General features: G+C 43.1%; 1 protein-coding gene across 1 annotated transcript; it reads left to right on the top strand.

The window, feature by feature from the left end:
- Nucleotides 79,413–140,900, top strand: ADRA1B (adrenoceptor alpha 1B). Its single transcript, XM_013965499.2, has 2 exons — nt 79,413–80,918; nt 139,790–140,900. The coding sequence occupies exons 1-2, from the start codon at nt 79,970–79,972 to the stop codon at nt 140,386–140,388; spliced, it is 1,548 nt and encodes a 515-aa protein (XP_013820953.2). The 5' UTR covers nt 79,413–79,969; the 3' UTR covers nt 140,389–140,900.

The raw sequence follows: 144,179 nt of genomic DNA, 5'->3' as shown, positions 1-144,179 counted from the left end.
AGACTGAAGCTTATGAAGTCAGAGATCAAACTAGGGAAGGAAAAAGAGAAAGACTTTTAAATTCCATAGACTACATCAAAGTGAGGACATATCATTTGGAGACCAAAAGCCTGGATTTGAGTCAGTGTTCTGCAAATTATCAGCCACATGATTTGGGTTGATTCATGGAACCCCACTGCATCTTGGTTTCTTCATCTGGAAACTGGGGCCAGAATTATCTAGCTCCTAGTGGTAACTTGGGAATCAAATGAGATAATGGAATTTACAATGCTTTGAAAACTGAAAAACACCCCAGAAGTGGGTGAGGGGAACAGGAGAGTCAAGTCATACAGAGGATGATGAGTCAGAAGGACAGTGCAGAGCCAACATGTTTCTTGGGCTGTCTGCATCATTTAATGTATAAAGATGGCTGTTGGCTTAGCTCTTGGCTTAAGTCATCCTGATTAACAGGTGCTTGGCCAGCCGGGAGTTGGACTCCAAGCTGATTGGATGAGTAAATGAGGAGGAGCTCCTGAACTTGGACAATGACAGGAGACAGCTAAGGTGGCAGCCAAGAGAAAAAGAAGCCTTTCCTGTGCAGTTCAAGGACAACTGGGTTGTCTATGAAACATCCTACAGTCTGTCTGCAAGAGTACATGAATCACAGTTCTTCTGGAGGTCTCACTGTTGATGAAGAGGGTGCACCAATGAACAACCTCATTCAAGGTGTGAATTATTAATGTTCATAACACGCAAGTTTATACAGATCCATTAACAAAAATTACATCTGGCAACTACTTCTAAGCAATTACAATTACTGGTTTTAAGCAGTGAGCAAGATAATAAAATAGAGCAGCCATCCTCAAGCCTGTAGCATATCCCCTTGACCTCAGCAGCTGGAAGCTGGATAAATGGTTAAGAACATGAGCTCTGGAGACAGACAGACCAGTTCAAATCCTAACTCTGTAACCTGAGGCCACTTAGTCAACCTCTCTAAGTCTCAGTTTCCTCAAATGTAAAATGGGAATAATAATAGTAGCTACTTTTGAGTGAAACTGTTAGGATTAAATGAGCTGGCCTTTGCAAGATGCTAAGCGCAGTGTTTCCTTCAGAGAAAGCAGTCCAAAAATGATAAATAAGATGTTTTCTTCAACAACCCCTTTGGAATTCCATCTTAGATCTATTCCCTTTCTCACTGGGATCCAGAAGATTTCTAAACTGTTAAGGGCATATGTATCATTTAATTCAGACTAGCGAGGGCTTCCCTGGTGGCTCAGATGGTAAAGAATCTGCATGCAATGCAGAAGAGCTGGGTTTGATCCCTGAGTCAGGAATATCCCCTGGAGAAGGGCATGGCAACCCATCTCCAGTATTCTTGCTTGGAGAATCCCATGGACAGAGGAGTCTGGTGGGCTACAGTCTGTGGATTCACAAAGAGTGGGACACAACTGAAGTGAATAACACTTTCACTCATTGAGGACAGAGGGCTTTTTTCCTTGGTGCCAGAGAGTATCTTAAAAGTCCGTAAAAAGTTTTTTAAGGAGACAAAGAGTATCCCAAGTTAGAAAAACTCTAGACAAGATATGGGCTCTTCACCCAGAAGGGTTCCACTTCAACCTGCTTTGTTTTTTTATTGGAGTTCAGTGGAGGAATTTTGCTTGATGAAAATTGTTCAGTAGGAAAAGATTTAACCTCTTTGTTGTACAAAGAGAACATCTGAGACCCAGGGTGAAGAGACTTGTCCAAGGATACCTTATGAATATAAAATAGACACAGGACTGGCCTCTAGGTCTCCAAACCTCCAAACTTTTGTTAAATATAAATAACAATTAGTCAAAGTGATTAGTTATTGGATAATTACTATCCCCAGTGCAACTATTCTGTCTTTAATCAGATCAAAGTTACATCAGTCCAATATGCTTCTTCTACTTTGAGACATGGGCTAAGAAAATATTATCTCACATCCAGGGATATAGGGAATCTCACTTAAATATTAATATGCATTATGTACCTTGTGCCTGGGATCTACACCTTATATTCCTATACTTTGGCTTCTATTTTCAAGATAATGGAAGAGAAAACCAAGCCAAATTAGAGGAGATAAGGAGGAAGTGAGGAGGAAAGAAAAAAAAGAAGACATGAAATCCCAAATTAGAAGGATTCTGGGCGTGTACAGTGTCTAACCCCCTGAAGCACCATTAAAGTATCACTAGCTTATCATCATGTGCATTCTCAAACCTGCAGTTATTGAGTGTTTTGGGGGGGGTTTGTTTTGTTTGAGCCAGCCACATTCTAAGCACTCTATACACATTTTCTCATTTGAATCTCTCAAGGACCCTACAAGGTAAGTATTTATTATTCCCATTTTACATACAAGGAAAGAAATAGAGAGAGAATTAGGTACACAGCACAAAATGACAAGACAGAGGTATACAGTGGACTCACTCTACTCCCACATGAAAATTACACAAGTTCAGCTAATGTCCAAACAATCAAAACAAATAGCTAATACAATAGTATAGGTGGTCCCACCTGTCCTTCCCACTGACTTTGGACCCCAGGGAGAGCATCAAATAAACTATGTTGTTGTAGCCACATGCCCTTTGTAGCATCATTACTATAGCATATAGAGAGCAATTATAGACATGATTTTTCATTTAACCTGACAATAAGCCAGGTATATCATTTGAGAAGCAGCAGCAGTCAGGTCCAATATTGGGAGAAAAGTGACTGTGTTTTGACTTCATCAGTCCCCAACTAAGGCAAGTCCTTCAAAGAGATGGTCAAGAAAAATTTTGACCACACACAATTTTTCTCCTCACTTGCTCACTTTAGACCCTAGTTTCCTTAGACGTTATGCCTCCTTTTCTGGACCAGCGGAGAGCCTGATGGGAAGGCAGGAGAGCCAGCTTTTGGTCCTGACCACGCCGCCAGTCTGGAGAGCCAGTGCCTCGTCACTGTCTACCAAATGAGGGACTGGACTAAGCTGGTCACTGAGGAGCCAAATGATGAAGAAGCATGGACCTGGTATTTGGGCCTAGTCTCTGAAGGCTGAGGGAACTGTTAAGCCAAGCGGAGCTCTACAAGGGGTTTGTCCAGATCCTCAGGAGATTCTGGGCCTCACACAGCAGGCACCTACCAGCACCCCTGCCTCCTTGGCGGGAGCTCTGAGTTGTTTAGCAACTGGGCCAGCCTCTTCCTGGATCTACTGGGAAATAAAGAGAACAGCTTCCTGGCCTGGAGGCATAGCCACAGCTGGGCTGGGACTTGGACTTTGAGCTGAGGAAACAGGCTTCGAAGCCTCTCTCCATCCAAACCAGCCCCCGCTCTTCTGCCCCAGCCACCAGCCACATGATAATTCATAATCTTGATGACAGGAGAGAGGTGGAGGAGCCAAGAAAAGAAAAGAGAGCCTTCCCAGCCAACTGGGATCTGAGCTGTTGAATCCAGAAGTTTGTTTTATTCAAAATAAAAAGGGGAAAAAAATTGACCAAGTGTAATTATAGAGTGTCTGAGATTGCACGTGGCTGGGCCGCCTGTGAAGGATGAGGACTTCTCCATCAGCCAGTGGTTTTGTCTACATCATGCCACACAACCTGCCACATTCTTTGTTTTCTTTAAATGAATTGACCCGTTTTATTTGCACCAACAAACAGACCGATTGTTTGAATGCCAGGCGACAAAACCTTCATACTCTCCTGCAGCTTAGCAAAGTTTCTCACAAAACAGCTTGCCTGCCTTTCTGAGCTGTTGAAACATACAACTTAATCACCTAAGGCCATGAGCCAAGGTGACTGTGGAGAAGACAGTCAAATACAGCAGCCTGTGTGTAATGAAGGTCCAAGGCTCTTTGGAACTCAGTGGAAAACAATGCTCTTTGGAGCCTCACCCTATTAAGTCAATAGGTCTTCTCCCAGTGGAATTTAACTTGTAAATACTGAAAGAACCAAGAAGCAAACAGTTCTACAGTGAACCATTCTGCTGCTGACTGAACTTTGTAATGCAATACCCTGACTTCTCAGTTCAGTTCAGTTCAGTTCAGTTCAGTTCAGTCACTCAGTCATGTCTGACTCTGCGACCACATGATTCGCAGCAGCAGGCCTCCCTGTCCATCACCAACTCCCGGAGTTCACTCAAACTCATGTCCATCGAGTTGGTGATGCCATCCAGCCATGTAATCCTCTGTCATCCCCTTCTCCTCCTGTCCTCAATCCCTCCCAGCATCAGGGTCTTTTCCAATGAGTCAACTCTTCACATAAGGTGGCAAAGTACTGGAGTTTCAGCTTTAGCATCAGTCCTTCCAATGAACACCCAGGAATGATCGCCTTTAGGATGGACTGGTTGGATCTCCTTGCAGTCCAAGGGACTCTCAAGAGTCTTCTCCAACACCGCAGTTCAAAAGCATCAATTCTTCGGCACTCAGCTTTCTTCACAGTCCAACTCTCACATCCATACATGACTACTGGAAAAACCATAGCCTTGACTAGATGGACCTTTGGTGACAAAGTAATGTCTCTGCTTTCGAATATGCTATCTAGGTTGCTCATAACTTTCCTTCCAAGGAGTAAGCGTCTTTTAATTTCATGGCTGCAGTCGCCATCAGCAGTGATTTTGGAGCCCAAAAAAGTAAAGTCTGACACTGTTTCCACTGTTTCCCCATCTATTTCCTATGAAGTGACGGGACCAGCTGCAATAATCTTTGTTTCCTAATGTTGAGCTTTAAGCCAACTTTTTCACTCTCCTCTTTCACTTTCATCAAGAGGCTTTTTAGTTCCTCTTCACTTTCTGCCATAAGGGTGGTGTCATCTGCATATCTGAGGTTAGTGATATTTCTCCCAGCAATCTTGATTCCAGGTTGTGCTTCTTCCAGTCCAGCATTTCTCATAATGTACTCTGCATAGAAGTTAAATAAGCAGGGTGACAATATACAGCCTTGACCTACTCCTTTTCCTATTTGGAACCAGTCTGTTGTTCAATGTCCAGTTCTAACTGTTACTTCCTGACCTGCATATAGGTTTCTCAAGAGGCAGGTCAGGTGGTCTGGTATTCCCATCTCTTTCAGAATTTTACACAGTTTCTTGTGATCCACACAGTCAAAGGCTTTGGCATAGTCAATAAAGCAGAAATAGATGTTTTTCTGGAACTCTCTTGCTTTTCCGATGATCCAGCGAATGTTGGCAATTTGATCTCTGGTTCCTCTGCCTTTACTAAAACCAGCTTGAACACCAGGAATTTCACAGTTCATGTACTGTTGAAGCCTCCTGGCTTGGAGAATTTTGAGCATTACTTTACCAGCGTGTGAGATGAGTGCAATTGTGCCATAGGTTGAGCATTCTTTGGTATTGCCTTTCTTTGTGATTGGAATGAAAACTGACCTTTTCCAGTCCTGTGGCCATTGCTGAGTTTTCCAAATTTGCTGGCGTATTGAGTGCAGCACTTTCACATCATCATCTTTCAGGATTTGAAATAGCTCCACTGGAATTCCATCACCTCCACTAGCTTTGTTCGTCGTGAGGCTTTCTAAGGCCCACTTGACTTCACATTCCAGGATGTCTGGCTCTAGCTGAGTGATTACACCATCGTGATTATCTTTGTCTTGAAGATCTTTTTTGTACAGTTCTTCTGTGTATTCTTGCCACCTCTTCTTAATATCTTCTGCTTTTGTTAGGGCCATTCCATTTCTGTCCTTTATCGAGCCCATCTTTGCATGAAATGTTCCTTTGGTATCTCTAATTTTCTTGAAGAGATCTCTAGTCTTTCCCATTCTATTGTTTTCCTCTATTTCTTTGCATTGATCATTGAGGAAGGCTTTCTTAGCTCTTCTTGCTATTCTTTGGAAGTCTGCATTCAGATGCTTATATCTTTCCTTTCCTCCTTTGCTTTTTGCTTCTCTTCTTTTCACAGCTATTTGTAAGTCTTCCTCAAACAGCCATTTTGCCTTTTTGCATTTCCTTTTCATAGGAATGGTCTTGCTCCCTGTCTCCTGTACAATGTCATGAATCTCCATCCATAGTTCGTCAGGCACTCTATCTATCGGATCTAGTCCCTTAAATCTATTTCTCACTTCCACTGTACAATCATAAGGGATTTGGTTTAGGTCATACCTGAATGGTCTACTGGTTTTCCCTACTTTCTTCAATTTAAGTCTGAATTTGGCAATAAAGAGTTCACGATCTGAGCCACAGTCAGCTCCTGGTCTTGTTTTTGATGACTGTATAGAGCCTCTCCATCTTTGGCTGCAAAGTCTTCTAGGTCTGCCCTTTAGAGAGGGTCACTCTGCCCCTAATCAGACGTGCTCTTTAGACCAGGCTGCTTAAGGAACCAAGCCTCTCTCTGTCTCCAAAGTCTAAGACAGGTGCTCATTTGCTACCAGTGCACTTATTCTCCAGTTTTAGGAGGTAGTGTGTGTGTATATACACATATGTGCGTGTAATTAATGTTGATTAATATGTTATATCTGTCTTGTACCTGTGAACTGTAATACAACCCAAAAAACTTTATCTCTTGTTGCCACGCTTTTATTCTCAAACTTGGCCATGAGTAAGTCTTTCCTTTCCTTACTGGACTATGAATATCTCTCACTTTTCGAAATCAAGAGAATTATAGTGGATCTTAAAGGGAAGATATTAAAGGTGCATTTCCACATCCAGCACTTGGCTCCCTGTCTCCCTGTCCCAGAGCCTAGTGCAAAACCATCTTATACCTGACACTCAGTCAATAGTTAGCAATTCAATTAGAAGTGAAAGTATTAGTCACTCTGTCATGTTCAATTTTATGCAACCTCAGGGACTGTAGCCCACCAGACTCCTCTGTCCGTGGGATTCTCCAGCAAGAATACTGGAGTGGATAGCCATTCCCTTCTCCAGGGAATCTTCCTGACCCAGAAATTGAACTCAGATTTCCTGCATTACAGGCAAACTCTTTTACCATCTGAGCCTCCAGTGAAGCCCGCAATCAGAAGGTTGGTTAAAAGGCTGACTGGGGCTTACCCAAATCAAAGGCAGCTTCAGGTCTTGGCTCTGCATCCTTGGCTAGACTCGAACTACAGGGTCCTCTGCCACCGTCTAATAAACATGAGGCACACATACAGTTGTAAGCTTCACGGGGACAGGTTGGGATCCCCTTTTCCCAAGGCAGCCTCTGGGTCAAGGACACAAGGACAAGTGCTTCATCTGGGAGGTGATTCAAAGCAGCACCCATAGGGTGCTTACTTCCCTAATCAAGGAAGTAAGATGGAAAGGAAGGCAGCCAAGGCGAGGTGTGTAAGTGAGCAACTGAGTCATGTTCCCCATGGAGACCTCTGGGAGAACATGGAGAGCATGCCTCAGTTTGCTCCCCACCAAAGGGTATCTTCTACCAACTCCCATCTGTGAATTAAAGTCTACTCCTGCAGATACCAGAACCCAGACTACCTTGCTTATAGACTGAGCGTGCAGCCCGAGAAAGCATCCAGGCAGAATCACAGGTGCAAGCAGTAAGAAGCTGGTGAGCAAGAGGAATCCAAGGGTAGGAGCAGGGCACTCACTGATACTGATAGTGGCCGATTAGCTGGACTCCCCAGTGCCTACAGCAGTGCCTGGCATATAGCTGGTGCTCAAAACAAAGTTGCACAAATGTATTTATGCTGGCGGTTTTATGAAGAAAATTTTAAGGAGGACACTTTCTTCAAAGGAAATTTTATAAACAAAGTTCAGAGTGTAAATGAGATTAAAAAGGAGTTGCCTGATCTAAGGACTGAAGCTCCATCACCTCCTCTCACAACACACAGACAGCTGTGAGGAACATCCAGTGTGCCTCAGAGTCCACGGTAAGAAGCCCTAATTTAATTCCTTCCGTTTCACTCATGAGACAGTTGAGGTGCCATGTCTCTGCTGACCTTAGTGCTAGGAGCCAAAGACAGTCCCAGAGAGTTGGTCGATACAGGTGGGCACAACCCTGAGCGTTGGCTCAGTGTCAGCGGGACCCTCCCTGGAAGCACCTGGGAAGCCCTTGCTGAGAGCTGGGATGCTCTTCCCCCAAGACTGGCAGAGGAAGAGAAAACCTTCTGTCTCCAAGTCATGACACCTCATCAGTCTCCAATAACACAAGTGATTAAATCTGTTGTCATTCACGTTCCTTCACTTCAGAACCAAATGTTAGCAGCCAAGGGGGATGTTAGCAGCCAAGGGGGATGTCAGCACCTTCGGTAGTTGCCATCACCCGAATCTGCTTTCCACATCTGCCAGAAAGACTGTCATCTTGGACGTCCAGACTCTAAACCCCCATGCAGAACTGGATCTTCTCATTCCTAGGAAGGTGTATTGAGCAAAAAATCCTGAAGAACTTTCAAACACAAGTTCCTGCTAGAAGGCCAAGTCTGAGGCCACTAAACTGGAATGAACTCACAATTTGGACAGAAAGAAAGAGATTGAGATGTGGAAGGGAAGATTTCAGCATTGACTTCCAGGAGCTCTTGGATTTCCTGTGTTAGCATTTGGATCTGTGCGTGGCGCCCACTCCTCTGGCACCCACTCAGCTAGGTCTCTAGCTGCCAGCCCTGAAAACTCCCAGCTCAACTGCTTTCCTTCCAGTCTTGCCGTTAGTCTGAAAACCAAGTGAGGCAGCCAAGGCTACCTACTAGTTTTATCAGTGCAAGAGGGAAATCCCTCCACCTTAGTCTCACTGGAGTACCCTAACTGGAACTTCCCTCTGCTGACAAGAAAGAGAAAAGAAATAATAAGGAGTTGTTTAGTGTGAACCCCAGCGGAAATTAGCTCTTCATCTCTGTCTATTCTCCTAAGAGGAGAGCTCAATGGATCATTCCAACTGGGGCAACTTGCCAAACTCCTCATTTTCACTGATGAAAATTTGAGTCCCAAAGAAGGAGAAGCGACTTGCCTAAAATCTCACAGTTATTTATAGAATATCTGTGACCAAAATAGCAGTATTTCCTAATTCGTTGTCTAGTGCCTTTTTTCTATACTAATTTTAGATAAAATCTATCTTTTTTTCCTTTAGCTGTGCTTTTTCTTTTCATTCTTTCTTTATGTCTGTTTGTTTGTTTAGTTCTGTCTCTGGCAAATAAACTCTCATCAGATATTTGTTGAATGAAAGATTATATGAATATATGAATGAATCTCCCCTCTAAGGGAAAAACTGAAACTTTTTTTAAAAGATTTTTTGACTTTCAGAGATCTTCCAAATGGTACAAACGTAAGCATGCTGGGCAAACTACATTCTTTTTTTTAATTGAAATATTGTTGACATACAATTTTGTTAGTTTCAAGTATATGACATGTTAATTTGACACTTGCATACATTATGAAATGATCACAAGTCTAACTATCTGTCCCCATTCAAATTTATTACCATATTTTTGACCACATGCTTTATTCCTTATGCATATTACATCCCTGTGGCTTTTTTATTTTAAAACTAGAGGTTTGTACCTCTTAGTCCCCTTCACCTATTTCTCCCCTCCCACGTCCCTCTCCTCTGCCACAGCACCCATTTTTTTCTCTGTATCTGAGTCTGTTTTCATTTTGTAGAATTTCCCTGATGATTAGTGATGCTAAGCGTCTTTTCACGAATCTGTTGGCCATCAGTATCTCTTCTTTGAAATAATGTATGTTCTGTTCCTCTGCCTGTTTTTAAATCAGGTTGTTTGTTTTGGTACTGAGTTGCATGCTGCTGCTGCTGCTGCTAAATTGCTTCAGTAGTGTCCGACTCTGTGCGACCCCATAGACGGCAGCCCACCAGGCTCCCTCGTCCCTGGGATTCTCCAGGCAAGAACACTGGAGTGGTGTACCATTTCCTTCTCCAGTGCATGACAGTGAAAAGTGAAAGTGAAGTCGCTGTTATGTGCTTGTGTGTCCGACTCCTAGCGACCGCATGGACTGTAGCCTACCAGGCTCCTCCATCCATGGGATTTTCCAGGCAAGACTACTGGAATGGGGTGCCATTGCCTTCTCCGATTCAGTTGCATAAGCTGTTTATATATTTTGGATATTAACCCCTTATCAGAGATATCTTTTGCAAATATCTTTTCCCATTCAGTAAGCTGCCTTTTTATTTCGTTGACCATTTCCTTCACTGTGCAAAAACTTTTTAGTTTGATGAGGTCCCATTTGCTTATTTTTGTTTTCATTTCCCTTGCCTGAGGAGACAGATCCAAAACAATATTGCTATGACTGATTTCAAAGAACAGCCTGCTTATGTTTTCTTTCAGAAATTTTATGGTTTGGGGTCTTACGTTTAAGTCTTTAATTCATTTTGAGGTTATTTTTGTTTGTGGTGTGAGAAAGTAGCTCTGTTTGCTTCTTTTGCATGTAGCAGTCCAGTTTTCTCCGCACCACTTATTAAAGAGGTTGTATTTTCCCTGTTGTTTATTTTTATCACCTTTGTTGTGAATTAACTGCCCATATAAGCATGGGTTTATTTCTGGGCTCTCTATTCTGTTCCATTGATCACTGCGTCTGTTTTTGTGCCAGTACCATTATATTTTGATTATTGTAGCTTTGTTGCATAGTTTGAAATCAGGGAGCATGATACCTCTAGCTATGTTCTTTCTCAAGATTGCTTTGGCATGCAGGGTCTTTTGTGTTTCTATACAGATTTTTTAATTACTTGGCATGGTTCTGTGCAAAATATTTTTGGTATTTTGATAAGGATTGCATTGAATTTGTCAATTTCCCTGGATGATATGGCCACTGTAACAATATTAATTCCTCCAATCCATGAGCATGATGTGTCTTTCCGTTCATTTGTATAATCTTCAGTTTCTTTCATCAATGTCTTACAGTTTTTAGAATATGTCTTTTACCTTTCTGGTTAGGTTTATTCCTAGGTGCTTTGTTCTTTTTGGTGCAATTGTAAATGGGATTTTAAAAAATTTCTCTTCCAGATAATTCATGATTAGTGTATAGAAATGCAATACACTATTCTCTAATAATTTCTCTACAATATTTTTCCACCCTGCAAAATTGAATTCATTTATTTGTTCTAAACAAACTGCATCTTTGAGAGAAGGTGATGTTACTGGAATGAGGGTGATGCAGTTCAGAGTTCAAAATTAAAAGGATGATGGAGAATAAGCATCATTTGGCAGCAATACCACTGCAGCAGCCTCCTCAGAGGGTTCTTAGACCCCTCTTCAAGGCCTAAGTCAGGGAGAAAGTCATCAAAAACTTGCCTCTTGGCAAGGTTGAAATTATTTCCAGTTCTAAAATTCTGCATTCAGTACACAAATTGACTAAAAGTCAGGATCTCTCTGCTACTGTCTATGATCTTGTCTAAAACCTATAAATACTTAACTTGATAAGGTGATTTGGGAAGAAAAGAGGTTATTTTGATCCAAAACAGCTACAGTGGTTTCCACCTAAGAGAGGAATCTCTAGACATAAGCCTATATCTGTTGAAGCCTAAATTTGTCTTTCGTTGGCTTTATCTACTTAATAATAGCACTCAGTTCAGTTCAGTTCATTTCAGTCACTCCATCGTGTCTGACTCCTTGCAACCCTACGAATCGCAGCATGCCAGGCCTCCCTGTCCATCACCAACTCCCGGAGCTCGCTCAGACTTACATCCATACAGTCAGTCATGCCATCCAGCCATCTCATCCTCGGTCGTCACCTTCTCCTCCTGCCCCCAATCTCTCCCAGCATCAGAGTCTTTTCCAATGAGTCAACTCTTCGCATGAGGTGGCCAAAATACTGGAGCTTCAGCTTTAGCATCATTCCTTCCAAAGAAATCCCAGGGTTGATCTCCTTCAGAATGGACTGGTTGGATCTCCTTGCAGTCCAAGGGACTCTCAAGAGTCTTCTCCAACACCAAAGTTCAAATGCATCAATTCTTTGGCACTCAGCCTTCTTCACAGTCCAACTCTCACATCCATACATGACTACTGGAAAAACCATAGCCTTGACTAGACAGACCTTAGTTGGCAAAGTAACGTCTCTGCTTTTGAATATGCTATCTAGGTTGGTCATAACTTTTCTTCCAAGGAGTAAGCATCTTTTAATTTCATGGCTGCAGTCACCATCTGCAGTGATTTTGGAGCCCAAAAAAATAAAGTCTGACACTGTTTCCACTGTTTCCCCATCTATTTCCCATGAAGTGATGGGACCAGATGCCATGATCTTCGTTTTCTGAATGTTGAGCTTTAAGCCAACTTTTTCACTCTCCTCTTTCACTTTCATCAAGAGGCTTTTTAGCTCCTCTTCACTTTCTGCCATAAGGGTGGTATCATCTGCATATCTGAGGTGATTGATATTTCTCCCAGCAATCTTGATTCCAGCTTGTGTTTCTTTCAGTCCAGCGTTTCTCATGATGTACTCTGCATAGAAGTTAAATAAGCAGAGTGACTATATACAGCCTTGACGTACTCCTTTTCCTATTTGGAACCAGTCTGTTGTTCCATGTCCAGTTCTAACTGTTACTTCCTGACCTGCATACAGATTTCTCAAGAGGCACGTCAGGTGGTCTGGTATTCCCATCTCTTTCAGAATTTTCCACAGTTTATTGTGATCCACACAGTCAAAGGCTTTGGCATAGTCAATAAAGCAGAAATAGATGTTTTCTGGAACTCTCTTCCTTTTTCCATGATCCAGTGGATGTTGGCAATTTGAACCCTGGTTCCTCTGCCTTTTCTAAAACCAGCTTAAACAATAGGAAGTTCATCATTCATGTATTGCTGAAGCCTGGCTTGGAGAATTTTGAGCATTACTTTACTAGCGTGTGAGATGAGTGCAATTGTGTGGTAGTTTGAGCATTCTTCGGCATTGCCTTTCTTTGGGATTGGAATGAAAACTGACCTTTTCCAGTCCTGTGGCCACTGCTGAGTTTTCCAAATTTGCTGGCATATTGAGTGCAGCACTTTCACAGCATCATCTTTCAGGATTTGAAAGAGCTCCACTGGAATTCTATCACCTCCACTAGCTTTGTTCGTCGTGATGCATTCTAAGGCCCACTTGACTTCACATTCCAGGATGTCTGGCTCTAGCTGGGTGATAACATCATCGTGATTATCCAGGTCATGAAGATCGTTTTTGTACAGTTCTTCTGTGTATTCTTGCCACCTCTTCTTAATATCTTCTGCTTCTGTTAGGTCCAGACCATTTCTGTCCTTTATCGAGCCCATCTTTGCATGAAATGTTCCTTTGGTATCTCTAATTTTCTTGAAGAGATCTCTAGTCTTTCCCATTCTATTGTTTTCTTCTATTTCTTTGCATTGATCACTGAGGAAGGCTTTCTTATCTCTTCTTGCTATTCTTTGGAAGTCTGCATTCAGATGCTTATATCTTTCCTTTTCTCCTCTGCTTTTTGCTTCTTTTCTTTTCACAGCTATTTGTAAGGCCTCCCCAGACAGCCATTTTGCTTTTTTGCATTTCTTTTCCATGGGGATGGTCTTGATCCCTGTCTCCTGTACAATGTCACGAACCTCATTTCATAGTTTATAGTTCATCAGGCACTCTATCTATCAGATCTAGACCCTTAAATCTATTTCTCACTTCCACTGTATAATCACAAGGGATTTGATTTAGGTCATACCTGAATGGTCTACTGGTTTTCCCTACTTTCTTCAATTTAAGTCTGAATTTGGTAATAAGGAGCTCATGATCTGAGCCACAGTCAGCTCCTGGTCTTGTTTTTGTTGACTGTATAGAGCTTCTCCATCTTTGGCTGCAAAGAATATAATCAATCTGATTTCGGTGTTGACCATCTGGTGATGTCCATGTGTAGAGTCTTCTCTTGTGTTGTTGGAAGAGGGTGTTTTCTATGACCAGTGCATTTTCTTGGAAAAACTCTATTAGTCTTTGCCCTGCTTCATTCCGCATTCCAAGGCCAAATTTGCCTGTTACTCCAGGTGTTTCTTGACTTCCTACTTTTGCATTCCAGTCCCCTGTAATGAAAAGGACATCTTTTTGGGGTGTTAGTTCTAAAAGGTCTTGTAGGTCTTCATAGAACCATTCAACTTCAGCTTCTTCAGCATTACTGGTTGGGGCATAGACTTGGATTACTGTGATATTGAATGGTTTACCTTGGAAACGAACAGAGATCATTCTGTCGTTTTTGAGATTGCATCCAAGTACTGCGTTTCGGACTCTTTTGTTGACCATGATGGCTACTCCATTTCTTCTGAGGGATTCCTGCCCACAGTAGTAGATATAATGGTCTTAAATGGTCTTTAACTCTATAATGAATTAAATTCACCCATTCCAGTCCATTTTAGTTTGCTGATTCCTAGAATGTTGACATTCACTCTTGCCATCTCTTGTTTGACCACTTCCAATTTGCTTTGATTCATGGACCTGACATTCCAAGTTCGTATGCAATATTGCTGTTTACAGCATCGGACCTTGCTTCTATCACCAGACACATCCACAGCTGGGTATTGTTTTTGCTTTGGCTCCATCCCTTCATTCTTTCTGGAGTTATTTCTCCACTGATCTCCAGTAGCATATTGGGCTCCTACTGACCTGGGGAGTTCCTCTTTCAGTATCCTATCATTTTGCCTTTTCATACTGTTCATGGGGTTCTCAAGACAAGAATATTGAAGTGGTTTGCCATTCCCTTCTCCAGTGGACCACATTCTGTCAGACCTCTCCACCATGACTTGCCCATCTTGTGTTGCCCGGTGGGCATGGCTTAGTTTCATTGTGGTCCTAGTGTGATTAGATTGACTAGTTTTCTGTGATTATGGTTTCAGTGTGTTTGCCCTCTGATGCCCTCTTGCAACACCTACCATCTTACTTGGGTTTCTCTTACCTTGGGTGTGTGATATCTCTTCACAGCTGCTCCAGCAAAGTGCAGCTGCTCCTTACCTTGAATGGGGGGTATCTCCTCACCGCCACCCTTCCTGACCTTCAACATGGGATAGCTCCTCTAGGCTCTCCTGTGCCCACGCAGCCACTGCTCCTTGGATGTGGTGTGGCTCCTCCCAGCCACCGCCCCTGGCCTCGGGTGCAAGGTGGCTCCTCCCAGCCGCTGCCCCTGGCCTCAGGCATGGGGTGGCTCCTCCTGGCCGCTGCCCCAGGCCTCAGAAGCGGGATGGCTCCTCCCGGCTGCCACTCCTGGTCTCGGACACGGGGTGGCTCCTCTCGGCCGTCCCCCCAGACCTCAGACGCGGGGTAGGTCCTCCTGGCCGCTGCCCTTGACCTCGGATGCAGGGTAGCTCCTCTCGGCCATTCTTGCGCCGTCGCAGCCTGGCACTCTCGGCTGCTGCCCCTGACCTCGGACGTGGGGTAACTCCTCTTGCCCGCCACCCTTCGGGCATTGGGTCCTCCCGGCTTCTGCCCCTGACCTCAAACATGGGGTAGCTCCTCTTGGCTGTGCTTACTGCACTGGTCGCAGCCGCCTGCACCGGTCGCACATTGTAAAGCACGCAGTAGCTTTTATTTTTGTTGATTTAAAGTTTTCTATTTACTAGCTATTTTTTTCTTTTCAATAAAACAGGCTAACTGTAAACACAATTTTTTCAAGTAGCACAGATGCTAACCAAGAAGAAAATAAAAGTCACTGTCAACATGTTTATGAGCATGCTTCCTTTCACTTCTCTCCCCTGTCACCTGACATTTTAACTTCATCCTGCTGCTTCCACTTCCCTAGAACTACCTTTCTTTGAATCCACCAGGCTGAGCCACTTATCTTACCTCACCTGATTTTTACAACATCCCCACAATGTGGCAAATTATTATCCCCATTTTATAGATTGGAAACTGAGGCTCAGAGAAATTGTGCCTTGCACAAGAGCACAGAGTTAACAAGTGACAGAGCTAAGTTTCAACTCCAGGTTTACCTTATTTCAAAGAACAAGTCTAAAAAATACATAGCAACCATTTTTTATACTTTTACTATGTGCCAGACACTGTGCTGTGTCTTATATACATTATCTTAGAACAGCAAATTGATAAAGTAGGTTTTATTCTATTGTTGGGAAAACTAAGGCATAGAGGGGCTAAGTGACTTGCCCAGAACCATACAGCTGATAATAGGCAGAGTTAAAAAGCAGATTCAGGATTTTTGACTCGTAAATCCATGCTCTTAACCAGGAAAATATAGGTATGGTACCCTCCATTCCACTGGTCTAGACAGATTAATGTATATGTGGAGTCATAGTCCACATAGTGTTCTGTCCTTGCCTTTAAACTTGTTATGATTCAGTCCTACTCCCGTAAGTCAGTGGTTGGCCTTTGTCCCACCTGGTGGCCCCAATACTCCATCATAGCCCACACCCTGACCACTCATTTCAACTGTCTTGCCCTGTCTCATACCTTAGCTCCTCACATTGGTCTCAAATGCAGGTGATCGTCTACCCCTCAAATTGGATACTGTATAGAGACCCACTGACCAGACCTCAGGTTTCAAACAAGCTCTCATCCCCATAATCTGGCCACTTCTTTCCACTCTGGTGAGCCATCCCACACCACCCAGCATGCTACCCAACCCTCAACACAAGCCTTTTCACCTTCCCTAGTCTGACTCTGGCTTCATAAGCTAGTCAGCAACAGGGATTCCTAATTCCCTGTAGTTTAAAAGTAATATCCAATGTTACAACTTGAATAAGGAGATGAGAGTTTTTGGTCAATATGCACAGACCACACTACCCTGAGGTTGAACTGCACCATCGCTCTGCTTGAGCTCCTCTCACTGTGTGGCCTCAGGTAAGTCACTTCATCTCTCTTGTCATCAGTTTCTTTATCTGTCACATAACAGGTAGAAATAGATGATCCCAGTCCTCTGCAAACTCTGAAATTCTATTAGCTCAAAATTAAGAAACTGACAAGCTGGGTAGATATTATTCCCATCAGTGTTTTTGTCGAATCATCTACCAACCTAATGAGGCTTTTTACACAGTCCAACTTCCAAGTTCACTTTGGGGAAGAAAGGGAGGAATGGGGGCAAATGGACATTACAGGACAGTGCTGGGAACCAAACATAAAGTTGATGGCAGTGTGCTGGTCACAGTGAGAGGAAATTGGTGGGGCGATCCTTGCATAAATAGGGTGCACTTTGGAATGAGCAAGCACTTTCAGTGAGTAAAAAATGTTATCTGACTGAAGCCAAGATGAAATCTACTTTTAAAAAATATTCTTTTTTTAAAGTTTGGCTCAATCTCTTGTTTTTCACTCTTCTTTATGTAATGTTGTGGGATGTGGCGTCAGAACGTCATAAATCATTCATGGTGCACCAGGAAAAAAAAAAATCACTGGTGCAAAACAGTCACAATTTGAAATGTGAGAAGTTTTTTTTGCATGAAACCCAAAGAAAAAACGTAATTTGTATGGTTCACAGCCCATGATGATCGCTAATTCCCACAGTCACTATGTGGCTTGGTCATTTGTTTGGGGCTTCTTTTGCTTAATTTTAAGTGGAGAGTGAGTTAAAGACATAGCCTATCACAACTGTACTGCATTTTTCCAGAAGTCTTAGAAAAGATGCTATAGTAATGGCATTTGTGGAGACAATTGAAGCTGTCAGATTTTATTTCCTGTTTGAAAAAACCAAGAAAGCCCGCTCCTTGTCCAAAAATCTCTTTTTCCACATGCCCATCACTGCTGTCCCTAATTACTGATTTAATTAAATTCCTTTCCTAAAATATACTTTTCTCCTAAATCGTGCATAGACATGGATAGACACAAGTAGCCCCCCAGCAGAGGTAACCCATAAAGCTAACTCTCAAATATTATTGCCTTAAATAAATTGGTTTAGCTTTATAATTTCAAATGTGGCAGCTATCTGTTATGAGATTTCTAATAAACAAGCAAATAATGGAGTTCTTTAAAACTTCTTTCATATTCATTAGCTCACTCAAGCTTCACAGAAGTAGCAAGGACTTATTGCTCATTCATTAATTCATTTCTACAACAAACATTACTGACCATCAAGCGCTATATATAAGGGTGGCTAAAGATACAGACAAGATAATGCTGCTTGCATACGCTCACAGTGTATGGGGTGACAGATAGGCAAAAATCATTCTAGAGAGACAAGTTAAAGTGCATACAAATCCCCAGAGTGAAATGCTTTGTCCTGAGTCAAACAGCTAGAAAGTTCTGGAGCAGATTTTGTCATAGGCCCCCCACGTCTAAGCTCAGAACACTCTCAAACAAATCCTTTAGCTTCTTGCCAATTGACACATTTTGATGGGAAAAAGTGAGGGACAGAAAGCTCCCAGACTGAGGTCCTTTCTCTTAGAAGAATAATCTGGGTTAATTATCTTAGGAACCAATGAGTGACCAGCAGAACTGAGAGAATTCTCAGCAGAACAACTGAGGGAAGCACTCCCGGAGGTCAATTTTACAATTTCTTCCTGTTAGTCCACAGAAGATGTCCAGGCTGGCACAGTGCCTGGCGTTGGGTTAGTCCTTAGAAACTGTCTGTTTACTCTTTGTCCAATTGAATTCAAATTAGTCATGTGACCACTTGTGGCTACATTACCAAATGACAGACGCTTGACCCAAAAACTTTTGAGATCTCAGTGACATTGCCTTGAACTCCCAGTTCCTCAGCCTTAAACCATCCTCAAGATCTTGGCTGTTTCCTGGTGCTGAGAATCTTATTGTTTGATTCACTGCTACTATTCTACTCCCATGTCCCAAGGCACAGTCTTTCCCCCATTTTCCAAGAGAAAACTGTACAAATCATTTGCTAGCTTCCAAGAATTGACTAGACGTCACACAGTTATGGAGGGTAGTTATATCATGCACAACCCAGCACAGCTGATTCACTATCTTGCTGGTTCTACCACCCCTTCTCTGTCTCTGTCTCCCTTCCCAGAGCAACGAATATGCCCTTCCTCTTTGTTCAGGCACAGTTATACTATATATCCAGTTCCTATTGTAAGAGGACTTGTCAAAGTTATTTTTCTTCTTACCAAGGTGAATCTCTTCTTAGAAAGGATTCTCAGACTAAGATACTAAGAATTTTCTGCCTTTTATTCCACCCAAGACTGAAATCAAAACTGTAGACCACTGCCCTTTATTTTCAGTGTCTCCAGTGGTCACATGTTGAAAAGTAGCAGAGAGTTCCTATCATAATATCTCAGTGTAAATGTAAGGATTGATTTCACCTCATCCAATGCCTTACATATCCACCTGGCTTTGATTCTCTGGTACCACATGGTGTGATGGTACCACATGCTGTGATGGTTTCTGGGTCTGTGCAATAAGCAACAGAAAGAAAAATCATTAAACACCTACTATATACAAAACACTATGCTGGGGACTGGGAGGAATAAAGAATCATAACTCTTTTCCTGTCCATTAGGAACTCAAAAGCTAATCTCTGTGAAATCTTAGGAAAACGACAGTGTCCAAACTTCAGTTTCCTCATCTATAATATCATGGTGTCCTAAACATTTATCTCATAGGGTCACTGCAAGGAGTAAATGAAATAAAGGGAAAAAAGGCAGGACAAGTAATGTTCTTGACTTGGCACGTGGCTAACAATAATAATAAATGGAAGGCTAAAATAAAACTCAATACGGATTGCTGAATGAAACAGGAAAACATACACAATATAAGGCAAACTTGGATACCTTTTATTGGAGTGATACAAAGTACTAGGGTGGTACATGGGAAAGAACGTTTCACTCTAGTTCAGAGGATTGAGAAAGACTAGTCAGAGCAGATAGAAGTTGAGGAAGGCATGAAAAATGAGTAGGATTTGGACAAATGGTCTTGGGAGGTTCCCACAAGGAGTTGGTAATCAGTGTTAAAAGTTGTATATTTCTGGCAGTGGTTTAGTCTTGAAAGTAATGATCTTGGATCCTACTGAAGCAGTATTGCTATATTCAGAAATGATTTGGTTGGTAGAACTCTTCAAAGTTTTATGGCTGAAATTCTACCTGATGCCTATGCAGTCTGTGGGTGACAGAGAAGTATAAGCCTAGACATTACATTGCCTGAGGAAACATTTAGACTAATATTCAGTAGATGTCGCAACTGTGTGGGCACAACATTCCTGTGCCAGATACCTCTAATTATCAGTTCCCACAGCTCCAGTTAAAGGAGGTTCATCACCAATACAATTTTGACCACAATTAACATGTTGAAAAGAACCAAAAGAGGGGAAATACACCAGGTTTATGAAAGATCATGGTAAGAAGGACAAAGCTTCCAAAAAGTATAATTTTTAAAGGAATCTTAATTTTATTACTAGCTTGACACTAGGTAAGCCACTCATTCTCTTTCGACCTCAGAATAACTCTCACACTCTTTGTAGCACTAATATCCTTAAACCTTTGATTCAAAATATAACAGAAATCAAGTATCACATTGCAGAGAAAATCAACTGAAATTGAACATGTAAAACTGTTTGGTAATTTTTCAACTATAAAATAAAGAGATTTTTATTACTGCTATGAAATCACCCAATTTCAGTTCAACAAGCAGCACACCAATCCCTAGGAATACAAAAGATGAATAATCCCACCCTGCACTTGACATGCATTGGAAGCCTTGTATCCAGACATGGACACCACAGTTTAATAGAGATACCAGTACTGAATACCTATGGTTTGGGGAGAAGCTGGAGCTATTGCTGGGTCAGAAGCTGTCATCTAATTCAAAATTCCTATCAGAGTTATGTGGGAGGGACTAAAATTCTTTTAAATTACTTAGGGCAGAACAAATATCCACAAGTAGAAGTTCCACAGAAGTGAATTTCAGCTTTGTGTAAGGAAGAACATCCCAATAGTTAAAAGTTGCCCCACTGGAAAAGTTAGTGAGTCCCCAGTACCAGAAGCATTTCAGAAGGATCTGGAGAACTAATTCTCAGAGCTGCTGTAGGAGACATTTCCACAGTGTCAGCCCAGAAAATGTATAAATGTTCTCCCAGTTCTGAATCCCAAAGTCCCACCAAATATAGGAATATTTATCATGGTTCATTCATTTACCCAATAAATACTTAGTGACTGGTTCTGACTTTGGGACCAGCATGGCTGGGTTTAAATCTCAACTCTGCCACTTCCTAGCTATAAGACTTTGGGGAGGTTAGCTTTGCTGTATCTTAGTTTCTTCATCTATAAGATGGGAATAGTAATAGTTTCTGATCATAGAGTTGCTGTGAAGATGAAAGGAGATGATTTGTGTAAAGCACTTTTGAACAATGTCTGACATATTATACACAGTCAATAAATAGCAAACATTGTTAACCATACTAGTATATGTTAGGCATTGAGCTAGACACTAAATCACCAAGATTAGGAAAACAGACATGAATCCTATCTTTCTTGAGTGTAATGTCATCCAGTAGGGTATAAAAGATATTAGACAAAAAGTCAAAAAATACAAATACAGTTTCAAACTATGACAATTGCTATGAAGGAAAAAAAGAAGAGGATGCTATGATAGCATACAAGAGAGAGATGAGGACTCATTTAGACTGGGAGGTACAGGGAAAAGTTCTTTGAGAACCTGTTATAATAGAGACATATCCAAGCACCAGTAATTTAAAGGGGTGCCAAATGCCTGGCCTTATTTTAAGTCAGCTAAGAGAGAAAACCAGCTATATGCTAGGGTATGAAGCCACTTGTCCATCTGAGTCCCAATTTGTGTATCAAGATTCACCTTAGTGTAAACAGGTTCTCTTTGCTTTGGCTATTAGCTCCCATTTGATTTTTCTCTGGATCTATAAATTCATCAGTCTATATATCTATCATACATACATCTATTCATCCATCTCTATCAAAGGATTCAAAGATATGTAGACTCCAATCCTAAGGAGCTCCTGTAAGGGAGCCTGAAAAGTGAAAGTGAAACTCACACAGTTGTGTCTGAATCTTTGCTACCCCATGGACTATACAGTCCATGGAGTTCTCCAGGCCAGAATACTGGAGTGGGTAGCCTTTCCCTTCCCCAGGGAATCTTCCCAACTGAAGAATCAAACCCAGGTCTCCTGCATTGCAGGCAGATTCTTTACCAGCTGAGCCATAAGGGAGCATGATATGAGCACAAATTCCTATAAGTGAAGATACATCACGGAGATGGAGGGAAATGTTATGGAAATTTTAAGAAACTAGAAATTTGGCACAAATGAGGGAATAAAGGGAGAATTGTTTGGAAAAAGTGGTATGTTGAAAGCAAAAGTGAGTCATTCAGTTGTGTCCAACTCTTTGCAACCCCATGAACTATACAGTCCATTGAATTCTCTAGACCAGAATACTGGGGTGGGTAGCCTTTTCCTTCTCCAGGGGATCTTCTCAACCCAGGAATCGAACCCAAGTCTCCCAAATTGCAGGCGGATTCTTTACCAGCTGAGCCACTGTTGAAGCATGCCAGAAAATTCTAAGCAAAGTGAATTTAAAGGAATCAAGTCTTATTCAGCATTTGGGTTCTAAAATCAGTGCATAAAGCATGATTTGATGCAAAAAATCATAACTAGATGATAGTCAACATTCCTTGAAAATCCCTTGAGCAGGAACCCTTCTGGAGAATGACTAGATTTCTCAAGAAATCTAGTAGAGCCAGTGTTTCCTCTAATCTTGAAGTCATTTACTGTTGGCTTCAGTTGAACATTCGATGAATCTGTGAGCTTCCTTTAAAGTACTATGTTGGAAAGTTAGCAAGGAAACACAAACTTTAAATGATACAATGGGCCAGTTAGACTTAATTAATATCTATAGGACATTTCACCCCAAAACAATGAATTTCACCTTTCTCTCAAGTGCTCATGGAACCTTCTCCGGGATAGATCACATCCTGGGCCATAAATCTAGCCTTGGTAAATTCAAAAAATTGAAATCATTTCAAGTCTCTTTTCTGATCACAATGCAGTAAAATTAGATGTCAACTGAGGGGAAAAAACTATTAAAAATACAAACATATGGAGGCTAAACAACACACTTCTGAACAACCACCAAATCACAGAATAAACCAAAATAGAAATCAAAATATGCATAGAAATGAATGAAAATGAAAACAAAGCAACCCAAAACCTATGAGATTCAGTAAAAGCAGTGCTAAGGGGAAGGTTCATAGCAATACAAGCTTACCTCAAGAAACAAGAGAAAAATCAAACAAATAACCTAACTCTACACCTAAAGCAACTAGAAAAAGAAGAAATGAAGAACACTAGGGTTAGTAGAAGGAAATAAACCATAAAAATTAGGGCAGAAATAAATGAAAAAGAAACAAAGGAGACCATAGCAAAAATCAACAAGGTTAAAAGCTAGCACTTTGAGAAGATAAATAAAATAGACAAACCATTAGCCAGAACTACATGCAAATAAAATGGACAACCTGGAAGAAATGGACAAATTCTTAGAAAAGTATAACTTTCCAAAACTGAACCAGGAAGAAATAGAAAATCTTAACAGACCCATCACAAGCATGGAAATCGAAACTGTAATCAGAAGTCTTCCAGCAAACAAAAGCCCAGGACCAGTCAGCTTCACAGCTGAATTCTACCAAAAATTTAGAGAAGAGCTAACGCCTATCCTACTCAAACTCTTCCAGAAAATTGCAGCGGAAGGTAAACTTCCAAACTCATTCCATGAGGCCACCATCACCCTAATACCAAAACCTGACAAAGATGCCACAAAAAAAAGAAAACTATAGGACAATATCACTGATGAACATAGTTGCAAAAATCCTTAACAAAATTCTGGCAAACAGAATCCAACAACATATTAAAAAGATCATACATCATGACCAAGTGGGCTTTATCCCAGGGATGCAAGGATTCTTCAGTATTTACAAATCAATCAATGTGACACAGGACATTAACAAATTAAATATAAAAACCATATGATTATCTCAATAGATGCAGAGAAAGCCTTTGACCAAACTCAACGTCCATTTATGATAAAAACTCTCCAGAAAGCAGGAATAGAAGGAACATACCTCAACATCAAAAAAGCCATATATGATAAACCCACAGCAAACATTATCCTCAATGGTGAAAAGTTGAAAGCATTCCCCCTAAAGTCAGGAACAAGACAAGGGTGCCCACTCTCACCGCTACTATTCAACATAGTTTTGGAAGTTTTAGCCACAGCAATCAGAGAAGAAAAAGAAATAAAAGGAATCTAGATTAGAAAAGAAGAAGTAAAACTCTTACTGTTTGCCGATGACATGATCCTCTACAAAGAAAACCCTAAAGACTCCACCAGAAAATTACTAGAGCTAATCAATGAATATAGTAAAGTTGCAGGATATAAAATTAACACACTGAAACCCCTTGCATTACTATACACTAACAATGAAAAAACAGAAAGAGAAATTAAGGAAACAATTCCATTCACCATTGCCATGAAAAGAATAAAATACTTAGGAATAAATCTACCTAAGGAAACAAAAGACCTATATATAGAAAACTATAAAACACTGATGAAAGAAATCAAAGATGACACAAATAGATGGAGAAATATACCATGTTCATGGATCAGAAGAATCAATATAGTGAAAATGAGTGTACTATCTGAAGCAATCTGTAGATTCAATGCAATCCCTATCAAGCTACCAATGGTATTTTTCAGAGAACTAGAACAAATAATTTCACAATTTATATGGAAATACAAAAAACTTTGAATAGCCAAAGCAATCTTGAGAAAGAAAAATGGAACTGGAGGAATCAACCTGCCTGACTTCCGGCTCTACTCCAAAGCTACAGTCAAGACAGTATGGTACTGGCACAAAGACAGAAATATAGATCAATGGAACAAAATAGAAAGCCCAGATAAATCCACTCACCTATGGACACCTTATCTTTGACAAAGGAGACAAGAATATACAATGGAGAAAAGACAATTTCTTTAACAAGTGGTGCTGGGAAAACTGGTCAACCACTTGTAAAAGAATGAAACTAGAATACTTTCTAACACCATACACAAAAATAAACTCAAAATGGATTAAAAATCTAAATGTAAGACCAGAAACTATAAAACTCCTAGAGGAAAACATAGGCAAAACACTCTCTGACATAAATCACAACAGAATCCTCTGTGACCCACCTCCCAGAGCAATGGAAACAAAAGCAAAAATAAACAAATGGGACCTAATTAAACTTAAAAGCTTTTGCACAACGAAGGATACTATAAGCACAGTGAAAAGACAGCCTTCAGAATGGGAGAAAATAATAGCAAATGAAGCAACTAACAAAGAATTAATCTCAAAAATATACAAGCAACCCCTGCGGCTCAATTCCAGAAAAATAAACGACCCAATCAAAAAATGGGCCAAAGAACTAAACAGACATTTCTCCAAAGAAGACATACAGATGGCTAACAAACACATGAAAAGATGCTCAACATCACTCATTATCAGAGACATGCAAATCAAAACCACAATGAGGTACCACCTTACGCCAGTCAGAATGGCTGCTATCCAAAAGTTTACAAGCAATAAATGCTGGAGAGGGTGTGGAGAAAAGGGAACCCTCTGACACTGTTGGTGGGAATGCAAACTAGTATAGCCACTATGGAGAACAGTGTGGAGATTCCTTTAAAAACTAAATAGAACTGCCATATGACCCAGCAATCCCACTTGCTGGGCATACACACTGAGGATACCAGAATTAAGAGACACGTGTACACCAGTGTTCATCACAGCACTGTTTATAATAGCCAGGGCATGGAAGCAACCTAGATGTCCATCAGCAGATGAATGGATAAGAAAGCTGTGGTACATATACACAATGGAATATTATTCAACTATTAAAAGAGTGCTTTTGAATCAGTTCTAATGAGGTGGATGAAACTGGAGCCTATTATACACAGTGAAGTAAGTCAGAAAGAAAAACACAAATACAGTATATTAACCCATATATATGGAATTTAGAAACATGGTAGACCCAGAGGGATGTTGTGGGGAGGGAGGTGGGAGGGGGGTTCATGTTTGGGATCGCACGTACACCCATGGTGGATTCATGTCAATGTATGGTGAAACCAATACAGTATTGTAAAGTAAAATAAAGTAAAAATTAAAAAAAAAAAAACATGGTAATGATGACCCTGTATGTGAGACAGCAAAAGAGACACAGATGTAAAGAACAGACTTTTGGATTCTGTGGGAGAAGGCAAGAGTGGGATGATTTGAGAGAAAAGCATTGAAACATGTATGTTATCATATGTGAGACAGATCACCAGTCCAGGTTCAATGCATGAGACCGGGTGCTCAGAGCTGGTGCGCTGGGGTGACCCTGAGGAATGGGATGAGGAGGGAGATGGGAAGGTGGTTCAGGATGGGGAACACATGTACATCCATGGCTGATTCATGTCAATGTGTGGCAAAAAACCACTACAATATTGTAATTAACCTCCAATTAAAATAAATAAATTAATTTTTAAAAATAAAGTGCTACATTGGATGAAAAATATGAATTCTTAAATTCTTACATATGAATTCTTAAATCACATGGTGTGAGGTCCACGGGAGGGGCGAGAAGCAGTTACTGCCACACCTCCCACATCCTCCAGAATGGCGCTCACCACTTCACATGTGGAAAGGGGCAGAGCTGCCCCAAGAGCTTACCTATTAGTTCACTCTTACTTTCTGCCTCTCTCTATGAATTAGCCTTATTTTTTTGCCAAATAAATAGTTAAATTTGCATGCATTATATAGAAATGATGTGTATCCAATATAACATGATCAAAGACCTGAGGTCAGCAAAGAATTATGCTTTCAGGAAATAACTTACACAAGATGGCTGAAATTTGCGGGTCTGTATTCGTTTCCTAGGGCTGCCATAAGAAACTACCACAAACTGTCTTGGAACAATAGAAATTTATTCTCTCATAGTTCTGAACCCTGGAAGTCTGGAATCCAGGTGTCAGCAGGACAATATACTCTCTGGAGGCTCTAGGGCTTTGCCTCTTTCAGCTTCTGGTAGCTCCACATTCCTTGGCTTCTGGCAGCAAAGTTCCCATATCTTTGCCTCTGTCTTCCTGATCTTCCCTGGATCTCAATCTTCTCTCTTCCTTGCCTTAAAATGACATTGGGTTCAGGGCTCACTCTAAATTCAGGATAATCTTACCCTGAAATCCTTTATTAACATCTTCAAAGACCTCATTTTTCAGATAAGATCACATGCATAGGTACGTGATGCTAGAATTTGGACCTATCTTTGGGGAGCCACCATCTAAACCACTATAAGATTTAAGAAAGAGAGTAATAAAAGCAGATTGAAGCTCTATTTTGACCAGCTTTGAATGCCAGTTTCAAATGTCTTTGAGGGTTCTTTGCAGAGTTGTAACGCTAGCAACCTTGACTTCAACAACTGTTCAAACACCTATACTATAGGGTCCCCTCCTCTGCCTCACCACCACTATCTGACACCCTGCAACCCTCCTTCCCTTACTTTGATTACTCATTGGGATCATTGCAGTTCAGGAAGCATTGACATACTTCAATGTCTGCTTTTCCATGTCCTAATTAAAACTCCCATCCCATATCCCATCCTCTACATGTGGTGGTGGTGTTTAGTCGCTAAGTTATGTCTGACTCTTAGGACCCCATGGACTGTAGCCTGCCAGGCTCCTCTAATGATGGTTAATCGAGTGAAATAATCTTCATTAAGGAAAGCACTGGCTCATCAACATTATTTAAAAACCTATACACAGACTTCCCTGGTGGTCCACTGGTTAAGAATTTACCTGCCAACACAGGGAACACAGATTCAATCCTTACTCCAGGAAGATTCCACATGCCACAGGGCAACTAAGCCATACAGCCGCAACTACTGAAGCCAGCATGCTCTAGAGCCTGCTTTCTGCAACCAGAGAAGCCACCACAATGAGAAGCCCATGCACCACAACTATAGAGTAGCCCCAACTCACCGAAATGAGACAAAGCCCAAAGGCAACAGCAAAGACCCAGCAAACCCCAAAAATATAAAAAATTTCAAAATAAATTAATAAAAAAATTTTAATCCCTATATGCATTGCCCAGAAAGTGTGATACCAGATCCTTCTAGGGAGATGCAGCTGCTGCCAGAGACACCACCTGAAGCTGATGGGAAGGAGCCAATGCCCTGGCTAGCCCCTTCTTCTTGCCCCCAGATCTCTCACCATTGGCCAAACCCAGCTAGAAGCTAGCTTCCACAGAAGCATGGAAATAACAGCTTGCAGAAATCAGTTCCTGAGACATAGAACAGGGGAGGGAGGAAAAGGCATGGATCTGAAGACACACAGGCCCAGGACCAACATGTATTATCATCCCCATTTTATAGAGCAGGTCATGGAACTCAGCAAAAGTTATTAGTTGCCCAGAGTCACATAGCTAGTAAGTATTAGTGTGGATTTTGAGTCCAAGTCTATCTGAATCCAAACCCTGAGTTGTTGCCGTGGTCTGATCTCTCTACCATCATGGACATTTCAGTTTTGTTTTGTCCAGTTGCCTTGCTCCAGAGGCAGGTTTGGGGCTTCCCTTGTAGCTCAGCTGGTAAAGAATCTGCCAGCAATGCAGGAGACCCCAGCTCAATTCCTGGGTTGGGAAAATCCCCTGGAGAAGGGATAGGCTACCCACTCCAGTATTCTTGGGCTTCCCTGGTGGTTCAGATGGTAAAGAATCTGCCTGCAATGTGGAAGACCAGGGTTTGATCCCTGGATTGGAAAGATCCCCTGAAGGAGGGCATGGCAACCCACTCCAGTATTCTTGTCTGGAGAATCCCCATGGACAGAGGAGCCTGGTGGGCTACAGTCCATGGAGTTACAAAGAGTTGTATACGACTGAGCAATTAAGCACAGAGGCAGCTTAGGGTTCTGAGAGGCTGTTTTAAGAGGACCTTCTCTGGATTTGAGATTTGGATTTTTTGAAGGACACAGAAATGTACTGCTTCATTTCTCACTTCATGGAAGGACTTGCCATACCCACTGCTGTGAATGGTATCAGCTCAAGCAGGACTGTGTCAGCTACAGAGAGCCACCTTGCCCAAAGTTGTGCCCTTCCCTGGCAGCCCATGTCCAATAACTGATAAAGGCTGGGTTTTTTTTGGACACACTGCAGCAGAACAACACAAATGAACATCAGAGTTCTACCTCTCCCACTGCCCAATCCCAAGGTGTTGGTCCATCTCCCTTCTACAGGTGTTGGTCCCTAGCACCAACCCTGTCTCTGTACCAGCTTTTAGAGAACTCAACCTATGATGACTTCTGTTGTTATTGTTCTCACCTTGGCCCATAATCCCTCAATCTACACATACTAGTTGATGGTGCAGAAACATCCAATATAGTGGAAGCAATAGGGGTAATGTCACCTACTTTCCTCTTAGACTATCTACAGGCTTCTAAATCTGCCCTCACTGAGATTGTTCTGATTGAGACTGACAAGCAATTGAAACAACTCTCAGATGGGGAGGCACTTGGTCATTTTCTTCATGTTCATCCTATGCTGGTCCTCCCAGAATGAATCACCAGGAAAGCATTTGATCAGAACTTCTGTAGAAGCACACCCCCCAGCTCTTTAACCTCATGGCTTGTTTCTTGCGCAGAGGGTAGGAAATGCCTTCAGAACCCCTTACTGTCTTGATGGCAGGAACTGAAACCCACTCTAGCATCCCTTAGCACTTCTGCATGTTACAGTCTGCCTGGAAGTGGCCAAGATTGGACTCTGCATTTCTGCAAAATGCTTGAAGGTGTGCTTAAATTCATTGGTTTCTGACTCCCAGCCCTCTCAGCCATGACGAAGGGAATTCTAGACGACATCAAGTCCACCTCTCTGACCTTGAAGAAGGACCCCTCTCTCCAACACACTCATATTTTTCCTTTAAAATGAAAGAAATTTCCTTTTTTCTTGGCTCTCCAATCAGATGGGAGTGAGGTGCAGAAGCTCTGTAGGACTCTAGCTAACCTCCCACACACCCTGTTTTCTTCCCTGCCAACTAATTCCTGCCCTTAACCTTCTTAGGTGTCAGTACAGCACCTATTATTCATGGCTTCATTGACATTTCTTCTCAATCCCCAAAGCTGGTGGTGACTCATCCTCTCCTGTCGCTGAAGGGCATCATTGGGCTGCGTACAATGCACCACATGAAATCCATGCTAGCTCTTCTCTGATGCCTTTCAACAGAGGCTCCCTGGAAACTTTTTAATTTGATGACCTAAAGAAAAACAAAGATTTTCAATTTTATAGCCTGTAGACTTAAATTAAGCCTCCTTCCTGGGTCATGCAGGGACCCAAGGACTCTGGACTTGCCTTGGGGGAGGAGAGTCCCCAGGTTAATTTAGCAAGAGTCTAAAATGTCCATTACCTTTGCTTGGAGGATGTGTTTGAACACATCCACCCACCCCCAAAATGCTCTTAGCATGGAAGAGGAATGATACTTCAATGCAAACCTCTTTCTGCAGACAATGTCTTTGGATTTTCCATGGGATATGTTTTTCCTAAAAAGAACTGAGAACTTACTGGGCTAGATGGAACTGAGGAGGCTTACTCCCAGATAAAATTTGTGTCTCCACAGCACTAATGACGTCATATAGGTTGGCAACTTCCTAGGAGGTTGCATCCAACTCCCTAACCTTATCAGCCTCTTGACTGTTTGGTAGGATAGATTCTCCTCACTCCCATCCTTACAGCCTGAACCATAGTGATGTGTGGATAAGAGAAGGGGGTCTCTGGTAATGGGACTTAGTAGAGAGAATGACAGTGACCCTTTTAATAAAATCACAAGCAGTATAAAAAGAGGAAGTCCATCCTGCAGGGCGAAGGTTTGCAGTCTTGCAGATGTAGTGCATGATGGCAGACAACAGTTACGGCATTTGCTGTCACTTCCCCCATCCTCTAGCTCCCATCTCTGTATCTTCCAAGCCACAAACACAACCCCATCCAACAGCAAAATCCGAAAACAGTCACTCACATCCCACACTTGAGATCAAACCAAGGAAGAGATATAATTTTGGGGCTAAGGCCAGGACACAATGTGTGACCTCTAGACTAGTTCTCAGATGTGTTGGTTTACTCCATGCAGTTCAGTTCAGTTCAGCCACTCCGTTGTGTCCAACTCTTTGCAACCCCATGAATTGCAGCACGCCAGGCCTCCCTGTCCATCACCAACTCCCGGAGTTCACTCAGACTCACATCCATCGAGTCAGTGATGCCATCCAGGCATCTCATCCTCTGTTGTCCCCTTCTCCTCCTGCCCCCAATCCCTCCCAGCATCAGAGTCTTTTCCAATGAGTCAGCTCTTCGCATGAGGTGGCCAAAGTACTGGAGTTTCAACTTTAGCATCATTCCTTCCAAAGAACACCCAGGACTGATCTTCTTTAGAATGGACTGGTTGGATCTCCTTGCAGTCCAAGGGACTCTCAAGAGTCTTCTCCAACACCATAGTTCAAAAGCATCAATTTTTCAGCGCTCAGCCTTCTTCACAGTCCAACTCTCACATTCATATATGACCACTGGAAAAACCATAGCCTTGACTAGATGGAACTTAGTCAGCAAAGTAATGTCTCTGCTTTTGAATATGCTATCTAGGTTGGTCATAATTTTCTTCCAAGGAGTAAGCGTCTTTTAATTTCATGGCTGCAGTCACCATCTGTAGTACCTTTCTTTAAAATTTAAATGTGCATATAAAATTGTGAAGTTAGACATAAAAATATAGTTTTCTGATTTCTCTGGAAAAATAAAATCATCTTACCACTTCATGATAGAATTGCTGATGGCCACTACCAGCTAGAGCTGGTTGACTGACCCCAGCCACTTTACAAGAAATCCTCACTCTCCAATTTCCTTCTCTTACACAGGGCCTGTTTCACCTTTCTATATAGCTCCTACAGGCAACCAAGTCTGAGTCTCTTGGGTTAAGGCAGGGAACAGAGAGAAAAGAGAGAAAGTCAAATGAGAAGAGGTACTATTTATACAATATGTATATTCATGATGTATGTATTTTAAAATGCTTTGGGATACATGTACATATATAACAACATATCTGGCTAAAAGTTGCTTAAACAGTAAGGGCTTTAAATGCTTTAAAAATTTAGAAATTGGCAAGTTGGCAGATGCAGGGTTAGATCAGTTGCTCAACAATTTCAATACTCTGGGTCAGCTTCTCTGAAGTGTTTTGTTGCTCTCTCCTCATGGTGACCAGATGGTTGCCACAGCTCCAAATACCACATCCTGACTGAATGACATAGGAAAGAAAGAAAAGAGAGACTAGAGTTTCTCCTCTCATGTCTCTCATCAAAGACAAACTTCTTTCCACAAGATTCCAGAGGACTTTGCCACAGGTCTCATTGGTGGGAGCAAAACCACATGACCACTGCTAAGCCAACTGTTAGCAAATGAGAATGGGATCATCATGTTTGAATGAGCCCAAACATGGTTCATCCCTGGATCTAGTAGAGGGGTCCACTTTGTATATTGCTACCCAACCAGTTCTGCCAAAAAGAAGGGACGAATGTAGGTGTTTGTAAAACCTACCACCTGTGAAAGGTGTGGCCGTACAGGACATCCCAAGATTCTACTAAGATGGCTCCATGTCAGCTGGGATGCTGGGAAAGACCTAAAATATGGCTGAGCAGAATCAGTCCCTGTGGCGTCTGTAGGAGTGGTAAGATAAGGACAGAATACACAGTGAAGGACCATTGCCCCTTCTTATGGACTCCGTTTTGCCTAGCTGACAGTAAGATCATCTTGTTATGAATTCTATCACCCCTTTCCACAATTAAGGGCCTGGCATTTCGTTCAGATATTCATCTGGCCATTGGGAGGGTTGATTCCCATCCTGACCTCATCCCAGAATTTGCTCTCCAGGTTTTCTTTCCCCTAAGGGTGCGTAAAACACCATTGCCCTTGGGAGCAGGGCTGGGACTCAGTCCTGCAGCTGGAAGGACAGTTCATTTGGCTAAAGCTCTTTCCCAAAGGAACCGATGATGTGGCTTCTGGAATTAGAGCCTCGGGTCATAAATCAGGGCTTGTTGCCTGGTCCCTTGTCACCTCTTCCTTGGCTTACTCAGTCCCAGGCATCCTCAGAGTCCCAGGCTCTGGGAAATGGTTAGTGAGTAAAACTTTAGCTCCTGGTCCTATGTACCCTCTCCTCTTATAACCTACTCTGCTAAACTGGAAAGACTGAGCGATGTTGATGGTCCTAGAAGGCCCCAGGACAATAGGAAGACCCTGTCAAAGCCCTTTCCATCCCACTGCATATTAAAATATCAGACTAGGAGCCTAGTCATGGGAGTCCTTCATGCACTATTTGCCAGATGCCCAATCCAAAATAGCACATCAGTTAGCAAATTTCAAAAACTGAGAAATAAAATAATTATTTCTATACTCTATATTGACATCATGCTCTCCAGGCTTCTGAATACCTTCAAACCCACTGCCTCATCAGATACTGCTGATGACCCTGAGCAGCCACCAGTGATGGGATCAAAGAACAAGTCTCTCGTCATAGCCACCATCTTATTGACTGCCTGCTGCATGCCAGGCACTGTGCTAAGCACTTTACATCCATCTCATTTAATGCTCTCAACAGCCCTAAGAGGCAGGTATCATTACTGACCCCATTTTACAAGTGAGAGACCCCAAACGCAGAAAGATGGTGCAACTTGCCCAAGGTAGCAAGCGACAGAGCCAGGTTTCAAGCTCAGGTCTGTCTGGTTCCAAAGCCTGGGCTTTTAGTAATCACTATGTTATTCTTTCAGTGGTGTTTTAATGGTGGCTGGAGTGACTGCTCTTCATCTCATGCATAAGCTTGGGCACTATACCATTAATGTGACTCCCTTCCACTTCCTGCTTCTTCCTTCTCTCCCTGGACTCACTTCCTGCTCTCTGTTGCCCTCTGACTTTCCCTGGGTTCAAGTTCTGGGTTGGGTTCTCTATATCCTGGAAGAACAGGTCCAGGGCTCTTCAACTTTGTCCCATCAGGACTCCAAGGCTGAACTAAGTCTGAGAATCAGAGGTGGAAACTGGCAGGACCAAACACCAGACTAGTCTCAGGCAATCCTGACATGTTGGGGAGATCAGGACCAGCAGGCCCAGAAGGACCCACTTGAATCAAGAGTTCATAGGTGAGCAACATCTCCTACTTATGCCACATTCAGGGCCAGGAGCCAATGTGAAACTCAGGGACCAAGAAGAAGAGCATATGAGGAAAGAACACAGGGTCTGCACTTGGACAACAGGTATCTAGTCCAAGGGATTGCCCACCTCAGCTAGGAGCAAAGGCTTAGGCTCACATGTAAGCCACCTGAGAGCCATGGGAACTAAGAGGGGGACCCACACTCAAAGCAGGACTCTGGGCCATGCAGAGGGCTCAGAAGTAAGGGGCCAATAGAACAAACAGTCCCAGACAAATTTGGCGGTCCCTGTTCTGCCGGGTACAATCTGACCAATTAGTTCAACTAAAGTATTATTGACTGCTTCATATTCAAATTCATCTCTCTCAGGGGGCACATAAGCAATATACTTGTACCATCTCAAATCCTTAGCATAACCCCGAAACATAGTAGATATCAGTGAGCTACCATTTTACAGATGAGAAAACTGAAGGTTGAAGAGCTTAGGTGACCTGCCCGAGGTCTTCTAGGAGAAGAGACAGGATTGGAGCCCGGTCTTCCTGACTCCCTAGAAAATTTTCTTTCCTTTCTAGCATATCTCTTACCCAAGAACCATAACTGGCATCCTCATACACCAGGAAACTAAAGAGATCCTGCATGTATCCAATTGTCAGCTAAGATCTTCAAGATAAAATCTTCTAGATACTGCCTCTGTCAGCAGTGTTCTGGGTGCCTCAAGTGCAACAGATGAGACACAGAGTCTGCACTTGGAGAACTCCCTGCCCACCCCTCCCACCGGACTTTGCCAGTGTCCCTCAAAGCCCAGCAAAAAGCCAGCTGCCTCTCCTTATCCTTCCCTGGCCCTTGGGAGGGCAGGTTGAGTCTGGTGTTGCATTTGCCCCATGAACTTGCTCTGCCCATTATGAAACCATGGTGTTGACAGGTGCAGGACCATTGGGTGAGTGGATTAGACTGGATCATTTTGAATTTAAACTGCATCCTCTGTGATCAGAGGCTTCTACAGGCTCAGAGAGGCTTCTGTTTGTTTGGAGCTGGGAGGATTTGCTCAGATTAGCATAGAGATTGTCTGTGCACCAGGAAAAAGGGCCCAGTGGCTGCCTATGGCCCAGCTAGAACACAGTCAGCTCAACTCCTCCCCATGGACAACAAGCCTTAGAGTGACACAGCACTTCTGTGGGCTCTGGCAGCAACAGGCGCCTGCTTCTAAGAGAGCACAGTGGTGGGAATGACATCTCTTGGTTATCTTATCGCTCTCCATCACTGAAGCTCCTTAGGAATGATTTCAGCCCCCTCTCCAGAAGCCAGGGCTATAAATAAAGACTCCCCAGGGATGCTGAATCCTGCCCTTTATCCCAATCGCCTCTGTGACTCATCCCACAGGCAGATTCTTCTTCCATCTTCTTGATTATAGGGAGGGGGAGGTGAAAGTCTGTGCCTGTCTGTGTGAGTGAGTGTGCATGGCCATGTTTGTCTGCATGCTGTGTGCATTTGTTTAGGTGCAGTCTGGGTGCATGCATGCATATCTGTGCATGTGTATACTATAGCTATTTGTGACTCAGTATTTAATTTTAGAGGATAAAAAGAACATGAAGTCTCACATAAATTTTGCCATAAGGACTGTTAGCTAAGCCTCCATATTAAGTCACATCTACTAGTATTTATTAAGACCCTTCTTTGTGCGCAGCCCTATGCTAAGCAAGGAGAATAAGACATAGCTATATCATCTTAACTACAGCTGCTTAAAGCAAATAAGATCCCTGAATTGGCAGTGGCAGTTGAGAAAGCATTTCAAGAAAAGCCTCACCTGAAGCAGAGGAGAATCAAGAAAACAATTACTGAGTTCCTTCTCTGTACTAGATCTTTACTAAGTGCCACATCATTTATTTCTCATAACAAGAACATCCCACAAATGAGAAAACAGCCTCAGAGAAGTTAGATAGCTTACCTGAAATCATGCAAACCCTAAAGGTCCAAGGTAAAATAAGAACCTAGAACTTTGGGGCAGTTCTTAGAGGTCCTCTCCTCTAAACTTTCCGGAGAAGGCAATGGCACCCCACTCCAGTACTCTTGCCTGGAAAATCCCATGGATGGAGGAGCCCGGTAGGCTACAGTCCATGGGGTCGCTAACAGTCAGATATGACTGAGTGACTTCACTTTCACTTTTCACTTTCATGCATTGAAGAAGGAAATGGCAACCCACTCCAGTGTTCTTGCCTTGAGAATCCCAGGGATGGGGGAGCCTGGTGGGCTGCCGTCTATGGGGTTGCACAGAGTCGGACATGACTGAAGCAACTTAGCAGCAGCAGCAGCATCTAAACTTTCATCTAATATTTGCATCAACCCTATAAAATTCCTTAAAACTGGCCATTTGGCCCCTTGGTAGAGAACTCAACTTTCTAGACAAACTGTTCTATCTATAGACAGTGCCAAACTGCTAGAAAGTTCTCTCCTATGTTGAATCCCCATCAACCTTCATCTCATTTCTGCCTGTCAACTCTTTTGCCCTCTGGGCCAACAAAATCTAATTCCTCTTTCTATCACTTCCCTTCAAATAAAGGATGACCACTGTCAAACTGTTTCCTCACCAATGTTTCCTTCAGCCATTCCACACTTGAGATAATTTTGAATCTCTAAATATTTGTTCATCACTGTGTCCATCATGCTGGTATGCACAGTACTGACACAATTTGGTTAAGTAAATATCAGTTGAGTGAATAAAACAAGCCCTTTCAGGGTAGATGGTACCGTGACTTTTTTCATTAAGATTTTTATCTTAATTAAGGATTTTCCATTGCCAGTGTGCCTATTCTGACTAGTTCAACTGAAAATTCAGGTTTAAAGGAAGCATCCAAGGGACTCTAAAGGAAGCTAAACATGAAAGTATTAAAGGGACTTGTGGAATGAGAACAATATCAAAAAGCACATACCACCCCCTCTCTCTGCTTCCTCATGTTCTCTGATCTGTACTTTCACTTTTTGTATCTACTATGTTCTTTCTTGGCATGCTGGTTTCCACTATTGCTCATGGTCCAACATGATGATTGTCCCATAGCCATATTCCCATATAGCTCCATGTCCATCAGCATAAGTATCAGGGAGTCTGTGTCTCAGTAGAGAGGAACTGATTGGTCATACTTGAGTCAGGTGACTAATTCTAGGCCAGTCAGCAAAGGCTAGTAGGCAACAGGGAGGGATCATCAAGTACAAACATGCATCCTTTAGTACCTCTGTAGCAAAGCTTCCAAGAGCATGTTTAAAAGGGAGGGAAGATTCTTTGAAAAAGGAATATGGGTGAATAGAAATGATGGTACCTCTTGTACACCTTTAAGTATCAGATTATACATCTATCTGTATGGCACATGACACTCTCAGAGAAGCAGTTTATCCTTAGGATGTCTAGACATGGGCTCTAGGGACTAGGGACTTTCAGAACTTCTAGTGTTTCTGTAATTCCACTTCAGGGCCATAAGGCCCTGAAAAGCCTGACCAGTGGCCATAGGTGGCCTGGAGAGGTACACCTGCAGGAGGATGTTCTACTGGAGTTACTGTGGCTCTTTAGATCTTATCAGTAATCTCGGCCATCTAATACAGAAGATTCAGTCAGCAAATAAACACATAAACAGCCCATTTTCTTCTTCCCTGTATGCAGAGAGAAGGTATGTGCCCTTTGAGTGATGAGGGTTATGGTTAGGGAAGGGCTAGAGAAAAGGGGAATGTGTTGTTTTGTAAAAAGAAATTAAAATTGATTGAATTCTAGACTGGAAAGTCCCTTAGAGATCATCTAGCCCTGTAGACATCAAACTGTTTCTCAGACCTCTAGGGTTCCTTAAAAACCAAAGGAAGAGGTAACAGGAGCAGCTGAGTAAGCAGAGTTCCACCCAGCACCACCACCACCTGGCTCACCTGCATTTTCCCAGCAGCTCACCTGCATTTTCCCAGCAGCACAGCAATTCTGCTGTTCTTAATATTATATGTTGCATTTCTGTGTGCTATTTCACTCTTTTATAGGTGAGTAAACTGACTGCTGAGAGGGGAGTGACTTGCTCAGGGTCACACAGATAGCCAGAGTCCAAGCAGAGCTGCTTCCAGCTATGCTGACTCCCAGAGCCCTCTCTCTCTGTTGGCACAGGTCATACTGAGACAAGAAAGGGAACAATGATTTTTGACAGGGATAAGTATCATAACAGCTAACCATCTGTGTTTTCTTCCTACAGCAAAGTGTCAGGTGTTCACTCCTGACACTTTTCCATCACCCAGTAGCCCAGACATACAGCTGTGCTTGGCAATGTTCAAGCGGTAGGACAGTGATGAACTGGTAGCTTCAGGGTTCAAACCCCCTAAAGGGCCAAATCACTCCTTAGGTGTCTATTTTGCAATTACCTAATTCATAAAAGGACCTCGTAGCAGTTAGGGTAATTTAATTGCAATCAACAGAGCCCAACTCTAACTAGCATGAAAGAGAGATTGAGAGAGAATATTGAAGAGCCTTCCAAACTGACAATGTCAAGTCACCATGGATGGAATGAATGAAGGTCAATCAATTTTCCCAAGATTGCAAGGTCATGGGGGGAGACAGATGGATGAACATAGGTCACATAACCACCTCCTTAGTATCCACTGATATTCTTTTGTACAACTGCTTGTTCCAGGCTCTCCAGGTCACCATATTTACTGCTTCCCTTGAGCCAAGTCTTGGGTAGCATGGCTCAAGCAGTCACAGGCTACCTATTTCACAAGTGGCCCTTGCTCCTTCTCACCTCTCCCGCCTTGACCTGCCTTTGGTCAGGCTTTCATCACTAAGAATCATAACACCAAACTATTGTCAGACCCCCCCCAAGTAGAGTTTCCTTGCTGTCTCAGTATCTTGGAACCTAGTGTTATGATTCCTTCGACTCAACATACAATTTCTTACTGTGCCCTCTCTTCTGGGAGTCTGGGGATGGTTACTTTGGGGCCAGAATAGAGGGCAAGATGCAAAAAAGCATAGCATTCAGAATTATCCCCCTTCTTTGACAGACCGTCTAAGAACTGGACTCAAATTTAGAGTTGGTTCAATTCAAGAGCTAAGGGGCAACTCTTGTTCCCCATCTCCATTCATGAATTCTAGCCTAGCGCAAACAGTCAGCTCCAACATATTTCCTCACTAGTTCTCCAAGAAGATCTATGGGAACTTCATATAGACTGAATCCCTGCATCAGAGTCCCTGCAGCAGACACAATTAGGTTCACCCCATGGATTTTGCTGCAGAAACATTTAAACACATAACCTCCAAAGTCACTTCTAGCTCTAAGTGTTTGTGATTCTCTGAGGAAACAAAGGGAATTTATTTCTAAGAAGAGGGTGATGAATTTCTTACTCAATGAGCCATAATTCACTCTGCCAGATGCTGGAGACTTCCTGGCTGATCATTGAGAACACTACCATAATGCTGAAATTCTGCCATTTGCTTGTGAGTTTATGACATCAGAGAGCAGAGTCTGACCTGACCCTTGGAGGAAAAATGTTATCTAAACCATGAGGTGATAGACTCTGTCTACCCTTGGAACCAAAAACATCACTTTCTGGTTGACTCAGGCCAATTGACCAGAGGCTGAGCAGTTGCTGATAGCTGATTGAACAGACCGGAAAAATGGTCTATGCCATCTGCTCAACAAGCAGCCTTCATTGTGGCCAAAAGCCAAGGGTAAATTAAAAAGAAAAAAAAATCAATTTAATTATGCATGTGACTAAGCTGTGTTTCATGATGAGAGAACTAAAAAGAAATTTGTTGTCCCACATAACTGAAGAATATTTTCCCAATCTCCAAATGGCATGCCAGTATGTTTTGAGTTGTTTATCCAAAATGGAAATGGTTTTTTCATCAACCATCCACACTGATTCTTCTTTTTTTAAAAAAAAAAGTGTTAGCCATACAATATGTGACCACAACACACAGAGGCACTAGAATTGTTCAAATGTACCACTCTTCAATCCAAAACACTATTTGAGGTGGGCTTGCCATCTTGGGTGGAGGAAGGATTCCCAGGTATGTTTCTGAAGTAGAGAAAGGCAGACACATTGGCACTTAGTCAACTGTATCATCAGCTCAGTTACACAACTCACTGTTGTAAGTGACAGTTGCTGGGATCTTGAAATCAATTTCTGTTGGCTGGTTCTGAGTAACTCTGCATACCTGGAGTGTTTGGCTTGAAGTATTTCTGAGAAGGGAATAAAAGTTGGAAATAGAAATGGTATATTTCAGTTGCCCTCTCATTAGAAGAGGCAGGGATCAAACAGCCCAGCATACACTGAGAATGCTGAGTAAGATCAGACTCATGACTCTCAGAACAGAAAAGAGACAGAGAACAAGCAGTCCAAAGCAAAAGCTGATGATTAAAAAAAGGAATAATAAAAGCAATAATAGTGAAACTTATGAATGGTAAAGATTTTAGTCAAATGCCTAGCCAGCATCCATATGTCCTTTCTTCTTTCCCAACAGAACTTCCGTTTTCTTCAGACACCCAACCTCCCTCCATGTAGCCTCAGGCGAAGCTGACTGTACCCCTCAGAGCCAAGGTGAGTTCCACTGGTTAAATGCTTCTTATAAGTAATTGGTCAAAATGGGCATGTGACCCAATTCTTAACAATAAGATATATGCAAAAGCTTGCTGGTGAGATTTTTAAAAAAACAAAAATTTCTTTGCTTCAAATAGATAGTCATAGGACAGACATCCTTCTTCCTCAGGGCGTTGATGTATTTAGATATGGTGCCTGAAAGTAAGGCAGCCATCCTGATAACCAGCCTAAGAGTGGAGCCACCACTCAGGATCACAAATAGAAATATGGAAAGAGCCAGGTTCTTGATGATGTCACTGAGGAACTAGTTTAACTAATCCTGCAGATATCCTCTCCCTAAACTTTCAGTTATATGAGCTATTACACTTCCTTCTTTAAACCACTCTTGGATAGAGTTTCAATTACTTGCATCCAAAAACATCCGACGTTAGAGAATGCTTACTATGTTCCAGTCACTGTGCCTGGTACCCTATAAGCAAAAGGGAAATAATTTTCCCTTGTTTACCTTGTGGTGCCCTATAAGCCAAAGGGAAATAATTTTCTCTTATTTACTTTGTAGCAATCCTGTGAGATGAATATCATTGTTATGTGATTCTATGGTTGAGGAAACTAAGTCTTGGGGAGATTAAATAATTGGTCAGAATCAGCTGCTAAGTGGTAGAAGCTAGATTCAGAATTTAAGCACTTGATTCCAGGGCCTACACTTTTAGCCTTTATGCTCTATAACAGAGAAGGAAAAGATTTGCTCCAAAAGCACCAGAAGTCAATATCATCCTGGGATTGAAACAGAGGTCCAGTGCTCTTTCAGTGCCCCTGTGGATGGTGAGGATTTCAGAGAACAGGAGACAGTGTGGTCTCTCCTTTAACCAAGACATCCTTTCCCATGGGACCCATACTCTGGCTTAAATGTCTGGCCCTTCTCTTTAATCATTGGCACATTACCTGGTTCTCAATGCCCTTCCACCTCATTTTTCATTTCAGCCTTTTCAGCTCATTAAGTGACTATTTTGCAGCCACTGAAGAAAGACATGATAATCCTGAAACACTCCCCATAGCAGGGGTAACATCATTGCCAGTGGGAAGTTCTCACCACCAGGGAAATTAGGCTGTCAGCTGGGGACTTGGAGGGTGAGTTGGCAGGTTTCCCCTGCTAATTGATTTCAGTTATGATTCAGTGGGTCTCCCAAGTCACGTGACAGCTCTGTAGTGGCCAGAAGTCCCAGACATGGAAAAAAGGCAGACACCGGAAACTGCTTCAAGCTGAGAATGGGTCATCAGGGCCCCCCCATTGTCCATGAGTAAGAAGACAGACTGGTAATGGCTTGACAGACTGATATCACCATGCTAATAGGACACACAGAAACAAGGAGCCCCTCCTTACACCGTGGGGTTCTAGAAGTAAATAAGCAGTAGGATGTCATGATTTTGAGCATAGTTTCATAATTAAGTCCATATGGATTTGACTGCCAATACAGTTACTTGTTAACTAGTGAATGCAAAAAAGTGAGTAATGGAGCTTCCCTGAAACTCAGTTTCCTCTTCCAGAAAAATAAGGATAGGATGACTGTGGGGATTAGACATGATGAGCGTTCTGCCTGGCACATAGTAAATGCTCAATGCCTTTGAAGATAATGAAACTGGCTACAATGATGATGGCAATAAAGATGAAGCAGGGACATGTGCAGATTATAATTTGAGCAATGTGTGGGCATCATATTTAATTGGATCACCTACTTGTGCCTATATGTGTAAGGCTGAAATACATAGAAGAGGTGATCTAGTGCAGAGTTATAACTTTGCTCCATGGAGCCCTAGAGGAATGGTGAAAGCACTACCAAGGGTTTGGGGCTAGAGGAAGAACAGAGTTCATAAAACTCCAGAATGCCCACCCCTGACTTCCACTAGATCATCTGTTTCTGGTTTCCATGTCGGGCTTTCATGTAATATTACCAAAAAAAAATTGTTTATAGTTTGGAAATCACTCTCCTGATTGAACCTACTCATTTTTCAGGAGAGGAAAATACAGCCTAGAGGAGTCATCTGACTTCCAAGTTTGCACAGTAGCTACTAATGGAATCAGGACTAGAATTCCAGACTCAGAGATCAGCACACTTGCCTAAGTAAAGCTACTGAAGCATTCTATTACAAATATACACTTCTAATCTACATAACTGTCACTATGAATATCAACAAACACCATTGTCATATACCTCCATGTAAGTGTGTGGTACTGTAGGGCTTAGAGGGGCAGAATGCATGGGAAATATCAGGAAAGCTTCTGGAGAACTAATGTCTGAACAAAGTTTTGAATAGTACATACGAGTTAACCAGTTGGAAAGGGGAAGAAATGGGAGTGATTCCAAACATTAAACCTCTTTGAAATTGAGAACTATGTTATAAATATAAAGCCTATTTTTCTGACCAAATTACCAAGTGTATCAATCAGAGACCAGTCAGGAAACACCAAGCATATTAATATTTCAAATCAGAAGATTTAATCCAGTGAAATACTTACAAAGTGTTGGAAATGCTAGAAGAATAAATAGGAAAAGTTGAGGTAAGCTGGAGACTAGGAAAAAGCAGAAAGCAGCTACTACTCCAAGGGTTCAGACAGACAACAGCATGTTATTATCCAAGTGCAGGAAGGTACTTATGACTGCATTTCTAGGGGTACCAGAAAGAGCGATAGAATCATGGAGGGACCTCTGGGTCTGTCGTAGGACCACCAGGGAGGGTTCTTCCAAGCTGGTACTGAACTGTTGTGGCTGAGGTTAGAATCTTCAGAAATGCAGTCACTCCCAAAAATTGCACAAAGAACATATCTTGTCACTTCCTCCCACCTGCCAACATCCTACCACTGCTTTCCCTTGGCTGAAGCTACACAGGGGATATGGAAACTGTGGTTTGCAGAAGTCCAGGCCCTGTAATGAAGATTAAGGTGTGGAAAGGTAAGAATGGTGCTGAGAATAAGCAGGAAATAATCAGCACACCACATTTTTTGAATGTTACCTTCTTCCTAGGAATTTTGCCAGGGTCTGTGCTCTCCCTATAATTGACAAAGTGATATCCCACAGTAGCAACCCAGTAGTAAACATTGCAGTTTTTTTTTATCTGTCCAGTATCTGAAGTATCTTCCTTTTTTAGGAGGGGGAATCTCCCACTGTACAAGATGAAACTTTAGATCTTGAATTTCCCAGCTTCTCTTGTAACTGGGAGGTAACATATGACCAAGGCTCCACCAATCAGATACATCTATTCTTAGACTTGGAACCAGGAGCTAGTGACACAAAGAATTAGAGACAGGGAGGTTCCATCCTGATGGAGAAGTAGTCATATCCAGATTTTCCAGTGCTGTGGCAACTATGTCCTGACAAAACTAGTTAGACATGATCTAGACGCCCAGGGATTTTGAAAACTATTTAAATCTTTCTAATAATTTCATTTTCTGCTTAAATCTTCTATAATAATTGTCTGTTGCTTGCAACCACGAACCTCTGCTAGCATAAGCTCCTTCCTTGTTTTGTAACCAGAGATCTTATGTCTTCAGTCTAGCATGTAAGATTGCCCATGAGTGTTAGGGAGTTTCATCTCCTATAATATCCAAGAGAAATAGGCAATGGCAAATAAGCATACTGGCTTAGAATCCTCGAGAAGTCCTCAGAGGCTAAAGTGTGCTACCAGCTTCCAACATCCAGAGGTGTAGAAGCAAGCCATCTCCAGCCACGACTTCGAAGAAAAGTCACTGTCCTTGAAGGTTAAGTTCAAAACCCACAAGATTCACCCCATCCAGGAAGCTCTTGGATTTATCACATCTCCCCCTCCCAGACCAAGCACTATCATATATAGTACTAAACTCTGCTGCTGCTACTGCTAAGTCACTTCAGTCATGTCCGACTCTGTGCGACCCCATAGACGGCAGCCCACAGGGCTCCCCCATCCCTGGAATTCTCCAGGCAAGAATACTGGAGTGGGTTGCCATTTCCTTCTCCAATGCATGAAAGTGAAAAGTGAAAGTGAAGTCACTCAGTCGTGTCTGACTCTTAGTGACCCCATGGACTGCAGCCCACCAGGCTCCTCCATCCATTGGATTTTCCAGGCAAGAGTACTGGGGTGGGGTGCCATTGCCTTCCCCAATTACTAAACTCTAACCCCTTGCAATTTCAGAACCTCCAGCCTCCTTGCAATGTTAGCCAAGGATCTCTAAGGAGTAGGACATTCACCCCACTCCTCTTATTCTAAATTGTCATCTATTAAATTAGTCATCTAATGTTGCATGGTAAGTCACTTCAAAACTTAGTGGCTTAAAACAAGAGTAGTATATTACCTTTCATGGATTTTGAGGGTCAGGAATTCAGTCTGGGCACAATAGGTATGGCTTATATCTGCTCCACAATGTTTGAGGGTCTCAGCTAGAAAACTCAAATGTTGGAGGGTCCATACATCTAAGGGCTCATGCACTCATATATCTAGCAGGTGATGCTGTCTGCTGGCTGAGGACCTAGCTGGGGTGACCAGCTGAAACACCTCCTACCCATGCATGCACTCTCCACAACTTGGGCTTCCTTACAATATAGCACTGCATTCCAAGAGCCAGGTAGAAGCAGTATTACATTCTAACCTCAGAAGCCATGTGGCATCACTTCTACCACATTCTGTCAGTCAAGGTAGTTACAAAGATCCACCTTATTTCAAGGGAAGAAAACAAAGACCTCCACTTCTCAATGGAGAAATGTCACATTGTAAGACAAGCCTGTGGAATGGGAAATACATTTACATGGTTTCCTTGAAAATACTTTCTGCCCAGTCACCTTAAGTAATTCTCAGGTTAAAAGGGCCCCTTTGGATTCATTCTCCTTTGGTTGTGTAGCAGCTCACTCTGCACCTGACCTTCTAAGTATCCCATCCTCAGTGAGTCCATCCACCTTCTAGGAAGGGGACTACACTCAGTGAGTCCCAGGTGTTCTTGTGGATCCTTCTTCTGAGAAGAAGCAAATAAATGCAAATGTCATCTCAATAGAGCTCTCTGCTACACACATGAACCTGAAGATACTGATTTCAGTAACGCCTTGGAGCTGTGCACTGATTTATGGCTCACTGCACTTTTAGTTGCATAGCTTATTTAATCAATAAACTCCAAGATGATTTTTATAATAAAAAATAAATAAAACTGCACAGTATTAAGGACAAACGTGGCTTGAAAATTGCTCACTCTACACTTTCTCCACTCAACTTCTGCCACCTTGAATTATATTCATGAAGACCTAGCGCCTCGAGGGCTGACACCTCAGCATAAAATACATTCCACATCAGCAAACTTGTTGAGGTGGGAAAGGAAACCAGGTAGGATGGTGGCTTCCACAACAGAAAAAGGGGGCCCTAAACTTGAATTAACGTCCCCAAGCAAAGGATCCTGCAGAAGGTGGATGATTTGGAAGTGAAAAGATATCAAATAAATTGACTGCTTTTAGCTCTTGGGCAAAGCATCAGTGATTCATTGCTGAGAATTTTCACAACACTCTCCCGCAACCTTGCTCCCTCAGTCCTTTGCTTTAGGCTAGGTTTGACTCCATGTGAGATGAGATAAAATAATTAAATAAGACAATGAGCTTAAATATAGTCCCTGGTCCACAAGAAGTGTTCGTGCAATGCTTAACAAAGATGAAGATGAGGATGAAGATGCAGCCTAGAAGGAGGGTCTCCAAGTGACAGTCACAGCCTGGAAACCAAGAATGAGAGCTGAGCATATTGTAAAACAAAGTGGGGAACAACATATGCATGTCAGCACCTCAAAGGTAAAGACTTGGGGCGACACCAAGCTAGGAAGACGGGAAAAGGTCAAATATCAAGAAAGATACAATTCACTGTTTCTTTCATCCATTCAGTCATTCAGTAACTATTTCCCTGGCCCTTGCTACATGTGAGGTGCTCTGTACTGCCAGCCCAAAACCGTCCTTGTTGAACTGCCAGACACTCCCTCACCAGAGCCAGGCTCATAGGGAGCCATCTATCTCGTGTCTTGGTCCATGCACATGTACCAAGAGCTTACTATCTGCCCATCTCTGGTCTAGGCCTGGAGATACAGTATTAAATAAAACAAATGAGGTCCCTGCCCCTTGGGGTATATGTTCAGGTTGGGGAAACAAACAACTAGAGAGCCACAATCCCTTATCTGAAACAGTCACCACCAGATGTTTTCTGGAGGGATAGACAATTTTTCACATTTTAGAGAGGTCATGCTGTTCAAATTTCATAACATACTTTATACCCCATAGAGTCTGGGCCAGCTTTTCATAACCAAACACTTTAGCAGCTCTGTAGCTGCACATATCCACATTTACACTAAGACGGATAAATTAAGGAGAGAGATAGTTTCACATCCGTTCAGGTCCGATTTTGCTACAAAAACTGAAAATTTATATCAAGAACAAACTAATGAGTGCCAAACCCATTTTTTTTTAATGTTCCATTTTCAGGGCGTTTGGAATTTCAGAATCACGGAGGAGGACAGTAAACAAGATAATTTTAGATAGTGATACAGACAATGCAGATAACCAAAAGAGGATCATATAATCCTGAGTGAGGCAGCGACAGAGCAGCCTCTCAAAGATGGGTTCTTACCCGAAGCGCCGTGCAGGGCCTTAAAAAACACTGTCTCGGGTCAAGCCTCTACTCCCCGGGATGTAATGTTATAACTTCCACTTAACTGGGACCGGAGAACTGGTACTCAGAACCTTGTTCTAGGCCAGTATTTCCCAGATCCCCACAGAAAAGTACCATCTGTGGTTTTACCATGTTCATATACCTTAAGGTTTGTCCTTAGGGTTCTCCTTTATATCAAATCAGTTTTTTTAACTTACATAAATTTATTTTTAAAGGAAGCATTATAGAACCACCATAAATGGAAAGATGGTATCTTTGCAGTACACATAAAAATGTTGGCCTCCACACTATCTAAACTTATCTATGTAGACCATACTTGGAGAAATGCTGACCTAGGCCAACAAGTGGAACTCAGCCTGAGCCCAGTATTCTTCCTCTTGCCAGGCATTACCTTTCTAGACCAGGATGGCAGCAAAGACCAAATGGACCTATTTCCCCAGCTCACCCCACATCTTAGACCCAAAGGAGTCTTCATCTTCCCAGGAATGTGTCTAGAATAAACTCTGAGGGTTGAAGAAAAGAAGCAGCCTCTAGGCACTGTGTTAGCTAAGCTAAGCTAACCTAAGTCACTTCAGTAATGTCCGACTCTGTGTGACCCCATAGACGGCAGCCCACCAGGCTCCCCCGTCCCTGGGATTCTCCAGGCAAGAACACTGGAGTGGGTTGTCATTTCCTTCTCCAATGCATGAAAGTGAAAAGTGAAAGTGAAGTCACTCAGTCGTGTCTGACTCTGTGCGACCCCATGGACTGTAGCCCACCAGGCTCCTCCATCCATGGGATTTTCCAGGCAAGAATACTGGAGTGGGGTGCCATTGCCTTCTCCGAGGCACTGTGTTAAGTGCTTTACAAACAGGGCCTTGTTCAAGTTTGACAACCCTGGGGTAGATGACACAACTACCTTCATTTCACAAATAAGGAAAAGGACACTAAGACAAGGGGCGGCCAAGGTCACAGAGCAACCAGAGGTAGAATTGGAATTCATACTCACCTCTCAGACATCGAAAGCTTGCATTCAATATTTGTAACTGCAGCCTTCCCCAGTATCATTCCCATCCTCCCTTTGGCATTCCAGAGTGCTCTGCTACACGGCTCTACTAAAGTTCTTACATAGCAGTTTGCAGGTGGTGTGGCTCTGTCATCTTCATCCACCAAGCTGAGAGCTCCTAGAAGGCACAGCCCATGTTTTAGTGCTTCCTAAAGACTGTAAGATCTAAGAAAGCAAGGATCATCTCTGTCTTGCTCAGCTCTCTGCCCCCTTCACAAAGCGCAGTGCCTGACACCTGCAGGAGGCACTCAGTAAATACCTGTTGAATTAATGAATAGATTGATGAAAGAATGGCTGAGCATCTACCCATGAATCTTGTATCCCAGTTCCCAGCATAGTGCTTGGCTTATAGAAAGATCTCAGTAAAGATTTGTGGAATCATAAGAGAACACTCCTGTTACTTACAGATTAAACAGAACTAAGAATTTCTGATTCCATTATCTAAAATTCAAAAGAAAATGAATTTTAAATGGAACATTCTTCTGTTTCAATAAGCAAGCTATCAATAGGCAAAGAAAGAAGAGAAAACACTTTCAATTCAGTTATTCAAGATTAGTTCAGATAAACTTAAAATGTTAAAAGCCTTGGATTTGAAACCAAACCTGAGCCTGAAAAGAGATATCTTTTCAGCAGTGTGCTTCTGGAAGAACATTTGCTATAATTCCCAGCTTTTGTATCAGTTCCCCAGAGATTGATGGCACCGACCAATTTTAAGTGATTAAATGTGTTCCTAGAATTCTCCAGTGTACTCCTGACTCAGGGAAGGGAGGGAATATCTGACAATCTCTATTGTTCAGTGAATGTGGGTGTGGAAGGGTGGGGAGGAAGGAGAGGGACCCATGAATCCCTTATTTCACAGGGCTTGAAAATTTAATATAATGCAAAACCAACCACATGTTGAAGAGCACATTAAGTTATCTGTCAAATTCATTCTTGTTTTCCTACGTGATCATCTCAGGAAACATATTCATCAGCCATGCTCCACTGGAATCTCAGATGTAACATCCTCCTGGACAAAATTCTCAAGGGCAGAGGGTACTGCCTAGGACAGGACAGATCAAGCATTTTATTCCTCCAGGTTGCTAAGACAGATGCAGGATCATCAAACATATTCAGTGATTGGGGGAAGTGTCTAACTCAGTGCCCAGCACATAAGAATCCAAGAATTCCCTTCTGAAGTGATTTTAAAAAAATTCATGTGGGACTTCCCTGGTGGTCCAGTGGCTAAGATTGTGCTCCCAATTCAGGGAGCCACCATTTGATCCCTCATCAGAGAGCTAGATCCCACATGCCTCAACTAAAACCTGGTACAACCAAATAAATAAAAATATATTTTTTAAAAAAAAAGAAAGCTCCATGTAACCAAACTCTTATCCAAGTCCCAAATAATTATTTATACAATATGGGCAATTTAGAAATTGCCTGCATTTCTTTCCTTTCATTTTTTTCCCCCAGAAACCCTTTGAAACCTTTGACAACAGCTTTATTATCAAGGCAATCAAGGCTCAGAAAATCAAGCAACTGACCGAAAGTCACACAGCAAAGAGGTGGCAGAGCTGGAACTGAAGCTTTGGACTCCAGGGGCTATTTCCCTGAACTCCTTGGCCTCTCCCACTGGCTCCTATGACTGTCTTGACCAGCCCCACCTGTGGATGAAACAGGTAGTCATTTAAGCAGATTTTTAAAACTTTCTCTGCCTCCAGAAATGTCTCCTCCAATGATCTTCCAAGTTTCCTGAAATCTTTGTCCACCTCTCTTCAAGGTTGAATGCCAACAGGTAACTCTTCACAGAGTTGTCCCAGCTAGGTCCTCAAAAGGACCCAGACCTGTCCATGCTGGTAAACATTTGAGTCAAGATTTTCCTTCCAGACTCCCAGTGCCTTCATCTTTAAAATGAATAGTTTGGGTCCATGATCTTCAAAGTTCCCTCCTGCTGGGACCTTCTCTGTCACTCTGATCTACATGGATATATAAATAGTTTGGCCACCTCTTCCTTATCCAGTTATAAAATGCTCAGTAGCAGGATAAGAACAGGGGACACTGGCACCTGAAAAAACAGTATGCCTGAGAGCCCAGGGGCTGACATAACTCCACTTCCAATGCCATCAAGCTAATAATGCTCACTACCCCTCCCTGTTCCCTCTCTCTCTGCCTCCCTCTCTCCCTCTCTCTCTCCCTCCCTCTCTCCTCTTCCTGCCTGGCCAGGATGGCAAACCACAGTCAGAGAAGCCCTGGGCAAGGCTGGTCTGTGGTATCTCCACTGGTTCTGTCTATGATTCCACCAGTTGTGCTGGTTTGAATTAGAAGGGGAGAAATAAAACTGTCACTATTTGCAGATGACAGGGTACTATGTGTAGAAAACCCTAAAGTCTCCATCAAAAAACTGTTAGAACTAATAAATAAAGTCAGTAAAGTTTTAGCATACAAAATTAATATATAACAATCTGTTCCCTTTCCATACACTAATAACAAACTGTCTGAAAGAGAAATTAAGAAAATAACTCTGTTACATTTGCATCAAAAAGAATAAAATACTCTTAAAAATATAAAACATTAATGAAGGAAATTGAAAATGATGCAAAGAAATGAAAAGATATCCCATGCTCTTGGGTTGGAAGAATTAGTATTGTCAAAATGTCCATATAACCCAAAGCAATCTACAGATTTAATGCAATGCCTATCAAAATACCCATAATATTTTTCACAGAACTAGAACAAATAATACTAATATTTATATAGAGCCATGAAAGACTTTGGATTGCCAAAGAAATCTTGAGAAAAAAAGAACAAAGTTGGAGATATTATGCTCCCTGATATTTTCTCCCAAAATAGAGAACTCAGAAATAACCAACAACAAGGGAGGCAATAATATACAGTGGAGAAAAGACAGTCTCTTCAATAAGTGGTTCTGGGAAAATGGGACAGCTACATGTAAAGGAATAAAATCAGAACATTTTCTCACACCATATACCAAAAAAAATAAACTCTCAGTATTTAAATGCAAGTCCTAAATGTAAATCCTGAAACCATAAAACTCCTAGAAGAGAACAGAGGCAGAACACTTTTTGACATAAATCATAGCAATTTTTTTTTTAATTTGTCTCCTAAAGCAAACATCAAGGCTGTATATTGTCACCCTCCTTATTTAACTTATATGCAGAGTACATCATGAGAAATGCTGGGCTGGAAGAAGCACAAGCTGGAATCAAGATTGCCAGGAGAAATATCAATCACCTCAGATATGCAGATGACACCGCCCTTATGGCAGAAAGTGAAGAGGAACTAAAAAGCCTCCTGATGAAAGTGAAAGAGGAGAGTGAAAAAGTTGGCTTAAAGCTCAACATTCAGAAAACGAAGATCATGGCATCTGGTCCCATCACTTCATGGGAAATAGATGGGGAAACAGTGGAAACAGGGTCAGACTTTATTTTGGGGGGCTCCAAAATCACTGCAGATGGTGATTGCAGCCATGAAATTAAAAGACACTTACTCCTTGAAAAGAAAGTTATGACCAACCTAGATAGCATATCAGAGAAGGCAATGGCACCCCACTCCAATATTCCTGCCTGGAAAATCCCATGGACGGAGGAGCCTGGAAGGCTGCAGTCCACGGGGTCGCTGAGGGTTGGACACGACTGAGCGACTTCACTTTCACTTTCACTTTTCACTTTTCACTTTCATGCATTGGAGAAGGAAATGGCAACCCACTCCAGTGTTCTTGCCTGGAGAATCCCAGGGACGGGGGAGCCTGGTGGGCTGCCGTCTATGGGGTCACACAGAGTCGGACACGACTGAAGTGACTTAGCAGCAGCAGCAGCAGATAGCATATTCAAAAGCAGAGACATTACTTTGCCACCAAAGGTCCATCTAGTCAAGGCTATGGTTTTTCCAGTAGTCATGTATGGATGTGAGAGTTGGACTGTGAAGAAAGCTGAGCACCGAAGAATTGATGCTTTTGAACTGTGGTGTTGGAGAAGACTCTTGAGAGTCCCTTGGACTGCAAGGAGATCCAACCAGTCCATCCTAAAGGAGATCAGTCCTGGGTGTTCTTTGGAAGGAATGATGCTAAAGCTGAAGCTCCAGTGCTTTGGCCACCTCATGTGAAGAGATGACTCATTGGAAAAGACTCTGATGCTGGGAGGGATTGGAGGCAGGAGGAGAAGGGGACGACAGAGGATGAGATGGCTGGATGGCATCACTGACTCGATGGACGTGAGTCTGAGTGAACTCCGGGTGATGGTGATGGACAGGGGGGCCTGGCGTGCTGCGAATCATGGGGTCACAAAGAGTCAGACACAACTGAGCGATGTCACTTTCACTTTTCACTTTCATGCTTTGGAGGAGGAAATGGCAACCCACTCCAGTGTTCTTGCCTGGAGAATCCTAGGGACGTCAGAGCCTGGTCGGCTGCCGTCTATGGGGTCGCACAGAATCAATACCACTGAAGTGACTTAGTAGCAGCAGCAGCAGCCTAAGGCAAAAGAAACAAAAGCAATAATAAACAAATAAGATCTAATTAAACTTAAAAGCTTTGTACAGCAAAGGAAACCATCAACAAAATGAAAAGACAACCTATTGAATGGGGGAAAATATTTGCAAATTATATGACCAATAAAGAGCTTATATTCAAAACATATAAATAGCTCAAATCAAAAAATGAAACCACCTAATTTTTTAAATGGGCTGAAGACTTGAATAGACATTTTTTTCAAAGAAGATATACAGATGACCAACAGACACATGAAAAAATGCTCAACATCATTAATCATCAGAGACATGCAAATGAAAACCGCAATGAGATAGCACCTCAAACCAGTCAAAATATCTATTATCAAAAAGTCTACAAATAACAAATGTTGGCAAGAATGTGGAAAAAGAGGAATTCTCATACACTGTTGGTGGGAATGTAAATTGTAAATTAGTGCAGCAACTAATGTATGTAGTACAGCATTTCCTCAAAGAACTAAAAATAGAGCTACCGTATGATTCAGCAATTTCACTTCTGAGTATATAGCCAAAGAAAATGAAAACAGCAGTTTGAAAAGATATATGCATCTCAATGTTTATTGATACATGCAGGATTATTTACAATAACCAAGATATGAAAGCAACGTAAGTGTCCATCAACATATGAATGGATATATATATACTACATCTTATATACCATATATATATACTGCATATATATACATATATATGCAATGAAATATTCCTAGACATAAAAAATAATGAAATTCTGTCATTTGCAAAAATGTGGATGGACCTAAAGTATATTATGCTTAGTAAAATAAGATAAATACTATATTTGATATATGTTATCACTTATATGTAAAATCTAAAATATAAAATAAATGAACGAATATAACAAAATAGAAACAGACTCACAGATACAGAAAACAAGTTAGTAGTTCCAGTGGGGAGAAGGAGGGGAAGGAGCCAGATAGTGGTATGGGATTAAGAGACATAAACTGCTATGTATAAAATAAATAAGCAGCAAGGGTATATTATACAGCACAGAGAATGTAGTCATGATTTCATAATAATTTTAAATGGATTATAATTTATTAAAATACTGAAACTAATATACTATTGTAAATCAACTATAATATTTTTAAACATTTCTAAAGAAAGAAACAAATTATGCTGGTCTGTGACTCTGTTGAACGTATTTGGCTGCTTCTGCATCACCTGTAAGAACTACTGAAGAATTGTCCCTGTTGACCCCTGTCACCACCACAACCCAACAAGTTCGGTGGTTTCCTGCGAACACAGAAAACAAGGGAAAATAGAGAGAGAAAAAGAGAGAGAGAGACTCCTGAGATAGTCATAAAGCATAATAACAGAATTACGCCTTAAATTTTAAAAGTCACTAGATCACAGAACCTGATCCCCAGAAAGAGTGTGTGTGTGTGTGTGTGTGTGTGAGACAATTGAAACTACAATAAGTATCTTTTTTGGTGGGGGAGCCATATGCTTAACAGATTTTTTATATACTTTAAAAAAAAACATTTTTTTTAATTGGAGGAAAATTGCTTTACAATGTTGTGTTGGTTTCTGCCATACAACAGTGCAAATCAGCCATAATTATACATATATACTCTCCCTCTTGAGCCCCCTACGCTCCTACATTGCACCCCTCTAAGTCATCACAGAGCACCAGGCTGGCTTCCCTGTGTTATATAGCAGCTTCTCACCAGCTATCTAGTTTTCACCTGATAGTGTATATCTATATTGATGCTACTTTCTCCATTCATTCCACTCTCTCCTTTCCCAACTGTGTCTACAAGTCCATTCTCTACTTCTGCATTTTCATCCCTTCCCTGCAAATAGGTTCATCGATACCATTTTTCTAGATTCCATATATATGAGTTAATACACAATATTTGTTTTTCTCTTTCTGACTTACTTCACTCTGTATAACAGGCTTTAGGTTCATCCACCTAACTAGAACTGACTCAAATTCAGTCTTTCTATGCCTGAGTAATATTCCATTGTATATATGTACTACATCTTCTTTATCCATTTACTTATAGATGGACATCTAGGTTGCTTCCATGTCCTGGCCATTGTAAACAGTGCTGCAATGAACTTTGGGGTATGCGTGTCTATTAGAATTGTGACTTTCTCAGGGCATGTGCCAAATAGTAGAATTACTGGGTCATATGGTAGATTTATTCCTAGCCTTTAAAGGAATATCCATACTGTTCTCCATAATGGCTGTATCAGTTTACATTCCTACCATCTGATAAGCATCTAATTATCAATTATACTCAGCAAATTATGCCTCTGACTTACATTCGTAACCTAGAGGTTAAATCAAGAATATAGACATTAGAGGCTGTTAGCACATTAAACATATGTTTATATATTCGAACAAGGTGATTTTTTAATATTTTATTATAATTTTTATTATTAATTATTGACCATTTGCAAGATGCCAGTCACTATCCAAGGATTTTATATGTTACCTCATTTAATCTTTAAAACATTCTATGACATTATCCTGGCAGTATTGACTGCTCCTTTTGCTTGAGAGTTTTCTCACTATCTGATGTTAGTATCAATGAATAGAAGCTAAGCTAGAGACTTGGGAGAGACACTCTCACTGAGAGATGGGCAGCAACAATGGCAACAAAAAAGTCCAGAACCTCAAAGCATTCACAATTTAGAAGGAAAAAATAAGGCAGGTGTCCAATCAAATCAAACGTTATATGCTGGATGGATCATAAAAATAATTTTCAAATGTTAAGTGGTTTTCTAGGCAAACTGTCAAGCTCTTCTTTCCTTCATTCCATTCTGGATCCTTATGTGCTCTGAAGCAAACACCTACAAGGCTCCTTACTAAGAACTGTCCCTCTCTTATCCACATGGTCACCATGGGTGCCATCCCATAAAAATGTGATGCCCTTTCCCTGGCCAGTGTTGATGGTTCAGGGCTGGTCACCTACCAAAGCCTGTCCAACGACAGAAGCCATTCCCCAGTGACAGCTGATTGGTTCAGATATGAACCCCGACCCTCAGATTTACCTGAATCCTTCCATGGGAGTTTTGGGACAAGACTGATGTAAAGGACCCAGGCTTTCTGTGGCTGCCCACGTGCTAAGGTATAAAAACTAGGACTTTTTGTGGCCTTGTTTCTCATCTTCTAAATCACAGGAAGAGGGTTTCATCCTGTGGAAAGAAACAAAGATGAAATAAGGTATGTAAGGAGTTATTCAAAGGGTCTTGAACCCTGAGTCCAGTTGCTCCTGAAGCACAGATACATGCCAGGTTTTAAACTGCTTATGATACTCAACTAACACAGTAAATTGCTGTTTTCACTTAATCCACTTGAAACTAGTTTTCTAGAACCAAGGGTCCTTAAAAGCACATGGCCCTGGTAGGTCTCACATCTCTGGTTCCAGTTTAAGTCCACCCAGCCAGATTTGGTCACTGCCTGATTCCTGCATTTAGACCTTCCTGGATGTGAGCATTGACCTACCTGTTCTCTCAGTTGGGGCTTCCCCACCCTCATCCCATTCTGCAAAACTCCACCTTGAATCTCCTGTGAAGACAGGGGTATAGGACAGGTTCAAAGAAACTGTGACACCCAGGGGCAGGTGTGGACAGTGCCGAAGCTGTGTCGGATGGTGCCAGAGCTGCTGTGGGGGAGTTTGAGGAAGGAGCAAGCGGATCCAGCTACAAGGGCCAGGGAGGTCCACAGGGATTTAGCTAACCCTCCAAGGCTGGTGGGACTCTAATCAGTGGAGAGGACTGGGATTATTAAGTGGAAGGAAACTTGAAATGAATACTTCTAGCAGAAGGAACAAAAGAGGCCAAACTGTTTGTGAGGAAATGGGTAAGTCCAGCTTTAGTGGAACCCTAAGTAAAAAAAGCCTTCCATCTTGATTCCTATATTATTCAGTAGATTTGACTCCAGCTGACTTCATCCTTCTCAAAAAATTTTTGCAGGGGGAGGGAGACAGTTGATTATAGGCCTGCTGTTTGAAAAAAAAAATACCTTCAGAAAATATGGAAAATTATGAAACCACCTATAATCTTTCCACCTACTCAGATACAATCTCAACTAATATTTGTCTATCTGCTTATTACCTCTTTTTAAAGCATCTAAACATTTATATAAAAGTAGATTTGAGCCATTTATACAGTGTGGCATCCCAGTTTTTTTCCACTTTCAATATTTTATGACCAAAATATCATTAAATATACACAACATGATTCTACATCGTCATTAAAAGGCCTCACAGCATTCTCTGTGTGGGTTTACAGTAATGTCTTAACCAGTTCCCCCTTCAGTTCAGTTCAGTTGCTCAGTCGTGTCCGACTCTTTGCGACCCCATGAATCGCAGCACGCCAGGCCTCCCTGTCCATCACCAACCCCCAGAGTTCACTCAGACTCACGTCCATCAAGTCAGTGATGCCATCCAGCCATGTCATCCTCTGTTGTCCCCTTCTCCTCCTGCCCCCAATCCCTCCTAGCATCAGAGTCTTTTCCAATGAGTCAACTCTTCGCATGAGGTGACCAAAGTACTGGAATTTCAGCTTCAGCATCATTCCCTCCAAAGAAATTCCAGGGCTGAACTCCTTTAGAATGGACTGGTTGGATCTCCTTGCAGTCCAAGGGACTCTCAAGAGTCTTCTCCAACACCACAGTCCAAAAGCATCAATTCTTCAGCACTTAGCTTTCTTCACAGTCCAACTCTCACATCCATACATGACCACTGGAAAAACCATAGCCTTGGACCTTTGTTGGCAAAGTAATGTCTCTGCTTTTGAATATACTGTCTAGGTTGGTCATAACTTTTCTTCCAAGGAGTAAGCATCTTTTAATTTCATGGCTGCAGTCACCATTTGCAAACTCAGCAGTGGCCACAGGACTGGAAAAGGTCAGTTTTCATACCAATCCCAAAGAAAGGCAATGCCAAAGAATGCTCAAACTACCGCACAATTGTACTCATCTCACACGCTACTAAAGTAATGCTCAAAATTCTCCAAGCCAGGCTTCAGCAGTATGTGAACCGTGAACTTCCAGATGTTCAAGCTGGTTTTAGAAAAGGCAGAGGAACCAGAGATCACATTGCCAACATCCACTGGATCATCGAAAAAGCTAGAGTTCCAGAAAAACATCTATTTCTGGATTGACTATGCCAAAGCCTTTGACTGTGTGGATCACAATAAACTGTGGAATATTCTGAGAGAGATGGGAATACCTGACCACCTGATCTGCCCCTTTAGAAACCTATATGCAGGTCAGGAAGCAACATTTAGAACTAGGCATGGAACAACAGACTGGTTCCAAATAGGAAAAGGAGTACATCAAGGCTGTATATTGTCACCCTGCTTATTTAACTTCTATGCAGAGTACATCATGAGAAACGCTGGGCTGGAAGAAACACAAGCTGGAATCAAGACTGCTGGGAGAAATATCAATAACCTCAGATATGCAGTTCCCCCTTGGCAGACATTTAAGCTGCTTCCAATCAGGTTGCAAGTATATGTGTGTGTGTCTTTGCTTTTATATAAAAAACCATGATGACAGATTTTTACACATTTGTTTGCTTGTTTTAAGATAAATTTCAACAAGTGGGATTGCTGTGTTAAAGGACTTTCATATTTTCAAGTCCTTTGATATATATTGTCAAATGCCCTTAGCAATGTGCCAGTTTACATGCCCACCATCACTATATGAAACAATCAATTTTCCTCGCTCTTTACAGACTTTTTAGACTCAGTTTTATTCTTTACTATCTGTCCAGTAGGTAAAATCCAGACATCATGTTTATACAATTTCAGTTCAGTTCAGTTCAGTTGCTCAGTTGTGTCCAGCTCTTTGAGACCCTATGAACTGCAGCACACCAGGCCTCCCTGTATCACCAACTCCCGGAGTTTACCCAAACTCATGTCCATAGAGTTGGTGATGCCATCCAACCATCTCATCCTCTCTTGACCCCTTCTCCTCCTGTCCCCAATCCCTCCCAGCATCAGGGTCTTTTCAAATGAGTCTTCTTCACATCAGGTAGCCAAAGTATTGGAGTTCAGCTTCAACAACAGTCCTTCCAATGAACACCCAGGACTGATCTCCTTTACAATGGACTGGTCAGATCTCCTTGCAGTCTGAGGGAATCTCAGGAGTCTTCTCCAACACCACAGTTCAAACGCATCAATTCTTCAGTGCTCAGCTTTCTTTATAGTGCAATTCTCACATCCATACATGACTACTGGAAAAACCATAGCCTTGACCAGACGGACCTTTGTTGACAAAGTAACATCTCTACTTTTGAATATGCTATCTAGGTTGGTCATAACTTTCCTTCCAAAGAGTAAGTGTCTTTTAATTTCATGGCTGCAATCACCATCTGCAATGATTTTGGAGCCCCAAAAAATAAAGTCTGACACTGTTTCCACTGTTTCCCCATCTATTTCCCATGAAGTGATGGGACCAGATGCCATGATCTTCGTTTTCTGAATGTCGAGCTTTAAGCCAACTTTTTCACTCTCCTCTTTCACTTTCATCAAGAGGCTTTTTAGTTCCTTTTCACTTTCTGCCATAAGGGTGGTGTCATCTGCATCTCTGAGGTTATTGATATTTCTCCTGGCAATCTTGATTCCAGCTTGTGCTTCTTTCAGCCCAGCATTTCTCATGATGTCCTCTGCATAGACGTTAAATCAGCAGGGTGACAATATACTGCCTTGATGTACTCCTTTTCCTATTTGGAACCAGTCTGTTGTTCCATGTCCAGTTCTAACTGTTGCTTCCTAACCTGAATATAGGTTTCTCAAGAGGCAGGTCAAGTGGTCTAGTATTCCCATCTCTTTCAGAATTTTCCACAGTTTATTGTGATCCACACAGTCAAAGGCTTTGGCATAGTCAATCCAGAAATAGATGTTTTTCTGGAACTCTAGCTTTTTTGATGATCCAGTGGATGTTGGCAATGTGATCTCTGATTCCTCTGCCTTTTCTAAAACCAGCTTGAACATCTGGAAGTTCACGGTTCACATACTGCTGAAGCCTGGCTTGGAGAATTTTGAGCATTACTTTAGTAGCGTGTGAGATGAGTACAATTGTGCAGTAGTTTGAGCATTCTTTGGCATTGCCTTTCTTTGGGATTGGTATGAAAACTGACCTTTTCCAGTCCTGTGGCCACTGCTGAGTTTTCCAGGTTTGCTGGCATATTGAGTGTAGCACTTTCACAGCATCCTCTTTTAGGATTTGAAATAGCTCAACTGGAATTTCATCAGCTCCACTAGCTTTGTCTGTAGTGATGCTTTCTAAGGTCCACTTGACTTCACATTCCAGGATGTCTGGCTCTAGGTGAATGATCACACCATCGTGATTATCTGGGTTGTGAAGATCTTTTTTGTACAGTTCTTCTGTGTATTCTTGCCACCTCTTCTTAGTATCTTCTGCTTCTGTTAGGTCCATACAATTTCTGTCCTTTATTGAGCCCATCTTTGCATGAAATGTTCCCTTGGTATCTTTAATTTTCTTGAAGAGATCTCTAGTCTTTCCTATTCTATTGTTTTCCTCTATTTCTTTGCATTGATCATTGAGGAAGGCTTTCTTATCTCTCCTTGCTATTCTTTAGAACTCTGCATTCAGATGCTTATATCTTTCCTTTTCTTCTTTGCTTTTTGCTTCTCTTCTTTTCACAGCTATTTGTAAGGCCTCCTTAGGCAGCCATTTTGCTTTTTTGCATTTGTTTTTCTTGGGGATGGTCTTGCTCCCTGTCTCCTGTACAACCTCCATCCATAGTTCGTCAGGCACTCTGTCTATCAGATCTAGTCCCTTAAATCTATTTCTTACTTCCACTGTATACAATTTACATGTCCTTGATTAATATACAATTTTTATATGATTATTGATCACTCATGTATTTTATTTATGATTTATCCATTCGTATCATTTTCACATTTTTATAATGAATGTTACCTTTTTGTGATTGATCAAAAGAATTTTTAAAATATCTAATGTTAATTACCTATTATTTAAACAGGTAATTTAAATAATCAACTATTATTTAAACAAGTTGAATGTATGTTTCAAATATATCCTTTGATAATGTGGGAGGTTTTGCGACATAAGTTTTACATTTTTATTTATAGTCATATCTTTCTTTTATGGTTTCTGATGTTAATGCCTTTGCTAAAAAGAATTTCCCTAACCCTAAGAAGCTAAAACTATGCACCTATGCTTTCTTTTAGCATTTTCATGATTTAGATGGTTGCATTCAATCTCCATTTGTGTGGAATTTATATTTTATGTAAGGTGAGAAATAAGGCTCTAACTTTTTTTCCCAAATATCCAAAACTGACACCATTTGTGTCAATTTTATCACATATTAATGTCACCTTTATCACATATTAATTTTCATGCATAGTTGATCTTGTTTCAGATGATCTATGCTCTTCCAGTGATCTGCCAGCCTAACCTCTGCCAGTCTCATTATCCAGCATTTGAATCTAGTAGGGCAATTCCCTCCATGTAGCCTTCCTTTTTTGAAAAAAAAAAAAAAAAAGACTATTCTTAAGCATTTATTCTTCCAGAAGTACTTTGGAATCATTTTGTTAAGTTCCTTCCAAATCCCATGGATGTTTTGGATGGAATTGCCTTAAATTAATAGATTAAACTGTGGGACATTGACATCTTTACAAGACTTCCAGAAGCACAATACATCTTCCTGTTTGTTCAAGTCCTCTTTCATGCTCCTTACTAAAATTTTGTCATTTTTTCCATTTGGGTCCTGTACATTTCTTGTTAAAGTTATTCCTGGGTGTTACACATTTATTTGCTATTGTGAGTTATGTCTCTTTGGCATAATACTTTATAGAAAGTTCATGCTGGTATATAGCAAGCCATTGAGAAATATGTATGTATAGATGGAGGTGGAGGTAACAGAGACTGAGATAGACATTGTTGAACCTGTCTGGTGCAGCAGGAGCTATGGAAGAACTCCTGAGAGAGAGGATGAGAGAGAAGTGTCCTGACTTCTCTGTTTCATCACATCACTTTTCTAAAAGTTTCTTGAGGGGTTTCTTGTTTATCTTGGCTGTCCTCAGCACCTACTGGATGCTAAAAGAATGAAGTGAAGTGAGGTGAAGTGAAGTTGAACCTACTTAAATACAAATGATTGACCCGCTGACTCTCCGGAGCCCTGCCACACTTTGACATCCCTCCCTGGTGATGGTTCTCTGTTTCATGTCTTCTCCCTTTGCTTAGTTCAGCATTGTTGATGGCAGAGTCTATGTTTTGTCCATGTTTGTGTTCCCCACATGATCTAACCCAGCCTGGCACAAAGCTCAACCAATGCTCCTGTACTCCATGAAGGAGCAGATGTCCTCATCTATAAAGTGGGAGTCTTGAACATCTGCCCTTTGAACAGCCTGTGTGACAGAGTGATTCCTCTTGGTCTCCTAGCTTTGGGGAGGTGAGAAGTGGGTTTTCCTTCCTTCTGTGCTGCCTGCATATGTCTGTTCTCCTCCTGATGAGTCATCTGGAGCCAGACACCATCACTCTCAGACAGAACATGTCAGGTACTTGCTCAGGAGCAGCGGGGCCATAAATCTATGCTGCGTCCCTGTGGTTACTTAGGGAACCCTGGGGCCCAGCCAGAAAGAGGGGCACTGCAGACAGAGAAGGCTCTGGCCAGTGTCCCAGCCTCTCGGCGACAGCCCAGCCAGCACTTCCCTCTCTCTAGTTTGGAACCAAGGTCCTGTCCCCTGTAGAGGGCAAAGGTGGCCTCCAGCCAAGAGGTTCTGAAATGCACCAAGATCCTCCTACCAGACATTCAGAGAGACAGAAGGGATCAGTTAGCAAAATGACTGTGACAGGAACCAGGGCAGCTGGAATCTGGTTCTGTACTTCATTCCTTCACCATTACACAGGCAAGCATAGGCAGATCCCCCTTCTCCTCTCTGCAGGTGTGAGGAGTAAATGAAACATTATATTAAACTGCTTGGCTTAAGTCCTGATCACAGCAAACAATTAACAGAGGCAGTTGTAAATGTCATTATTATTATTTGTACTGATAGCAGCAATAGTAACTTGTTCTCACTATAATCTCCAAAGCATTTATCCCACTTTAGAGATGAGGAAATTGGGACCAGAGAGATAAAGTGACTTACTCAAAGTGCTTCTACTGAGAATCAAAGTCACTGGTTAATAGCCAGCTAGTTACTATAATGCACAGGGATTATTCTACTAAGTCCTAGGGGAAGGACAGACACTATTATTCAGCTCCATTCAGCTCCAGAGCCAGACAGGTGCCCTCACTGTTGTTGCGTGATGGCTGGAATGCTTCCAAAACTTACTCTAAACGCTTTGTAGTCGAATCTTCAAGTCCTATGAACAAGGAGGCCCTGGGCTCTCATTGGCTCTGATTGGGTCAGAGTGTCCACTTCTAGAGCTGGAAGGGAGGATCAGCGTAAGCCCAGCAGACAGCAGTGGGCACAAAGGTATGTGGAATGGAGGGAGGCTAAGGGCCCAAGCAGGATGTGTGTGTGTGTGTGGTCTTAAAATATTTGCCAAAATGTTTACAGAGACGCTCTCTCTGGATAGCGGAATAAGAAGTTGATTTCTCTTTTGTTTTCTATCTTTTCCAGAGGTTTACCATAAATAAGCACATAGTTTGATAATTTTTTAAAAGCTATTTTTATTTAGTGGTTAAATAATGCAAATAATATACAGTTATATTAGATACGTTGAATTTTAAGAGTTTGGGGCTGGATATTTGAAGCCTCAGTCCCAGTTCTGGTTCCAAATGACCATGGTCATGTCACTTGTCTCAGTTCCACTATCCATAAATGAGAGAAGGGTCACACAACCTCTGCAGTCTCTTCCAGTTATGATTCTCTCCCCTTCTGTGTACATACAGCAAGTGAAAAGGTGCAGATCTGCTGGGTCCTAGGATATCCGCCTGAATGTGAAGAGACCCTTGAACAACACAGCTTTGAGCTCTGTGGATACTCGTATACAGATTTTTTTTTCAGTGAATATGTACTATGTAACATAACTACACAATCCCCAATTGATCTGTGGATACAGAAGGCCAGGGCTGACTGCAAACCCTTCTGTCTTGACCCCTACACTCCTCCTCAGCCCCTCTCCCCAGCCCCATTGTTCTGGAACCAACTGCTACTTCCTCTAGTTGCAGCAAGCAGGGGCTACTCTTCATTGCGGTTCATGGGCTTCTTGTCGCAGTGGCTTCTGTTGTTGCAGAGAACGGGCTGCAGGGTAAGTGGGCTTCAGTAGTCGTGGCACACGGGCTTCGTTGCTCCCAGGCCTGTGGACATCTACCCAGAGTCCCCTGCATCGGCAGATTCTTAGCCATTGGATCACCAGGGAAGTTCGGTTTGTCTTCGTTTGTTTGTAATTTTTTTTAAATGAAGTAGACTTACTGCATTGTGTTAGTTTCATGTATATAGCAAAGCCATTCAGTGATTCAACTATATATATATATATATATATATATATTCTTTTTCTGTAATTATTGCTTAATAGAAATCAGTTCTGAATAAAAATGGACACATTTGTGTAGTTGAGAGAGTTTCTTCAGAAGTTGAACATGCTCCCAGAGCTACTAAAAGAGTGCCCTCCTCAGTGGAGACCAGTTAGCTGACTCCAGCCCTGAGAAATCTCTCCATCCTTAAGAGAGAAGAATTAACATTACTGACTGGGCCTACTATGTGTCTGGCCTAATACAAAGTGTGTTATACACATCATCTGATTTAAACTCATAATGTTGTTACCATCATTTATTCAACAAGCAACTAAATACTAAAGTCTCCTGCACCGTTATTGAATACTTGCCTTCCCATAAAGATCCTTGGGAGAAAGAAATGCTCTTTGTTCATCTTCATATGTCCCTCAGACCCTAACACAGGGTTCGATAAATACTTGCTGATCATTAGAAACCTCCTCCTATCACTGCTTTTTGGGCTTCATAGAGGATTATTCCTAATATCAAAGGTTTGACCAGCTCCTAGGTTAAGAGAATGATGATCACATTAAAGGGGAAGATAGGGAACAACAGATTAGGTGATTATCCACTGTTGACAGGAAGCTGTCACTTTAAAGAGTTGTCCTGCATGGAAACAACCTAGATGTCCATCAGCAGATGAATGGATAAGAAAGCTGTGGTACATATACACAATGGAGTATTACTCAGCCATTAAAAAGAATTCATTTGAATCAGTTCTGATGAGATGGATGAAACTGGAGCCAATTATACAGAGTGAAGTAAGCCAGAAAGAAAAACACCAATACAGTATACTAACACATATATATGGAATTTAGGAAGATGGCAATGATGACCCTGTATGCAAGACAGGAAAAAAGACACAGATGTGTATAATGGACTTTTGGACTCAGAGGGAGAGGGAGAGGGAGAGGGAGAGGGTGGGATGATTTGGGAGAATGGCATTCTAACATGTATACTATCATGTAAGAATCGAATCGCCAGTCTATGTCTGATGCAGGATACAGCATGCTTGGGGCTGGTGCATGGGGATGACCCAGAGAGATGTTGTGGGGAGGGAGGTGGGAGGGGGGTTCATGATTGGGAACGCATGTAAGAATTAAAGATTTTAAAATTAAAAAAAAAAAATAAAGAGTAGAGCAAAAAAAAAAAAAAAGAAAGAAAAGTACATGCCTCTATGTCAAAATTGTCAAAAAAAAAAAAAATAAAGGGGAAGATAAGGAACAACAGATTAGGTGATTATCCACTGTTGACAGGAAGCTGTCACTTTAAAGAGTTGTCCTGCATGGAAACAACCTAGATGTCCATCAGCAGATGAATGGATAAGAAAGCTGTGGTACATATACACAATGGAGTATTACTCAGCCGTTAAAAAGAATTCATTTGAATCAGTTCTGATGAGATGGATGAAACTGGAGCCGATTATACAGAGTGAAGTAAGCCAGAAAGAAAAACACCAATACAGTATACTAACACATATATATGGAATTTAGAAAGATGGCAATGACGACCCTGTATGCAAGACAGCAAAAAAGACACAGATGTGTATAACGGACTTTTGGACTCAGAGGGAGAGGGAGAGGGAGAGGGTGGGATGATTTGGGAGAATGGCATTCTAACATGTATACTATCATGTAAGAATCGAATCGCCAGTCTATGTCTGATGCAGGATACAGCATGCTTGGGGCTGGTGCATGGGGATGACCCAGAGAGATGTTATGGGGAGGTAGGTGGGAGGGGGGTTCATGTTTGGGAACGCATGTAAGAATTAAAGATTTTAAAATTTAAAAGAAAAAGAAAATGCAAAAAAAAAAATAATAAGGAGTTGTCCTGCTATGCACAGGGCATTCAGGAAATAGGACATTGGACAGGTAGACTTTGATCAGGAACAGATTAGAAAGGTCAGGATTAGGGGTGTCTGGAAGCAATCTGAGAGCACTGGGAATTTTATTTTTATTGAAATACAGTGGCTCTACAATATTATGTTAGTTTCAGGTATGCTCCATAATGATTTGTCATTTACATCCATTATGAAATGATCACTACAATAAGGCTAGCAACCATCTGTCCCCATACAGAGTCATTACTTCAGTACTGACCATATTCCTTATGTTGGATATTACATCCCTGTGACTTGTTTATTTTATCACTGGAGATTTGTACCTCTTAATCCCTTTCTCCTATTTTGTCTACCCTGTCATCTCTCTTCATTCTGTTTCTCCTCTATACCTATTAGTCTGTTTTCCTTTTGTTTGGTTTGGTTTTTAGATTCCACATATAAATGAGATCATGCAGTGTCTTTTCCTATCTGATTTATTTCACTGAGCATAATATACTCTAGATCCATCCATGTTGTTACAAATGACAAGATTTCCTTTTCTTATTAGATGAGTAATTTCCCACTGGGTGTGTGTTTGTGTGTATACATATATCACATCTTTATCCATTCTATCTATGGGCACTTAAGTTGCTTCTGTATCTTGGCTATTGTAAATAATGCTGCAGTGAACATTGGAGTGCATATATCTTTTCTAATTAGCATTTTTGCTTTCTTTGGGTAAATACCCAGAAGTGCAATTGCTGGATTATATGGCAATTTTATTTTTAATTTTTTATGAAGATCCATTCTGTTTTCCATGGTGGCTGTACCAATTTACATTTCTACCAATAGCACAAGAGGGTTCCCTTTTCTCTATATCCTTGCCAACACTTATTTGTTGTCTTTTTGATGGAAAACAAAAGCAAAAATAAACACATGGGACTATATCAAACTCAAAGCTTTTTGCACAGCAAAGACTATCAGTAAAATAAAAAGGCAGCCTACTGAATAGGAAAATATATTGGCAAACAATCTATCCAGTAAGAGATTAATATCCAAAATATACAAAGAACTAACACAACTCAATATCAAGAAAATAAACAACCCAATTTAAAAGTGGGCAGAGGACCTAAATAGATATTCTTCCAAAGAAGACATACAAATGGCCAACAGACACATGAAAAGATGTTCAGGATCACTAATCATCAGAGAAATGCAAATCAAAACCACAGTGAGATATCACCTCACACCTGTCAGAGAGCACTGGGATCTTAGACAAGGGTTAGAGTTGAACGGAAGGGAAGATGGCAGGAGGAGAGTGGATTTCCAACCCAAAATTCACTGGAAAAATAGAAAAAGTAAAAGAAAGACAATCAAACAGATCAAACTTCCTTCTACACAATTTTGCCTACAAGAAGCTCTGGTTTTAGGGATGGGATTAGATGTTGGGATCAAAAAAGTGGGTCAAAAACAAGAACAAAAAAAAAATGTCTAGAGAAAGTCCATTGAAGGAAGAAAGTTTTCCTTATTTTGAGTTTCAGTTAAGGCTGAAATCAACCTGCCCTTTTCACTCACTCATTCATTCTATTACTCATCTAATAAATATTTATTGAGCACATAGGATCCATCAGACGGTGTACTGGCTCCTCAGATGAGCAAAAAGAAATAGTGTGCCTGCTCTCATTGAGTCTGAAATCTAGAGAGAGAGGCAGATATTGATCCAATAATCACATGAAGGTGTGAGTATAAAACACAAACCAGGGGGAATGCCATGAAGGAGAGAGATGTGGTTTTCTGAGAGCAGAGAAAAAAGGAACCACACCTAGACTAGGGTGGGGAGGAGAAAGACAATCTTCCCTGAGGAATTGACCCCTGACTTGAGATGTGAGGAACCATGGGCCCCTGGCAAGGAATAAACTACAGCAAGTGGAGACGAGTCATTTTTAATGGGTCTAGCCAAAGCAAGACTAGTAGTACTGGTATGCAGACAATCTAAGGTTAAGACCTACACCCTCCAAGAACCCACCTATGAGATATTCAGCAAAGTCATTTGTGCTTTCTGGGCCTCCATTTGATGATCCGTAAAATGGGAATGATGGACTAAAATGACATTTCTCAAAATGTGGTTTTCTGATCTTCTGCAGCAGAAGACACATGAAAAATGGGTTACTTGTGAAAAATATAAATTCCTGGACCTCACTTCATACCTACTGGATCAAAGTATCTTGGGCTACAATTCTTATACCTCCTCATATCTAGGAAAGAACTAAAATTCTTCATGGTGATGTCTGCTCCTTGTGACTAACAGAAACGTTTTGCAAAAAAATATGTGCTTGATTGCAGGTACTCCCCCTTCACCAAAATCATATATGTACTGACCTTCCCTTCTACCTCTTTGGAGCTATTTCTCAGACCTGTCTGAAATGCTATCTTCCTAAATAAAATTTAACTCACAAGTCAAAAAAAAAAATTACATATATATATCTGGGGCTAGGTCCCAAGATCTGCATTTTAAGGCTACTCTAGATGGCTCTTATGCTCAGTAAAGTTTGAGCATCTGGGTAGGCAAACTTTTACCTGCTAAGTGGATCTTTATTTCTTTCTAAATTTCTAGGTTCCCAGTGGAGCAGCACCAAGAAGAGGTAAAGTGGGCAGTCCTCCAGACTGAGTGAAGGAACCTACTGAAGTTTTCAGGTAACAACAAAAGGTCTGAGCTTTTATACCTGGAGTTGGTCCAGCTGTTTTAGGGATAAGTTCCCCAGACTGACTTGAGAGGAAATAGCTCTAGACTGATTTTTTTTTTTAAGGCTTATGAGTGTTTTGTTAATATTTATTTTTGTTTATTAATTTACTTGGCTATGCTGGATCTTATTTGCAGCACATGAGACCTTTGATCTTTGTTGCAGTGTGTGGTATCTTTAGATGAGGCATGTGGGATCTAGTTCCCTGACCACGGATAGAACCAGGGCCCCCTGCACTGGGAGTGCAAAATTTTAGCCACAGGACCATCAGGGAAGTCCCTGAATTTTTTTTTTTTCTTTTCACCTTCCACGCCACTCCTGGGATTTACTTGAAAATATATATTTACTGGTCTGTTCCCTGCCCTTTTCCCTCCCTTCTTCTTTCCCTTCTCATGACTCTGGTTCTCTGCAGTTTTGGGAGCCAGTGGAGTTTCACATAGGTCTCCCCTTCCTTCCCTGCCTTTCTAGGTCATGAATAGTCGCCTCTGATGTGATGGATTATAGTCTGTGAGCCTCTTTGGTCTGATATGCAAAACTCCTGTTGACATTGATTCTTCCGGAGACCAAGAATTACTGGCTGCCCTGCCTGCTGGGCCAAGCTGTTTCCCTTTCCCTCTGCACAGCAAGCTCACAGAACCCACCACCCACATACCCCACCCACCCCCAAGGCACTAACACCCATACTGATGGTCTCCAACCTCATTTTGCGTCTCTGTGTGAAGAAATATTTCCAGCAGGCCCTGAGCTCTCTAGGTGTGGTCGAGCCAGTCTCACCAGTTGCCTTTCAAAGGCCAGGTATATTATTTCCACCTACTGGCCAAAATGCTTGTATTAAAATGAAATAGTGTATATAAAGCACATAACTCCAGCCTAGCACTCAGAAAACTCTCAACAAATGTTAGTGTCCTTTATATTTATGTTGTTTTTCCAGCCACTGTTTGTTTAGGGGTATTTATAAGGGAAGAAAAAAGAAATCAATTATATCAACTGGCAAGTAAGAGGTTGAAAGTATCAGTGAGAGATCAGCTAGGAAAATCTGTACCTACGTGTTCTAGATACTGAGAATCCTGTTGTATGTTTTTAAGATAAACAAAACATCGATAATAACTAGCTGAGAGCTTTCTAGGACCAGGCAAAGTTTCATTTAATCCTCATAAGAATTATTAAAATCCACATTTTACAAATAAACAGAAGCTTAACTAAACAAAGTCCCAACGTGACAAAGCTAGGAAATGGCAGCAACTTGAATTTAATCTGATGTTTAATAAGCTACTTCCTTAGGTCTAACTGATATCTCTCATGCTGTCTTAAGAGGCTATATCTGCTCTCTCTGTCTCTCTCTCTGAGATAGCCAAATAAACAACAGTTGATTTCCATCACAAAATCAATAACTTTTGCAGTCCTTAAAGGCAATTTTTAAATCAGGTCCCCTACACTTCTTCTTGGAAGAAGTAAGGCTCAAGCCTGATACAAGCTCTTGCCCTCACTTGAGGTTCCCAGGGAGGGGTTAGCAGGAAAGATGCAGTCCTCAGATCTCACCCAGAGAAGGGCCCACACTGTGTGGTAGCACACAGACCAGAACAAATTCTGTCTCTCTGACCAAGGTCTCTGACTTGCTGAGATACCCAGAAATTCCTGTCACTTTATCTGTGAGGTCAGCCTACAGTCAAACTCAGGTTATCTGAGAGGTGAAAAGTGCCGCCTTTGAGTCAAACCATATCTGTTCTAATCCCATCTCTGAATAATATTGAGCAAGTTAATAAATCACTCTTATCCTCAGTTTCCTCACCTGTGAATTGGAGCCAATAATGTCTTCTACAAAAGTGTTGTTTGCAGGGTTAAATAAGATGATGCCTGACACAGGCTTGATTCGTAACAATACTCATAGTTAATTAACGTAGGGCTATTGGAAGAGGGCAATGCTTATGTCTAAACGGATAGTACTCTAAAGAATTAGGGAGACATTTGGAAGCTTTTCCAAGAACTTGTAATTCACACCATGCCCTAACTGCTCCGTGCTGTGTGCTCAGTTGCTTAGTCGTGTCCAACTCTTTGCGACCCTATGGACTATAGCCTGCCAGGCTCCTCTGTCCATGGGGATTCTCCAGGCAAGAAGACTGGAGTGGGTTGCCATGCCATCCCCCAGGGGATCTTCACAACTCAGGGATCAAACCCAGGTCTCCCGCGTTGCAGGTGAATTCTTTACTACTGTCTGAGCCACCAGGGAAGCCCCTATCTAGAAGTTTCTACAAAATCTTCCACAGACCCTATCCCCGAGCACTTACCAGGGCAGTCCCACAAGAGGCAGAAAACCAATGCTCCTCCTCCTTCTCCCTTCATCGTTTCATGACTCCCAAGGCAACCTTCCAAATCTGTGGGTCTGGCGTCCAGTAAACAGTGGAGAAACGCTGGGCATTTCCTGTCCCAGAGTTCCTCAGGACTCGGTCGAGATGGGCAAAGCCAACTGCCTCTTTCTCACACGCCTCCCTCCTCCACCATGTCCACGGGGCCTGACGTGATCTCACACACATTTCCCAAACGTGTCCACCCCAATCCCTGGGTCCTGCCCAGTCACCTCTGCCAGAGGAGGCAGAGATCACTCTATGACATCACTTCCTTGCCTTGCTCCCTAGGGGCCCGGTCTGTCTACTCCAAAGCTTGGCTCTAATACTTTGTCCAGATACAATTTTTAGATGCCCCCAAGGAAAAGGTTTCCCACCACTTCTTTCAGACCTTTCTGAACTTGGTGGCCACCACAAGTGAAAATCCCCCAAAAGAGGTTTGATGGTCTGGTTCAAAGAACCCCAAAGAGGAAGACGAGGAAGTCAGAGAAACACGAGACCTATGTCATGTATTTATGTGTTTCCTTATTTAACTCACATTACTGTTCAATGTCAGGCACAATTCTCTCTACATCCTCAGATGCACATTTCCTTTATCCATCTTACACTGTGAACTCCAGGAGGACAAAGAAGGCCAGCGTCCATTTACTTTATTCTATGCAAGTTCTCCTCCACAATGAATGGTAAACCACTGAATTTGTTCTGTTGCTCAAGAGTAGAAGAGGTTACACCAAGATAAAGTTAGCAGGAGCAAACAAAAATAAGAAGCAACAGGGTGGCGATCAACTGATCAAGGGGCCCTGCCAAGAATTTGTCACTGAAGGCACCCCTACTAGAGATTCAGAAGAAGTGTGGAGTAAAGCAATGTATCCACTGCTTTCAGCAGATTCTCAATAAGGTCTAAGACCCAAAAAGATAAAGAACAACTGGGAAGGGATATCACTTTTTCTTTTGAAATTTGGAGTGAGGGCAAGGAATAAGATTAATGCATATAAAATTACAGGCGTGCTAAGTGGCTTCATGTCCAACTCTGTAGGACCCTATGGACTGCAGCCTGCCAGGCTCTTCTGCCCATGGGATTCTCCAGGCAAGAATACTGGAGTGAGTTGCTGTGCCCTCTTCTAGCAGATCTTCCTGACCCAAGGATCGAGCCCGTGTTTCTTACGTCTCCTGCACTGGCAGGAGAATTCTTTATTACTAGCACCACTGGGAAGCTCGATATTACAGAGGACATCAATATAATAGTAGTGCTGTTTTGGGATGAGTGTTTTTTATGAGCCAAGTCCCAGGCTAAATCATTACAGACTATAGTTCCCTTAGTTCTTGCAACCACCTATGTTGCTGTGCATTATCTCAAGAAATAGAAAGCATTATTCTCAAGTCTCAGATGAAAAAAACGAAGGCTGAAAGAGTTTAGGTAGCTTGCCCAAGATCACATATCTGGTCAACCAAAGCTAGGATTCAAACTCTGAGTCCATGCCAAGCTGCAGGAATTGATGACCTCAGTGGCATAAAAAGCCATGGGGGAGGAGTCAAACCTTCAGGCTATGGACCCTGGTTCTGCCCTAGGTAAATCCCTCCCCTTTTCTGGACCTTTGTATCCCTGCATGTAAAATAAGAGAGTGAGACTAAATAAACATTTGATGCAACAGTATTTACAAAGTATGCCACAGATATTTTCTGTAATGGGTCAGAGAGCAGATATTTTAGGTTTTGCAAGACAGCCTGTCTCTGTTACAGCTCCACAACTCTGTCATGGTACCGTGAAAGCACCCAGAGACATATCCAAGTGAACAGGCATGGCTGTGTTCCATAAAACTTTATGTACAAAAATAGGTTCAAGGCTAGATTTGGTCCATGGGATTATGCTTTGCTGACCCTGGACCAGATGATCCGTAGGGTCCTTCTGAGTCTGACATTTCAGAAGTCTGGGTCCTGATTCTAGCAGTGGAGCCCAAAGGGACGAATGCCTTGAAAAGTCAGCTGTACAGAGGTTGTTCCCATAACTTTTGTTTTGTCGTGTTTGACAATGTCAACAAGTGTGGTTAGAAAGTAAATCCTGGGAATTCTTGGTGGTTCAGTGGTGAAGAATCCGCCTGCCAATGCAGGAAACACGAGTTCGATCCCTGGTCTGGGAAGATCCCACAGGCCATGGAACAGCTAAGCCTGTGTGCTGCAACTATGAAGCCTGTTCTCTAGAGCCCAGGAACCGCAACTACTGAGCCCACGCCTCCTAGGGCCTGTGCTCTGCAACAAGAGAAGCCACCACAATGAGAAGCCTGCACACTGCACCTAGAGAGTAGCTCTCGCTTGCCACAACTAGACAAAAGCCCCTGCAGCAACGAAGACCCAGCACAGCCAAAAATAAATAAATGAAATTATATAGACACACACCCACATTAAAAAAGAAAGAAAGCAAACCCATTGCTCAGGGGAAAAAAAAAAGTAAATCCTGGCAGTGGCAATACAAAGCAGCTCAGACGAGCTTTGGCTCCAGCAAAATCTCCATTGACACCTGATGTGGACAACTGTTAATACATCTGTCTTGTGAAGAGCATGGTGCAAACACAGCTGTGTGCCCGCTTTTAAACCAGACTGCAACCCAAAGACCATTTCTTGAGAAATGTGAGGGCCACCACAGATTTCTGAACAAAGTGATGGGCAAAGCCCGTGGATGATAATGGCACAACCAGAATCTCTCAAGAAAACGGCATGCGCTCCCCTTAAGGAAGAAAGAACACTTTCTTGGTTCCAGACCCAATAGGCTTTTCACACTCTGTGCTTTGACCCCCTTAAACCCCACCCCGCCCCTGCCAGTTCAGCGCTCCTGGGCTCTCCTGGACCATGTGATGTGATTTTAGCCCCTGGTGACTTGGCAATTAATCTTCACCAACTTACTGCAAAGGGCTGCTCTGAGCTCGCTCGCTCTCTCTCTCTCCCTCTCTCTCTCTCTCTCACTCACTCGCTTACCAGGAGATGTAGTGCAACTAGAATATTTGGGCTGGGGAAATCGTTGCTCACCAAAGATTGACAAACTATAATCACCAGAGAGAAAAGCAAGTTTTCCCCGAGGGAGCTGAAATCCCTCACTCCCAGGAGCCTCTGACCTGCTGACTTTGGAGGTACAGGATGCCTCGACAGCAGCCAGTGTCTCCTGCTCAGAAGAAAGGGTGCTTCTCCTCTCCCTCCTGGACCACAGCCTGGACAGAAATCCTCCTTCAGGTCCCCAGAGACCCTAGCGTACCTCATGAAGCAGGGACCTCACACCTCCAATTCTTTTTTCATTTTAAGTTTCATTTACTGAGTACTCTGTATTCCAGCTGTGCCACCTGCCAGCTGTCGCCTTGGGCAACCACTCTGAGACTGAGTTTGCTCATCTCTACAATGTCAATAATAACAGCATTTATAATATTATTATCAGAATTAAACCAGAAAATGTACATAAAGCATTTGGGGCACAGTGTCTACTCTAGCACGTGGTAAGCACTAAAACTCCTGGCTGACAGACTATTACACTGTGCTAGGCGCTCGACACAGTATCACATTTAATCCCCACTTCAGTCCTCTGAGATAGGCACTATTATGATCTTCATGTCACAAATGAGGAAACCACAGCTCAGAGTGGTTAAGTGACTTGCCCAAGGACACACAACTAATAAATTAATGGGCCTGGGACATAAACCCTGGTCTGTTTGGTGGCAATGTTCAGACTTAGTTACTTTACTAGCCTGCCCAAGGTCACATTAGCAGCTACTAAATAAAGGAAGCAGGATTAGTCACCAAGTTGGCTCTTAGATCTTCAGCAGACTGAGTGCTGTGCTGGGAGGCAGGAAAGCCTGACCCAAGGAGCTCCTCTACAGAACCTTTTCACCCAGACATCTCTGCCATGCCATCCCTTGCCTGACCTCTGCCTCGCTCAGGAGCCTGATCACATTCTATCTTCTACCGTAATTTCCTTCAGGGCAGAACCTTCTGCTCCTTTTTTTTTTTTTTTTTTTTAATCTCAATCTGATGCAGAGAGAATGATGCAAGCTTCGGAGCCAGACAATAATGCTTTGAACACTCATGCTGCTTATTCATTGAATGGGTTTGGCCATGTCACAGGACCTCTCTGAACCTCAGTATCCTCATATGTAAAAGGAGATATTTCCCACCTTGCATTGTTGTAAAGATTTGAGTAAGTGCACACAGAGTACCTAAAACAGTGCCTGCCACAGAGTAGGTCCTCTCTGAAGGGTGCTTTACCATCATCATCATCTCCTAAGGCACTTAGCTCACTCTAGGTTATTATTTGCTTGATTTGATTCAACTTGATTCACCCACAGTGCCTAGCATGATGCCTTACACAGAGTAGGTGCTCCTGTGTATGGCTGGCTGAACCAAAAACTGGAGAGAGGTGAAAGTGCACGACCACAGTGGAGAGGTCTCTTCCCACAGGTCTCTAAGCAGATCTCTGAATTTCCCACAGCCTTGGTCTCCCCACAGGTCAAACGCAGTGGCATCTTCTCCTAGAGGGCCCACAGAAATGGGAGTTTGCAACATCAGAGGTTTCTAATGTAATCAGATGGATAATGAAAAGGTTCTTCTTCCCTGAGCCTTGAGTGAGTCAGAGCTCTGTGCCTGGCATTGCCCCGGGGAGTACCAAGAAAATGAAATATCCTTGTGACACCTAAACAAATGGTCAATTCCATGGGTCAAATATCAGCCAGAGGGGTTAAGAGGCGTCTCCAGTGAAGGGAGGAAAGGAACAGCAGATCATGAACACGGTGCTTAGTGGAGTCCAGGTACATGGCTCCTGTTAAGGCTAATCCCTGTTTGCCTTATGATGGGATGTGTGTTTTGCTTTCGTGAAAGATGCTGATAAATGACAGCGTGTCTGAAATCCACATCCGGACACCTAAATCAAGCCATAAATTCTCAATTAGGTAACAAACTATCTTCTTTTGTAACAAGTATAAACCAAATCTGTATCTCATACTTGCTCTTTTTTTTTTTTTTCCTGGCCTTTTGCCACTGTAGAAAAATGTCAGATAGGCCAAGTTTTCACACTGCAACTGGTTACTGTGATTATGTAGACACAGTCTCTGTAAATTCAGTGTGTGTTGCTGGCTGCTCAATAGCTGGTAAAATTAATGCCCAGGGAAGTGGGAAATGGGCCACCACAATCAAAATGTGGACTTCAAACTTGCTCCTCATTCACCCCACTCTTTCCCTCCCACATCCCTGACTTTGTGCTAATCGCCAGCTTTCTGCCGACTTACTGGCGTTCTCTTCCTCCTCCCACTCTGCCCTGGGAGTAAACCAGTTCAAGAGAAGTGCCATCATCCTAGACTTGAAGATACATGAAGATGATGGGAGCTGAGCGTATGAGACCCCGCTCCCACCCCACTATGGATGATGCATGGGAGAAGGGGGCAGCAAGGTTGCTGTAAGAGGCCACTTTATCCAGCAAAGGAAGCTGACCACTGGAAACTAGAAAACCTCAAAAGACCGTCTAGCTCAGGCCCTATCTCCAGACAGATTAGTACATGAGCCACCCAAGACAAAGGACAGTCTCTTCTCTTCACAAGGACCCCTGACAGAGGCCTGCCTGAGTTGTCCCCATCTCACATCTCACTGTGTAAGTCATGAGTAGCTGCCATGTGTGGCTTCCCTCTGCTCTGTGGGCCAGGGAAATGGAGTTTGAGAACCAGCTCTGCACCTGAGTAGTTACGGGAGTTCACCAACTTCCTCTACCTCCTGGACTACCTCCAAAATGAGAAAATGGGCACGTGAGGGTTCTGCCAGCTCTGGAAGACCTGAATAACTATAAACCTGTGAATCTCTTATTTTAAAATCTTCAAATACAATTTAAGCCAGTTTAATTGAAATAGAAAAAGTGTTTTCAGGGTTCTCTCAACCACAGATTCCTTAATCTTAGGGAACTCCTTGAAATTTTATATTTTATGCATTTGAGAGTCCGTAAATTTTGGTGGGAGAAGAGTAAATCCTTAGATAGGTGTACAATATTCCCCAGAAGAGGTTAGGGACCCACCTCTAGGATGAAGAACTGAAGTGTAAATCATCTTGAGTGGTTTCCCGGTTCCCCATCCCTGAACACCAGGCTATACTGATTATCAAGGGCAGGAAGTAGGAAGATGCAGGATTCTGGATGAGAATAAAGGAAAGCATAGGCTTTACTTCTCAACCTCTGCCTATCACTGCCCATTGCTCTGCTGCATGTCTGCTAGCCATACAACCTCAGGAATCCACTAACCTTCTCTGAATCATGGTTTTCTCAACTTTCAGGGGAGCGTGGTATGTTTCTCTTAAAGGTTGTTGTGAAGAATAAAAGAAATTGAGTAAATGCTTGACTATCAGTGGAAACTCAATAAATGTAAGTTTCTTCCTGCCACTAGTGGCTCGGATCCCAAAATTGACTATTTCGAAGATAGCTCCATCTATAACAATCAATTAACATTTATCTCAAATGTAAATTGGTACAGTTACTATAGAAAACAATAAGGAGGTTCCTCAAAGAATTGAAAATAGAGCTACTATATCACCCAGCAATCCTGCTTCTGGGTATATATCCAAAGCAAATGAAGACAGGATCTCAAAGAGATATCTGTACCCCCATGTTCAATGCAGCATTATTCACAAGAGCCAACACTTGGAAATAAGCATCCATCAACTGATGGATGGATTAAGAAGATTGATATACATACACAATGGAGTATTATTCAGCCAAGATAAAGAAAGAAATCCCACCATTTACAACAACGTGGATAAAACTTGAGGGCATTGTGCTAAGTGAAATAACTCACACAGAGAAAGGCAGATACTACATGATATCAGTGATTCATGATATCACTTATATATGAACCTTTTAAAAAAACTCATAGAAACAGAGTTAAGTAGTGGTTACCATGGGTTGGCAGAGAAGGACCGGGTGGGGAGATGTTGGTCAAAATATACAAACTTCCAGTTACAAGATGAATAAGTTCTGAGGATCTAATGTACAGTATGGTGATTGTAGTAATACTATATTATATACTGAAAGTTGCTAAGAGAGCAGATTTTTAATGTCTCACTGCAAAAAAAGAAATGGTAATTATGTGATATGTTGGAGGTATTAGCTAACAGTATGATAGTAATCATTTTTCAATTTATAAGAGTCTCAAATCAACTTACATAATGTTATATGTCAATTATATCTCAATAAAGCTGGGGTTGGGATTCACCCTCTTCTTTCTTCTGGAGGAAAAGCGTGACATAGCAGCTACGGGCTCAACTTCGGGTAGACGTGCGTTTGAGTTCAGCTCCCAAATTCTCTGCTTGATGGCCGTGTGAACATAGGCAAAGAGTTCAATTTTGCTGCACCTTAGCATCCCATCTGCAGAACGAAATGGTTATGAGAACAGTCTATCTTTCCTAGTGTTGTGAGAAAATAGGAAAAGTACTTAGCACGCTGTCTGGGACTGGGACATATGGATAAATGTTAACTAACATGAGGCTCTCCCTCAGCATCCTTAGCCACACCTCCTCTCCTAGGTATCATTCATCCACCTTGGAGAGTGTGTCCCTATAGCTGAGTGTCCAACATGGATATCAGGCAGAAAGGGGGGAAAAAATCAACAAATAATATGGATTCTCCAAGTCGCCGCCCTACCCCCACCCCCACTGCCACCCCCAGATAGCCTACAGTTTGTTGCCATTTCTTTCAGGTCGTGACTCAAACATCACTTCAGTAAAATCCTGAGCACCCAGATAAAATTTCAAATGTGCCCCCAAACCATTCCATTTCCCCAACCTTGCTTTATTTTCTGTTACACCTGTCCACCTAGGGCACATCTCAGAATTTGCCGACTTATTTGTCGGTCTCCTCCCACTAGAATATAAGCTCCCCAAGGACAGAGGGGTCTTTATCTACTTGGTTCAGCTGCTATACCCACAGCACCTAGAAGAGAACCCAGGGCAGACAGTGGACGCCCGATTAACAACCTGTTTAATGAATGAGTGAGTGAGCGAATGAATGAATGACAAGAAGCTTTCCACCAGAAAGGCTGCACAGGGAGGTGAGGATGGGGGTTGGTCTCAGACCTGACTCAAGGCCCTCTAACCTGCTTAACCATCGAATTCTGCCTCTTTTAGGTTCCACGCAAGTTGCATAGCTCACTCCAGACCCCCCTCATTAAAAACAAGCACCCCTACCCCCATTTTGAAACTGCGCGGTGAACAGGAGGCAAAAGAACTCCAGAGGGCCACTCGGGGTGGGGGGTTGGGGAGGAATGGAGGGCAGGGGGAATCCCCACGCTGAGGTCGCCCTACCCCGCCCCCCTCACTGCACACCCTACCGGCTTGCCCCCGGGGGGCGGCGGGGGGCGCAGCCGGCCTCGGAGCTCTCCTGGGTGGCGGCGTCGGGGCAGCGGGAGCCTTCGCTGGACCCGCATTGCCCCCTAGTGCCGCGCGGAGTCAGGGCGCCGGGCTCCCCCGCCTGATGTCACCGCCGTGCAGTCAGCCCAGAGGCGGCTCATTGAAAGCAGACCCTCCTCGGCGCTGGCTGGGCGGAGGCGCCGCTGTCCGCAGACCCGCCGCGGACCGGGCAGAGCCGGGCGCCCCCTGCCCCGCCACCCTCTCCTCCCCGCCGCTCCCCGCGAGCCCGGCCTGGCGCGCCTGACGTGGACCATTAAACTTGGAGCTGCCGCCTCGTCCCTTCTCTCCTCCTCCTCCTCCCTCTGACAGGCGAGCGAGCGGCTCGGTGCAGGCAGGAGACGTGCTGCCGGGCTGGGCTGCCCGGGGGAGATGACTTCTCGCCAGGAGGGCACCTCTGGGAAGAAGACCACGGGGGAAGCAAAGTTTCAGGGCAGCTAGCTGAAGAGCCTTCCCCGCAGCCTTCTGAGCCCTGTCACCCCGCTGGCTATGGAGGGCGGACTCTAAAATGAATCCCGATCTGGACACCGGCCACAACACATCAGCACCTGCCCACTGGGGAGAGTTGAAAAATGCCAACTTCACTGGCCCCAACCAGACCTCGACCAACTCTACACTGCCTCAGCTGGACATCACCAGGGCCATCTCCGTGGGCCTGGTGCTGGGCGCCTTCATCCTCTTTGCCATCGTGGGCAACATCCTAGTCATCTTGTCTGTGGCCTGCAACCGTCACCTGCGGACGCCCACCAACTACTTCATCGTCAACCTGGCCATTGCCGACCTGCTGCTAAGCTTCACCGTTCTGCCCTTCTCTGCTGCCCTGGAGGTGCTTGGCTACTGGGTGCTGGGCCGGATCTTCTGTGACATCTGGGCCGCCGTGGACGTCCTGTGCTGCACAGCCTCCATTCTGAGCCTGTGCGCCATCTCCATCGACCGCTACATTGGGGTGCGCTACTCTCTGCAGTACCCATCTCTGGTCACCAGGAGGAAGGCCATCTTGGCGCTCCTTGGCGTCTGGGTCTTGTCCACAGTCATCTCCATTGGGCCTCTTCTTGGGTGGAAGGAGCCGGCACCCAATGATGACAGGGAATGTGGGGTCACTGAAGAACCCTTCTACGCCCTCTTCTCCTCCCTGGGCTCCTTCTACATCCCTCTGGCGGTCATTCTGGTCATGTACTGCCGCGTATACATCGTTGCCAAGAGGACCACCAAGAACCTGGAGGCTGGAGTCATGAAGGAGATGTCCAACTCCAAGGAGCTGACCTTGAGGATCCACTCCAAGAACTTTCACGAGGATACCCTCAGCAGTACCAAGGCCAAGGGCCATAACCCCAGGAGTTCCATAGCTGTCAAACTTTTTAAGTTCTCCCGGGAAAAGAAAGCAGCCAAGACCTTGGGCATTGTGGTCGGCATGTTCATCTTGTGTTGGTTACCCTTCTTCATCGCTCTACCACTTGGTAAGTTGGGGACTGGCCGAGGGGAACTGGGCATCCTCAGCTTTTGGGATTACTGATGAGCTTACTATAAAGTTTTCATGGGTTTTGGGTTTTTTATGCAGTTTGTGTGTGTTTGGAGGCTGGGGAATATTGTTTGTTCTGCAAAGGCTTTGCAGAATGGGTAGCTGGCTAAGAACCAACTCAGGTGTTAGCAGAACATGCTAAGGGGAGCTACGAGTTACTCGAAATAGAACCATGGGAGGAAAATCTGGTATGTGGAATGACTCATTCAACAGCCTTGGTTTAATAATTAAAAAGGACACTGGACTTGAACATCATACCAGCATTATTTCAGTTGTAATGATGTGTCGGCTAAGGCAGTGTCTGTCACTAATGCAGCATACAAAATAGTTTGTAGTTACCGCAGACACGGCATTTGGGAAGCAGAGAGGCAGCTCGGACATGGGAAGGCAGTTTTCATTCAGCATGTCCAGGGTTTTTGCAGAGACCCACGGTCCTCTAAAGCTTTGCAGAGGCTGCGTTCTGCCCCCATCCCTTACCACTTCCTCTCACCTCCATGTACTCCCTTCATTATGAGTTAGTAAGAGCATTTTATGCCTCACAGCCCCAACCAACCTTAATCTAAAGCTTTGAGATTTGAAAGAGAAGGATGATGGTCAGAGGGTTATCCAAAAATATCCCAAAATGTCCCAAACTCTGGTGATTGATGGAATGCCCAGAATTAAATTATAGCTGCCCCTCACCTTCAGCTGCTATACACCAAATCCTGCTAGTATGAAACTGAGCCCTTCCTATCCTATAAGCATGTGCCCATCTTCATTTGACTGGGGAGTCCTACTAAGTGAGTTGTTCAAAACGCTACCTGACTTCCTCTAAGGATGAAGCCGAGGTATGGTTAGGAGGTAAACCTAGAAGAGGATTCTGTGCCATCGTGTCCACATAGCTCAGGAAACACTTGTCCCTTCTCTGAGGCAGTGATCTGCTTTAGTTTCTTTTCCTGTCCCTGGGGGACGCTCCAGAAAATGAATGGAGGGAGGTGATCATGGCAGTCATGTGCTATGATATCAGAAGAGGCCACGGCTGCTACGTGCCATGGACCACTAATGCTGCAGTCACACCAGGGGCTCAGTTGGAACCGAACATAACCAATCCCTCAAGTCACAAAAATCCTAAAGACACACTGCTTCCAAAAGAAAGAGCCAAATAGAAAGAGGGCAAGCAGATGTCAGGAGTTTCCGTTTAACAATGACAAAGAAAAAAAGCTGTTTAACCTACTCTCATATTGTAATTTCTAAGGCTAGCTTTTGAGCTAGTGCCTTTCAGAAATATTTTCATTGTATTGAGCTGAGAGGGTTCGTAGCTCTATACACAGTAGCGGTCACATCCCACTGCCCAGCATTCTTTTCTTTCCTGAGGTCTCAGGGCCTGTCCAGTTAAAGTGCATGACAGTTCACACTGCACTGGACCATACAAAGGTCATGGTCACACGGGGTGATTTGGCTACTAATTAGCCATGTGACCTTGGGCAAATGATGACTGCTCTGTGAGCCTCAGTTTCTTCACCTGTAAAGTAGGGCTAATTACTATTTGTTCCATGGGGTTTGCGCTAGTGCATGGAAAGGACTTAATACAGTGTTTGGTACACAGCAAATGCTCGATTATAGGTATAATCCTATCCCTGTTATTAAAGGCTCAGAAGGGAACTATTGACTAGATCTTATCCTTTCTTCCTTCTTCCCCTGATCCTCAACTGACAGAGGCTGTGACCAGAGCATCCTCAGGAAAGACAAGGTCCCAGCAAGATGCGGGAATGAATCACAGTTGCAGACTTTCACTTTAGGGGCAAGGGAAACAAGTGAAAAGGCTGCCAACATGTTCCAATGGAAAGAGCACTGCTCTGAGGGTCAGGAGCAATAGAGTGTGTACGTGAGCTTTGCCATCAATTAGCTCTGTGACCGTAGGTGTGTTGCTTTACCTTCTGGGCTTCCGGTCTCACTTCCAGGGAACACCAAGGGCTGGACTAAATCAAGGGCTCTCAAACTTTAATAAAGATCAGAATCATTTGTGGATCTTAATAAAAATTCAGCTTCTAAGGCCTAACACATAGAGAAGCTAATTCGGTAAATCCCAGGAATCACATGCTTAACCAGCCCACCAGCAGGCTTTGAGAAGCACCAGCCAGGGGATCTCTCAGTTCCCTTTAGCCGCCAGCCTCCTGGACACCGAGGTTTTTAAACACTGCACAGGTTAGCACTTGCCCACCCACATGCTGGTGCAGGACAATGTGGCTGCTGTCTGCACTCCGCTCTTCACGCCCACCCTCAGTTTTCTCTCCCTTTATACTCTTTCAACTTCTGCCCTCTTTCTGTCCATCCCTTTCTGAGATCTTATCTTCCTAATAGCTCAGATCCTTGGCTTCCATGCCACAGAAAGTGAGGTGTTCTTGCCACCTAGAGATTTATCAGAGCTTGTTTCTCTTCTGCTTGACTTGAACACTTTCTGGCCGGCCATTGTCTCCCAATGTGCCGTCCCTGAGCAGACTCCATCCACACGCTTCTCCCGAGGATCTCCAGCCCCTAGAGGGTAAGGAATGTGGACTCCAGGCATTGAGTTTTGATGGACTTCAAAAGTTACTCAAGAGTTTCAAACAGAGAAGGTATTTGATTAACATGTTCTTACCAATTTAGAAAGAGCATCTGAGCAAAATGGAGAGATGGACTTCTGCTTGCTCTGAGTTCAGATAACACCCAAATAAAAGTAACATGATGTAGAACAATAATTCCTTTGGAATCTGAAGCAGATTCCAAATTCTAAATTTTCCATGAAAGGCTTTTCACTCTGAAGAGGAGAAAGCAGATCTGGGGGGAGACAGCGGCTGGCAAACAGAGAGGTCCAGGTAGGAGTAAACCTCCAGTGGTGATAGACAGCCAGGTGCCTGCGCGGCACCAGATTTCTGTCTCTGTGTTTTTCTTCTCCATGGGAGAGGAGGGTTGGGATTCCTCCTGGGAAGGAAATAGCTTTGCCCCCTACAGGGTCCTGGTTAGGGGTTCCATTTGTTTTCTTTCCTCCCTTGTTTTTATTTTGGAGAGCATGGTTGGGCTGCCTGCAGAGACAGGCCTCCTATCTCCTGTGCAGCCCTCCCCACCTGTAACACCCTCCCTATCTCCTCCCCACCCTTTCCCTGTGGCTTCAACAGGGTTGGGCCAGGGACCAGCTCTCACTTACTCAGGAGCAGGGATGGATCCACCAAACAAGAACGCCTTTATTCAGCCCCTGGAATCAGGCCACAGAGGGACAGGAAATAATTGGAATATAATATAGCAGCATTTCTACTTGATGGGCCATGTGCAAGATGTCCAAGCAGTCTTCAGCTGCCTGGCATTATAATGAAGGCCAACTCCCACCCGCCTGGGGTGGTCAGGGTTCAAGAAGTGCCTGGGCTATTGAGGGATGTGCATTGCACTGGGGAGGGTGGGGGAGGGGCTTAAGATGGGAGTGGGGGTGGGTAGCAGGAAGTGCTGGGCAGCCAACTGGTAGCTGAGCTTGGTGTGTTGTTTAGAAAACACTGGAACCTTGCCTCGCTCCAAATCTTTCTTCCGTCTTTTAAAATGCTGAAAGGCACCAGGAAGCCATTATTGAACTAACTGCTTTTCCCTCCAAATAAATGAAGGTCAATTTCAAAGAAACAGTTGTGCTCTCTGTAGTACTGGAACCAAATCGGAATCCTTCTGTCCATTGATTTGTTTCTCCAGTTCTCTCATTCAGATCAGGCCTGATAAATTTCCACCTCCCACAGGAGCATAAGGGAGGGTGGGGGTCCCAGGGATGACTCAGAACAGAGCCACCCCGACAAACACGAGAAATTTCTGGTTCTGAGATTTCAAAACACAGAGATTTGAGTTGCTCACAAGGAAAGTAACTGGGTTTGAGTGAGGGGAAATTTTATACACAGGGAACCCTTCCTAGGGGCTTCCCAGGTGGCAAAGAAACCAGTGGTAAAGAAACCAACTGCCAGTGCAGGAAACATAAGAGACATGGGTTTGATCCCTGGGTCAGGAAGATCCCCTGGAGAAGGGCATGGCAACCCATTCCACTTCTTGCCTGGAGAATCCCATGGATGGAGGAGCCTGGTAGGCTACAGTCCATGGGGTTGCAGAGTCAGACACCAGAGAAGCAACTTATATGCATTCAAGGCTTCCTAGAAAAGGGAAATCTTACTGAAAGAAAATATATTCAACCACCTCTGAAATCATTAATGAAGACTTCCTAAAGCACCTACTATGTACTAGACACTGTACTAATCCCTGGGTTCTTGTGCCAAAGCAAACATGGTCCCTGCCTGCAGGAGGCTCATAGCCCAGTGAGGTCATATTATCATAGAGCACATACTATGTACCAGGCATTCTGCTAGACCCTCTACAGACATTATCCCACTAATCCTCTCAGCTGCCCTGACAGGGGAGCTCCTTCTTGACAGAAGATACTGAAGCTCGGAGTGGTTAGACTTCTTGCCCAAATTCGCACAGCCAGTAAATGATAGAGACAAAACTTGAATCCATGTCTGTCAGAACAGGTACTTACTTGGCCCAGTGCACAAAGGTGATGTCTGATCTTTTCGCTTTCTGGTCCCAACCTGCTCTCATAGCAAATGTTCTCCAGGAACCCCAGAGCCACCTTGTCAAAAGCTGATTATTCTAGTTCTGTTACAAAATCCTGTTACAAAACCTTCTATTCCCTTTTCACCCCTTAAAAAGATTGACTCATAAAATATTAGAGATCATCCACATTCTAGTTCAAGGCTAGGCCTTCTCTTACCTCCTGTACTGTGTAGGATATGAGTCTCCCTACGCTGGGCATCTAGTCATCCCAACCAGGAAGAAAAAAGTGGGATCTTGACCTTCATCTGGAAACCTGGTTCCACATCTTTATCATGCATTCATTCATTCACTGAATAGTTATATATTTATTGGAAGCCTACTAGGTCCGGGCATTGTGCTACAGATCCAGTGGTGAGCAAAGCAGCTATTCCATGTTCTCATAGAATTTAGTTCTAGTGGGGAACACAGGTAATCTGAAAAATACCCACATGCAAATAAACATAAATGGTTTTAAGAAAAGGGGTGTGCTGCTATTAGACGTATACACCAGGGATCACAGGGCTTCCTGAGTGGCATTTAAGCAGAACCCTGAACAGTTTGGAAGAGTTCATTCAGTGACAGAGCAGGGAGAAGAAGAGAGCTCCAGTCAGAAGGAAGGGCACACCTGAAAGTCCTGAGGCAGGAGCTGGCAAGGAACTAACAGAGCCTGGAGAATAGAGGGCCCACAGGTACGAGTCAAGGCTGGAGGTGTGGGCAGAGGCCAGGCCACGCCAGGGCTTTTAAGCCACATGAAGGATTTTAGGTTTTATGATAAATTGCACCAGCCACTACTGAAGGATTTGAAGCCAACAAGGCATACAGTATGAATTATGTGTTTAAAAGACGGCTCAAGCAGCCATATGGGGCACAGAGCAGAGATGAAGCAGTTGGAACATAATCCCAGTGAGAGCTAATGGCAATTTAGACTAGGCTGGTGGCAGTGAAGGTGGAAGGAAGATGGTTCAGAGACTTGGGGATGGATTGGTTATGATACAGGAGAGCAAGAGATATATCTGGAATATCCTTGAGGTTACTAGGTGAAACACAACCAAGATTCCTCCCAGGCTCTCCTCAGACCCCTTTTATCAGGGCTCACAAGACACCATGATATGCCAGACACTCTTCTGAGTTGAGTAGGGGCTTCCCTGGTGGCCCAGACAGTAAAGAATCTGTCTGTAATGCAGGAGACTAGGGTTCAGCCCCTGGGTTGGGAAGATCCCCTGGAGAAGGGAATGGCTACCCACTCCGGTATTCTTGCCTGGAGAATTCCATGCACAGAGGAGCCTGGCGGGCCACAGTCCATCAGGTTCCAGAGTCAGACACAACTGAGCAATTAACACTTATGAGTTGAGTAGACAAAATGTCCCAACGCAAAAGTCAGAACCCATCAGCAAACCCACATGCTCAGTAGAAACATCTGGCAGGGAACTGCTTTCAAATGCATAGATTGTTGGAATTCCCCTTACAGACCCTTTGTATCAGACTCTCTCATATGGGACCATGAGTCTCAACTTTTAACCAGTTCCCACAGGCTATTATGTCACCAGCATAGCACCCGTCCCCCCGATGCCTGGTACCTGGAATGAACACTCCATGGGGAGCCAAGAGCGTTTGGTTGAACTTCGCCCAGTGTAGCCAGAAGCATCCTCAATCCTGCCCAGTCCTTCAGGCCAGTCCATATGGCAGAAGATTGAAGGGAAAGTGAATTCTTCAAGCTAGAGCCTCCGTGGAGAAGGCGAGTTGAGTGAGCACTGTGGAAGCAGGTCTCCAGTGTAGCGGGTACACTGCTCAACACTGAATATTCTGTACAGCTTATAATTCTCTCAGCCCCTCTGCAGAGCCAGTATCATCACCCTGTGTCTAGAGTTCAGAGAGGTTCATAAAATCTCCCAAGGTCACACAGCTAGCAAATGGAGTCTATCGGACTCCATATTTGGCACTCAGTAAACATTTGTTATATTATTCTTGCTATTGCTACAGTACTTCCAGACATTTATCTGAGGTCTAGTGCCCATGAGTGATAAAATTTGTACTGGCTCATAACAAAAATGAGAAAAAAAAAGTTAGGAAAATTCTGTGTTTTTCCAAATGTACTCAATATAAATGACTGTTCTTTTATTCTAAAGACTATGTCCTATTTTGGGAAACTGAAGTAACATTTCTTTAATGGAATGATGGTAATGAGTGATGATGATAGTCACTGTGTGTGTGTGTGTGTGTGTGTGTGTGTGTATGCAGTGTTTACTTAACAAGATAAAAAGTTGGTAACCCTATGTTTGTCCCCACCAAAATTTTTTTGAAATTTCTCTATGAGTTTCCTAAAGTCTTAGAATCATGGAAGACATCGTGATGATTAGACATGAAAAATATTTGTGGAAGAAAGGAGGAGGAGGATTTATCCTCTCAGTGATGGATAAACAAATTAGCCTCAGCTTTGCTGTAATAGTCAGAGGCCTGGGGCAGGGGTTGGGGATGGGGAAGGGTGATGTGTGTAGGGTCATGATTGTCAGATATGATAGTTTGGGGGCCAGTTGTGGAAGCACCCATTACTGCTGGGATGAAACAGCACAGAAATGCCAGCAGGCGTGTGTGTAGCTGCAGTGCCATCACAGATGGCCCTCGTAAGGTCTGTAATGCAGGCGATGCCTTTACCTGAGTGTGCGTGGCTCGTAAAAATAACAGATGGCCGTCAGGCCACACTGGGAAATTGCTTTCTCCCACATCTGCAGGATGTTTCCGCAGTCACTGTGCTCCCTAACCATGTCTGCTAATAATAATACTAATAGCTCCATTTATTAGGTCTTGCCGTGTGCCTGGCTTACACCGCAGTGAGTGCTTTCCGTGCATTCTCTCATTCACTCCTCTCCAGAGACTTACCGAGTGGATACTATTGTTGCCTTAATTTTATAGATGAGGAAACTGGAGTTCAGAGATTGAGTGATTTGCCTCAAGCTACGCAGCTGATTGAGGTTTCCCTGGTGGCTCAGACAGTAATGAATCTGTCTGCAATGCAGAAGACTTGGGTTCAAACCCTGGGTTGCGAAGGTCCCCTGGAGAAGGAAATGGCTACCCACTCCAGTATTCTTGCCTGGAGAAGCCCGTGGACAGAGGAGCCTGGTGGGCTGTAGCCCATGGGGTCGCAAGAGTCGGACATGACTGAACGACTAACATTTTTACTTTTTCACTTTTTTCACTCAGCTGATTAATGCCAGAACCTGAATTCACATCTAGGCAACAAGATAAGACTGAAAGGATTCATCATCAGGGGGATCCTAGGTGTGGGACTCTAAGCCCTGATTTTTGGAAGCTCAAAGAGGCCCTAGGGAAAGCAGAGTCTATTCTGAGAAAGTGGAAAGGAAGGGCGAGTAGCTGCCTATTATTCAGCCACCAAGAGGCATCATATCCTGGTGAGAACATAAAGAATATAAAAATAATTGGGTCTTTCCCCTAGCAAGCTAAGTCACAATTTCTCTTTTATTATGAGTGCTTTAGACTTTTTTCAGCTTCTCAACACATGAGTGATGCCATATACCCTTTAAGGCTTTTATCAAATTTGGGCTTTGGGTTAAACACATAAAATCTAGAACACTTTTCACAGCCTAATTTCTGGCTGTATACATTTCAGAGCTGGATTCACCTCTGTTCCACATAGGTGTGGTTGAGACCACATGCACCATAGGACTCTCTCCTACCTTGAATCAGCCTCTGGTCCTACCTCTTGAAGTCACAAAGGCTGGCATCATGGGCAAGAGAGTATTTCTAAAAGCTGGTTTTCCACTTTGCAGTAATCCTGACTAGTGATAACCTAGCCATACAAAAAGAAAATACTGCACACCGCATATGTATTTTCAAAAGAACCCAAGTGAATCTTTAACTCTTAGCTGGTTCCCCAAAATGTCCATGACCCCTATACTAACATGTGCATGAAGGGAAATACAGCAGAGGGAAGTCGGAGTGGAAATACACAGTGGTCCTAACACGTTGCAAGTAATAGATCTTACTCATGAGAACTTTACAAAATAGTTCAACCTGGAGGAGACACACTGGGATCCTTCCTGGGGCTTTGGAGGGCCCCATGAAGAGAGGAGCCCTGAGGTTAAGGAAGTGCCCATGGTCCACCGCAAACACTGCAGCAATGTTCTCTCTAGCAACCTCGCGACTTACATGAGAACTTCTTGTAGGCAGGGACCACATCTTTCCATCTTGCCCAATACAAGTGCTAGGTGAGTGCTGTGACTCAAATCGTTTGTCGTTTCCCCCAAGAACACTTTGTATTTTCCTCCCCCTATGTGTTTCTTCATACTGTCCCCTCTGGCAGGAATGCTCTTCCTGTACCCTTGAATATCCATATCCTGCCCACCTGTAGACCCCTGATTTTGTGGACACCTCTCTTAGGAATTTTTCCTGGCCCCCACCTCTTTCCCAGGCAGTGATGGTTGCCTTTATACCTTGTGTGTGGTGCTTGTCACATTTGTTCATGGGAATCAGGACTGACAGGTACATCTTCAGCAGTGTTACCAGACTGCAAACCTCTGGAGGAAAGGGTCCAGGTTTCACTCATCTTCCTGTCCTTCAGGCCCAGAGACATGTACTTGCTAGACTCCCAATAAGAACAGCAACTGCAGCTCTGATTCGTACAGTATGCACCAGACTTCACCTACTATTTGAACCTGCCAATGACCTATCTGATGGGTCTGCTTATGGGGCCAATGAAGAAAGATTAGATAGGTGAAGACCAGCATGGACACAAGGTATGAGCTTGAAAATTAGACAACATCTTAATTCTTTATGAAAGGTTGCCATTCCACTGCCTCTGGGAGACCTGTCTATTGCCAGTCAGTCCCCATTTTCCCTGACCTTCTCAGCCCTTGTCACCTCCCTCTCACCTCTGGGAGGGCTGTGGTCAGAGCTGATCACCACAGAAGTGGGAGAGGAGGGCACGATTCTGGTGACTCTACATCAGGGCCCAATTAAGACCTTTAGAAAGGTCCGAGATACTGAGAAGTGAATGCTGCCCCCACTTCCAAATGTAAAGTCTAAAGTCGCCTCAGGCACACACACACAGAGCCTTAAAATAAATGGGAAGAAAGCCAAGATTCTAATTTTTCCTAGGAAGTCTACTTTGATTTCTTTAACATCAAAGTGAAAGTGAAACTCTCTCAGTCATGTCCGACTCTTTGCAACCCCATGGACTATACAGTCCTCGGAATTCTCCAGGCCAGAATACTGGAGTGGGTAGCCTTTCCCTTCTCCAGAGGATCCTCCCAACCCAGGGATCAAACCCAAGCATCTCCTAAAAAAGTGAAGGTGCCCAGCAGCTCTGCTAACACTCTAAAGATACACTGAGTCTGTTTGTGGGTGACATAGCATTGCTCCATAATGGGGTGACCAGACATCCCACTTTGCCTGGGCCAGTCTCCACTTATGTCTGTTACCAAGGGCTTTGATGATTACTGTAACCCTCTCTTATTCTCAAAAGTGTCTCAGTTTGAACGATAAAAGTGCCTTGATATTTTAACTCCAGGAGTAATGGTGTTTAAAGTAACAGCCGAGGGTGCCTTGATTTCCCTGAGAAACCTTAGATGGGGGTGGGAGGAGTACGGCACCCAGGCCTCAGCAGAACAGAGAAAGATTAATAATGAGAGAACGAACTGGGCATGAACTTAAGGAGGAAAGACACAACTTCATGTGTGTGTTTTTGTGGGAAACGGATTAATGCAAAAGTTGGTTGTAAATGTTTGTCTTCATCAGTGAGTTTACCATTTGTGCACAAGTGAGTCACTGAGCTGGAATCTGAATCCATGGCTGTCTGACCGTAAAGACTTCATGAGCGCATCCATTTCAGCACAAGGCAAATGGTGTTATCTGAATTATGAGTGTCTCCAGAATAGAGGAGACAGAAATAAGGTGGGCCAAAACGATATCTGAGGGAGGAAAAGAAAAGCAAGCTATGTCTTAGGGACTTAGCAGGCTGGAATGGCAGTAGGGGTGGGGCATCTCCAACCATCCTTCACGCCTGTCCTGGGACAACAGAGTATAGGTCAGCTCAGGGTACCATCCTCTCTGGCAGGCTTGTGTTCTTAGAATTCTGTCAACAACACACTCGTGACCACACCCAGGGGCAGGACACGTGAGCCCCCTCGGAGCACTCAAGTGCCCTCCTGTGGTGTGAGCTCACAAAGTGCACTATAAAAGTCACACCAATGAACAGTTCACACTGAAACATTCAGAAACAAAATGTCCTAACACAGGCAAGCGGACTGTTCCTTTCAGAGCCCCATTTAATTTTTTCCAGGGGTATCTGCCCACAGTGTCTTGTTCCCCTGAAGCTGGGATGCATTTGGGGCTTGGCTTAGCACACTTTTTAAAATTCCTCTTTAAGACAGAGTTTCCTGCCAAGCTAACATGCATCGCTTAGGGGCTGAGCTCAGCACCCTGGCCATGCCCCAGAAGGAGGTTAAAATAGGACCAAGGGCAAGCCAGGCTCACTGTCATTCGCAAGCACGGGCCCCAGGGCTCACACCACCAGCACAGGGCCGGGCAGAGATCCAGAGAGGCAGCTGGCGGGGGAGGACGGGGTGCCACCAACTGGAACAAACAAAAAAAAATTGCATCTCTGATTTCTATATTCAGGCCATCAATCACCCCCTGGCATCATGAGAAAGTGGTACCTGCTCCCAGGTACACCCTCAGAGAGTCATTTGCGGCTCCTTGTCCCCAACTCTTCAGAATTTATCTTAAACAGGGGCTCTTGAGCTTTTTTGTTCCATGGACCCCTTTGGTAATCTGGTGAAGCCCCTTCTCACAATAGATACATAAAATAAGATACATAGGATTTCAAAGAAAATCAATTATGTTGAAATAGCTATTATAATGTTGAAAAAACAAATTTATTGTGGAGTAAAACAATGTTCTTCTTTATTAACATATTAAATAAACAAGACCTAGCAGCAAGTCAAATAAATAACTGCTATAATTTGAGGTAGTGACAAGTGGGAATATGTCAAGATATCTGCAACAAATGTAATATAACATCATAAATCTGATTTCTATGGGTGACAAACCCTGCTAATTCTTCTGTGGCTGGTTGCCTGCCTTCCTGCTGAAGAAAATGCTAACTTTCAACCAAAGATTAATTTTTTAAAAAAAAGAGAGAGGTCATTTTTCCTACCCTAATTCAGAAACTCCCTAACCCCAGAACAAGGACCGTGTCTTATGACATTATAAAGAGGTACTTCAGGACATGATGTTTTCTATACTGTGTTCTTTCAAATTGTATAGTCTTGGGACCACAGGGAACTTGTACACCTTTGTGCTTTGTAAGTATCTGGCATGTTTACTCGTAGCAATTCTTAAATCTCGTTTCTTTATTTAAGCACCATAATAAAAAAAAAGTCTATAATAGCATATAGACTTTTATTTAAAATGGAAAGAAGAAAAAAAATAGAAAAATTATTCTAATCACACCAGACCCCAGGTCCCCCTCTATCCAGCACCTTCAGTCTTTTTCTCCAGGAGCAAACATTGTTACCAGATTGCATATAGTTCCAGAAATAGTCTGTTTATTTGTAAGCACCCACATGCATACGTGTGTATGTGTAAATAGTTGAGTTGTATGTGTGTGGAATGTGTGTGTGCCTCCTGTGTAATTTTACAAACGGTATCATTTTATTAATACAATAGTGGAGGTTACATTTTACTCTCAACAGCATATCTTGGACATAGTTCTCTGTCAGAATTCTGTAGTTACTGCTTTCCTTTTCATGGCTGTGTAATCCGTTTATGGGGTATCCTACTTTATTTAGCATTTTCCCCATTCATTGACATGAGGTTAATTTTGGGGTTTTCATACTGAGAACAGTGCCGCAATGAGGACTCTTGTCTCTGTGTCTGTGCCCACGTACTCAGGATAAATTCCGAGAAATGGAATCACTGGAGCAAGAAATATTTGGTATTTTGGGTTTAACCTGATTATGTTCAAAAATTTACTGTCTAAGGAATTTAAAATATTTTAAAATGTAAAGTTGTTAATATGAGTAGGTTAGATTTATCAGGCAGGAGGGTTGTTCATGATATTGAAGTGCAAACGATAATTCACAGAATTATATATAATCTTATTTTTAAAAACTATTAAATTGGTCACCTGCAGGAGTATCATGAAGTGAGTAGGAGTAGATTTTAACTGTTATACGCCTCTGTGTTACTTCATATTTCACATTATTTCACGTGTGTGCCTGTGTGTGTATACACAAATAGGACCACATAGTGCTTTTATCACTAAATATAAAGTATGGACTTCTTACCATTTCAATAAATCTCAATCATTTCAGTTTCTAATTTATATTTCACATCTTTTTAAGGATGTATCGCAATCCATAATGGAAAGTGTGTGTGTTTAGTCTCCCAGTCATGTCTAATTCTTCTTGGCTCCATGGACTGTAACCTGCCAGGCTTCTCTGTCCATGGGATTTTCCAGGCAATAATACTGGAGTAGGTTGCCGTTTTCTCCAGGGGATCTTCCCAGCGCAGGGATGGAATTCATGTCTCTTGTATCTCCTGCATCGGTAGGCAGATACTTTCCCACTAGCACCATCTGCTGCTGCTGCTAAGTCACTTTAGTCGTGTCCAACTGTGTGTGACCCCATAGACGGCAGCCCACCAGGCTAGGAAGTACCATAATGTGATTAACCAATCCACTTATGACAGTAGTGGTCAGATGACACACACAAGGTATCACATTCACAAGGCCCGAGTGTAGAATGCAAAGCATGTCCCTCTCACTTCCTTGGTTCCTACCTATCTAATTTCCCTCCACCTATCTAATTTTCCTCCCTGGAGGCAACTATTATTACCAGTTTCTTGCACATCCTTTCAGAAATATTCTAAGCATATAAAAATATGTTTATATGCTCTCTCTAATAGAAATAACATACTGTTTTGCACTTTGCTTTTTCGCTGAATAGTGCATCTTGGAGATGTTTCCACTTCAGGATAAACGGAGCAACTTCATTCTTTTTGTTAACTTCACAGTATTCCTTTTTTCCCCAATAGACTTCAATAATGGAACATTTAGGTTGTTTCAACTCTTTTATTATTACGAACAACACTGTAGTGAATATTCCTATACAGACTTCATTGTTTCCCACATAATATGATTAAAATCCTGGAAGTGGACTATTCTGAGGAAACTTTTAATTTTTTATAAACATTTTCAAATTGTTCTTCATAGTGATTGTACCAATTTGTATTTCCTTGACTGACATTTGAGAGTGACCACTCATTCCCTAATAGTTTGCTACCAAACTTTTTGATCTTGCCAACTTGATAGGCGAAATTTCTGTGAATGAAGTTACACGCCTTTTTGTATGTTTGATAATCCATCCCCTCTTGATGTACAATTGCTTTGAGTTTTTAGCTGTGACAGATTTTCTTATACATGTATTTTTCCTTTAATATCTTTTGTATACTTGCTCTTCAGGATTGCCTTAGGATAAAATCCACTTTGAATGGTTAGCATCCAAAGGTAGACTCATGTGAAACACCTCAGACACATTATCAGATTACCCTCTGGGAAGGATGTAGCTATTTGCACTCCCACTAAGTGTGTTTCAGCATAGCTAAAGAAACCACTTTTTATGCTGATAGCTCCTTACTGCCTGGGGAAGCTTCAGACATCTGTGTGACAAGTCAGCTTCCCCTCAGAGGTGATAAGATGGCTTGAAAGTTTCAAATCCTTCCAACTAATTTGGTGTCAGCCTTCCAAAGTTCAGGCTAGCAAGCCGCCCTCTTGGAACACAACATCCCATCCATCAGGGGAGCCGGGCAAGCGGCAGCCTTGGAATGTGTATATTTCATACAGGATCCAAGAACAAAAAGCAGTCACCCACAGCGTTTAAACAGATTTGATCTTTCACAGGGCTGGCAGACCCACTGCGATCCACATCAATGGTTCAAGGCCCTGGGGCTCATGTACCCATTAAAAACAATAACTAAACAAGATACTCCCCCACCTCCCTGCCCACACACCCCAGGAAAACAGTCAGCTTTGAGGCACTCAAGGATGAGTTAATAAGGAAGGATTCCTTCAGGCACACAAGCTTGCCACACCCGACCATGAGGGCCTATGCGGATCCAGGAAATAGGAGTGGACAGTCTATATTTAGATGAGGGCATTGCAAGTGCACCACATTTTAGCTGCAAAATTCAAATTGACTCTGGAAAATGCCAGCCTCACGAAGTGAAAATTGAATTGAGCATTACTTAAGAAGCAAGGAGAAGGCCTGTCAAGCAGATCCTGCTGGGGAAGAAGGCTTTTTGAGAGGCAGTCCAGGGGCCCTGGTCATCAGGGTGGTGATGTACTCTTGACTTAGAACTGCTGGTCTGGATGGAGAGGCAGGGTTATTTTCAGACTGTTCTAAATCTAGAGGTGTTGGAACCAGCCAGCATCCTGGACAGGGAAGGGAGGAGGTGAACTTTGACCCACTGCCACCAAGTTGGGAGATCAAGAAGATCCTAAACCAGGGATTCTCAGAACCTCGGGAAAGCCTTTCCAGTCACCTGTCTCTGTCATGCCCATTGCACCCCTCTCATCCATTAAAGAGGGCTGGCACCTTCCCTTCTCTGCGACATCCTTGGTAGCCCTTCACAAGTTCTGTTCGACTGGCAGCTGAGAGTACTAGAAAGAACGGGGACATTGAAATCAGATGGATCCAGGTCTGAAGTCCTGACTCTGCAGCTCATCTCTCTAAGCCTCAGTTAATACATCTGTCAAACGAGACTGAGACCATCTCGTGGGATTGGAGTGAGGAATAAGTAAGAAAATAGATGAAAAGGACTCAGCTGAGTCCCAGACACTTGTAAATATTTCAAAACTATTAACTATTAATATTTCAACTATTAACATTTTGAAGCCTTTAATATAATATCAACTTTGCAGAATACATTCAATAAGTATCTGTTGACAAGATGGGCTATGTATTGGGGGGAAATAAAAATGGGATCAGTTCCTTCTCATTTAAAGATTAGGAGATCAAAAATAATTTGAGACACCATTATACCTATAAAGAAAGCTGAGCGCCAAAGAATTGATGCCTTTGAACTGTGCTGTTGGAGAAGACTCTTGAGAATCCCTTGGACTGTGAGGGGATCCACCCAGTCCATCCTAAAGGAGATCAGTCCTAGGTGTTCATTGGAAGGACTGATGCTGAAGCTGAAACTCCAATACTCTGGCCACCTGATGTGAAGAGCTGACTCATTGGAAAAGACCCTGATGCTGGGAAAGATTGAGGGCAGGAGGAGAAGGGAACGACAGAGGATGAGATGGTTGGATGGCATCACCGACTCGATGGACATGGGTTTCGATGAACTCCGGAAGTTGGTGATGGACAGGGAGGCCTGGCGTGCTGCGGTTCATGGGGTCGCAAAGAGTCGGATACAACTGAGCGACTGAACTGAACTGAACTGGTACCTATGACAGCCCTCCTTGGGACCTCCCTGGCAGCTCAGATGGTAAAGAATCCACCTGCAATGAAGGAGACCCTGATTCGATTCCTAAGTTGGAAAGATCCCCTGGAGAAGGGAGTGGCAACCCACTCCAGTATTCTTGCCTGGAGAATTCCATGGACAGGCCATAGGATTGCAAAGAGTCTGACGTGACTGAGAGACTAACACACACACACACACACACACACACACACACACACACACACACACGACTCCTACATCCAGATTTAACCAATGTTAACATGTTGCTGAATTTGCTACCTATCTTCTTTCTTTTCTTAAGAAATAAAATGTTGCAAGTACATCTGAAAGGGCCCACTGTTTGTCCTGTTCATCTCTCTCCTTCTCAGAGGCAATCACCAGGCTGCCTCTGATTGAGTAGATTCTCTTCTCTACATTTTCCTAAATGGGTCCTCTCAGAAGGAAGGAGGAGAGTGGTCCAAAATGAGGCCTTGGATTAGATCAGTTCTGAGTTCAAATTCTGCTCCTGCTCCTTTACTAGCTGGGTAGCCTATAGCAAATTGCTCAACCTCTCTGTTCCTCCTCTCCCCCAGTATTCTCTAAAAATGGGACAAATAACACTTCACTGGGTTTTGTGAGGATGAGATAAGACTATTCATGTAAAGCAGTGGTTCACAATCAAGGATCAGTTTGCCCCGCAGGGGACACTTGGCAGTGTCAGGAGACATTTTTGATGGTCATGACTAGGGTGTGCTATTGGCATCCAGTGGGAGAGACCAAGGATACAACTAAGAGCCCTACAAAGCACAGAACAGCCCCCCACAACAAAGAATAACCTATCCCAAGATCTTGGTTATGCCAAAGTAGAGAAACCCTAATAGAAAGCATTCTATTGTTTTGTAAGGGCTTTAAAATATTTATTCAATAAATATAATAAATTATCATTTTATTTGTTATGATATTGTATTAGACATTTCCACATGCATTATCTCACTAGTAGTTAGTGAGTTGCTTCTTCTTAGTAAAAAGAATGATAGAAGGCAAACACTGTTGCTTCTGCTTATCTGAGGATATCTTATTCTAAGTGTTAAAGTGGTAAACTTAAAATATAAAATTTCAGGCTAATAGATTAACTGGAATTTGTTACTCAGATTCTAACCCTTCCTTGCTGTCTGTAAAGAACAAATTGTATCAGCACTTTCAGCCACAAAATGGGTTCATTTAAACCACAAATATTCCTTCAACCTAAGCAAGCCCAGGGACTAGCATAGCAAAAAATTAAAGCATCGTAATTAAGCTAGTCTTTTTGGCTCCTGTTCACAAGGACTGGCTCCCAAAACCCCAAGAAACTACAGAAGCGGGGTAGAATATGGGGAAAAGGAGAGAGGCCGGAGCGCTGCTTCTCTGATTCACCGCAGGCTCAGGTCTGGGCTCAGGTGGGTGCAGAGAGCACCCACTAGGAAAGGCTTTTGCTCCGGGTCTCTAAGTGTGGTCCCCAGCCCAGCAGCATCCACATCACGCAGGAGCTAGTAGAGATGATGCCCCAGACCTACTGAGTCAGAAACTGGGGGTTCAGCCAGGCAGTCTGGGTTCTCAAGTACTCCAAGTGATTCAGATGCACTCTCAAGTTTAAGAGCCGCATTGGAGAAGGAAATGGCAACCCACTCCAGTGTTCTTACCTGGAGAATCCCAGGGACGGGGGAGCGTGGTGGGCTGCCATCTCTGGGGTCACAGAGAGTCGGACACAACTGAAGCGCCTTAGCAGCAGCAACAGCAATCTAATAAAATGGCTCACAGTGAAGAATCTACCTGCCAACACAGGAGGCGCAGGAGACTGAAGTTGGGTCCCTGGGTCGGGAAGATCCCCTGGAGGAGGAAATGGCAACCCACTCCAGTATTCATGCCTGGAGAAGCCTATGGACAGAGGAGCCTGGCAGGCTGCAGTCCATGGGGTCGCAAAGAGTCAGACACGGCTGAGCATACGCACAACCTAATAAGGCCACATCTCACATTCCCTGTGGGTCCATTTCCTGTTGCCCATGGCCCTCACTGCTGCAACAAAGCTCACAGAGCTCACCAATACCTGTTCAAAGGTGGAGGAGCTACTCTTTATTGGCATTTCTCTTGGGCTGGAAGCTTCACATATATTCTTTAACTTGCATAAGAATATGAGGGAGATACTGTTATCCCTTTTTCCAGATGAGAAAATTTCAGCTGAGAAAGCTAAACAGCTTGCCCAGGGTCATAGCTACAGAAAAGGACTGGAATCAGGATCTGAATCTAGGTCAACCTTCCACCAAATCCTATCCTCTTATCACACTGCCCACTAATGATGAAGAGAAACAGAACACGAACTCCTCAGCCCTGCTGGGGCCAAACTGTAAGCCTTGCCAAGTTAGTCTTTAGTGCCCCCCGTCACCTGTCCTGGGGTTCACCTGGCCATAGGTAATCCCTTGGGAAGCTTAACCCCCAGTGACCTGATTCTTCCCCCTAGAAGCCAAGGCTGCCCACACTATCATGTTCTTCTAGCCCTTGCCTCATATCCTGGGACTTCAAATCCTCACTCTTCCTCTTACTAGCTGTGTGTCTTTGAAGCTGACTTAACCTCTCTGTGCTCCTGTTTCTCATATGTAAATCAGTTATTGTGATACATTCATATCAAGGTTGTTAAGAGGATTAAATGAGATAATAAATATGAAAACATCTAGCCCAGTGCCTGTTGCATAGTAAAAACTAATTAACTCTTGTTTTTTTTCCCCCATGCTTTACACACCAACAGCTATCAAAACTACTCAGTCCAGGCTTGATTCTATTGCAGTCTCATTTATTGGCCAATTAGCTACTATGAGGAGCTAATCTTCACTAAGGTATTAATTCATAATAATGGTTTTCTGTGTTTGCCTCCACCATACCATTTACACTTCAACCAGAGGCCCTTAGTCCTTGAAATTGTGCAGCTTGGGAGTGATTAAGGATGGAAATATTAGGGAATATGGAAGGCCAGTGGGGAGCCTTTCCCTATCCTTCATATTGCTCCAATGCAACTCTAATAGACAGGGAATCCTGGAGAAATGAGAAATGGGACAAGAGAGGGAAGTATGCCTTCAAGGTTGCATCTGGCTTTGAAGACAAACAATGAGCTACTGGCATCTGAAGATCAGGATAGGTTGGAATGATGCAAAAAAAAAAAGTGAAATCAAAGACTAATGAGCCGTTTGCCAACATTTAATACAATTGCTTGGTATCTGCGTGGTTGAATGTAATAAAGCTTCATTAAAAAGTAGTTATAACAACTAATAAGTCTTTAATTAAATTACCTTTCACTGGGCAAGCTGCTTGTGAGGTCCTAATTAGGTTATTTGCTGCCATTGGCCTAGCCTGGGAACAAAAGAAGATTCTATTATGTCCTCCATGATCCCTAGAAAGCCAGATCTCTAGTCTCATGCAGAAAATGCTGAGAGGCTCTGAATCTGAGGGCAGCTGGTCTCAGACTATCTCAGCTCTCCAAAAACCATGATGTGTGGCCAGAGTGAAATCCCTTAATAGGTCCCACTGCTCTTAGGAGCCAGACAGTTTAAAAGGATGGAAAGGGCATTTAAAGATGGAAATTCTAAGAACTTCATATTACAAAAGAGGGCCTAAGAAATGATTTATTCAAGGTCTTCCAGCCAGGAGCAATGTCCCCTCTCCACAACCTCCTCCTGCTGTGGTCTGGAAAAGACATAGAACTCGAGCTGCTAGTATGGACTTTCATTTGGGAAGGAAGAGAGAAACAAAAGGCACTGGCTTCTCAGAGGCTCCTGTCTTTGAAGCTCTGTGTGTGTGTGTGTGTGTGTGTGTGTGTGTGTGTGTGTGTGTGTGTGTGTGTGTGTTTGATGTGCTGAAAGTAGTTCAGTCTCAGGTAACTGAGGACCTACTTACAGTGTGGGTTGAGCTCTCTCCAAAACCACCAGTGCATTGCTGCCACAACGATCTTCCTAAAACGCAGATCCAGTCACACTAGCATCCTGCTGAACTACCAGCGGGTAACTTCTGAGCTTCTGAGCTTTTGAGCATGGCAGAAATATTTTTCCACAGTTGGACCCCATCACTCAAGACCGGAAAAGGAGTACGCCAAGGCTGTATATTGTCACCCTGCTTATTTAACTTCTCTGCAGAGTACATCATGAGAAACGCAGGGATGAAAGAAGCACAAAACAAGCTGGAATCAAGATTGCTGGGAGAAATATCAATAACCTCAGATATGCAGATGACACCACCCTTATGGAAGAAAGTGAAGAAGAACTAAAGAGCCTCTTGATAAAAGTGAAAGACGAGAGTGAAAAAGTTGGCCTAAAGCTCAACATTCAGAAAACAAAGATCATGGCATCCGGTCCAATCACTTCATGGGAAATAGATGGGGAAACAGTGGAAACAGTAACAGACTTTATTTTGGGGGGCTCCAAAATCACTACAGATGGTGATTGCAGCCATGAAATTAAAAGACACTTACTCCTTGGAAAGAAAGTTATGACCAACCTAGATAGCATATTCAAAAGCAGAGACATTACTTTGCCGACTAAGATCCATCTAGTCAAGGCTATGGTTTTTCCAGTAATCATGTATGGATGTGAGAGTTGGACTGTGAAGAAGGCTGAGCGCCGAAGAATTGATGCTTTGGAACTGTGGTGTTGGAGAAGACTCTTGAGAGTCCCTTGGACTGCAAGGAGATCCAACCAGTCCATTCTGAAGGAGATCAGCCCTGGGTGGTCTTTGGAGGGAATGATGCTAAAGCTGAAACTCCAATACTTTGGCCACTTCATGCAAAGAGTTGACTCATTGGAAAAGTCTCTGATGCTGGGAAAGATTGAGGGCAGGAGGAGAAGGGAACGACAGAGGATAAGATGGCTGGATGGCATCACTGACTCGATGGATATGAGTTTGAGTGAACTCTGGGAGTTGGTGATGGACAGGGAGGCCTGGCGTGCTGCGATTCATGGGGTCGCAGAGTCAGACACGACTGTGCAACTGAACTGAACTGAAGACTGAATTTTCTGAACTGCCAGTAAATGCACCAGGATTGCTGTCACAAAGATGTCTCATTAAAAAATATTAAATATAAAAGTTAAATTAAAAAAAAAAAAAGCTAAGCTTTATGCTCAACAAACAGGAGTCCCAGCTTTGCCCTCACTAGTGGGCAGCCTTGAGCAAATTACTTCCTCTCTCAGCTCCCACCTTCTGCCTATAACATGGGGATGACATTTGACTTATCTCATCAGGGAAATAGGAGGATTAAGTGACAGTAAAGCAGATGAGCCACAGGGGACCCTGGTATTACGTCTCTCACCACACGAGAGCACTCTCTCTTCCCTGAACGTGCCTGCTCCCTCGTGTCCAAAGCCTTTGCACACGCTCTTCTCTCTGCCTATAGTACCCCTCCCCCTCTTCTCTGTGTCGTGAATTCTTCCAACTCAAATGTAATCAAATGTACATTTGCCATCTTCTACAGCTCCCCACAGTGTAGTGGACACTCCTGTCCTGTGCTCCCCTACCCTTGCTTCACCCCATCAGAACTTTGTCACCCTGGGCTGAGTGGATTCTGGATGTCCCTCTCCCCCAGGAGACTGGGTCTTGCCCACCACAAGCCCAGCACACATGAGAACACAGTAAGTGAATAGCACCTTATCGCAGGAACTATAAAAAGGAGCTGTGAACAAGAAAACAAGATTGGTTGGTTCCACTGTCACTTTTATTCCTGTCCTCAAAACTGAAATATAAATAAATTCCATTCATGATCACACACACATTCAAACACACACAGAGACACACACACTCACACAGACAAGATATTAGCAGCAATTACCTGCGGGTTGTGTTTTCTTCTCATGCTTCTCTATGCCAAATATGTGTTGCTCTTGTAATAAGAACTAAATAATGAAGACAGTTCTTCAAATTGAGTGAGCTGAAAGCATAAAGGAGATACGCAAAGGGCCGGTTTTCCAAATATATCTCTGAAAAAGTTGGGAGATTGCTGAATTTCAGTGTGGTGCAGTTCTGATTCAAGACCTTGAGGTCTCTGAATTTATTCTCTATCATGTCTGTGACAGGAGCTAGTTTGGAGCTCAGATCAGGTACAGATCAGGCAGAAGGTCACTTTCTCAGTATCTTCAAGGTGATTTTTGGGGGGAACTTGGAGTTTTTACAGGAAAGAGAGAACAAGTACTCTGCTGTCCAATACGGTAGCCATTGGTCAGAAAACATGAATCATACTTTATTTATTCACTAAAAGTAAATACAATTAAAAGTTCACAAAATTAAAAGTTCCTAAGTCACCGGTGTCCCATTTCAAGTATTCAGTAGCCATATGTGGCTGGTGGCTGACATAATGGACAGCACATCTTTCAGAAGGTTCTACCAGGCACCGCTGCATTAGTGTGTTTCTCAGCTTGCTGTCAACGTGGTTGGTGATATCTCCAGAGAATAAACACACCCATTTACCCCATGAATATGTTACCTCTTACTTTAAAAAATATGCATGAATGTTAGTTGCTCAGTCCTATCCAACTCTCTGGAACCCCAAGGACTGTAACTCGCTTGGCTCCTCTGTCCATGGAATTCTCCAGGCAAAATACTAGAGTGGGTTACCACGTCCTCCTCCAGGAGATCTTCCTGATCCAGGGGTTGAACCCAGGTTTCCTGCAATGCAGGCAGATTCTTTACCATTTGAGCACCAGGAAGCCCTTAAAAAATAATATATACATACATATTTTTTATATTTTATATTATATATATTCATTGCAATGTAAAATGATGCAGTGACTTTGGGAAACAGTTTGGCAGTTCCTCAGAAAGTTAACTATAGCGATGCCTTATGGCCTAGTGATCCCACTTCTTATGTATACCCAAAAGAATTGAAACCATATGCTCACAGAAAAAATCTGCACATCAACTCTCATGACAGCATTATTCATAATAGATGAAAATTGGAAATAACTCAAATGTCCATCAGTTGAAAAATGGATAAACAAATTTGATAAATACATACAATAGAGTATTATTTAGCCAAAGTAAAGAATGAAGTACTGATACATGCCATAACGTGGATGAACCTTGAAAAGGCTAAGGGAAAGAAGCCAAATAGGTCACATGTTGTGTGATTCCATTATACAAAATCTCCAGAATGGGCAAATCCACAGAGAGAGAAAGTAAATTAGTGGTTGCCAGAGGCTGAGGAGAGGGGGAATGGAAGTGACTGCCTATGGGTACTAGGTGTTTTTTGAGGATGATGAAAATGTTCTGGAATTAAATAGTGGTGATAGTTGTACAACTCTGTGCATACACACAAAACCACTAATTGTACACTTTAAAAGGATGAATTTTATGGTGTGATGTCTCAGTGAACTTGTAATTTAAAAAAAAAAAAAAAACTCTTCTATTTGGGAAGCAACCTAAATGTCCACCTGTAGGCAAGTGAGAAAATATCCCTGACACATCCATACAGTGAACTTCAGTGCAGCAGTTAGAAAGACTGGATTTGATCTAGTGAAGAAAGATCTGCAAGACAAATTGTTGCAGGGCAGAAACAAGTTTCAGAGAGTTCAGTTCAGTTCAGTCGCTCAGTCGTGTCCGACTCTTTGCGACCCCATGAATCGCAGCACGCCAGGCCTCCCGGTCCATCACCAACTCCCAGAGTTCACTCAGACTCATGTCCATAGAGTCCGTGATGCCATCCAGCCATCTCATCCTCGGTCGTCCCCTTCTCCTCCTGCCCCCAATCCCTCCCAGCATCAAAGTCTTCTCCAGTGAGTCAACTCTTCGCATGAGGTGGAAAAAGTACTGGAGTTTCAGCTTTAGCATCATTCCCTCCAAAGACCACCCAGGGCTGATCTCCTTCAGAATGGACTGGTTGGATCTCCTTGCAGTCCAAGGGACTCTCAAGAGTCTTCTCCAACACCACAGTTCCAAAGCATCAATTCTTCGGCGCTCAGCCTTCTTCACAGTCCAACTCTCACATCCATACATGATTACTGGAAAAACCATAGCCTTGACTAGATGGATCTTAGTTGGCAAAGTAATGTCTCTGCTTTTGAATATGCTATCTAGGTTGGTCATAACTTTTTTTCCAAACTGGTTTTAGAAAAGGCAGAGGAACCACAGATCAAATTGCCAACATCCACTGGAACATGGAAAAAGCAAGAGAGTTCCAGAAAAATATCTATTTCTGCTTTATTGACTATGCCAAAGCCTTTGACTGTGTGGATCACAATAAACTATGGAAAATTCTGAAAGAGATGGGAATACCAGACCACCTAACCTGCCTCTTGAGAAATCTGTATGCAGGTCAGGAAGCAACAGTTAGAACTGGACATGGAACAACAGACTGGTTTCAAATCGGAAAAGGAGTACATCAAGGCTGTATATTGTCACCCTGCTTATTTAACTTCTATGCAGAGTACATCATGAGAAACACTGGACTGGAAGAAACACAAGCTGGAATCAAGAATGCCAGGAGAAATATCAATCACCTCAGATATGCAGATGACACCACCCTTATGGCAGAAAGTGAGGAGGAACTAAAAAGTCTCTTGATGACAGTGAAAGAGGAGAGTGAAAAAGTTGGCTTAAATCTCAACATTCAGAAATGAAGATCATGGCATTTGGTCCCATCACTTCATCGGAAATAGATGTGGAAAGTGTCAGACTTTATTTTTTTGGGCTCCAAAATCACTGCAGATGGTGACTGCAGCCATGAAATTAAAAGACGCTTACTCCTTGGAAGAAAAGTTATGACCAACCTAGACAGTATATTCAAAAGCAGAGACATTACTTTGCCGACTAAGGTCCGTCTAGTCAAGGCTCTGGTTTTTCCTGTGGTCATGTATGGATGTGAGAGTTGGATTGTGAAGAAGACTGAGCACCAAAGAATTGATGCTTTGGAACTGTGGTGTTGGAGAAGACTCTTGAGAGTCCCTTGGACTGCAAGGAGATCTAACCAGTCCATTCTGAAGGAGATCAACCCTGGGATTTCTTTGGAAGGAATGATGCTAAAGCTGAAGCTCCAGTACTTTTTCCACCTCATGCGAAGAGTTGACTCATTGGAAAAGACTCTGATGCTGGGAGGGATTGGGGGCAGGAGGAGAAGGGGACGACCGAGGATGAGATGGCTGGATGGCATCACGGACTCGATGGATGTGAGTCTGAGTGAACTCCGGGAGATGGTGATGGACAGGGATGCGATTCATGGGGTCGCAAAGAGTCGAACACGACTGAGCGACTGAACTGAACTGAACTGATCTAGGTTGGTCATAACTTTTCTTCCAAGGAGTAAGCATCTTTTAATTTCATGGCTGCAATCACCATCTGCAGTGATTTTGGAGCCCAAAAAAATAAAGTCTGACACTGTTTCCGCATCTATTTCCCATGAAGTGATGGGACCAGATGCCATGATCTTAGTTTTCTGAATGTTGAGCTTTAAGCTAGCTTTTTCACTCTCCTCTTTCACTGTCATCAAGAGGCTTTTTAGCTCCTCTTCACTTTCTGCCATAAGGGTGGTATCATCTGCATATCTGAGGTGATTGATATTTCTCCTGGCATTCTTGATTCCAGCTTGTGTTTCTTCCAGTCCAGTGTTTCTCATGATGTACTCTGCATAGAAGTTAAATAAGCAGGGTGACAATATACAGCCTTGATGTACTCCTTTTCCGATTTGAAACCAGTCTGTTTCGTGTCCAGTTCTAACTGTTGCTTCCTGACCTGCATACAGATTTCTCAAGAGGCAGGTCAGGTGGTCTGGTATTCCGATCTCTCTCAGAATTTTCCACAGTTTATTGTGATCCACACAGTCAAAGGCTTTGGCATAGTCAATAAAGCAGAAATAGGTGTTTTTCTGGAACTCTCTTGCTCTTTCCATGATCCAGCGGGTGTTGGCAATTTGATCTCTGCCTTTTCTAAAACCAGCTTGAACATCAGGAAGTTCACGGTTCATGTATTGCTGAAGCCTGTTGCATACAGTGTAAAATGTAACATTTTTTTAATCCCCAATATTTTATTTTCTATGAATGTATATCTGAAAATGCAGACATTTTGGTGCATTTCTCTTTATTGCACTTAGCAGATACTGTGCTTTTTACAAATTGAAGGTTTGTGGCAAAACTGCATTGAGTCTATGGGCACCATTTTTCCAACAACACTTGCTTACTTTGTGTCTCTGTGTCACACTTTGGTAATTCCCACGATATTTCAAACATTTTCATTATTGTCATATCTGCGATGGTGATCTGTGATCAGTGACCTTTGATGTTTACTATAGTAAGGAGCGGGGCAAAACACAAACCATGCTTGTGTAAGACTTTATTGTTGTTGTTTAGTCACTAAGTCAGGTGCGACTCTTTGCAACCTCAGGGACTACAGCATACCAGGCTTCCCTGTCCTTCACTAGCTCCCGGAGTTTGCTCAAATTCATTTCCATTGAGTCAGTAATGGCATCTAGCCATCTCATCCTCTGTCACCCCCTTCTACTTCTGCCCTCAATCTTTCCCAGCACCTGGGTCTTTTCCAGTGAGTTGGCTTTTCGCGTCAGGTGGCCAAAGTATTGGAGCTTCAGTTTCAACATCAGTTCATCTAATGAATATTCATGGTTGATTGCCTTTAGGATTGACTCATTTGATCTCCTTGCAATCCAAGGAACTGTCAAGAGTCTTCTCCAGCACCACAATTCAAAAGCATCAATTCTTTGACACTCAACCTTCTTCATAGTCCAACTCTCACATCCGTACATAACTTGCTTAACTGATAAATATCGTCCGTACATAACTTGCTTAACTGATAAATATCGTATGTGCTCTGACTGCCCCACCCACTGGCTGTTTCCCTATTTCTCTCCCTCTTCTCAGGTCTCCCTATTCCCTGAGGTACAATAATCATGAAATTAGGCCAATTAAAACCCTACAGTAGCCTCTTAAATGTTCAAGTGAAAAGAAGAGTCACACATCTCTCACTTAAAAGTTAGAAATGATTAAGCTTAATTGAAAAAGGCACGCAGAAAGCCAAGATAGGCCCAAAGCTCGGCCTTTTGTTAGCCAAGTTGTAATGTAAAGGAAAAGTTCTTGAAGAAAATTAAAAGTGCTACTCCAGTGACTACAAGAATGATAAGTGAAATAGTCTTATTGCTGATGTGGAGAAACTTAGTATTCTGGAGAGATGATCAAACCAGTCACAACATTGCCTTAAGCCAAAGCCTAATCCAGAGCAAGACCGTCTCACCAGTTCCACAAAACCTGAGAGAGGTGAGGAAGCTGTAGAATAAAAGCCTGAAGCTAACAGAGGTTGACTGATGAGGTTTAAGAAAAGAAGCCCACTCTACAACATAAAAGTACAAGGTAAAGCAGCGAGTGCTGATGTAGAAACTGCAGCAAGTTTTCCAGAAGATCTAGCTAAGATTGTAGTGAAGGTGGCTACACTACACAACAAATGTTCAATGCAGAAAGAACAATCTTATATTGGAAGAAGATCCCATCTAGAACTTTCATAGCTAGAGAGGAGAAGTCAGTGCCTGGCTTAAAAGTTTCAAGGGACCAACTGACTCTCTTGTTAGGGACAAAAGCAGCTGGTGACTTTAAGTTAAAATCCGTGTTCATTTCTCATTCTGCAAATCCTAGGGCCCTTAAGAAATATGCTAATATCTACTCTGCCTGTGCTTTATCAAGGTAGCAACAAAGTCTGGATAATAGCACATCTGTTTACAACATGGTTTACTGAATTTTTTAAGCCCACTGTTGAGACGTACTGCTCAGAAAAAGATTCCTTTCAAAACATTACTGCTCATTGACAATGTACATGGTCACTCAAGAGTTCTGATGGAGATCTATAATGAGACTAATGTCTGTTTACATGCCTGCTAATACAACATCCTTTCTGCAGCCCATGGATCAAGGAGGATTTTCAGTTTGAAGTCTTATAATTTAGGAAATGCATTTCATAAGGCTGTAACCAGCATGGACAGTAATTCCTCTGATGGATCAAGACAAAGTCAATTGAAAACTTTGGGAAAAAATTCACTATTCTAGATGCCGTTAAAAACATTCATGATTCATGGGAAGAGGTCATTAATCAATATTAACAGAAGTTTGGAACAGCATGGTATTGACACAAAAACAGATATGTGGATCAATGGCACAGAATAGAGAGGACAGAAATAAACCCATATACTCAATATACCCAAATTCCTGCAGTCAGTCTTTTACAAAGAAGGCAAGAACATACAGTGAAGAAAAGACAGTCTCTAAAACAGGTAGTGCTGGTAAAGCTGGACAGCCAAATGTAAACCAATGAAGTTAGAACACACCCTCACACCCTATATAAAAATAAATTCAAAATAGCTTAAAGACTCAAATAGAAGACATGGCACCATAAAATTCCTAGAAGAGAACATAAGACAAAACATTCTCTGACATAAATCATATCAGTGTTTTCTTAGGTCAATCTCATAAGGCAATAAAAATAAAAGCAAAAATAAACAAATGGAATCTAATCAAATTTATAAGCTTTTTTACAACAAAGGAAACCATAAACAAATGAAAGACCAACCTATAGACTGGGAGAAAATATTTGCAAATAATGTGACCAACAGGGCTTAACTTCTAAAATATACAAACAGCTCATATAACTCAATAACAACAAAAACAACAAAACAACCCAACTGAAAAATGGGCAGAAAATCTAAACAGACACTTCTCCAGAGAAGACATACAAATGGTCAATAGGCACGTGAAAAGATATTCAACATTGCTAATTATTAGAAAAATGCAAGTCAGAACTACGATGAGGTATCACCTCACACCAGTTAGAATGGCCATCATTGGAAAACCTATGAATAACAAATGCTGGAAAGGGTTTGGAGAAATGCTAGCAATGTTGTAGGTATGAATATAAATTTTGCAGCCACTATGGAAAACAATATGAAGATTCCTTTAAAAAAATAAAAATTGAGTTGCTCTATGATCCAGCAGTCCCACTCCTGGATATACCCAGATCAAACTGTAATTTGAAAAGATAAACATGCACCCCAGTGTTCACAGCAGCACTATTTGTAATAGCTAAGACATGAAAGCAACCCAAATGTCCATCAACAGATGAATGGATAAAGAAGACGTGGTACATATACATAATGGAATACTATTCAGCCATTAAAAAATAGTAAAATAATCCCTTTTGCAGCAACATGAATGAACCTAGAGATGATCATACTAAGCGAAATAAATCAGAAAGAGAAAATACTGTATAGTATCACTAGCATGTGGAATCTGAAATATGATCCAAATGAACTTATCTATGAAACAGAAATGGACTCAATGACATAGGAAACAAACTTACAGTTACCAAAGGGGAAAGAGGGTAAGGGAGGGATAAATTAGGAGTTTGGAATTAACAGATACAAACTTCTATATATAAAATAAACAACAAGGTCCTGATGTATAGTACAGAGGACTATATTCAATATCCTCTAATAAACCATAATGAAAAGAATATGAGAAATAATATACATAATTATGTATAAATGAATCACTTGGCTGTACATCAGAAACTAACACAACATTGTAAATCAACTATACTTCAATTTTAAAAGTTTTTCAAAACCCAGAAGTTTGCAAGAAGTTGATTCCAGCCCTCATGGATGACCTTGAGGGGTTCAAGAGTTCGCTGCAGATGGGGTGTAAACAGCAAGAGAACTGGAAGAAGATGTGACTGATGGGCTGAATTGCTGCAGTCTCATGGTGAAACTTTAATGGATGAGGCATTGCTTCTTATGATTGAGCAAAGAAAGTGGTTTCTTGAGATGGGATCTGCTTTCTGGTGGAGATGCTGTGAATATGGTTGAAATGACACCAAAGGATTTAGAATATTATGTAAACGTAATTCATAAAGCAGCATCAGGGTTTGAGAGGACTGACTTCAGTTTGCTATCAAACCACATTGCAAGCTACAGAGAAATCGTTCATGATAGGAAGAGAAATGACACCAAAAGATTTAGAATATTATGTAAACTTAGTTCATAAAGCAGCAGCAGGGTTTGAGAGGACTGACTTCAGTTTTAAAAGAAGTTCTACCGTGGGTAAAATGCTGTCAAACAGCATTGCATGCTACAGAGGAATCGTTCTGAAAAGAAGCCGTAGATGTGGCACACTTCACTGGTGTCTTATTTTAAGAAATTGCCTCAGTCACCCCAACCTTCAGCAACCTCAGTCAATGACATCAAGGCAAGACCTCTACCAGCAAAAGGATTATGACTCACTGCAGGTTCATGGTGATGATGGCCAGCATTTTTTTAGCATTAAAAAGTTTTTAATTAAGGTACTATATGTAGTTTTTTTTGACATAATGCTATTGCACACTTTAAAATAATATAAGCATAACTTTTATATACAATGGGAAAAAAAATCAGGTGATTCGCTTTACTGCGTATTCACCTTGTCACAATGGACTGAACCGAAACCTGCAATATCTCCAAAGACCTGTACAAAGGGGAATAATACTGTAAGGTTATTCACCAAAAAGATATCAATAGCTACATAAAGGAAGGACTCTGAAATTGAGGCAGTTGTCAAAGATAGGTTCTTAATTTTTACAAAGAAAAATTTCTCATTTGTGTGTGTAATTAATGATTTTTAAAGCTCTGTATTAAAATAAAAGTATAAATTAGATCATCCCTATAGGAATAAAGAAAAATATAACAAAGAGCTTGCTTCAAAGAAATAAACTACCTAAGTATAATCAAATACTTTGTTAATTAACCTCTTATATTCTCCCAGGTGAAGCAAACTACTTTTTTTTTTCTTTAAATTGGAGTATAATTGCTTTACAATGTTGTTTCTGCTATACATTGAAGTGACTCAGTTGTCTGTATACAAATATCCCCTCCCTCCTGGGTCTCCCTTCCACGCTTCCCCCATCCCACCTATCTAGGTCATCACAGACTGAGCTGAGCTCCCTGATCAACGTATTTGCAGGACAGAAATAGAGACACAGAAGTAGAGAGCGGACATGAGGGCCCACTGGGGGAAGGGGACGGCGGAGTGAACTGGGAGATGGGCATTCACCATATATAGACTACCATGTGTGAAACAAATAACTCGTGGGAAGCTGCTGTGCACAACACTTCAACTCTGCCTCCCCCTGAACTCTCTAGGGCTGGAAATTCTCCTGTGGGGCTCCTTCCTCTGGTTTCCTTGCTGAGGGAGGCCCAGACTTGAAGGGCCTGCACTCCAACCTGATTAGATTTGTTAGCTGGGTGAGTTCCTCTCTGTCACTGACATCATCTCTCACTAAGAGGTCTATCTCGGTAAAACCCTGAGATTCTTTCATGCTTCCTGTAGCCTTGTGCCTCTGCTGAGATGGTTGAGAACGCTGCACGTGACCCTATTTAGGGGATTTTTTTTTCCCCAGAGTTTGGGAAGATGAGAGATCCTTTCCATTCGATTTTTCTGAAATTTTTTCCCAATCTTTTCTTCCCCAAATCACAAGGAAAAAAGGTAAAATGAGAAAGAATACAAAGGAATACTTTCTCATTGTGTAGCTAAAATGCCATGGTGATTCTCTTCCAATCAGTATGTTATTACTGAGTGACTGACTGACGACCACAGGTGGCTCCCATTCTCCTTCCTTCTCTCTCTCTTTCTCTGACTCTCATTCTCCAGTTTTATTTTTCTGTGTGTTCTCTTCCTTTCAGATCAGTAGCTCTTTATCATTCAATGAGGATCTTTACTCAAGATGTGCCCATTTATTTACATCATCGTCTTACAGACAGCATGTTTACCTTTGGGAACTTCTTAAAACAGACAAGTTCTGTTTCCTCTGAACCTTTCAAGCAGCCTTTCCTTTTTTTGACAAAACAGTTCCAAAGATACCAGTTTACTTAGAATGTCCCAAGAACAAATGATCCCATTTGGTAGTGGAGAGCCTTGGCAATCTGCTTTCTCACCGGCCAACATCTCCTGGCTGGAGTCTCCTGCTTCTGTGTTTTCATTTCTTACATCTGACCCTGGCACAGTGTCCCGCAGGCTGCTCATTCTTCTAGATACAAATTTTGCCCTGCCTTTTGAAGGATGATCACAGCACAGAGTCTCTGTTCATCAGTCAATAATTGATTAACATGCAGAGAGAATGGCAAACAGCCAAAGAAACATCAGGATGATGTTGGGAAACCTGGCCCCTCGACATACCGTGTTACAATTTTGTCAAAGTGTCCCTAATAAAAGATGACTGCTTGCTCATGATAAATGAATCAGAGCCCTCTAGTAGGTGTCAGATTAACAAGACCCTGCTGTTAGCACCAGCCAGCATAGCCACCATTTGTACGATGTGCCGGGCCCTGTGCTAAGTGCCTTATATACATTATCTCCTGCGGTCTCTACAACAACCCTAGAGATGAGAAGAGAGGCTTATTAGTAACCTAATTTTACAGATGTCTGTAAAGGCAGGAAGGGAGGACGCATTGAAGTTCAGAGATTGAAAGGCTTAAAAAAATCACACAGTCAGCTCACATGTTAAGTACCTACTTTGTGTCAAAGTCTCTTCCAGGCACTGCAGCTCTAATGAGACAGGCAAAGCCTCCACTTTCCTGAAGCCATCACTCTTGGGGAGTGGGTCTGGACAAATACTCCATATGTAAGTGAACAATATGTCCAGTGACTGTAACTCCGAGAGAGGAAATAAAACAAAGCAGTGGACTAGAAGGGTACAAGAAAGTGGCAGCCAGAGCGCTAGAGTGAAGAGAAAGAGGAGAGAGGTGACAAAGGATGTCAGGTTGAAAGACAGCATGGACATTTTGTATGGTCTTCCTGGTCATGATAAAGAGTTTAGTTTTCTCTGAATGTAGTAAAAAATCATTGGAAGGTTTTACAGGAAATAATATAGGTTGATTTATGTTTTTTAAAGACCTCTGTGCATAAATGGAGAATTGATTTTAGAGACTCAAGAGTGGAAGCAGGAAGGACACTTTTGGGAGGCAGTTTAAAAAATGGTCCATGAGAGAGGTGATGATGGCTTGGGACTCTGCTCTGTTTTTATATATAAAAAGTGAAACCATCCAGGAACCATAAACGTGATGTAGGATTTACAGAGAACCCTTCCTTCCTTACTAAATGACTTGAGACATCTTTAGGCCTTGTCCCATCTCATACTAAATGTATGCAAGTATATACTACTTGTTTTTCTTTACACTTTTTATTGAAGTGTGACATACATACAGAAGAGCGCACCAGTCATAAGGACAGAGCCCTGTTGGTTTTCATAAAGTGAACACATCGCTGTAAGCAGCGCCCAGACCAAGAAAGAAAAACTTTTCCACACCCCAAAGCTCCCCGTCCTGTCAGTCTCTGGCATTCCAAGTATGTTTTCCCAGAATGACATTCTGGAAATCAATTTTCTCAGTCTTGCCTAACTTATGACCCCTTTCTCCAAACTCAAAGTTGCATGCCCTCTGCCATCAGAGATTCTCTTAGACAGCCAAGCAAGAGATTTGAGCCTTGCATTCTGTGATGGGTAGTATGAAAACAACAGTATTTTCTATAAACAAAAATTCTAATATAATGTTGAATGTGCTTTTTTCAAACCTGACATAAACTCCCACTCCCAGATTCTGTTAGGCCCCCCTCTCTTGAGAATCACATGTCCAAATTCTGTTAAGACTGCAAGTTGCCATTGTCTAGAACAGTCTGGAAGTCTAACAGCACAGACTATAGGACTGGGATACATGAGTCTATAATAAAACAAAAAGCCATGATTTCCAGGGTTTGTTCAGGGGACAAGACACTGGCAGAGAACCAATACTTACTGAACACTTATGTCTCTGGCACTGAACTAGGTGTTGCAGTATGTTTTCTTATTTAACCTTCACCACCCTTTGAGGATGAAGTCATTCTCTCCATTGAATAACTAAGAAAACTGAGGCTGTGCTATGCTATGCTTAGGCGCTCAGTCCTGTCAACTCTTTGAGACCCCATGGACTGTAGCCCACCAGGCTCCTCTGTCCATTGGAATTCTCCAGGCAAGAATACTGGAGTGGGTTGCCGTGCCATTCTCCAGGGGATCCTCCCAACCCGGGGATTGAACCCAGTTCGCCCACATTGCAGGCGGATTCTTTACCGTCTGAACCACCAGGGAAGCCTAAAACTGAGGCTAAAGGCAAAATAATTGGGCCAAGTTCTCAGGACTCATAGTGGCCAGACTTGGAACCAGCTCTGTCTGCCTCCACATCCCCATGCTCATTTCACTCAACCAAAGCAGCCTCTCTCAGTTTTTTTCCTCTGATCTGTACTTAATAAATTGAAAATGTTGTTCCTGAAATAAGCCACATTTCTTCTAATGGTTTCCCATTTACATTTTTTAATGCATTGAGTTTGAAATTAACAGTGAGGCAACAACAACAATTTGTAAATGAAATGGGAAACCTGGCTATAACTTTGCTTTCTTCCAGAAAACAAGGGCTCTTTAAACCTGATGAAGTTTAATGCTTGCTGTAAATCCAGGAAAAGAATGAATGAGCACAATTTAAATCCCCCAACTCAGAGCCTGGCCACTCGAGGAACATAGGAGCCACAGTGTGTCTGTTATTGAGAAGGGAGTCAGCAATTTACAAACAATCTAAATTAACCGCGTTAACATCTCTGGCAGAGCAATTCATGTTCTCTGGCTTTCTGGAAGCTCCAAGCTCAAGCTGTCCCTAGGTTCTTTGGCTTTGCGTCATGAAGGGAATTGATTTGATCAATTACATTGCTGCTGCCTAATTAGTAAGCATGGCCACACTTGCCCATCCGTTTCACAGAGATTAAACTTGGGATCCTGACTGCAGACCAATTTTCGTAGCTAAAAGTCACTGTGCCTCTCATCCTCAATCCATACCAAGTTCCCCAGAGATAATCATAACAGGACTTTGGTCCAGAGCTGGGGGCAGGTTTTCGGAGTCCAGACAAGTGGGTCTCCGGGGCCCTCCTGCATGACAACGCAGATTATTTGGGGAAAGCTATTCTGGTTAAGAGCCCCTGCATTTCTGTGCACGTCAGGTATCACCCTTCACAAAGCACATTCACCCCACCCATCCATTTGGGTTTCCCGGTTTCTCAGGAAGAAAGAGGCACAGCTCTCACTTTAGACACAAAGAAAGGAACCTTCACAGAAATAATTACTCAAGGCCATGCAGTATTTCTCAACTAAGATTAGTCATCTGTTTTTATTTTTTATATAAATAACTTTTATTGGGTTGCTGCTGCTGCTGCTTCTAAGTCGCTTCAGTCGTGTCCAACTCTATGTGACCCCATAGACAGCAGCCCACCAGGCTCCCCCGTCCCTGGGATTCTCCAGGCAAGAACACTGGAGTGGGTTGCCATTTCCTTCTCCAATGCTTGAAAGTGAAAAGTGAAAGTGAAGTTGCTCAGTCGTGTCCGACTCTTAGCAACCCCATGGATTGCAGCCTACCAGGCTCCTCCGTCCATGGGATTTTCCAGGCAAGAGTACTGGAGTAGGGTGCCATTGCCTTCTCCTTTATTGGGTTAGTTTTGTCTTATTGTTCATTTTTAGAAGATGCAGAAAAACAAAAAGGTAATAAAATGCCATTGTTCACACATAACCACTGAAATGTTTGATGTATATTTATTTACTCAGCCATTTTTCTATGGGATGATACCCTACATGCTATTTTGTAACCTACTATTGTGAACATTTTTCCAAACATATTCACTAATTTAATCTTTAATGGTTGAGATATATGGATCATTAAACCAAACACTTATATTGAATATTTGAGATTGGTGCAAAATTTTAGTTATGATAAATAATGTGGCAACAAAATTCTTTTATCTAAATAATAATCACTAACATTTATTGAGCATTTATTACTCGGATTCTGTACTAAGCATTTTACATGTATTATCTTTATTGATTGATTGATTTTTATTGAAGTATACTTGATTTACAGTGTTGTGCCCCTCCCTGCTATACAGCAGAGTGACTCAGCTATACACATATATATGTATACATTTTTTAAAAATTCTTTTCCATGATGGTTTATCCCAGGAGACTAGATATAGTTCCCTGTGTGATACAGTAGGACCTTGTTGTTTATCCTTTCTATATATGCTGTTTTGCATCTGCTAATGCCAAACTCCCAGGCCATCCCTCTTCCCCACCCCTCCCCCTTGGCAACTGTAAGTCTGATCTCTATGTCTGTGAGTCTGTTTCTGTCCTGTAGATGGGTCCATCTGTGCCATGCTTTAGATTCCACATACAAGCAATATCATATAGTATTCGTCTTTCTCATTCTGATTTACTTCACTTAGTGTGATAATTTATGGTTGCATCCATGTTGCTGGAAATGGCATTATTTCATTTTTTTAATTTATTTTGTTAATTGAAGGATAATTGCTTTACAGACTTTTGTTGTTTTCTGTCAAACCTCTGAGTAGTATTCCACTGTATGAAAGTGAAAGTGAAGTCACTCAGTTGTGTCCGACTCTTTGAGACCCCGTGGACTGTAGCCTACAGGCTCCTCCGTCCATGGGATTTTCCAGGCAAGAATACTGGAGTGGGTTGCCATTTCCTTCTCCAGATCTTCCCAACCCAGGAGTTGAACACAGGTCTCCCGCATTATAGGCAGACGCTTTACCATCTGAGCCACCAGGGAAGTATATTCCATTGTATAGTACCACATTTTCTTTATCCGTTGATCTGTCAATGGACAATTAGGTTGTTTCCATGTTCTGGCTATTGTCAATAGTGCAGCTGTGAACGTGGGGGTGTGTGTATCTTTTTGAATTACATTGTAGTTTTGTCTGGGTATATGTCCGTGGTAATTCTATTTTTGGTTTGCTGAGTAGCCTCCATACTGTTTTCCATAGTGGTTTCACCAACTTACATGCCCACCAACAGCGTTGGAGGCTTCCCTTTTCTCCATGCTCTCTCCAGCGTTTGTTACTTGTAGACTTTTTAATGATTGCCATTCTGACCAGTATGAGGTGGTACCTCATTTGTATTATCAAATTTAACCCTCCCAAGAGTCCTATAAATAAATAATATTACCTTCATTTCATAGGTGAGGAAACTGAGGCCTAGAGAGATTGAGTAATTTGCCAGCAATGACATAGATAATGACTCCAGAGGCAGCGCCCTTAATCACTAACATAAATTCTTAGGATTGTAATTTCAGGATAACTAAATACATCAGATTATAAGATCTCTGAGTCATATCGCCCAATTGCCCTCTAGAAAGCATGTTCCAATTCATATTTCCACCATCAGGATATGAATGCCCGCTCACTTGCATCATCACCAACACTGAGCATGATTAATCTGTGTTGTCCTTAGAGAAATAAAGTCCAGACTTCTGATAGCTTATTCACGCTTTTTAGAGCATGCGTGCAAGCTGGTTCCCAATCAAAACATTGATTTTCTTTAAACCAATTGTTCTTATCCTTTTTTTGGTACGTGGGCCCCTTTGAGAATCTAATGGAAGCTCTAAAGCAGCTACACAGAAAACGCACACATGCAAGTCAGATGACCTTGTGTTTTTTGGGAATTCCCAGACACCATTAAGGACTCCTACGCTCTCAGTGAAACTAAAACTCAAAACAGGGCTAATGAACCTCGTCAAATGCTGGTTTGACCAGATGATTCTTTTTAACAGTCCTGCAGTATAAGGAACCAGATCAGAAAAAGCTGGAATAAAATGCCCAGGCACAGTAATAGTCCATTTGCCCTGTGGAGGGGTGGTACCCAGGTCAAAACTCTCTTCTGAGGTCGTGCTGTCCTCCACCAAACCAGCAAGACCTCAGAGCAGATGGACAGGCCAGCCCTGGCCTGCCCCCATTCCTGCGCTTCAGCAACCTCCGAAGAACAAGGCTGGGCTCCTTCTGCCAAATGTACTTTTTCACACACCAGTGTCTTTCACGATCTCCCCTCGCATCCTGCTCCTTTATGGTTTGGAAAACCTCATCCCAGATCCATCAAGCCTCTCCTATCACCAGCAGTGGAGGAAGACAAGAGGGGAGGGGAGCATGAGGGCCGGGATCTCGCCCATCCATCTGCTGTGATGCCGCTCTGCCAGGAAGGTTTTTTCTGGGAACTTCCTTTGGCCAGAGCACATGCTTTGGGGGCCGTTTTTAATAATGATCTGTTGAGGCTCAGTGGCATTTTCAGAATTAGGGGTGGAACATCTGGTCCAAGCCTTCAAGGAAGGAGGGGGACAGAGGAATCAGCACTCTTGAGTGCACTGCCTTTTGGGGTGACCCAGTGGAAGGTTTAGCTCCATCTGGATAGACAGGCTGGGGCCACCAGACCACCAGGAGGCACACATGAAGGCTGCAGGCAGCTCCTCAGGCTGAACCCTGGGCTCCCTGTCCTTGCTGCCTGTCCGTGCCACCTTGGAGGTCTTATTCTGCACAGGACAACCATATTCTTGTCAGAAACATGAGGAGGAGTGGTAATGAAAAGGGAGTTGCTCTGTCCTTTGAATGTCTGGCTTAGCTCTTTATTTTTATCTCTGTTTATTACTTTTTGTTCATCCTAGGCCCTATCCTCTCACGTTTGTTCTCAGCATTGCAGGCGATGGAAGGGTTTGTGGGTTACATGTCCCTTTACCCCCCACCTTTTTGGGCCCCTGGAGCTTACTTTCACAAGGCCAGGAGCTGACAGACAATGACTTTTCAATTCTAAATAATTACAGTTCCTCCTGGATTTGGCTGGGAATATGAGTCATCTGAAAACTAATATATTCACACCCCAACATAGCTCTTCTGTTTCCCCTGCACCCTGTTGTATCCTCTTGCTCCACTTTTTAAAATGTCCTTTTTGTCCTTGTTGTTTTGGTGGCCTTTCTCACCAGGTCCAAATGGCAAAAGATAGGAGAGCAGAGACTACTACTTAATATCTCTGTGATTCTGAAGAAGTGACTTCTCTTCTAAGCCTCAATTTCAGTATTTGTAAAATGGGGACAGTAATTGTACCTCCCACACTGAGTTGTTTTGGGTACTGAGATAATGCGTGTTAGGGGTTCAGTACAGCCCTTGTCTCTTATATGCTCCTGGTAGATGGTAACGGCTATTATTATTGTTGTTATTGTTAAATTCAGATCACCACCATCTTCTGTATCTTCTTGGGCAACATCATAAGGATTGAGTCCATTTCTAGCTATCATGAGAGTCACCCCAACTTCTCCACCTTCCTTGTGATCAGGACACTGCATAGGACATCAGACCTCCCTACTCAAGCACTAAATAGTCTAAGGTCACCAGCTCTCTGAAACACACCTGCCCCCAGAAACACACCTGCCCCACTGCTGTTACACCCTCACTCACAAAGGGGAAGCAATTCCCTGTCTTTCCAGCTCCTGTCTCCTCAAAATGTGCAAAGATGGAATTGGTTTTGCAGGAAATTTCTCTGAAAGTAGCAAAATCTAATGAAGTGAAGTGAAAGTCGTTCAGTCATGTCCAACTCTTTACGACCCCATGGACTATACAGTCCATGGAATTCTACAGTGTGAATACTGGAGTGGGTAGCCATTCCCTTCTCCAAGGGATCTTCCCAACCCAGGGATTGAACCCAGGTCTCCCGCATTGCAGACAGATTCTTTACCAGCTGAGCCATCAGGGAAGCATAAAATCTAATGACCCTTTCCCAAACTTTCACCCACAAACACCTCTCCATTTTGGCAAGTAACCAGCATCTCTTGGTTTTCTTCTAGGCCCCTTCACAAAGAATGTTCCAGGGAAATAGCAAGTCTCTGGTCTGTGGGAATCAGCACTGAGATGCAGAAAGATCAGATGCTCTGGGATTATGCCTGGGATTGAATCCTAGCTCCACCACTATGTAATCTTTAATTGCTCTAAACCATAGTTTTCTTCATCCATAAAATGGGCATGATGGTTGTTTTAAACTCAGTGGCTTAAATCTCCTTGCTTTCCCAGTCAGTGTTAATCTCCTGGATTAAATTCTCAACCAGTTCCAGACACCTAGGAGATGTTGTTCAATAAAGACTCTGTGAAATGGATCAAAGTTTGGGGCCCTCCCACTGTAAGCAGTAACCTAAAAACCTACATCAAACTGAGAAAGAAGCATTTGTTTACATGAAAGAGGTGAAGAAATTGTATTTTCTGAAAATATGGTTCTTTGAGGAAAGGAACTGTCTTTAAGAAAATATCTTAATTAGAGCTGAAGGTGGAAAGTGAAATCCATCTCCTCACATCACTACCCACATCCTGTCTTCCTCATTGCCCTCAATAATGCTGATGCCAAAGCTACCAGAAGAGAGCACAGAAATTATTGCCCTAAAAACAATAAGAATTTGGAACCCCTGAAGCAATGTGGGAGGAAAGGAGTTGAGGTGAGAGAGGGCAAGGAGAGGGGCAGGGAGCCCAGCCCTGAGCACTGCTTTAAATACTTGGTGCAGGCGACTTTCCTCTTCACTGCTCCAGGGTGCTATAAGCACAGCAGGCATCTAGGGAAATAGAGCCAAGAAACGGGGGAGAGAGGGATGAAGATATCCCCCTGCCCCACCCAGGAGCCAGGAACACAGGGAGAGTTTCAGACATCCCGGGGTTATGGAAAAGGGACATTCAAGATCACCTTGCCTAGCTTTCAAGGGGAGGAAAGGCTCCAATTTATGTCAGGCCTACATATGTATATAAACAGTATAGGCAGTAAGTACCGAACAACTACATCCTGTCCCTTCACGGAAATTCTCAGAAAACATTCTTCCAGGGTCTCAGCAAGCCCAGCCAGCTCTCTGGCCTACAGGCCATCTCCGAGTTGAGCTCTGAACGGTCTCCTAGGCACTTGCATCCGCAAAGTTTCCTAGCAGCGAGAAGCCTTTGCACTGTGAGGAAAGGGCAGCAGTTTGGGGGTCCTTTTATGGCAGGTCTGTGAACCTGGACTGAGGAGCAGGACGAGGATTTGCTGAAATCTGGACAGCAGCACGTATTAAGCAGCAAAGACTAATCATTTCATCATACAATATTCATGACACCAGCAATGTCCCTGGCCCTCGGGATACAGAAAGACAGGCGAGGGCTCTGGTGAGAAGGCAAGACGTCCTAGATAGAGCGGGCTGGCACCATGCACCCTGAGGGCTGCAGGTGACAAGGGAGGCATGACGCCCGGGTCTGGTCCCCTCTGGAGGAGTGTGTCCTAAACCAGGCCAGACCAGTGGGGAGGAGATGCAGAGCTGTCCAGGGGTCCCAGCCTGGACCCGGCAAGCCAGCAGATAAGATTGGACTCCCACCAGCCAAAGGACAGAACAGAGGGATGAGTCAGAAGGAGGAAGGCAGTGGGGGTCAGCAGACAGCTGCTCAGAGAAGGGATGAAAGGCATCTCACAGTGCCTAATGGCCTAAGTGGTCCCATCTCAGCGTTTTACCACCTGATTCCCCAAGGCCAGTAATGGTCCCTGTTCTCTCTGGAGCCTTTCATCCCACTGCTCTGAGCATCTCAGCCAGGCAGCAAGCTATCTGCTCCTCAGAGGGTAGGCTCTAGTACTTCACTGCCTGTTTGTTATAGGCTCGAAGGCACTCTGGCCACAGGTATATTCCTGCCTTCTCCTTTAGTCTCCCTTTCACCTCGACAGTGGGGTGAACACAGCTGAGAATCCAAGAAGCAGGGAGCACGAGTGCTAATGCAGCCCCTTTGTTTCACACATGAGGAAGTGGGGCCCAGAAATGTGATGACCGTGCATAAATGTCAGTCAGCTATTTAGCCCTAGGCTGGCTCTTTTTGCTAATATTTTCAACTTCTCTTTCTCTCTCTCCTTTTCCCATCTCCCCTCTCTCCCTATTTCTGATTACAAAAGTAATGATTATTCATTGCAAAAATAATTTTAAATAAAAAGTGAAAATCTTCCCCTAAAGCCTTCCTCCAAAGATAACTGTTACGAAGCTTTTTCCACCCAGATATTTTCTGTGAACATGCATGTATATGTGCTCGTGTCCGTCCAACTCCACAACCGTATTGGACTGTAGCCTGCCAGGCTCCTCTGTCCATGGAGTTCTCCAGGCAAGAATCCCGGAGTGGATTGCCATGCCCCCCTCCAGGGGATGTTCCCGACCCAGGAATCAAACCTGTGCCTCCTACATTAGCAGGTGGGTTCTTTACCACTGAGCCACCTGGGAAGCCCTATGAACATACACACAGACACATGCACACATGTGTGCACACACACATGTTTTTTTACAAGAATCAGATCATACTAGACTTTCTTTCCTGAAACTTGCTTTTTTCTACTTAACTGGGTCATGAGCCTCATTCCAGGTAGACCTAGCTTACCATTTTAATAGATGTATGGTCTTTCAATGCATGAATGCTTCATGGTTTATTTCACAATCCCCTATTGCTGGAATGTAGGTAATTTCCCATCTAGGGGGGACATTACTGGAGTATCCTGTACTTTTTAAAATTATTTGTTTATTTATTTGGCTGTGTTGGATTTTAGTTGCAACACACAGAATCTTTGATCTTCACTGCAGCATGCTAACTCTTAGTCATGCCAGGTGGATCCAGTTCCCTGACCAGGGATCAAACCTGGGCTCCCTACATTGGGAGTGCAGAGTCTTAGTCTTTGGAACACCAGGGGAGTCCTCTGTACTTTAACCTTTGTTGTGTTTATGAGTACTTCTGTAGGATATATTCCTAGATGTGGAGTATTTACATCAAAAGCAAAAGCTAAGATCATTTTAATTGTATTAGATAACTCCAGTTTTTTTACCCAAAATTTGCACTCCCACATAGAATGTATGAAAATCTTCCATATATTTGCCAAACTAATAGACCTGAAATATTTTGCAGCTTCCTAATTTGCATTATTTGCTTGGTAAAGGAATTTTATGGTGTTTTCATGAATTCACCTGTCATGCTTAAAAAGGTCTTTCCTATTTCAAAATCATATAAAAATGTTTACTATATCTTATGATATTTTTAATAATGTTTAATATTTAATATATTAGATCCATCTGGGTTTATTTTAATGTAAGAAATAAAGTAAGGATCCAGCTTTATTTGTTTCTAAATAGCTAGACTGTTGTCCCAACACCACTTACAGAATAATCTTTTTTCCCACAAGCATTGAAATGACATATCAAATTCTCGTGGATATTTGGTTCTCTTTATAAACTATATAATTGCATTGATCTATCTGCCTTTTCTTGCACTTCCTGCCCTAGAGTTTTTTAAATACTTTTATAATGGGAGATGACTTTTTGGTACGTTTTACTATCTATACACATAAGCTTCCACACACCATACCTGTCATCCCTCTTTACTTGTTTTAATTAACCTGGATATTTTTTTCATGGTTATTCTTTTATCATCTATATTCTTCCATATATTTAGTTTGGGATCATTTAGGTTTTCTCTCTACCCACCCCAGTCCCTAAAAAATACCCTGATGGTATTTTAATGAGATTGTCTTGAATTTACGGATGAATTCAAGGAGAAATGAAGTTGTCTTGGATAGAGACTTTCTATACTCATTAGAAAAGACCATGATGCCGGGAAAGATTGAGGGCAGGAGGAGAAGGTGCAACAGAAGACAAGATGGTTGGGTGGCATCATCAGTTCAGAGGACACAGGTCTGAGCAAACTCCAGGAGATAGTGAAGGATAGGGAAGCCTGGCGTGTTGCAGTCCATGGGGTCTCAGTTGGGCATGACTTAACAACAGAACAACAGCAACATACTGAAGCAAGCTACGTCTCTCCCTTCACACGTCTTCCTTTGATGTCCATTCATGAAGTCGTATGGCTTCTTTCACATAGATCCCATCAATGCTCAGTTTTAAAAGGGTTCTATTGGGAAATTGCCATTAAGGTCAAAGTGTGGAACACACTCAGTTTGGCATCAAAGATAGACCCTTAAGTGCTACAGAAACCACTCCATCCCATCTGCTCCCAACTCTGGCCTAAGCCAAGAGATAGCTTCCCTCTTTGAAGTGGGAATGGGTCCATCAATTAACCAGTGGCAATTGATGTCCCTGACCTGATCCCCAGTCCTGTGCTAGAAATACAGGACAGACTCCATCTTCAAACAGCTTTGATGCTGTCTAAAGAGACAAATGGCACTTAAGAATGACATTCCGTATTGATCTATGTGACATGGCCTGTGTTTTGATGGAAAATACAGGAGAAGAGGCCTGGAGCAGTCAGGAAAGATTTCAGGAAGAGGACAAAAACTGAACTGGGCCTTGGCCTGTGGTCACCTTTTGAAAAATAGTTCTCTGTTTAGGGGCGGCAGGTCTTGGTTGCAGCACACTGGCTTCTCTCCAGAGTGTGCAGGCTCAATAGGCATGGTGCACAGACCCCACAGTGCATGGGCTCAGTTGCCTAGTGACGTGTTGGCTCTTAGTTCCCTGACCAGGGATCAAACCCATGTCCTCAGCATTGGAAGGTGAATTCTTAACCGCTGGACCACCAGCGAAGTCCCTGAGGTTACCATTTAAACAAATAAAGAAGAGGAAGGAAGCACATTATAAGCAAGAAAATCACCCCACACCAACCATGAATCACACAGATACTGGGTTAGGCACGTGAAGAGGTTATGTGCTCAACAAATTGTTGTATGCATTCACTATAACCCAAGCTCTGTGTTTGGTGCTAGAAAAACAAGACGAGTAAGACTGACCCTGGCCTTGAGGAGCTTGTGAACAAGGGAGACAGACTCTTAGATAAGTAATTCAGCAGCTGTTGTGATAGAATTCTGTGGAGAGAATAGCAGAGACTCTTAATCTGGTGACTGCATCTCCTGGGCACCCATGGATGGGATTCAGTGAGTCTGTGAACTCCTGAAATTATGCAATGCTAAATTACTTGCATAACCAGAATACTCAGGTTAAGAACCACTGAGGTACAGTGCCACAAAATTCTTGGTTTCTGTGTTTTAATGGCCAGATAAAGACACCATTACAAATAGAAAGTAAATAATTCTGGTCTTCCCCCAACTTAGAAGTGTTTTAAGAGTTCAGAGGCTGTATTGTCTGTTATGAAAAATGCCCAGCTTTGGGACAGGCAATGAAGTGAAGTGTTAGTCATTCAGTCGTGTCTGACTCTTTGTGACCCCCAGGGACTGTAGCCCTCCAGGCTCCTCTGTCCATGGGATTCTCCAGGCAAAAATACTGGAGTGGGTTGCCATTACCTTCTCCAGGGGATCTTCCCAGCCCAGGGATCACACCTGAGACTCCTGCATTGCAGGCAGATTCTTTACTGTCTGAACCACCAGGGAAGCTCATGCAGGGCTGGGTTTGAATCCCAGCTCTACAGTTTAATAGCTGTATAACATTGAGTGAGTTCCATACACATGAAGACTTGATTTCCTCATCTCTAAAATAAGTTAATTACAGAATCCACTTCTCCCTCCTGCCTCACTGTGAGAGTGAGGTTAGCTAAGCTGTGTCAGTTACCTGGATCTGAGCAGGTCTTCACAGCCTGCCCCTTCCTTCTATTGTCACACTTCAGAGGAAGCTGGGCATTGTGGGCTGAGGTTATGAGAAGGAGGAATTTGAGCCAGGCCTAGAAGGGATGGAGAGGAGGAGGGGAAAGGAACCCACATTTCAGATCAGTGGACAGAGTAGATGAAAGGAAAAGAGCAAGAAAAGTCAACTCTTATGTTGCGAAGAATCAGTCCATTGCAGCCGGGTTGAACAGGTCTTAAATTCCAACCTAAACAGTTTGAGATTTCTCCTATAAACTACAGGAGCCACTGGAGGGTTTGGGACAAGGAAGTCAGTCCCATGTTGAGGTGGCTTTCGGCCCAGCCTTTGCTCATCCGTGAATTCCAAGATACCCAGGAAAACAAGTTTTAAAATAAAATTGTAGTGTGGACTAAGGCAATGCTTCTCACCTCAGGATCTTGTTAAATAGCAGATTCTGATTCACTGGATCATTGAGATTCTGCATTTCTAGCAAGCACTCAGGTGATGTTGATGTTGTTTATCCATGAACCTCACCTTGAGTAGCCAAGGGCTAACGTATTTTGGCTTGCTGTCTTTATTACTAAGTATTATTCTTGCAACACATGCTGACTGAGTGACTATTCTGTGTCAGGCACTGTGCGATGCCCTGAGTAGAAAGAGAAGAATCAGACATGAACTCTCTTTTCTAGAAGCTCACAGTCTAATCTTAGATGAGGCATAGCCCTAAGCAACTGTAATTCAAGATAGAGAGTAATAAATGCCATATTTTAGCTTCAGATAAAATACTGTGACAGTTTAGTGAAGAGAAAGATTGTTCCAGTTGAGGGGGAAATGCCTAGTGCTTAAAGAAATGAATAGAAGCTTCTTTTTCTTATTATTAAGCAATGAGTAAGAACCCAGACTTTAGAGTTAGATTTTAATCTTAACTCTACCTCTTACTAGACATGTGACTTCATTGATCTCTTAAACCTCAGTTTCCTCATCCATAGAATGAAATATAATAATAGCAATGCTTCTGGAAGGATTGGATGAAAGAATGTTTGTAAGCATAGTACCTAATAACTGGTTCTTCTTAGTTCATTATAAATGGTGGCTCTGGTGATTATTATTGTTTTCAGCATTTGCTTTAAAACTTAACATGGGTCTGTTTGGCCCTGAGGATATTGTATTTGTTGGACAATTTTGTGATCTCTTTCCAGGGTTAAGTGGCAAATGAAAATGGAAAAACCTCAAAGGGAATTTCCAAATCCAAGGAAACCTCCTTCTCAATGCTGAAAGAATTAGTAACTAGTATTTGACATTTTTTGTTTTGTTTTGTTTTTATTGGGCAAACTGTTTGCACTGGGAAGACTTGGCTTGGCTGAAGGTGTAGCCAAATGCTCCTAATAACAGCCCCATTGAAAGGGAGTTCCACTCTATTTACAAGCTGATCAAAATGGTTTTACCACCCACTGGCTCCCTTGAGGTCATCTGCTTGTGTGATGCTGACTGTGAAATAAGTCAAATCAAATTTATAATCCTAGAGACCCAGATTGTCAGAACTCAGAAGGATGTTACAAACCACCTAGCCCTGGGGGGACCAGACAAATGATGCTCTGCATCTGTCTATGCCTTGGTGCAATCCCCACCCGCTGGTCATTCCCTCAACCAGTATTTAATGAAGGAATATTACAGGGTTCATAGTAAAAGAATAAGGTACATCAGGGGACCACAGACACATCAGGAACTAACAAAGGAGGCTGCTGGGTTTAACAACAAAAGGTCTCATTTCAACCCCCCTCCCCACCTTACCTGTAGAGAGCCTTGAACAAGCGCTGCCTTCTAGTTACAGCTCTATTTCTTCATCTGGAAAGTATGGATAATCCCACTTTGCTCAAAGAACTGTCATGTGGATTATATTTAAATGGAACATTTAAAAAGTGTCTTTTGGTTCATTTTTTCGTCTTTTAAGTAATATTCATTGGATTTTTCCCAATTACAAAAGTAATTCATGTTTATGGAGAAAATGTTAGAAAACACCAAAATGCCCAGAAAATAAAAATTCACCCATAATTTCAACACCAAAGGATAAACACAGTTGATGTCTCCTTTCATGTCTATTTTTCCAGGCCTTTTTACACATCAGCATGTGTATTTTGTTTCCCCATGAATTGTATTGAAAGTGATTAACAGCCTCTGTAAGGGCTTCCTGGACTCATACTCAAACTCTGCCCCCATTAGCTCTGTGACTTGGAGCTAGTTCCGTCCCCTCAAGTGTAATAGTCATGGCCTCCAGTGAGTGCCCTTAGGTTGGACCCTCAGACACCAAGGAGTCCAAGTGGGCAGAATGGCGCCCCCTAGAGCCAGACAGGGTGCAGTCACGCTGAGCTGTCCTAGCAACAGAGCTGGGTGACGAAGTTAAAAAGGGTGTAAAGATGGTTAGGCGTGTGGCCAGTGACTGACACAGAATTTGTTGTTGTTGTTGTTTAGTCCCTCTGTCACGTCCAACTCCTTTGTGACCCCATGGCCTGTAGCCCGTCAGGCTCCTCTGTCCCTGGGATTTCCCAGGCAGAATGCTAGAGTGGGTTGCCATTTCCTTCCCCAGGGGATCTTCATAGGAGCTAGTATTCCAGAAACAAACCTTGTGGTTTTGAAGAGTGGGGATTCACTGTTCAGATTCATTGAATAGCACTTTAAGGATGACCCACCCGGACCATGGTCCAGCCAAGAAGAACTTCTCCTTGTGCTGATCCTGCTTCACTTTAGCTTTTGGAACCTTGTACTTCATCCCTCTAAGTCACCCTTCAGCAGGCAAAGCCCATGTGATATGAGTGGGCTCACTGCACCATCTGTTTGCTGCTTTATCCCTTTCCTCTCAAGTTCTACCTCTTACTTGCCCCACCCAGATGTGAAGCTTTCAACCCCTCCCAGCCCTTTCAGAAGTGCTGTCTCATTTGATCTCTTTAAAAAACCTCAGTAAGAGACTAGCAAGAGGCACCCTAATGGAGCCATGAGGCCTCCTGCAAGTGGTTTCCCAGAGCTGTGCTCACACTGCTCAAAATGACTACAGATCTGAGTGATGTGCAAGATGGCTTGAGATGCGAGCCAGAGATGGCACCAAAAAACTGACTCACATATTCAGTCAGTCAATCAGTAAACAAATACTTATTTAGCACTATTATGTGCCAGCGGCTGGGTTCTCTAGTGAGGAAATATTCCCTGTTCACTTCTCTTTCCATCCTTCAGGTCCTCAAAGAGGAATGAATGCCCCTCAGTTTAAGGCCAGCAAGTCTTCAACACCCGAGCTAATGTCCTTCTTTGAAAAAGAGAGAGGAGGCTCAGACACACTACACTATGGAGCCATCCAGAGCTACTAATAACGTTTTGTCTTCATCTTCTTTTTCTCTGCCATTGCATTGCTTATAGCAAATAATGCAGGTTTTTAAACAGTAATAAAAAGCTTTCTTTAAAAAAAAAATTTTAGATACCAAAAGTGAGTTGATTTAGAGAAAAACATTAAGTAATGGGTGGTCCAAGGAGTAGAGTGACTGATGCTTAGGAAGCTCTAGACTTGAGATCGGTGAGGCTTAAACCTTTGAGGGCTGCTGACCACATCAAGCCCATGATAGCTATGGATTCTCCCCCAGAAAATTGCATGAATATCACACACAGTTTCATCAAGTTCCAGAACCACCTGGAGCCCTATCCCTGGGCCTGTGCTGGGAAGAGCAGCAGGGTGAGAGTCCTGACACCTGCTCTACACAGGAGATCTCGTCGTCTTCTCCATTCCCTTCATCTTGATAGCAGGAGTCCTGGCAGCAACAGCAGCATTGGCAATAGTAATAGCAATTGTGCTTGCCGCAGTCAAATAGCTGTACTTATTGAGTACTTTTAACATGCCAAGCATTTACCAAGCCTAAGCTCAACTCCTCCATTCAGAAAAGAATTATCACCATTCCTGTTTCCCAAGAAACAGAACTCAAGCAGCTTCTCCAAGTTCACTCAGCTAAGAAGTCAGGGTCTTGAACCCAGGTGTACCTGCCTGTGTTAGCTGAACAGGTCCTTAATCACTGAGCTCCACTGTCTCGATAAATGTTGTTTTGGATCAAGTGAAGGACACTTGAACAGGTTCTGGCTCTCGTACTGCCATTCACCAGCCAAGTGACCTTGTAAAAGTCACTCACCCTAACTGACCTTCCCTTAAGGAAGAAGGTTTCTCGGTTCTGCCAAGCCATGATGCTAAGACTCAAGGCTAAGGCACATGGGAACATTTCATGGGCAGGAGATGTGGAGCCTGGCTCAAGGACATGCACTGAGAGCTGGTAACCCTGGCAAAGAGCAGACACCAGCCTTACTTCCAGCAGACAGAGCAAGCTTCCAGGAACCTACGTTTCCCATTGATAATTGCCCCCTCTTTTAGCATCTTCATGCTCGTTGCTCAGTTGTGGCTGACTCTTTGCAACCCCATGGACTATAGCCTACCAGTTCCTCTGCCCAAGGGCTTTTCCAAGAAAGAATACTGGAGTGGGTTGCCCTTTGCTTCTCCAGGGGATTTTCCAAATGACCCAGGGCTGGAACCTACGTCTCCTGTGTCTCCCGCATTGCAGGCAGATTCTTTATCCACTGAGCCATCAGGGAAGCCCCTTGGCATCTTCACTGGCGCCCAAAGGTCTGTTTTTGTGCCCAGAGAAAAAAGGATTCCTGTCACCAACATGCTTTCATGCCCAAGGAGGCTTGGCACCTTCGCTAATTAATGAGGGCTCTTGGCTCCCACCAGGGCATGCTGGTGTTGCACACAGAGCCCCTAATCCCGATGGCTACTGTGCTGCTGGCAGGAGACAGAGGAAGGAAGGGGCCGAAATATGTGTGGAATCCAAGGCGCGTGGCAGTCCAGTCCCTGACCCGCACTGCCCCTCTGTGGTGGGTCTGGAGAAGCAGGGATGGGCAGGGCTTCTAGCGCTGGCCTCATAGAGACTGTGAATGATACGGCTGGACAGGACTTGGATCAAACCACTCAACTAAAGGAGGGAAACTACGTCAAGTGGTTAGGTACTGAACCTGAAACGAACATAATATTGTCCATCAACTCTATTTCAGTAAAATAAATAAATACATTTTTCAAGGAGGGAAACTGAGGCCCAGAAAGGGAAAGCAACTGACCCAAAATGATACATCAAGTTAACAAACATCGATTTCCTGTAATTAGATTTCTAGCCCAATGAGTGGTTTATAGGAATAATTACCATTTGGTTAATTAGCATTAATGCAGAGTTGATTTAGGTGGCAGGAACCTGGCACCCAGCATGCTAATAAGAGCTTTACATGTTTTATCTTGTTTAATCCTCAAAACAACCCAGGGAAGGTGATACTCTTATTAGACCCATTTTACTGATGAGGAAACTGAAGAAGCTTAGGGATAGTATGAAGCTTGCCCAAGGTCATGGGTCTGGTGAGAGAACCAGGATTCCATCCCAAGAGTCAGAATCTAATGAGAAAAGGGCCAGAAATCACTGAGGGCTTGCTCAAGGTGAGAGAGCCATTCTGGTCTGCTGGAGGACAAAATAAAGGAAAATGCAAATGGAACAAGAGGGTGGGCAAGGTCATTATTCAGCTCCCAGATACACGAGGATTCAAAACTGACCACACCACAAAGTTGTGGAGATGTGGGGAAAACATCACACTCATTACACAGTCAATGGGATAGTAAATTGATACAGCCAGTCAGAAGGCGGTTTGGCTAGCTGTCAGGAGTTAAATGGGGAACCTACCCAGTGATTCCTCATGAAGAATGTTATCCTGCAGAAACCCTCAAGTGTGCAAAAACACAAGATGCACAAGGCTTTTCATTACTGCAGTTTGTAATAGCCCGAAATTGAAAATTACCTATTTGACTACTATCAGGAAAGAGTTAAGTGAACTACTATATATCCAGATAGCAGGATGTAATGTTATGACATGAGGAAATGTCTTTTATATATTCTAAGTGAAGAAATAAATTTGGGGAAAGGTATATGTATGACCCCATTTTAAAAATCCATCTGAAAGGATAAAAACAGAACTGTTAACTCTGGTCCCATCTACTTGAGAAGAAATTTTCACTCTATGCTACCGCTGCTGCTGCTGCTAAGTCACTTCAGTTGTGTCCGACTCTGTGCGACCCCATAGACAAGAGCCCACCAGGCTCCGCCATAGATTTTTTTGGAGTGTGTAATTTAGCAGGTGTCACTTTTTAAATATGACAGGTTTTTTAAGTAGAAGTTTAAGTAATTTATAATATTTGTTACTTTCAGGTATATAACAAGGTGATTTGTTTATATCTATATATATATAGGGATATATTCTTTCTCAATTCTGTTACATATAGTTTATTACAATCTATTGAAGATAGTTTCCTGTGCTATACAGTAAATCCTTGTTGTTTATTTATTTTATATATGGTAGTGTGGATCTGTAAGTCCCCTACGCACAAAGCATCCCTGCCCTGCTTCCCATTTAGTAACCGTAAGTTTGTTTTCTGTGTCTATGAGTCTGTTTCGTAAATAAGCTCATTTGTGTTATCACTTTATTTGGCTGCTCTGGGTCTTAGTTGTGGCATGCAGGCGCTTTAGTTGCAGCATGTGGGATCCAACTCCCTGACCTGTGGTCAGACCCGGGCCCGCTGCATTCACAGTGCAGAGTCTTAACCACCGTATCACCAACAAAGTCCCATTTGTGTCATATTTTAGATTCCACATGTAAGTGACACCATCTGGTGTTTGTCTTTCTCATTTTGACTTATTTCACTTAATATGACCGTCTCTAGGTCCATTCATGTTGCTGCAAATGGCATCATTTCATTTTTTTAGTGACTGAGCAATATTCCTCTGTGTGTGTGTGTGTGTGTGTGTGTGTGTGTGCAAGTGCATGTGTGCCCGCCACATTTTCTTCATCCGTTCATCTGGCGATGGACACTTGAGTTGCTTCCATGTCTTGACTAATGTAAACAGTGCTGCTGTGAACATTGGAGTGCAGGTATCTTTTTGAATTAGAGTTTTCATCTTTTCCAGATATGTGCCTAGAAATAGGATTGCTGAATCATATGGAAACTCTATTTTTAGCTTTGTGAAGATATGTGTATTGTGTGTGAGTCGCTCAGTCGCGTCCAACTCTTTGGGGCCTCTGGACTATAGCCCACCAATCTCCTCTGTCCATGGGATTTCCCAAGCAAGAATACTGGAGTGGATTACCATTCCCTTCTCCAGAGGATCTTCCTGACCCCAGAATCAAACCTGGGTCTCCTGCATTGCAGGCAGATTCTTTACCATCTGAGCCACCGGGGAAACCCTCTTTTTAAGGATGTGAGGTTTTTTTAATAGTCTTAATTTTTTAGAGCAGTTCTAGGTTCACGTCCAAATTGACAGGAAGGTACTGTGGTGAACCTATATTGACACATAATCACCCGAAGTCCACAGTTTACATTAGGGATCAATCTTAGTGTTGTACAGTTTATGGGTTTGGACAAATGTATAATGACATATATCAACCAATATAGTATCATACCAAAAATTTCACTGCCCTAAAAATTCTCTGTGCTCCCCCTATTCATTCTCCATTGTGTCACTTTTATAATAAAAATATAAAATATTAATAAAATGTAATAAAAATATTCTTTTCCTGCAATGGAAAAGAGATAAAGATATGATTTCTGCCCAGAAGGAGTTTACAGTCTGGGTGGTAAACAAGGACTTAGTCAGCCCTGGGATGGCTCAGCAACATTAACAGACAAACAATAAAATAACAGAATAAGATCTGATTGTATATGTTCTGAGGGGTACAGAATAAAGGAGTCACTCTGAGTCGGGCAGGGTTAATCAGCAGAGTTCCTGGAGGATGGCAATGAATGGGCAGGGATATAATGTATATTTGGAAAATGGCCACCATTTATCAATTTTCAAGGTGCCAGACCCCATATCAAGTATTTTCACATGGATATTTTCATGTATTCAGAATAATCCTATGAAGCAGATGTTATCCCCAATTTATGGATAAGAAAATTTAGCCTGAGAGAGCCAATTAACTTTTCAAAAGTCAAACAGCCAATACTCCAAAAAAAGGGATGCAAAACCAGGCCTCTGTGATCCCAAACTCTGAGCTCAATTCACCAGGCCACATTGCCTAAATTGGCTAAAGGCAAAGAATGACCTTCTTCTCAGAGGAACAGGCATCTCAGGGAGCCCAAGCTCAAACTGTGGCTGTAAGTGAACGCCATGAGAAAGTCAACATCATCCCCCTTCCCTTTGGCTGAGCACATCTCAGCCCACTGGTCCTTGGAGAGTGCTTTGTGAAAAATAAAGACAAACTTCCAGCCCATCTTTATCCCTAACAAGGTGCTTTCAGTGTGATGCAGGTGAAGAAGAACCTAGGGAGAAATGCCGTATGGCACAGAAGGAGAGAATGGCATCTATGCCCCTATCATAATGCTGTGTGTGTTCCGGTGCAATGAACTGCCTCCTCAGAAGCCTGTGGACTGCCACAGGACAGAAACACCCCTAATTGTATCCCCACAGGTTGGCCTCATGCCTGACACTTAGCAGAGCTCCATATTTGTGGAATGAATGAATGAACAAATGAAAGAATGAATGTATAAATATGTAAAAAGCTACCACTCATATGCTGGTGTCCTGATCCATAATATGGGACCAACCATAGTCCCTTCATCTAGAGACTGTTGTGATCATTAAACAGGTGAATGGGGTAAAGGGTTAGTGCAGGATGTGCCTAAAGCACACACAATGTGACTGATGGTTCTGATGAATATTAGCTATTAGTATTATTGTAATTCGTGTATCCTTTAAAAGCTGGTCTTTCAGGATACACCCCCTTTAGGCCATTTTACTACCATCTTCAACAGGGTTGGCAAGCAGAGTTACAAGTCTGTTTTCAGCAAGGATGCTCTCCTGCTCTGGACCCTCCCCGCCTTTGCCACAGTTGTCTGTGCCCTCCCCCTAGCTCAGTCCCAGGCCTTAACATGTCCTCATGGATGATGTGCCTACGTGTGCACATGCTCACCAACATTTACCCTCCAGAATAAAGCGCAAGGTTTCCAACTGTTAGCTCCCTCTCTCCACTTCCCAGATTTATTCTCCAGTTTCCCATTTTTGTCAAGACCATTTTAACTATTTCCTTTAGACTCTGTGACAGAGACAAGACCATCTGCATGGGCAGAAAGAACTCGCCCCATCATGGATACTAGGTGTCCAGTTCAGTTCAGTTCAGTCGCTCAGTTGTGTCCGACTGTTTGCGACCCCATGAATCGCAGCCCACCAGGCCTCCCTGTCCATCACCAAATCCCAGAGTTCACTCAAACTCATGTCCATCGAGTTGGTGATGCCATCCAGCCATCTCATCCTCTGTCGTCCCCTTCTCCTCCTGCCCCCAATCCCTCCCAGCATCACAGTCTTTTCCAATGAGTCAACTCTTCGCATGAGGTGGCCAAAGTACTGGAGTTTCAGCTTTAGCATCAGTCCTTCCAAAGAACACCTAGGACTGATCTCCTTTAGAATGGACTGGTTGGATCTCCTTGCAGTCCAAGGGACTCTCAAGAGTCTTCTCCAACACCATAGTTCAAAAGCATCAATTCTTCAGCGCTCAGCTTTCTTCACAGTCCAACTCTCACATCCATACATGACTACTGGAAAAACCATAGCCTTGACTAGATGGACCTTTGTTGGCAAAGTAATGTCTCTGCTTTTGAATATGCTATCTAGGTTGGTCATAACTTTCCTTCCAAGGAGTAAGCATCTTTTAATTTCATGGCTGTAATCACCATCTACAGTGATTTTGGAGGCCAAAAAAATAAAGTCTGACACTGTTTCCACTGTTTCCCCATCTATCTTCCATGAAGTGATGGGACCAGATGCCATGATCTTCGTTTTCTGAACGTTGAGCTTTAAGCCAACTTTTTCGCTCTCCTCTTTCGCTTTCATCAAGAGGCTTTTTAGTTTCTCTTCACTTTCTGCCATAAGGGCGGTGTTATCTGCATATCTGAGGTCCACACGTCATATTTGCATTTCCACTGGAGCCTTCTATCCAAAGGATAATCCTGGACAGTCAGTTCAGTCGCTCAGTCGTGTTCAACTCTTTGCGATCCCATGGACTGCAGCATCCCAGGCTTCCCTATCATCACCAACTCTCAGAGCTTGCTCAATCTCACATCCATCGAGTCGGTGATGCCAACACTGGGACAAAAACCCAACGGTGCAGACCTTTTCACGAATCAGACCACGAGGTGGCGCCCTCATTGGCCTCACCTAGCCCTAACCCAGAGTTGAGAAGTCAGCATACTTATAGTTAACACTAGATGGCACTAGTGGTAAAGAACCCGCCTGCCAATGTAGGAGACTTAGCCGACTCGGGCTTGATCCCTGGGTCGGGGAAGATCCCCTGGAGGATGGCATGGCAACCCACCCTAGTGTTCTTGCCTGGAGAATCGTATGGACAGAGGAGCCTGGTGAGCTACAAGTCCATAGGCTCACAGAGAGTCAGCCACGACTGAAGCAGCTTGGCGCGCATGCAACAAGTATGGATAACCTTTCCAAGTTTAATCCCTCTCTGACTTAACCCTGCAGCAGGAACCCTGGCCAGCCACCATCCCCCTATCGCCAAGCAGAGAATCAGGAGGCTCCCTGTAACAACAAGCCAGAGCTCAATAATCAAGAAGGTCAAGTACTGCAGGGGGGAAACTCAAGTGCAATCCAAAGTTGGGATTCTTATGGCATCTATGCAACAACTGTGGGATCTTCAGCCACTTTCTGGGTCTCAGTGTCTCCATGGATCAAGTGAGGAAGTTGGATTCCGAGATTTGCTAAGATTTCTCCCACTCATACGCTCTTCTTTCAAATGGATGAAAAGGTGATCCCAAAGACCAGGCTCTTAGGAAGCTCACAGGGTAACAGGGGAGGTTAGACAGGAATACGGAAGTCACTGTGCTACAGGTGGAGTGGCTGGTTTAGGGACATGGTTTGAAGTTACAGAATGTTCTGTGAAGTATAACTGCATTTTTAAAACATTTACATATGTATATACAACAAATATATTCATTTACATATGTATATGTATCTACAACATTTACATGTACATATGCAAACATTTACGTATGTATTTACGTGTATAGTATATACAACAGGAAAAAAATCTGGAAGTTTATATACCAAAATGTGGTATCTCTACATTGTTGGTTTATTTGTGCTTTTAAAATATTTCTTCTTTTCTTTTTGCTTTCTAATAGCTTCTCATTTTTCCACAAAGGGAAATTAAGAGCATTCAAAACAAACAAACAAAAATGTTTCATATTCAAACAGAATTGAGTTTAAATCCCAGCTATATTACAAACATGTTATGTGGCCTGGGGCAAGTTATTTAACCTCTCCAAGTCTCAGTTGTCTTGTATTTTAAATGGAAATAGTTTTGAACTTAATTTTGCATTAAATGTTTTTGGACCTCGATTCAGACGCGTGAGTTAGTCATGTTTCTCAGTTATCAGCACCCCATCATCATAGGTCTAAGTCTGGCGTCTCTCTTATTTTATTGATTCATTTCCTTTTTTTCCTATCCCCTATTCCCCTTTCCCTCTGCCTCACCCACAGACACCCATTTTGCATTTGATATGTATTTTTTAACTTGAAAGTGTTTTTGCAAATGAGTTTGGTTGTTTGGTGTGTTACTTAAAAGATGTTATGTTATAAAGCTCATTCTGTTTCCTACTTTGTGTTGTTGTTGTTACAAAGAACAAGGTATTTGAGATCTTTCCATATTGCTATTTGGACTTTTAGGTACTGCGTAATTGCTCTGCTATGCATGTCCAAACTCTACTTTTCCATAATTCCCAGTGAGGGGCACCCAAGTGTTTTCCAACTCTGTCACCATAAACACCATAAACATCATCACCCTGAGCATAGTCACACATGGCCCCTGATGACCTGTGTGAAAATTCTTTCAGATCCCTGCCCTGGAGCAAAATTGCTGGGTCAGGAGGTATCTGTATACTTAATGGGATCAGGTCTTCACAGCCTGTATCCGCCACCAGCAGACTCCCCATGTTTCCACACCCCTGTCTGCACTTGGCACTATCAAGCTTTCTAATTTTTGCCAGTGTAACAAATATGTTCTCTCACTTTGTGGCTCTCACTGTATTTGACTGCCTAATATTTTGAGCACCTTGGCATATGCTCATTAGCCCTCAAGTTTTCTATTTTGTAAATTGCCTGTTCCTTTTCTTTGCCCACGTTTCTACTAGGAATGCTTTTTCTTGTTGACTTTCAGGAGTCCTAATATACTCTAAATACCAATCTCTTGACAGTCTTCAGTTCAGTTCAGTCACTCAGTCGTGTCCGACTCTTTGCGACCCCATGAATTGCAGCACGCCAGGCCTCCCTGTCCATCACCAACTCCCGGAGTGCACTCAGATTCACATCCATCGACTCCGTGATGCCATCCAGCCATCTCATCCTCGGTCGTCCCCTTCTCCTCCTGCCCCCAATCCCTCCCAGCATCACAGTCTTTTCCAATGAGTCAACTCTTCGCATGAGGTGGCCAAAGTACGGGAGTTTCAGCTTTAGCATCATTCCTTCCAAAGAAATCCCAGGGCTGATCGCCTTCAGAATGGACTGGTTGGATCTCCTTGCAGTCCAAGGGACTCTCAAGAGTCTTCTCCAACACCACAGTTCAAAAGCATCAATTCTTCAGCGCTCAGCTTTCTTCACAGTCCAACTCTCACATCCACACATGACTACTGGAAAAACCATAGCCTTGACTAGATGGACCTTAGTCTTAAGACATTGTAAATATCTTCTCCGACTCTTGCCCCATAGTTTATCTTTTTGAAATGTTAAGTCGTTTTTCTTCACCTCTCCATCGAAGACTGTCGTTTACCTTGTCTTCTTTTACCTTATAAAGGTTTCACCTTTAGGTCTTTAACACATCTCATATTTCATAGCATTCTGTGAAGGATAAAATAGGTGAAGAACCAACACAGTGCCGTTCCAACAGCTGTACAAGAGCTGTGTGTGGTTATTATTATCATTCACGAAGAAAGTGGTAAGCGCTGTCCTAAGAACGTTATAAATGCAGTTGTTTGAATCCTGTTTAGCTAAATCAGGAAAGATTTTATGGGCGAAGGTGAAGAGATGGAGGTTGGACTTTAAAAAAGCATGTAGGAGTCATGTGTTTTGAGATGGAAAGGCAGTATTCCGGGCAGAGGAACTGGCCTGGGTAAAGGAGGCAGGAGACAGGAATACCACCGGTTGACAGTTGTGGGCAAATCACGCTGAAGAGAGGGTCTGATTGCTCACCGATTGTTTGTCTTTCTGCCCGTGCCCCCACCCCTCCCCTTCCCCCTGCAGGCTCCCTGTTCTCCACCCTGAAGGCCCCTGACGCCGTGTTCAAGGTGGTCTTCTGGCTGGGCTACTTCAACAGCTGCCTCAACCCCATCATCTACCCGTGCTCCAGCAAGGAGTTCAAGCGCGCCTTCGTGCGCATCCTCGGGTGCCAGTGCCGCGGCCGCCGCCGCCGCCGCCGTCGGCGGCGCCTGGGCGGCTGCGGCTACACCTACCGGCCGTGGACGCGCGGCGGCTCGCTGGAGCGCTCGCAGTCGCGCAAGGACTCGCTGGACGACAGCGGCAGCTGCCTGAGCGGCAGCCAGCGGACCCTGCCCTCGGCCTCGCCGAGCCCCGGCTACCTGGGCCGCGGCGCGCCGCCGCCCGTCGAGCTGTGCGCCTTCCCGGAGTGGAAGGCGCCCGGCGCCCTCCTGAGCCTGCCCGCGCCCGAGCCCCCGGGCCGCCGCGGCCGCCGCGACTCGGGTCCGCTCTTCACCTTCAAGCTCCTTGCCGAGCCCGAGAGCCCCGGGACTGACGGGGACGCCGGCCACGAGGCCGCAGCCGACGTGGCCAACGGGCAGCCCGGCTTCAAAAGCAACATGCCCCTGGCGCCCGGGCAGTTTTAGGGTCCCCGCGCACCGCTTCCTTTCCCTGGGGAGCCCATCATCGTGGGGGGAGGGCGGGCGGCAGGGGAAGGGGAGTGTCGGCGCCCGGTAGACTCGGGGCCCCACCGGGAAACGGGGGGAGGGGGGCGGGAAGAGGGGCAGCTGCTTTTCTGGCAGGGGCATGGGTGCCAGGTACAGCGCGGAGAGCTGGGCCGAGCATGCTGAGAGCCTGGGGGACCCGACGCCGGCCGGGATTTCCGTCTCTCTCTGTATATATCTAAACGAGTCCCTCTGTACATGTATTTAACTGTGGGGTCACGTGCGTGTGTCTGTACGATGTGCGTGTATTGCGTGTGTGCGTGTGTGGGGCCGCCCGCGAGGGGCGCAGAGCGAGTGTGCGTGCGCCCAGGAGGCGCTGGGGCGCTGTCTGTCTCCTGATTTCTTACCTCTCAAGCCCCTCCTGTACTTCCCTGAAGGGTGTCACTTTGGCGGGGTTGGAAACAAAAGTTGGACATTAAAGGTCATTTCTCCTGTGCAGCTTTGAGTGGTTTGTGAATGCAGTGACGGGTAGGCTCTTGACTTTCGTTTACCTTCGCGTTCAGGTATGCCGCTCTCTCCTGCCGACCCTATGGGTAATGGCTGTACTGGCCCTGGCTTGGCCCGGGTTTGTGCCTTTGCTATTCCTGCCTTTAAGGGCTGCACTAATCTAACCCTGCGGCTGAAAGTGACCCCTGGACTTGTCCCATAAATCCCGCTTGTCTCCTTTTGACCCTTAGCAGTTGTAAATCCTCCTGCCGTGGGCAATGCCTGCCCTGGTCCAGATCCCCAGGACCCCAATCCTAGCTGGGGCTACCTAGGTGGGCCTGTCACCTGTGAGGGCTTGGGTCCCTTACTTCCTCCAACATCTTTGGACAAAACACTGCATTGTTCGCCTGTGCCCATGGAACTGGAAAAAGAAAGCCAGACTGCAGAAATTTTTGGACAAGATAAGGATCCATGTGTGGATACAACACATGTGGGTGTAAGAACTTTCCTAAGCTCTGCTAGCTGAAGAGCCTGCCTGGAAAAGAATCACTGAGGAAAGATTTGCGGAGAGGAGGAGCATACCTTGCAGAAGGTAACTTCTGTTCGACTCTCAGTGCTGCTTCCAATTTAGTATATGACCTTGAGAAAGTCATATCTCCTCTGGATCTTGGTTTCCCATCTGTGTAATGTCAAGATTGATTCTAAGGTCTTTTCTGCCTCTAAAAGGCACTGGTTTGCTAAAAGAATAAAGGATGGGGAACAAAATAAGGAGCATTCTTCTTCCCTGAAATTGAAAACAAAAAACCTAAGAGGAAACCCCCTCAATCCCTTTCTCTTCCTATTTTGCTTTTTCTATGTTGTGATTCATTAATTTTTTAAATGGCAGTAGCTTCTTCCAATAATATTAGCACATCAGTTATTTATCCTATAGATGATTGAAATAGAAAATGCCTTAAGAAGGGAGGAGCAGTCATTTATTTAGCTGAAAAGTGTTGGGGTATCAGGCATGGCTGGATCCAGGAGCTTAAATAGTACTGCCCACTTGCTCACAGGCTCTTACTCATTGATATAGCTTCCATCTTTTAGCTCTGCTTGTCTTCATAAGTTTCCCTTGTTTCCTTTCTCCAAATAGCTTTCTCACACCATTCTTATAACTTTAGCCCCCTCCCTAAGAAGAAATATGATTCCCCAGCATATCTGCCAAAAAGAGAAAAAGAAAAAAATCCTTAGACGCTAGATGTTCTGTATCACGGACCCCTTTGAGACTCCGATGAAAGCTATAGGTATACCTTCCAGGGAAAAAAAAAATGCATACCAAAAAAAAAATTACTGCATGTTCATCAAATTTCAAGTGACTCAGCTCTGTTTAAGATCCTATGAACTAAGCATGATATCCCAGATTCACTGGTGACTTGAATGAAACTGGATATTCAGAATTATGTAGGCCAATGCCCTCGTCTTAACAGATACAGAGGGTGAGGTAAATAACTTGCCAAGTCACACTAACCTAGGGCTAAGACCTGCTGCAACCCTGTCCAGTACGTTTCCCTTCCCTTGTGCTGCCACCTTGGGATTGAGTATATTCTCCAACAAAGAGCAGGTATCTCCCTGCCACTATAGAAAAAAGGGAGTCCTAGGGAAGGAAGAGCCTGCACCCAATTCCCAGAGAAGAAAGTACCATTTGAGAGAGTCCTCTGGAAATATTTTCTTAGCAACACAAAAATTTCAAACAAGTCTGTCACAGAATCCTGATGCAAGTGTGGCCTGGCGTGAAGTAGGAAAAGGAAGACAGAGCCTCAGCCCCTTGGCCTCCTCCTCCACCTCCTCAGCCCTTTCCCTGGCCTGCCCCAAACACTCAAGGGCTCCACAGCATGAAGTCTGAAGATCACCAGTGAACGGCACTTGGAGTCAACAGGACCTGGGTTCAAGATCTTGGGCAATTTACCTTGCCTCTTCTCATCTGTTTCTGCATCTATCAAATGGACACGATCATCAGAGCCCAGCAGGAAGCACAAAGAATTCAATGAGCTCACTGTGGTGTAAACACTGAACTGTGAATCACTGGGCAGACGCAAGTTATAATTTGGACCTCGGGTATCTGAAGCCACAGTCACCAAAGGTATTCCTTGAGTTGCTCAGTTCCAATGACCTCAGACATGATTGGTGTTTGGAGGCCACCCAGGGAGCACAAAATAGCAGTGACAGCCTCATACCTCTTTCCAGAAGGAAAATTGACCAAGCCATGGCTCACATCCCCAGAGAATGCTAGGTTCCGGATCTACCCCCAGCCAGGGCCTGCATTACGCTGACCTCTCCAGGAAGCCTCACTGCGGTGTACCCCAGCCAAAGCCACGAGTTCATCAAGAGCCCTTGGGGAGAGCGGGTCCTCTCTGCTCTGACCTCACAACTGGCCGTAAAGCAGCCCTACTTTATCATCTCCAGCCACCCAACCGCTGCTGGGTCATTTGTCACCCCTGAGGCATGCACGGGGATACATTTTTACAGCAACTAAAGTAAAGAGGGCAGTGGCTTGGCAAGGGCAGGAGTTAATCCTGCAGTTCTGGGCTCAAATCCCACTCCTGCCACAACCTCAGTTTCCTTAACTATAAAATAGTAATAATAATAATACTTACTTCATAGGGATATTAGAAAGATCTAATGAGATTATGAGGGTAAAACAACACCGTGCCAGTCACCTGGAAAACATCCAGTATAGGGTAGCTATTCGCAGAGTATTAGTTATTCAATTCATTACTTTGATATATGAAGTTTAGAGAATCTGAGTAAAAGGACAAAGAAAAAAAATTCAGTGCGGACGTCAGGGTTTTAGGACTCAGGTCCAACTTGAGGAAAAAAGACACAAGTTTATAACAGAGTAAAAGAATTTTGTGTCTTATAGCATGAAGAAACATATTACTCAAAGCAGTGATCAGCCCAAACTAAAAGGAAAAGTGAAATTTAATTAAAAAAAAAATAATGTTATAGAACAGTCTAGAGTGACAAAGCCAGAATATGCGTGTGAGGGAAGCCTGGGTGTCTTAGAGATTGTGCATCCCGTGATAAAGGAGTGGGCGGAGGGGACACTGGGCTGCTCTGAACATGTACCTGGGTTCAAGGCCCATCTCCACTGTCTGAACCAGCTACTCAGGCCTGAGATTGAACGCCCTGCGTGAAAATAGTGGATACAATTAGCACTGACCTCACATTGGGATGAGACAAAATACAGAAGAGCTTGGCCAGACTGGGCATTATTTTTAATATCTGTGGGCCGCTTATGTGTACTGAAC

Source organism: Capra hircus, chromosome 7, assembly GCF_001704415.2.
Source record: "Capra hircus breed San Clemente chromosome 7, ASM170441v1, whole genome shotgun sequence".
Lineage (NCBI taxonomy): Eukaryota > Metazoa > Chordata > Mammalia > Artiodactyla > Bovidae > Capra > Capra hircus.
This window is presented reverse-complemented; position numbering and strand designations above follow the sequence as displayed.

What these genes read in the sequence shown, in the direction of transcription:
- ADRA1B (XM_013965499.2), top strand. Translation starts at nt 79,970, where the DNA reads ATGAATCCCGATCTGGACACCGGCCACAACACATCAGCACCTGCCCAC. An exon ending in CTTCATCGCTCTACCACTTG is followed by an intron (nt 80,919 to 139,789) that starts GTAAGTTGGGGA and finishes TTCCCCCTGCAG; the next exon opens with GCTCCCTGTTCTCCACCCTG.